General features: G+C 43.0%; 1 protein-coding gene and 1 pseudogene across 2 annotated transcripts; one reads left to right on the forward strand and one right to left on the reverse strand.

Annotated features, from left to right (window-relative positions):
- Window positions 1-4,567: 4,567 nt before the first annotated feature.
- On the reverse strand, window positions 4,568-112,028 carry AHI1 (Abelson helper integration site 1). Of its 2 annotated transcripts, XM_066611223.1 has the most exons (26): window positions 111,857-112,028; window positions 104,441-104,548; window positions 103,294-103,365; window positions 102,612-102,730; window positions 100,001-100,596; window positions 99,090-99,277; window positions 98,060-98,276; window positions 97,369-97,561; window positions 96,526-96,621; window positions 95,295-95,480; window positions 93,021-93,176; window positions 91,918-92,050; window positions 89,529-89,652; window positions 84,209-84,438; window positions 82,874-82,977; window positions 81,546-81,664; window positions 80,301-80,431; window positions 76,061-76,201; window positions 73,113-73,315; window positions 63,133-63,241; window positions 34,943-35,001; window positions 24,526-24,591; window positions 22,504-22,666; window positions 15,006-15,103; window positions 8,488-8,567; window positions 4,568-5,809 (listed from the first exon to the last, which is right to left on the reverse strand). In XM_066611223.1, the coding sequence occupies exons 3-26, from the start codon at window positions 103,301-103,303 to the stop codon at window positions 5,599-5,601; spliced, it is 3,732 nt and encodes a 1,243-aa protein (XP_066467320.1). In that variant the 5' UTR covers window positions 103,304-103,365; window positions 104,441-104,548; window positions 111,857-112,028; the 3' UTR covers window positions 4,568-5,598. The 2 variants fall into 2 exon arrangements, with proteins under 2 accessions (XP_066467320.1, XP_066467319.1); XM_066611222.1 differs by lacking the exon at window positions 104,441-104,548.
- A 20,978-nt stretch (window positions 112,029-133,006) lies between these two features.
- LOC136637816 (5S ribosomal RNA) lies at window positions 133,007-133,126 on the forward strand (annotated as a pseudogene).
- Window positions 133,127-144,179: the final 11,053 nt, after the last annotated feature.

The raw sequence follows: 144,179 nt of genomic DNA on the forward strand, positions 1-144,179 counted from the left end.
GCAGATTTTAATTAGAATTTCTGGCTAAACAATTCCTCTTCTATTACAAAACTGGTTATTTACTGGTGCAAATGTTTCATAATTGGCACCTGCTATAGCAAGTGAGCTGAAGTTACTGAAATTTCATATATACTAGAAGAGTTTTCTTTAAAGAATCCTTTCCTATTTGTGTTTACAAAGCAAGTGTTTTTGCTTGATCCTCTTCCCGCCTTAGATTAAGATTTTTTTCCCCTATTCACCTTAGTAATTAGAGCAGAACGATGTAGTGAATGCTGTGCCTCATTATCAAGTTTGTATCCCTGGTCTTTGCAGAATGGCTACCATGCCGGCTATTTTTCATAGCTGTCTGCTTTTAGTTGTGTTGAACCATTGTTAACCCTAAATGATCCTGACATTCAATTCTTCCACAGATAATCAGGTCCAGCCGGCAGACTTAGTTCACTAGTCAACGGAGACTTTCAATTGTCATGTTCCTCAGTGTTCTCATTAGCCCTTGTTTGATTGTGATCCATCCCCTTTTGCCTTCTGAATTAAGTGATGCTACAAGTACCCTGCTTCTGATTTGTGATGTCTGTTCCTTAAAAGACTTTCAGGCAAAATCCAAATGCAACATGATGGTTGGGTGGGCGACAGCAAGGGCAAATGTATAATCTCCCCCGCTCCATTTTAATGGTTCATCTGTATGCTGTTCACTGTGCCGCTACTAAAACAACTACACACGTTAAGCTTGGCAGCTCTTCAGAAGGAAAAAAACAACTCAGACTTTACAAGCAACGTTGAGCATTTGGGGAAGGTGGAATATAAATTAATAAAACTAAAATGAGAACTGAGAAGAGCAACACCCCCTCTACTTAGCAGATTGTGCCTAACCTCTAAATTGTCTATATCTACTTAAGGCACTGATAGACCAGACTTATGTACAGCTTCAGTGTATTTAAATGAAACTCATGCAGAAGTAGGCCCTGATGAATTATGATCACATGACTCAATCCCCCCTGTTCTAAATGTGGTCTTTTTAATTAACTCTAAGTAGACCAAGTGTTGTCAAGCTTCCACATGAAGCAACTCACTACTCTATCACCTGGGGCTATCACCCTCCAAATCAAAGAATGCCAAACTAATTTTGCAAATCATTTTTGTAATTTCTCTTACAAAAATGCTACGGAGATCTGCTTTGGAATATGCAATTATTCTGTTCTACTGTATAAAAGTTAGTGGCAAGCCAAAAACATTATCTAAGCATCGCATAACATAGAGCAATTTTGCTTGACTTCTTACAGAGATTTCAGATGGGTGTTTGCAGTGGCAGCCAGGATCATGTCTGACAAAATATACATGTGGGGAGCAACTGGGTTTTCCCTTTCACACAATGAGCCATAGATTGGAGGAGGGAAAGATTTTCAGTGGAAGCCAGGAAATCACCGAGGCTGACAGAATGTGAGCTGCAGCAACTAGGATCAAGTTATAATGTAACTCACATTCAAAAAGTAGAGGTGTTTTATGCACGTGATTCTGTGTGAAGCTGCACAACATGCTATAAAGCACAGATCAAGACCAAACACAAATAGCCACATGGCCTGCGACTATTCATAAAATATGTCATGCTTCAAGATAGGAGGGGAAAGCAAATTTACTGGAAGCAAAAGTGGGATTGCTTCGTTATTCATTTCCAAATATTTATTGAGTTCCTCTAGTCACACAAACCTGCACACACACAAGCTCTTGACTCTGATGCTTTGGAAAATTCACTTGTATTTCTATGGTAAAAATAATTGTCCTAAGACTACTTCTCTGCAGCTGCTTTTGAAAACATATCCTTCCCTGAAAAGATAATGGAAGGTTTTGTTTAGACTGAGAAAGAGCTTGTGGACTAAATTTATTAAAAGAGCAGAAAAATAATGCAAGCATTGGGGGAGTGATGTGCTGAAATTTATTATTTTAAGGAAAAATAGCCTCGTTAATATACCTGATGAGAACAGTGTTTACCACTGAAAATAATTTGGTACTTTTGTTCAACACACAGTATATCCGTGCACTTGATGTAATGAATAAAGGCCAATCGTTATTAATTCTGCACCTAAGAATGTAAAGCACTAGAAGAATCCAACTCCCACAAACCAGGAAGAAAGGTGAATGGAAATAAAACCTACACTTTTGTCATAATGACAATAGCAACAACTCAAGTTTTAAGAGTATACTTTTCAGTTCCGTAAATCTTCATGTTGGGTCTTTTATCTGATTTCTCTCCTTAATTGTTATTTGGAACGGTGCCTTGGAAGAGACTGCTGCTGCCTCTTCTCTCTCAATTTGGAAAGTGTGGCAAAGCAGCGCTATTCAGCTTCAGAGCAGTGAACATAATTGGAGCCCCAGTTTGTGAGCATGAAAGGAGGCGCTGTGCCTTTGATTACAACTACCACATCTTCGTGGTGTTTATCTGAAGTGTGATTTCTATCTTCCATGTCCACAATGTCAAATTAATAATTAACAATGCTTTCCAAACGAGCATCCAGACCTTGGCTACTGCTCAGCTCTCCCTGATATGTAGCATGATGTCACGTTCAACCTGCTACTTTCAAGATCCAGAGACCACCAGAGATTTTGTTTAAAGAAGAAAATATTATTATATGAAATATAAACATCACCAACAGCAGGCAGCACGTTAAAAATAAGAGTGGGAATATTTAGTAAGGACGGGACTAGTAATTTGGGGCCCAATCCCATCCAATTTTCCAGTACCTGCAGCCCCACGGTAAGGGAAACAAATATTCCCATACCTTAAGGAGGCCTCTGTGAATGCCTCCCCACCACAGGATGCAGTACATGACCCATTGGCACAATTGCACCGACACTGGAAAATTGGATAGGATTGGGCCCACAGTGTTCTTTCAAGTTTAGTGAGGGAATGAGACATTGTGATTCTAGTTCTCACACTGTGATCAAACGTAACTCTCCTTCCTTGACAATCACACAGTAGTCTAACCCAGGGGTCTCTAAACTTTTAGGCCAGAAGGCAACACCAAATATCTGGCATGCTGTCAAGGGCCAGAAAAATAAATAAATTTTAAATATAAAATTTAAATAAATACATTAGAAAGCCTCAGAAAGCCTAAGGCCTTTAGACAGCCCAAAAACATCACTTCTGGTTTTTCAGGAAAATCAGGAAGTGATGATTTTAGGCCTTTAGAAGGCATTCTGAGCGATGGTGCATGGCCTCCCTGGCCCTCAGAACACTTTCCAGACACAACTGGCGCACAGCTCTGGTAACATTTGGTTGAGTGGACCAGAGGCTTGCAGGAATCCAGAGGCTTGCCGCAGGCCGGATAGAGGCTTGTCTCAGGCCGCATCTGGCCCCCGGGCCAGGGTTTGGAGACCTCTGGTCTAAGCAATAGAAATGACATTAATTTCAAGATGCATTGCCTACCTTATCTTATTGAAGGATGGAGAAATTCACTACACATAACTTTCATGATGTAAAACATCTACAGCCTAATCCTATGTATGTCTACTGAGAAATAAGTCTGCTGTGTTCAGGAAGACTTACTCTCAGGAAAGTGTGCTTAGGACTGCAGTTTTATTTAACCACCAGCAATATCTATTTTGTACTTCCTGAGTGTTCAAAAAAACACAAAAAATAATTATTTCACTAGCAGCCCATTCTTATTGGATCTAGCCACCAGCAGAACATGTGTTCTGCTGAAAGCAACTGCTATAAGGCAGCCGTAAAGGCCACTCCAACAGCGTGCAGAATAGCACACTGCCCAAGCATGGTGGGGAAACAGGAAAGACAGCAGGGAAGGGTGGGGGAGAGGGCAGAATGGGGGCAAGAAGAGGTGGATCTGGTGGTGATGGCAAAGGATGGATCCTATTGCCTCCGGAAGTAGCTTCCCTACTCCTTTTTTCTCCTTAAACTTGCACCAGCAAAATTCTGGCACAGGTCTGAAGAGACCCACTGTGGAGCAGGGGATTTAAATAAGGGGATTTAAATTACCCTCTGAAGGCTCCTCATCCTCGCCTCCTGCTAGAAACAGTGCACCTGTTTTTGGTGTGGCTGCAACGGGGGGGGGGGGGCGGGCGGGCGGGAAGGATAGGATTGGGCTGTAATTTATATACCACATCTGTAACATGGGTCACATTCCACAGAGAAACTGAGGCAAAGGACAATAGCTCTCATTTGATTTAGCCCACATGCTTAGTCACTGCCAATTAAGAGAATAAGATGGATATTGACTATAGAACTTTCCCAGTTATGAAAAATGAGTTATCCAGGATTATTACTCACATTTCCCAAAGTATCAAACATCTCTCTCCAATAAAACAGATTTGTCCTAGAGTTGTATGAGGGAGAAAACTCAGTAAGCCTTATGTAAAGAAATATGTCGATACATTTCTATGCCTTCTAAACATGTTCAGGGATGACACTAGAATATTTCATATTTAATCCTTTGTATCTGTGTGTTATTTACACACCAGTGGGTCAACATGATTATTCTCACTTCTTTTTTTTAATGGAATCAAAAGCTATGAATACTAAAACAAGGTTTCTAATTTTATGTTATTTATTGCTTCAGAAAGGAAGGGGGCAGAATTTCCTAAGATAGTATAAATAACTTGGACGTCCGCTGTCAACACATATACACAAGAGGACTGTAAATAAAAGTTACCGGAAATCTTCATGTATAGGTTTTTCACAACTTAATGCTTTTTAATTTAAAAACAGTTACACCTGAGCACAAACATACTATGTAAAAATGTACCTCACCCACATTTGATTAACAACAAAGAAGAATAAATTTGGCAATGCTGCTTTAAGGGTAGCAAAAACAGAATTTTCAAAACGTTTTGACTTAATAATTATTATTTTAAAACTCTTGTTTTAAAAATCAAGATACATTCTATTCCTCAATGATACCTGGCATTTACGCCAGATTTATTATTTATTCTTATTTGTGCGTACATGTTAGTATGAAAAGCCATCACACAAGCTAGTCCTAAATATATGCACAACAGGGAAGATATGAAAAACAGTATATAACAGATTTATTTTTTCTAGTGCTTAGACTCCTTCAGAGTTACTATATATTTTATTTAGCTCAGAATATTTCATACCTTTATTTGGACCAAAACAAGGACTACAAGGACACAGTGCCTCCATGTCAGTTGAGCTGCTTCCCTTTAATTCATGGTCTACAATTGGCTTTGACCTCAGTTCTGCTACCTTTTCTCCCAATCCAGAGCACTCTTCAACTTCAAAAGAACTATTCTTAAGCCAGTTTCATCTACTGACCCGAAAAGGTCCAACATAAGACTGAAGGTCATTAAGTATAAATCATAAATTATTTCAATGTGCTTCTACTGACAAGAAAATACTGAAGTCAAACTTGATGCTTTAATTTGTCTAAGTTTCAATGGAACGTTCAGTTCATGGTTGTATCTCAGACTCTTTCTCCACCATGATAAACATGTAACGGTTTGGATAAATGTATGCATTAATGAACTTCATGTTCTTGAACACATACGACTATCATTCCACACTAAACAATAACTCCTTCTTTTCCACATTTTTAAATATGAAATCTCAATCCAAGTACAAAATGGACACTATGGCTTGAGAGAGTCTGGTTCAAAGGCAACATTCGAAGAACCACTCGCAATTATGGTTTTGACAGTCCTTTTCTTCTTTTTTGTCACATCTTTCTTCGATTCATCCACAACACCATTAGATGGGAAGTTGTCAAGTGCAATTACATTTGCCTGGTATTCTGGTTCATTTATTTTTACGCCTTTCTTCTTGGTCTTCTTTTTTGTGCCTCTACAGGGATGGTAGGATAAAAGACTGAATTAAAGATTCAGCTGTTCAGACTGGTTTTCTTCTCTACCATTTGGTTTTTAGATTTCATTTATTAATGAAAAATAGACAGGCTATTAATGGCTGATTTCATGATGCTGGGACACACAATACAAGTACAGGAACACAGTCTAAAACAGTTGAAGTATACACAAAAAGAGGATTCTGCAAGACTGATCTTTTTCCAATTCCACCTACCCATTACTAGGAAGCGGCAGATAGCACCAGTGTCCTCAAAGCTCAAGTACCTGCATTTCTGCTTGTCCAAATACAATAGCAATGATTTCACAGAATGCAGCTCCACTCTTGGAAGCTCTGTCTTATCACAGGAAGAATATTGCACATTCAAATGGGCCCTTTTGGCTCATGGAATAACACATTGCCCTTCACCTTCCACTTGTGGAAGATGTTACTGATGCACAACACAGTTCTTAGGAGCCTTTTTAATAAAACACTTCTCTGATGCCCCTGTTCTGTTTTTTACCTATTCAATAGATTTGTCTTTCTGATTTGCCTCTGAAAACAGTATTTTGTGGTTATTTTTAGTGGTTATTTTTTACATTAGCAAGGAAGTCTGGATTTTCATGGGATATGTTCTCAATAAAAATGACAGCAAAAATATTGTACTTCACAGTATATCATCAAAGGTGTGCAGAATTCTATCTAGTTCTTAACACAATACAAAATTAGTGATTGCTACAAATCCATAAATACTAATTTTCCAATACTATTCTTGGTTTCAGATTATGTAAAAAAAAACTATGTTCGTCAGTTACTTTCTAAATGAAAACATATTTATTTTTGGTTTAAAAAAAATCCCCTTAAGAGATTATTTTCCAACTGAAGAATCCCAGATGTATGTATAAAACTTGTCTGAAATAAGTAACACTTAAGCAACATTAATATTAAAGATTATCATACTTATAACGTGAACCTCCCTCTTTCTGACAGGTTAGCATGATGTCTATAAAAATTACCAGACAAGTTTAGTTACAATTAGTAATGAGAGCTTTGCAGATCATCTCCATTAAAATGGCAACTGCTGCTTTAAAGAGGCAATCTTTGTGACCTGCATATCTCCCATCTTAGTAAATTGCTGTAAACTACCTCCTTTAAGGAGCAGTTCACACTTTCAAGAAGGTGCTCTACAGCAATGATGCACAGCACAAGCCTCACCTCCTTTTGGCAAAACAGGTCACAAAACTTGCCAAAACAAAACAAAACGGGAGGGCTTGTGTTGTGCACTATTTGAGGTGACAGCTTGCCTCTCAGCTGAAACAGTATCCTTTCTGAGGCAGCAGTGTTCGTGTCAAAATGGAATCCAATGAAAATCTGGAAGTTGATGTTAAAAATAAAAAAGTATTCCTGAACTAGCAAAAAATAATAAATAATACAAAGAAGTGTAAGTCAACTCCAGCTGAAACACATTCATACTCCCTGGTGCTAGTAAAATAGCCCCTCTCATTCATAGTGGACCCATAACCAGAGACTAGGAGAGTGCTATAACGGGGCATGGATGCAAAAAGTGCATGACAGTGTTCTTTGAACAAAGTCAGAACAAGCTGAAAAAGGCACTGAAAGGGAACCTAAAAGAAAACCATGAGAACCAACGTTTATCTCTGTCACCTATGCATACATTTCACAAAGTAAATGTTCTGGTTTTCTACCTGAAAAGTAAGTGTGGGCATTGAACAAGCCCCACTCCTTTCACAATTGGCTTTTTGCTCTCCCAGAACCTATTCCCAGATAGGGAGATCCTAAGGAATAGTATGTTTTTAGATTTCCAACCCTGTTATAGTTGGTGCAACTTCACCTTGGTTGCTCTGGCCAAGGTTTTCCAGCATCCTGAACCTTCAGAATGACATGCAAAAGTGAATTTCTTTCCCCTGTTAATTCCTTGCCCAAGGAGATTCCCCCTCTTCCCTCAGTTCCCCCACTGGGGAGATTCCCCCAGTTCCCTCCCTCTTAACTTTCTTAATCCATGGATTAAAATCATAGACTTTGTCAGGATGCGTTGGGTTTATTGGGGCTCTTATTGCTTTTGGTCTCTTTCTGTTTGATTTGTGTTTTTAATGTTTTAATATTTTCATATTGTATTGTTTTTTAAGCCACTTTAAAGCAATTCTAAGAAATTAGACCATGCATTTAAAAATAAATGGTTATGATCTCCTACTTGGATAATGAGCTTGCACTTTTGCTTGCTGTTTCTTTGACCTAAACTTACAGCTCTGATCACCACCCATATTCTAGCAAGCAATGTAATAAGACATTTGTAATAAGCATATGTATTTTTACATACAATATTACATATGCTTGTAATAAGCATATGTAATAACATATGGACATATAAAAAAAGCAGCTGGACGCATGACCTGGAGCTCATATAACTAGCAAAAGAAAGAAGAAGCACCATCACGGGAGTTTTAACACCTAAAGAACATTGTTTGTACATATTGGGACATCTTTGGAATGAGATGTACTGCATAAAACCATCGTACTTCCCCAGATCGGTTTCTTCATTTTAGGTTATTTTATCCCAATGTAGTTAATTTTGAAATACTCCATTAAATAATATCACAATTTACAGCTTATTTCAGGCAGCAGAAAACCAAACAGGTTGCTTAGTACATTTGGCTGCTTACGGTGTGGCCAGGGAGTCTATCTCTGTGTCATTCTCTGAAATAAATCTTTGGTCTCCTGAGCTGCGGATGACTGCTGACATCTGCAAAAGGGGAAAACTTTAATCAGTAAGGGAGAAAGGGGAAAAAAAGCATAGAGAAAATTAAAAAAAAGAAAAAAAACGGGGTCAACACGTGTACAATGAAAAACCCACGGGCTTCCTGAATGAGGAGAGAATATACCTTGCTTCACATAGAAGATCCGTCACCCATGACATTCTCACCCTATGCGGTTAAAAAGAAGGAAACAGTTCCACAGCTTTAAAAACCCCTTGAAATGTTCAGGTGTGTGTAGCAAAAACAAGAAGTTATGAATCTACGCTTCAATGAGTCTTGAACAGGGATCACATTCGTTGTCAAATATTATTGACAGTGAAGTAATCAACAACCTTATTCATTTTGATGGACAAGCATCCAAAAGCTACTCGAAAGAATAGCATATTTCAAAACATTAGTTAGTTCAGTGTCTTTCTTTCTTAGGAGACTCAAATCTATATCAGAAATTTAAAAGCACCAAAAACTTAAAGACGTATTCACTGCATACATACCCCACTTTGATGCTTTCTTAACTGGGATTTGAACTCAGATCTTTTCAGTCCAACACTAGATTCACTGAGCTCCCTTTCTACCATTTGGATTAATATAATGAAGTAGTTAAAATCATGTGAGTTGTTCTCCTCTGGTATCAAGCAGAGCAATAAGGCAACCCTAATCAATATCTATCATAGAGTTAAAATGGAATGTGTCAGTACTGAAAAATTTTCACCAGAATACTAAGGGGTTTTTTAAATTTTTAAAATCAGTAAAATGATTATTTTTATTTTTAAAAAAACAAAGTCATACTCTTATGGTGAAAATAATTTAGAACTGACACATTCCATTTTAACTCTGTGGTAGATACTGCTTAGGGATCACTGTTGCCTCATTGCTCTGCTTGACATCAAAGGGGGAAACCTACCATGTTTTAAACTACTTCATTGTAGTAATCCAAAGGAAGAAAGGGAGCAAGCGTGGTTCAATGAATCTAGTGCTGGACTGAGAAGATCTGATCCTAGTAAGGAAAGCATCAAGGTGGGATATATATGCAACAAATACTTTTCACTTGTACTGTGCATTTTTTAAGGTTGGATAGCCTGAATTTTCTGGAATGGTACAAATGCAAAATAATCACCTCATATCTGTTTGTTCCAACAAACGGACTACTGAAAGTCTAAGGGATACTTTCAGAAGTACAGCAAAACAACTGCTTATGAACACTGTATGTTTTCTCCAATACACCCCTATATTGCACACACACACACACACACACACACACACACACACACACACACACAGGTATTTATATACTGCCTTTCTTTGGTCGTCAGATTTCTTCTCAGACTTTAATCCAAGGCGGTTTACATAGGCAGGCCGTTCTAAACCCCCGTAGGGATTTTTACAATTGACTAGTTCTAGTCTTTCATAGAACTCCTCCTTCCAGCTGGATTCCTTCCCGGTCTGGCCTCTCTCTGGCCCTTTGCCTCCCACGCTCCACTTGACTATATACAAACAGCCCACAATCCAAATAGCTTTAGATTAGTGCAAAAGCTGGATTTGTTTTTTTTTATTTTGAACAGCAACTTCTCATGTGACATCACAACTGCTTCAAAAACTCCTCCAGGTTTCACAAACTCCTCCAGGTTTCAAAACACCCCTACATTGTCATGAGGTGTGGAGGTGGGGTTGCTGTTAAAGCAAAAACCTTGTTAGATATATCTAATTTGACATGTGGTTTTATGGATTGTGGCCATAAAGTTGTCCTTTTATAGTCATTTGCAACCATGTTACTTGAGCCATGCTCAAGTAAAATGTTTCACAATTGGCTAAAAATTACACCCTGAATTCAGGTGGGATGAGATCTGATTTTGTCTATTGCCCATATGCTTTAGAATGCTTTTACCCTGATCAGTGGTTCCCAACATTTTTTCACTTGCATACCCCTTGGCAGTCCATTTCTATAAATTGTACCCCTCATATTAGACCTGCCCCGCAAGGTCTAATGCCAGCCCCGCAAGGCATTCTAATACAGACCTGACTTTTTCCGCCATTATTCAATTCTTTTTCAAGTACCCCTAAAGGTCCCAGCAGGTACCCCTGGGATACATGTCCCCCAATCACTTATCTTGATGTCTAAATTAGTGCACAGTATGAACAGCATAAATAGTGGAAAATTTAGAAAAGTTACTAGAAAAAAAGTTTACGAACTCCAAATCACATTCAACAGTCTTGATTCTGATAAGCAATAAATGAGCCAGTAAACAGTGAACAATTATCCTTTTCCCATAGACTGACTGACATTTACTGAGGTTCTTCTAGTCAAGACTTGTTACACAGGCCTACAAAACTGAGGGTCAGAAAAGTTTTTCCCAAACTTTATGGTGGTTTGATATGAATTTGGGGTGCCGATTCCAAAAATGGCATCCGTTTCACCCTATCACATCTAGTTTTGGAGATACAGTATAGCCTCATTAGTGAATGGTTCAAGCAGCTTCCTCATGAGGAAGCCATGGTGTAGGCTAAAGAGGCTATGCCATGTCTCTAAAAGTAGGCGAGATAGTTACTGCTGCCCGAACGGCCCCTCCTGACCGAGGAGTTAAGTCAGATAGAGGTTAAAAGAGAAGATGTTTCAGACCTCATTGATAAATTAAAGATCAATAAGTCACCGGGCCCTGATGGCATCCACCCAAGGGTTATTAAGGAATTGAAGAATGAAGTTGCAGATCTCTTGACTAAGGTATGCAACTTGTCCCTCAAAACGGCCACAGTGCCAGAAGATTGGAGGATAGCAAATGTCACGCCTATTTTTAAAAAGGGAAAGAGGGGGGACCCGGGAAACCATAGGCCGGTCAGCCTAACATCCATACCGGGTAAGATGGTGGAATGCCTCATCAAAGATAGGATCTCAAAACACATAGACGAACAGGCCTTGCTGAGGGAGAGTCAGCATGGCTTCTGTAAGGGTAAGTCTTGCCTCACGAACCTTATAGAATTCTTTGAAAAGGTCAACAGGCATGTGGATGCGGGAGAACCCGTGGACATTATATATCTGGACTTTCAGAAGGCGTTTGACACGGTCCCTCACCAAAGGCTACTGAAAAAACTCCACAGTCAGGGAATTAGAGGACAGGTCCTCTCGTGGATTGAGAACTGGTTGGAGGCCAGGAAGCAGAGAGTGGGTGTCAATGGGCAATTTTCACAATGGAGAGAGGTGAAAAGTGGTGTGCCCCAAGGATCTGTCCTGGGACCGGTGCTTTTCAACCTCTTCATAAATGACCTGGAGACAGGGTTGAGCAGTGAAGTGGCTAAGTTTGCAGACGACACCAAACTTTTCCAAGTGGTAAAGACCAGAAGTGATTGTGAGGAGCTCCAGAAGGATCTCTCCAAACTGGCAGAATGGGCAGCAAAATGGCAGATGCACTTCAATGTCAGTAAGTGTAAAGTCATGCACATTGGGGCAAAAAATCAAAACTTTAGATATAGGCTGATGGGTTCTGAGCTGTCTATGACAGATCAGGAGAGAGATCTTGGGGTGGTGGTGGACAGGTCGATGAAAGTGTCAACCCAATGTGCGGCGGCAGTGAAGAAGGCCAATTCTATGCTTGGGATCGGAATGTGTGTTGGCATCCTTCAGTCTCGGAAGACTATGGTGTCACGCTCTGAATGATGGTTCTGAAACAGAGTGTCCTCTCCAGTGCGCGAAGCCTGGGTAAAGTAGGTATGGAGGATAGGCTGTTACCCATGCAGCAAATCCCCCCTCTCCATGTCGCTGAAATGGTCCAATGGAAAGGCAGAGGCCAATACGTTTGGTTCCAGCGGCGTCGCAGGAGTTGCCAGAACATGACTGTGTTCAGCCATGAACTGCCTCAGGGACTCCGGCTCCGGATTTTGCCTCGCGGTTGACTCCTGAAGCCTTTTCCATAACTGGATGTAGCCACAAGGCAGTAGAGGTTTGGGATCAGAGTTTTCTTTCTCTCAGATGAGCTGCCTTCCCAGGCTGACGAGTCCCATCTACCCGGTGGCTGTTTAGTCGCCTCTTACGACAAGTACAGCCAAATTGAAGGCCTATTCTTATCCCCAGAGGAGAGAGGAACGCTCCCGCGCGGCTGTCCGTGCTTGGGATCATTAGGAAGGGTATTGAGAACAAAACGGCTAATATTATAATGCCGTTATACAAATTGATGGTAAGGCCACACATGGAGTATTGCGTCCAGTTCTGGTCACCACATCTCAAAAAGGACATAGTGGAAATGGAAAAGGTGCAAAAGAGAGCGACTAAAATGATTACTGTGCTGGGGCACCTTCCTTATGAGGAAAGGCTACGGCGTTTGGGCCTCTTCAGCCTAGAAAAGAGACGCTTGAGGAGGGACATGATTGAGACATACAAAATTATGCAGGGAATGGACAGAGTGGATAGGGAGATGCTCTTTACACTCTCACATAATACCAGAACCAGGGGACATCCACTAAAATTGAGTGTTGGGCGGGTTAGGACAGACAAAAGGAAATATTTCTTTACTCAGCGTGTGGTTGGTCTGTGGAACTCCTTGCCACAGGATGTGGTGCTGGCGTCTAGCCTAGACGCCTTTAAAAGGGGATTGGACAAGTTTCTGGAGGAAAAATCCATTATGGGGTACAAGCCATGATGTGTATGCGCAACCTCCTGATTTTAGAAATGGGTTATGTCAGAATGCCAGATGCAGGGGAGGGCACCAGGATGAGGTCTCTTGTTACCTGGTGTGCTCCCTGGGGCATTTGGTGGGCCGCTGTGAGATACAGGAAGCTGGACTAGATGGGCCTATGGCCTGATCCAGTGGGGCTGTTCTTATGTTCTTATAGGGCTAAACGGATGCCATTTTTGGAATCAGCATCCCAAATATACCCAGGAATTGGTGTAATGCTTAAGGAAGCAAAATGTGTGTTGGCCTGTGTTATTAGTGCAATATGAAAGATCTGCTCAGTTTCTCAGCTGATTAGGGGATGACTTCAGAAAGTGTACTAGAGTATGTCACCACCCCAATCCAGAGTTCCACATACATACTGCCCAAAGTAGGAAAGAAGGAGAGCAGCAGAAAGAAGGAAAGAATCAACTGGAATGCTGATTGGCACAATCTAAGATGAAGATGCTAGCACAGATTTGAAACTCTCCCCCTATGTCATCTCCTGGGGATATAGCTTTGATTTCTTCCCTAGTTACAGTACTAGATCAGGTGAATTCAACATCAAAGGCCTTTCAAGAAAGCTCCTTCCTTTATACCCCACAAAGTGGATATGAGAGATGAAATATTCTTTCAGGTTTGCTTTTTGAGGCCAGCCTCCCTCCTCATGGTGACATGACAGCATAACATCGGCCAGGGGAGGTGGACAACTCTAAAAATGCAAGAAAGACGTGATCTGTGCCAGAAGACCCAGGCATGCCGTTCAGTGCTCTGGTTCCTTGCTTTCCAGAGGCCAACTAGATCACAAGAGAGTTTCTGATTTATGGTGGGAACACTCACTCTGATCACTATACAAATCTTTTTATGGGTGCACAAGGGCTTCCTCATACTCAATAATGCACAGAGCATTCATTAACAGCTCTCTATATTGTGGCTTTAATGCATTACAGGCCAATGTAATAACAAATATTTTGTGAATCTGCAAGAAAAGTAAATTATTTGGGTCTTAATTGTATACTCCTTTATGGACAATGTTAATGAATAACCAAGCTAAATTTGTGACAAGTATTGTAATTTTAGTTTAATTAAATATCATCTCTCTTTTTCTATCATATGAAATTTATCTTTGGTGGGTTGCAAAACTGACAAGCTGATAGCTGACAAAGAAAATGTTTTGAGCCCTACAGAAACCAAAAGGAGCAGCATGTGCATGTTTACTTGCAAGTAGGTGAACATGCCTTGGTCCAATTCAAAGGCCAGGCCAAAATGAATGCCTGAAGACATTTTTATTCCAGAAAGACTTTGATGCCCAGTAAGACGGTATAATGGCTGCTTTTTAGTAATTAATGTTTAACTGATGGATTTTATTGCTGTTGTTGCTGGACTTTTTATTGTCTGTTTTATAGTTTTATTTGTATTATATAGCTTTTAGGTATTATATTTTATGTATTTTAATTGTTGTTAGCCGTGTTGGGATGCCCTCTGGGAAGAAAGGAATTCAAATCAAATCAATAAATAAATATTAAATAATAATGCAATGCCACCAGAATGGTCCTGATCTGATGAAAGTTGAGCTCAACAAACACTCAGAAGGCAGTTCGCCCACCATAGCAAAAAGGATAAAAACAAGGTCTTGAGTGGCTGCTGAAACTTTTTTTTTTTAATTCGTAAAGCTAGGTGGGTCCCAATAGAATGCCATTTTAAAAAGTGGGTCCCGGTGCAAAAAATTTGGGAACCATGGACATACTTCATAATGTAGAACATAAGCCCTCCTTTCCAAATAGCTACCTCAGACACAGCTGGTGATATTACTTCTGCTGGTTCAGTGAACAGAAGTGGAGTGGAGTCTTCTGTGAATCCTGAAGACAGCTGTTCTTCATACTGGGCTGAAAATGAACCACAGATGATGAATTAGGAAAGCCTGACATGGAACGTAAGAGCTCTTGTATCACTTCTTCCATTGCCTATTCCGTAATATATCATACATTTCAATAACTCTTGAATTACTGCAGTTGATTTTTGCATTTCACTTGCCATTTAATTTTTGTGTTGATTTTGGCTCAATTAATTTTTCCATCATAGTATACATGGCATATAATTTAGCAGCATTTTCTAGCACAGCTGTTTCACACAATATAGCAGGGGTGGCCAAACCGTGGCTCATGAGCCACATGTGTTTCTTTGTCATATAATGTGCAGCTCAGGAAAATACGTTGGCTGAGGTCCTTTTTGTATCACAATTACAGGTCCAGCCTGTTTATACACAGATTTTTTATACACGGATTTGACTCAACACAAATGGCCACTGCAAATGAGAAGGAATGTGCTGATCCTTGGAGAAGGGGAAAAACGCATCCCTTTAAAACCAGTTTAAAAAACTGAACAGTCCTTTAACAATAGTCCTCTCTCCATAATGAGAGAGAGAGAGAGAGGGCAGCTGGCTGATAATTCATCAGTCTCTCTTTCTCCAGCGGACCCCTCCCTTCCCCTGAGCACGTGAAAGAAAGGTGATCACTTTGCATTGGTGAAGGGAGAGGCTGAGCACTTTTGCATTGGTGAAGGGAGAGGCTGAGCACTTTTCTAAGTGCTTGGAGGATGACTGATTGATGGATTGTCTTCTTGATGACTCTTATCTTACATCATAAATGTCAGCAAGGCTGTTTTTAAATCACCGTAGCAAAGCAACTTTGTTTTTAAAATTGATTTGCTATAGTGCGTTTTTTGCCATCCACGTGAGTGCTTGGAATGGAACCCATGCGAATAATGAGGCTCAACCTATATAAGGTAAATAATTTTTTTTCAAGCTTTACTGGGTATAAACTGAGAGTCCACTGGATTAAAATATATGTTTAATGTTCATGGTGAGTAAATATATTTAAGCATTTAAAGGCTTCTTAAATATTGGAGCTCTCAAACAACTGAAATTTATCATATATGGTTCTTATGTTAAGTAAGTTTGGCCATCCCTGCAATACACAGATGTCATGACTGCAGCCTCCCCACATATTCCCATGATTCATATGCTAATATTTGAAAGGGAGACTGTTAACATAGAGAAAACCCACAGCCAACCAACCTTGGTTCTTGAGGGCGGGCTTACCACATGCTGTCGGATCTGTTCTTCCCTTCCAACTGTTATGGTATATACCCAAGGGATATTAGACATTTAAAGGTGTATGACTAGCACTTACTGGAAATTCATAAATGGACTTTCCAGAGATGACTTTTGTGTAGGGTGCCCTCTGGTGTGGAGACTAGCTTTAACAACAGTGGACACAGTTCTAAGCATTTACCAATGCCAAAGCTTTGCAAGGGAAAATACATTGAACAACTATAGGGATTGTTCTGACACTGTTAAGCCAGGGTCTGTACAATGTGCCCCCACGGTGGAACAAATTGGTAGAGAAGAAATGTGTACCTCTTTAAACTGTAGTATCTTAAATATGGCAGCTCTGCACCTAACTCTATAGGTCCTGCCCAACAGTGTATATATTACTAAACAAAATACTAGACAGGAGGACATCATAATGCTGGCCAAATCACATCAAATTTACTACAAAACTTTGTAAAATTATAGAAGCCTGAAGTGTAGGACAGAAAATTTCACTTAACACTTCTGAGGATCACAGGTCTCCATTTTCAGCCAGGGAGCCCAGAAATCAGAGCGCTCATTGACTCATGCAAGCACAGGAAACCCAGTGAAAGGAACACAATTTAAAATGTGCAAAGGAAGGTTACACAATTAGACTTGCCACCACTGCCAATGGCAGCTTCTTTCCCAAAGCAAATAGAGACTTTGGAGGATGATTTTCATTAGAACCATGGAAAAAGAAGGGTTTTCTACCCTACCCCCACATGCCATGGTCCTGATCCCCTCTGCAAGTGCTGTTTAAATTTTCACGCATACACATAGGACAAGCTATGCATTGACTGTAATTTGTAGTTTGGCCCTCACTTTCTCTTCTGACACTATTTGTTACTGTAAGACAATTAAAATAATGCCCAAGGAGACTGATGGAGACTAAAATTTTGGATTTCTCCATTGTTTTCTATGGGCAGCTCTCACTTTAGGAGAAAAAAATAGCTTCAAAAGAAAGCAGCAAGCCCCATTTTCATAAAACTGAGTTGTGACTTTACTTTTTCAGATCATTGTGGCTATCTGGGCAGGAGGTCTGGTCTAGAGGGTAGAGCCTCCGTTAGCCTGAAGATAACATCAGAAGATCGCCAGTTCGAGGACACCAGCAGCTCCCTGAACAGCTGAGATTGGCATGACCTTGAAGCAGCTGACAAGCCCAGCTGAGTGATTCCACCTGCTCTTGCTGTGAGCAAGAAGCGTCTTGGCTGCCCTCCATGTGAGAGATGGAGCTGCTTGTCAGTCTGCATGGGAGGACTGGAGGCCAGAAGTGAGACCAAACCAGGAAGATCCATTCCGAAATGTGGTTGGTTCTTGAAAGAGAGAACCTCTATGATTGTAAAAATACCCTTGAGGGATTTAGAAATGCCTGCCTATGTAAACTGCCTTGAATAAAGTCAGAGGAGTAATCCGATGACCAGAAAGGCAATATATAAATACCTAGTTATTAATTATCACTGCAAAGAACTACACCAGGCACTCACTGGATGTTGTCGACCTCAGAACTGTTTCTTAGCACTCTACTTTTTATGGTTAGGACCATTCATCAATCACAATTTGCTTTTTATGCCAGATAAGATTACTGCATACCAGTGCGGTTGGTATAAGAGGGGTATGTTATACTTGAACTTAGAAATTATTGGAGAATTTAAGCAATGAGTGCAAAATTCTCCATGCTTTCAACTGAGTTCAAGTTAAATTCATCAGACCAATGTAGTTGTATCAACCAAATTAGAATTTTTCTTTCTTTGAACATAGTTTTTAATGAACAATGTAGAGCAGCGTTTCTCAACGTTTGCCCCCGCTGTACCACTTTGCATGTTCCACCTATTGGAAGTATCAGGGATAGGAACATAAGAACAGCCCCGCTGGATCAGGCCACAGGCCCATCTAGTCCAGCTTCCTGTATCTCACAGTGGCCCACCAAATACCTCAGGGAACACACAAGACATGACCTGCATCCTGGTGCCCTCCCTTGCATCTGGCATTCTGATGTAGCCCATTCTGTCATTTGCAGCAGGCTTGCAGCAGGCAAACTTGGTGCAGCACGACTTCAGTTGAATCACAAGTCTCCACCCCCTGCGAATCGACTTGAAAACGGATCTTAATGGGAACACTTTTCAAGTTGCCAAGTTGCCCTATCGCAACTCTAAAGGACTGGAGTTGAGTCGCCCCCTTAAAAAAACCAGCTGTAGAAAAAACAGGGCTGCTGCTGAGAGGTGTATGTGTAGGTTGGAGTTCTCTTTAAAAAAAACCCTGATGTCCCATCCCATCTGTAAATAGGGTGGGAGGGGGCGAGAGAGACTGTGTAAGAGAGGGGACAGAAATGGCAAGAGGAAGGAGGATCATGCGCAGCAGCTGTGAAGCTTACCAGGATGACCCAATCCTTGGCAGTTCTACTCAGAAATAGTCCCACTTCAGCTGGTCATTCAACGAGGGGTCCTCCTCCCAAGTAATAATGGAGCTCAGAACAGCCATGCGGTGGAAAGCATGATCGCTATGAACTGCCTTCTCCCCTTTCCTGCCTCCTCCCCCTCCCTGAGCTTCTCCAACCAGTTCTAAGGTAAGAAACCCCTTGAGCTCTTCCTTCTGCCTACCTCAGCCAAAAAAAATATCAAACCTCCCATCCTTTGTCCAATGATCATCGGTTCCTTCCTTCTTATCAGAGATGGGCAAAACAGCCTTCTCCCACCTCCCTGGGCTTCTCCAGTCAATCATAAGGCAAGACCCCCTTGGCTCTTCTTTCTGCCCTACCTCAGCCAAAGAAAATAACAGAATGCCCATCCTTTGTCCAACGATCATCAGTTCTTTCCTTCCTATCAGAGCCTGCTCCTGCCTCCCAGCCTCCTGCTCAGATGCAAAAGCAAACATTAATCCTTTCCTGCCTCCCGACTGCTCACCTGGTCTGAATGATGGCCCCATAAGATTTTTCATGCTGCAAAAACAGTAAGCAAGCACACCCAGACAAAGACTGACTCGAGTCTGCACTCATGGGGACGAGTGCCAAGTCAGGGGGGCCTTTGATTCAAGTGTTTTGCCGAGTCTGCCACACGTGTGACCCGAGTGTCCACAAGTCAGCAAAAAACGTGCATTTTTGTGACTCTGAGTTGAGTCACCTAACTCGAGTTCCCCGCCCTGGGAAGTATCACCAGAAGTAAACTGGTAACTGGTTGTCACCAGTTACGTCTGTATTAAGAAGACAGATGCAATGTGACAAACACCAGTAAGAGACTCAGGTGGATGGACTTTTTCAACCATGCAAAAAACACACTTTGGAGCTCTGCCCGCAGAGCCAAGCTTCCTACTGCTGTCTGTCACTGGTCTTGCTGTCAAGCGGCAGGTGTCCAGGGATCCCATGTGTACCACCAGACACCACCTCAAGTACCACTGGTGGTACCTGTACCATGGGCTGAAAAACACTGATGTACAGAGTTTGAAACATTCCACTGAAGAAGCATTCTGCCAAAGAAAAGTCTCTTTGACTTCTAGTTAATACTCTGTGTAGTAGTTCAGGGAACATAAGCTCTCCTTTTAGTCATTTAGAGCCCAATCCTATGCATGTCTACTCAGAAGTAAGTACCATTATAGTCAATGGGACTTACTCCCAGGAGAGTGTGGACAGGATTGTAGCCTTAAGTATTTAAATAGCTTTGTGAACTACTTTTCTCGAATAACAGTATATAAATGTTCTTCATAATAATACTTTGCTAAGATCCAAAATGAACATACCTCGCTATTGCTACCAAAACTGTTTGGATAATAGACCTGAATGCTACATTAAGAATGGTGTGCATTTTGAACTTCCCTACATTAAATTTAGAAGTGGTCACATAGAATTCAGAATCCTAAAAATCTATATTTTTTAAAATTGTGTTTTTGTTTTTATTTATTTATTGTGCTTTTTAAAAAATTTTTTACTCTTTGAAAAGGTCAACAGGTCTGTGGATGCAGGAGAACCTGTAGACATTATATATCTGGACTTTCAGAAGGCGTATGACACGGTCCCTCACCAAAGGCTACTGAAAAAACTCAACAGTCAAGGAAATAGAGGGCAGGTCCTCTCATGGATTGAGAACTGGTTGGAGGCCAGGAAACAGAGAGTGGGTGTCAATGGGCAATTTTCACAATGGAGAGAAGTGAAAAGCGGTGTGCCCCAAGGATCTGTCCTGGGACCGGTGCTTTTCAACCTCTTCATAAATGACCTGGAGACAGGGTTGAGCAGTGAGGTTGCAAAGTTTGCGGACGACACCAAACTTTTCCGAGTGGTGAAGACCAGAAGTGATTGTGACGAGCTCCAGAAGGATCTCTCCAGACTGGCAGAATGGGCAACAAAATGGCAGATGCGCTTCAATGTCAGTAAGTGTAAAGTCATGCACATTGGGGCAAAAAATCAAAACTTTAGATATAGGCTGATGGGTTCTGAGCTATCTGTGACAGATCAGGAGAGAGATCTTGGGGTGGTGGTGGACAGGTCAATGAAAGTGTCGACCCAATGTGTGGCGGCAGTGAAGAAGGCCAATTCTATGCTTGGGATCATTAGGAAAGGTATTGAGAACAAAACGGCTAATATTATAATGCCGTTATACAAATCGATGGTAAGGCCACACCTGTAGTATTGTGTCTAGTTCTTGTCGCCACATCTCAAAAAGGACATAGTGGAAATGGAAAAGGTGCAAAAGAGAGCGACTAAGATGATTACAGGGCTGGGGCACCTTCCTTATGAGGAAAGGCTACGGCATTTGGGCCTCTTCAGCCTAGAAAAGAAACGCCTGAAGGGGGACATGATTGAGAGATACAAAATTATGCATGGGAAGGATAAAGTGGATAGAGAGATGCTCTTTACACTCTCTGGTTCATAACACCAGAACCAGGGGACATCCACTAAAATTGAGTGTTGGGAGGGTTAGGACAGAGAAAAGAAAATACTTCTTTACTCAGCATCTGGTCAGTCTGTGCAACTCCTTGCCACAGGATGTGGTGATGGCATCTGGCCTGGATGCCTTTAAAAGGGGATTGGACAAGTTTCTGGAGGAAAAATCCATTATGGGTTACAAGCCATGATGTGTATGCGCAACCTCCTGATTGTAGAAATGGGCTATGTCAGAATGCCAGATGCAAGTGAGGGTACCAGGATGCAGGTCTCTTGTTATCTGGTGTGCTCCCTGGGGCATTTGGTGGGCCGCTGTGAGATACAGTAAGCTAGACTAGCTGGGCCTATGGCCTGATCCAGTGGGGCTATTCTTATGTCCTTATTTAAAGCAGGTGTCTAGTCCTTATAAGTACAGGTGGGGCCTCATTATCCAGAGATTTGCCTCACCATGGATGCCAAACATCCCAGTCTGCCCCACTGAAGATCTCCTAGACGTGACCGGAACCTTGTTCTTATCATGTCTGGGAGGTTTTCTGAGCCTTGGAGAGCAAGCTTTTTGAGAGCAAGGCTTCAATTGTGTTCAGAGCTCCAGTGCGCCCCCAAAACTTTCATTTCATTATCCATGGTTTTTTATATCCACAGGGAGTCCAGGAACAGAACCCCCGCGGATAAAGAGCACCACCTGTACATAAAAACTTGCAATTGTGGCGGTGAACATAGGCGGAATTTCTAATATCGGAAGCTGGACACTGTTGCTCTGGATAGTTCCCTCTTCCTCCCCAAAAGCAAAGGCAGAATAAACTAAGCAAAACATGAGATGACCTGCAAATATTCTTGTTTTCCATAATACATTCAGGCTGCTGAATTCAGCCTTTTCCTTCTGTAGAATTGTTTTATAAGCAAACAGTACAACACAACCTCATATGCTCAGTGGCAAAGTGCAGATGCTAGCATCTGTTCCCAACATCTCTACTTAAGAGGCAGCAAGCCTAAGAAGCCCACTGCCCTAAACCTGTGGAGAGAGTTGCTGTCACTCAAAGACATAACTAGACTAGAGTGTACAACATAAATAAAGCAATTGCAACTGGCTCAGTGGTAGCTCTTTATAAGCTTTTTAAAAGTAATGAAAGATATTGGTCAACATGCTGCATGCTTGTACTATTTTCACACTTAAGCCTACAACCATGAAACAGATCATATGATGTATGTACAAAATAGCCAGTCTCCAAAAATCAGTTAAGCCCCTTCAGACGTACCATACCAGGAAGAAGGAATGTACTTACTTTCAGCAACCACATAATTGGCTGGAAAATAGCCTTGCTGTCCATTTGCCAGGCTGCCAAACCACCAGTTATCATTATCTTTGTATAACACTTGGATAGTGTCACTGCGATGGATGGTTAGCTCATCTGATCGATGCGCTGTGTAGTCATAAAGAGCCACTACCTAGGAGAAAGATAAGGCCACCACAGTTTTATCACAACTGTACCACAGAGACAAAAGGCCAACATTCACTTCCTCTTATAGAAAAGTCGCTGTATTCAAAGCTACACTCTGGTGAAAGCTGAGGCTGCCTCAGGTTTGGAGGCTGGTGGGAACGCAGCAGGAGAAGCAAGATAAAGGGGCTGTGGGATTGTCGAAAGTGTTAAGAACACTCAAAGGCAGCAAGATTAGCTTCAAGAAAACCCACCAGCTGTTATGTTTTATAAGCAAATAAAAGTCTGATATATTTGCTTTCTTGGAATTGTTGTATTACGTTCAGAACCCAGTGGGTTTGTTAGCTTGTCTGTCTGTGGGAACAAAAGAAAAGCATATATAGGAATAAACATTTGAGGCATGAGGTAGTCCTAGAGGAGAAATCTTACTGACATTGAAATAATTCCATTTTGATGACTCCTTTGAACTATTCTTAAAATTTTTTTAAAAATAACTGCACAAATGTTTTACATCATGGATCAATTTACTCGAAAGCAGTAGTTTTCAAACTTTCTACACTCAAAGAACCCTTTCCACACTAATGTGACTGGTGAAATTCTTTTGTGTATCAGTCACAGGTCCCCTGCATGTTGCAGAGGGTTGTGAGGAATGTTCATGTGAGGCATTGGCTAGGTCTGTTGGGTTTCTCTGCTGTACACCTAGTGAAATGAGAGTTCATCCTAGAAGACAACAAATACTTCCCTGCAGCTGCAAATTGCAAGGGAAGATGGGTGGCGGTAGCCTAGATGGTCTTTCAAGGAAGTTTGTCCATTGCTGCTGAGCATCTTATGTGGTACTGTTGAGATGTTTTCAAGGAATCCCAGGCTTTCCCAGTAGTTTGGAAAGAAGTGCTCTAAAGCAGTGGTTACCAAACTGGTGTGTCACAATCCACCAGGGAACCTGGAAGAGCACCATTCCATTCCCCATTAAGAGGAGTGGCCCAGAAATGGGTGTCCCAATGGCGCTGCTGCGATCACGGCGCTGCCAGGAGCAAGGGTTTTTATAAACTTGCCTGGGAGATCACACTGACTTCCCAGAGTGCCCAGGAGGCTCACAGCCCCCTCTGCGGGCCTCCCTGCTGCTCCAAATATTTCCAATCGTCAATCGCAGCCCACTTCCAGTTTTCATGCAAAAATTGGAAGTGGGCTTCGATCACTGATATGAGCTATTTGGAGCAGCACCGTAGCCAACAGATGGGGCTGCGAGCATCCTGGACCCTCCTGGAGGCTAGTGCGACCCCCCAGGTAAGTTTGAAAAGCCCTTGCTCCTGGCGTTGCCATGATTGCTGTCAGGTTCTCCCCTGCCCCATCCCACTCCTGCCAAGTAGGAATTTGGGACCCACTGCTCTAAAGTATACTGCAGCACTGTTTTGACTAGAGTGTAACAGACCTCCTGGTCCTACAAAAATAATTCACATGCACTATCCATTATCTTCTAGGCAATTCTCAAGAAAAAAACTGTGAATTGCTCCCAATTCATTTGTAAGAAACTGGAAGAAATCTCCCTTTCTTCAAAGCAATGTAAGTATTAAACAATAGAGTTAATAATAGAATGAATTTATGGTTGCAATTCTAAGCATACTTACCTGGAAGGAAGCCCTACTGAACACAGTGTGCTTATGGAATAACATGCATAAAATTGCATTGCGTAACTCAGATCTTGGCTTTGAATGGCTTTTAATACATTTGGAGTAGATATATTCCTAAAACCGGTGGTGAAAAATTTAAGATCACTTTAGAAGAGTTTGTTCTGAGTACCCTTTAAGCTACATGACTGAACAAATACACACATAATCAAACAACGAAATTAAAAAACTGCACAGCACTCACTGTTTCCTGGACAGGGATTGAACTTGTGTCTCCTTTCACATATAATGCAGGTGGAAACTCAGAGCTCTAAAAGAAAAAAGTTATTATGAATCGACTGCACCACGAACACTTTTTTAAGAATCTATATTCACCTATATACTGTATTCCAAAATTTCTTGATTATTGATAGCTAATGCATAAATAATGAAAATGGTGTAAATAAAATGAGGCAGAATGACATTTTAGCAGGATGACACTGCTACAGTCTGACATGACAAGTTGTTTAAAAATTCCACTGACTTCAATAAAATTTTAAGCAGTTTGCGTGCAGAACAGGAGTCAGTGGAAGCTATATAGTAGTAAGTACGGCGCTCAAGAGATTCCAAGCATGGTAACAGAACTTCTGCATGAGCCCAGCCTAAGCCTTAATGAAATTGGTTGGATTTTGCCCAAAAGCCCTTGGTGGACTGCACCAAGTGCCAGCTCCTAAGAAAAATGAAAACATTTGTGGTCATTACTGATTTAGAGCCCCATCCTGAGCTCGCAAACGTAAGGCACGTCTGTGAGGCTTACCGCTGGCCAGCGCCCGTGCTAGCCCAGCGCTGGCTGGCGCTGGGCTAGTGCCCGTCCTCCACTGCTTGGCGATCTCATGGACCACTGAGCTGTGGCATGGTAAGTGGGGGCAGGGAGGGGGGCAGGGAAGAGGCGTTCTGGGGAGGGGGGAGGTGGGCGGAGAGTGGAGAGAGGGAGGGCGGGAGGCGTACCAGGGGGGAAGGAGCAGGAAGGCAGGAGGTGGGTCCGGTGGAGCTCAGCTCCACCAGATCCTGTCCATGTAGGGCTCAGCACCCTACATGAACGCCTTTACTGTAGTGCCGACAAGCGTCGGCGGTAAAGTGAATAGCCCCATTGTGGGGCTGCTTCCCTTACCTGGGAGAAGGGGACGAAAGTCCCCTTCTCCTGAGGTGCTGCCTGCGGCAGGCTGAGGCACACAGGATGTGGCGGGGGCCTTCTTGGCGCCACTGCAGCCGCGCGCCCCAGGCAGCTCAGGATTGGGCTGTTAGTGCTTGGAATGAATAATCCTCACATTTTTTTCCTCTCCAAAACCTTCTAACAGATGCAATCCAATGTTCTTCTTAGGGATAAGTCATTTTTTTTAAAGGCACAGTTGGCGGAATCCAGAGAACTGGGAGTGAAGTTTTGCTTGCATAATGGGGGGCTTTCCCACCTCTTCCTTCCCATTCTCAGTCCTTGTGCCCAACATGCCACTCCTGAAGACCATGGGGATTGGATGGGGTAGGTTGCACCTGGAGGGGGAAGACTGGTGAAAATTAGAAGCATCCCTCTTGCAGAAGGAAAAGTGCCTTTCACTCACAGAAGATGATCTGTGTCCTATGTGAATGTTTCACTCACCAAAGACAGTACTCCTCACTTACAGCCCAATGCTATTGGGCTGAACAGCTGACAGAATGAGTATTCCATCAGCAGAGCCTGCTTCATGGCAGTTGTACAAACCTCTCCATCAGGGAGTTCGGAGCAGCCCCATGCATGATGAAAGCTCCATGAAGGCCCGCTGACCCAGGTAAGCCAGAGCGGAAGATGGAATAGGCAGGGGAAGGGCAGAGGCGACATCCAAGATTGCCCCATTACAGGACGCAGCACAAGCCTTGATTATGGGCAGGAGGTCTAGTCTAGAGGGTAGAGCCTCCGTCTGCCTGAAGATAACATCCACAAGGTCGCCAGTTCGAGGCCACCAGCACCGTGCGACCTTGAAGCAGCTGACAAGCTGAAGCCGAGCGATTCCATCTGCTCTGAGCGTGGGAGGATGGAGGCCAGAATGTGAAACCAGATCAGAGTGAAACACCTGGACTGTTGTGGTTCTTGAAAGATAGAACCGCCTTTCAATTGTAAAAATCCCTACGGGGATTTAATCAGCCTGCCTATGTAAACCGCCTTGAATAAAGTCTTGAATAAAGACCAAGAAAGGCGGTATATAAATACCTGTTGTTGTTGTTGTTGTTATTATTATTATTATTAATAAGCCTTTTTTGGCATGCTGCATCAGTGCGGGGAGGGGGCAGGGTGAGATAGGGTTGGACTGTTAGTGGAATATACGACCAGGAAATATTTTGCTAAATTGTGCACTGTGCTATGTTGGTTGTACTTCAGCACCTGGCAATCTCATGCAATGTCCTTTAATTCTTTGTAGCGAATATCCATTGTACAACAAGTGGCTATAATTCTTACAAATATTAAACTCACAATAATAGCCAGTACCATGCTAATATGGTAACTTGGTAGATAATACTACGTATATTTAAGTTAGAAGTTAAATAGAGATCGTGGTGGCAAACTGGGGCATTTAACCTTGTACATGTAGAATCCAGTGGGGTGGGTAATGTTTGATTTTAAAGAGTAAAAAGGGGTGTATGTGAGGGGTTCTAAAACGGCTCCACTTATCTATAATTGCCCTCCCTGCAGCCTTTCAGTCAAGACATGGTCCCTCAGCTAGGCTCCAATGCTAGAAATCAGCCTGGCTGAGAGAAAATGCTTAAGCAAAGAGGGGAAAGAAGGGTAGCCTCAGGCAGGGAGTTTTCCACACTCATGTGCCCCTTCGAGCTATAACATTGGATGAACTCGCCTATTTCAATGTCATTCCAGCAGACCTGGGTGTATGCATACAGATCCATTGCCATCAACTCTACTTTGGCCTTTAAACAAGAGAACTAGTGACATTTCTCAATGCTGCCATGCAGGAGGGGCATGTTTGAGCCTATTCTTGCGTCTTCTTTCCCTGATATGAGATTCTGCAGAGTAGCAGCACTGTGGAGGCAATGAGTTTTACCCAAAGGGAAGGAGTGGCTCTTGTTACTCAGTGATGAGTCATCATGAGGATTATTATTGCTATTCTAATTATGATTCTTTTAAAAAGAATATATTTATGAGCTTTCAGAAAAGCCCCATCAAACTTCCTTGAGCTGAGGTAAGCTTTAGGAAATAATAGATTAAAAACTTCAACATGCCCTGGGATATTCTGAATGCTCCCAGATGTTGTATTAAAGTTTCATTAAAATGTGGATCCAAGGCGCTTCCACCTAAAGGTATATGTGCTTTATTTCCAGACCTGTATTTGGGAAGATCGAGAATCTTCATTTAAGGACACTTAAGGTTAATGTATCATTTCTAGACTTTTAAAGTTGCTGGCAGTGGGGTGGATAATGGTGGGTAACAGAGATGGAATCAGTGGTGAATGCCTCATCCTAAATCCCCCCCCCCCCACACACACACCTCCGTTCAGGGATGGGCACGCTCCCAGCAGACACCTCAAACCTATACCAGCAAAAGAGCTGGTGTAGATCTGAGAAGTCTCACTGGGGACCATGTGGACGCAGGAAGGGAGAGGTAAGAGGTAAATATTTCACTTCTTACCTCTCCCAACTAGCCGGGTCCCTGGATGGTGCACAGGATGCAGCAGACGCTGTGCTGGCAGCCCTGCACCCAGCACACCATCTATGGATAGGGTGGGGCCCTTGGGCCCATTTTCCAGAAAGAATAAAGAAGAAACTACTGGAATTTAGGTTTTTCAAGTACAGTAGTAGGACATTAAGAGCCCATTCTTATGCATGCCTAAGATGTAAGACCCATGATAATCAATGAGGCTTACCCCCAAGTAAGTGTGGATAGGATTGCAGTCTGAACAATATAAAAAGAAATAAGAGAAAACAGAGTTACAACATTTAAAGAAATAATTAACAAACTCCAGTGGACAAAGCTTGCAGAAGACCTAGTGGGACTCAGTATAGTATGGCCAGCTTGCTGTGTTCTCTTTCTCTGTGAAAGATATTGAGATCTATATATGCAGAAGTATAGTGCAGAAGTATAGTTCATGGATATTTCCTCAGGTTTCTCCACAATAAAGAATTTAAGAACTGCCTAGCTCATTGTGGCAACTTCTTTCTACCTCTGACCAGCCAGGTGCACCCTCACCCCACAGACAAGAGATAGGGTTGTACGCAAAATTTTGACACTCACAACCATAGTGGAGGTTAGTAATGGATTTTGTACTGCCACATCCTTTGTGAACTGTCCAAGAGATTCTGCATTCTTTTCAGGACGGTATTCACAGTGGCGTCACTAGGGTTTGCGACACCCAGTGCGGGAGGCCAGCGTGTCAGTCCCATGATGGACCTTCTCCCATGCAGTGGATGGGGCAATTCCCTGGGCAGTGGGCCTTGTGATGCACTATTGCCTCGCCCCACTAGTTTTTTGGCTATAACTTTTGATAGAATAGAGATATTTCGACATGGTTTGTTTCATTCGAAAGATAAATAACAGGCTGGTATTATTCAAAAGTACCAAGATTTTAACATTTTGGCTAGTAATGGTGTCAACCCCCCCCCCCATGCATGTCACCCAGTGTGGCCCGCACTGCCCTAGCAACACCACTGTTATCTTATTACAGTTGCAACCTTGTGTATGCTTACTTGGCTTGAACTCAGACTGGATATGACTTTAAAAACATCATTTGGCTCTGATTGTGTTTTGTAAATAGGGGACATTTGGGTCTTGATCTGGATTGAGACTATATAATGTGGGGAAATTTACCCCTTTGCCACCACTACAGTCCCAATCTAGATCAGGGCTCTTCCTGGCTGTTGTTTGTCCCTGGAGAGAACCTGCCATTAGAAAGAAACTGCTGTTGACACCACTGCAGCCAAGGAGGAGATACCTGGTGCCTGGCTGGATGGGAGGTGGTCCCCACTAAATCAAGGCTAGTCTTTAAGAATCACGCCATAAAATTTCACTCCATTTAAGAAATCAATTAACACAGCAGCTCTAGTTTATATCCTAAATAGAAGCATGCAGAGGCCTATATGTTATAGTCCCATGTGACACTGCCTGCAACCCTGTGTGACAGCTGCTCAGCTTGGTGGCTGGATTTAGCAATTTGCTATAGAGATTACGCCCCATCAGATAGAGAGTTTCCACAACTCTACCAGGAGTCTTCAGGCAAGGTTGGAGGAAGTGTGCACGATTCTTACTACTATGGAGACAAATCATACAGTGAACTACTCCAGAGTAATAGCTGTCATATGGAGCAGCCGCCACTGAAGCTGTTGCAAGGACTTCTGCATTACAAGTATAATAAGAAGAATGATAGTTAGTTCTAAGAATCCAATGGGAGGAGATCACCTTTATGGTTTCAAAAGAGCAGCCACTTCAAATCACCCCATTTGAGTACAGCAGATCATCATACACATGGTTTAGATCAGTGGTCACCAAACTCGCAACCGCTGCGGACTGAAAAACTGGTCTCCGTTTGGACCATAGCTTACCATTCTGCATGGCAGTCACGCGGCATGGAGGCAGATCCGGGCACAAGGACACTCTGAGCAGCAGCGTCTGTTGCCCAGCATCACAGAAGGCTGTGCAACAGGACATTCGGGCAGATGCAACTGCCCAGGACGTCCCTGTGCACAGATCTACATGGCAAGTCACGTGGCGTGGAGGCGGAACAGTAAGTTCTGCTCACAGAGTGGTGAGTTTTCCCCAAATCCCGGATCTGGCGCCCGGATCAGGATTTGGAAAGTCCAGGTTTAGGCAATATGCAGTGGAGTACAGTACTGCAAATATCCTAAAAAAATTGAGCTGACATGTCACAATTAAAAAAAAATACCAACCTTATCTAAATCCTCATGGCAACAACTGCCCTATGGAGCAATTAAATCTAATCTTTCTGCTGCATCATTACAGTGTAGATCAGTTTCAAAGTGTTGTCAGAGATGGTTTTGCATGCATGAATTCAATTGTGAATGGCTACAGCAACTGTATGTAATAACCAAGGCCAGCCCAAGACCTCCAGATGCCTAAGGTGTCACGTCAAATGCTGCTTCCCCCTTACCCAATGATGTGCCAGCCTCTGCACCTATCACTCTTCCAAGTTCTAGCTCTGCACTATCCTTCCCTCAACATTTCCAATTCTTCTCTGTCTCTTCCTTTTCCAGTCCAGGGAGTGGAAGGAGCAGTGGAGGTAAGTAGGCAGACAGCGAGAGGAACCATCCACCAAAATGCTACCTGAGGTGACTGCTTCACTCGGCCACATGGATTGGCAAGAAACATTGCTTTCAACATTCTACTGTCTTTTACTCACACACGATTCTGTAGGAATGGCAAAACTGCACAAGCAATTTTGTTGCACATATGTAACAGCTGATGCTTTAAACCTCAGCCTTTATACTTAATAAATGATAAAGGCATTCTCAAAACAAAATATAAATCTTGCACCACCTCAGATCTCTCAGATAAATCTCATTACAAACAGATAGGTTTCTGCAAAGTTCCCGCAGGTAATTTTTGCCATATTGGCACTTTACTGTATGATCTAGGAGGGATTTAATCTCTACCCACTGCAGTCTTTGCTCATTTGCATAATAGATCAGTATGTAAAAATACATATGTAGTAAAGACTTCATGAACATTTTGTACTGTTCAGGGATGATCTGTATTAAATTTGTAGGGCAGACACAGCTCATCTGTCTCCATTCAGCAATCTTTCATGCATGCAGAGGCTCTAGTGCACTCTTAGAGCAAGAGCTTACCATTCATTTTGAAAAATGTAGACATGACGTGAACACATCCTTTTGGGTACAACTGAGCAGCTCCTTTCAATAAACTGAATGGGGAAGGGCCTAGACTTCGTGTACAGTGGTGCATTATGGTATTTTTGATCAGTGTGATGAAACTTTAACTATACTGTGCATTTTAAGGATCTACGCTCTTAGCAAAAATTTAGCAAAAGACAATTAGCAGCAATGATAATGAAATGGAAATTATGGTGAAACAGATTGGAAGACACTTCACTTTTGGAATTGAAGAAGGGCTGTTATTTGAAGGTAAGGATTAATTTGCAAAGAATGGCAACAGTTGTAAACAATAGCTGTGCTGATTCCCCTTCCACAACCAAATTGAACAAGACATTGCGGAGGAGCAGAGAGGTTCTCAACACAGGGCACCATTTTTGGAAGCAACCCCAGTTCTATCTAATGTATAGTTCTGCCCTAAAGCAAATGGAACTATCTGCCAATAATTTCGGCTGCAATCCTGTGTTTAGCACCATGGTGTCCTTTTCTCTGGCACAGATTCAAGTAGCCCCATAGGAGTGGGCTGGGGCTTGATACGGGGTAAGGGGGAAAATATCCCCTTACCCTAAGGTGACCTCCAGCAACCTCCTAACCTGCACTGGATACAGTGCAGGACACTGTGGCCTGGTAGTACTGGCACAGGTTAGGATTGGGCTGCCCAGCACTTTAAAATTTCATCTGTTGCAACCATGAACAAAACACACATATTTAATCCTCCCATTAAAATCAATGGGTTTTAAAACTGCTTATATTTACTCAGGGAAGATATCTCTCTGATGAAACTGAACTTATTATAATTACCTTGACAGCATTTTAATGTGCTTTGGACAATGTTTTATTCACTGCTTCTAGGAAGCAAAACAATATTACCCTCTCTCAGTAATGTTCTGAGATGTCAGTAGCTTACCTTAAAACCAACCGAGCTGAATTCAGCAGAGATCATACTGACAAGCCTTGCAAGCAGTGGCGTAGCTAAGGTGGTGCAGGGGGTAGCAACTACACCGGGCAACATGCTTTAGGGGGGCAACAAGCTGAGCTTGACACTAGTGGCCAAAATTGTGAAAACCTTGGTATGTACAAATAATACCACCATGTTATATCATTGGAAAGGAAATTTAATGCAGAATGCAATGAAACAAACCACTTTAGAATATCTGTATTCTATTAAAAGTTATGATCAATTAACCAGAAAACACAATTGCCTTATGGAACAAAAAGTGGATTTTCATAACTCAGAACTGACCTATGAGACTGATTGTTTTGAGAGCCAATGAGATGTTATTATGATACAGCATGGAACCAGTAAGGTGTTAATATGAGTCAGTTCTCATTTCCGTGTATCATAATACAGTTACCCCTGCTAATTGGGTAGAGGCACTTTTTCAAGTGGTGCTCCTCTTATATTTAGCAGGGGAAGAATAACCATCCCTCTTCATCCCAGCACAGTGTCTCCAACCAGTAAGGGGCACACTTTTCATTTATTTACTTAATTAATTGAATCTGAATTTGTTGTGGGGGAGTTACAAAAGTTTCTCTGACCCCACATAGCAGATCGATTCCTTAATTATGGCACTGGTTTGGGATAGGCAGCAAGTGGGTGGCAAGCTGCTGGGAGGAGGAGGAGGGTTTTCCCCCCAATTTTCACTTTTTGAAAAGCCCGGGCATGACATCATGTCCAGTTGTGACATCACTTCCAGGGCATCATTTTGAGCTTGGCCCGGAGCTACACAATGATTAGCTATGCCACTGCTTGCAAGCAATTTCTATTTCAAACAGCATCTTGGGTGAAAACAAACAGATTAGAAACAAGTGGGGAGGAAAAGGAACAAAAAGTGGCAGTAATTAAAATCCTATCAATGAGGAAGAGGTAACAGAACTACTGTCATGTGTGTGCTTGAGTCTTTATACAACATGGATCATTAAATTACTGCCAGTGCTACCACTGTTGCTTTCCTGGGTTTTCAGATGACTATGATCCTTATTTGATTATAGCCCTTCAAGCATTTAATGAGCATGGGAATCTATAATCTGCCTGGAGGGAAAGCTGTGCCAGGCTGCACTTTATTGAGCCCAGCAATGTACAAACACAAAAAAGAAATGCAAACACAGCTGCTGTGACAAAGCCTACAGGGATTTTTAAAAAGGGATGAATTGAAAAGTAGTGAAATCATTCAGCTGCTAAGATTATTCAAACACACTCCAAAACTATTTTGATCCACTCTTCCTTAATCAGAAACACTTCCCTTTCAACGTTAAAGGATGTCAATTTACATACTGTTAGGAGATGTTTCTACCACCAACATGGTAGGAGGAGAAAAGTTTAACAAACAGCATAATGGACTCCCTCACCTCCCATCCCCCTCACCACACACTGTCCCTCTTTGGACTAAATGCTGGCAGTAGATATATCCAAGAAGAACTGTCACTCTGAAATGTTGCGGACTACAGTGCTGATACTTTTATTCCTCTTCTGTTTTATTTTATTGTAGTTTTTTAATTGACTGTTGCCCAGGAACTTTGCTGAAGGGAGGCTAAAAAAATATACTAAATAAACAATACAAAAAGAAACTGAAAATAGCTATTCCCAGTACTAATTGAGAAAAACCAGTTGAAAACTATGACACATAATTTAATCCAGAATCATCACACACAAACACACACACCACCACCACCACATCAGAGTCTCTTTTGAGCATTATGGAGACTCTGGAGCACACACACAGCTCTTAGACAAGATCTCCGCATCTTGGGCACATCTTGGGCACCTACATGCAGATGATGCGTACATGAAACTAGGCTCCAGCTCTGACATAAGCATAGGAGCCCCTGCTTATGTGATTGCTCTGGGCACATACAATGAATCTCCATACTGGAAAACTAACATAGAAAAGCATTTTGTAAAAGGGGGGACTGAACAAGATAAAGCACAAACAGGGATACGTAGGAGAATTATTAGGTGTATGATAGATTCTCTTTGAGACTGACAGCTGGCAAAGACGTACCTTAAGCTGCAATTCTAGACACACTTCCTAGGAATAAGCCCCACTGAACATGGTGGAATTTACTTCTCAATTAATATGGATAAGATTGTGCAGTTAATTCAATATTAATAATCTGGCATTGGGAATGAGGGAATTAATATTGATGACAGAAAAACTTTTAGCTCCTACTTCCTTCTTCAAAATTTGCCACAAAACTGTAAAATTTCAAATTATAAAGTGTTTAATTTCTAATTAAAAGATACCAACAGGAAACATTCGGAAGACAAGGTAGTATTATTCAGTGCCACTGGAAGTCACAACCAATGTCTATACCTGTTATTTTAAAATAAAATCAAAAAATCAAACACACTAATATCTCAATCTGCTTATTATACAAATAGTAACAGCACTGTTTAAAATAAGGCAATCAACAGCATAAATTAATTTCTTTTTCAATCAAAAGTGCAATTTACATGCAATTCTACTTTGAATTTCTGTTACATTCTCTTTTCCTTATTCTACATCACTATGTATCTAAAGAAAGACTAAGGATACCGAGTCACAAACTGGGCATAGTTAAGTCTAATGAATTACAAGCATTGGGTGCAAGGATAATATTGGATCTTTTGTTCTTTGATTTTGAGAAAGCAACTATAGGGGGCAGAAAGCCTACACAGAGGATTATTTTCTGGAAGGCAGCCCTTTTGTGACTGAAGGGAAGTATAAGAAAGCGTTTGTACAATGGTAACTTGTGAAGAAGGATTTTTTAAAGTTTAAATTCTTTTTTATATGCAAAAAGAAAAAAATAGAACTCCTTACCGTGTGTAGTCCAGCGGATGGTGTTCGGCTAAAAGGATTTCCTACTGGGATGAAGCTGCCTGTGAAAAGACAAAACTGTGAAATTTTTGCTTGTTATCCCCTCTCGGTGCAATCATTCATTTTATTTTTGAAAACATGATGATAGTAGAGTACGTTTCACAAAAACCTGAAAGAAAAAAGCAGCAGTTTCTTTCAGTCCCAACTATGCATCCTCAGTTAGGAACAGTTGGAGGGTTTATCTAACTAACAGACGTGACACAAGGTTAGTTAATCCAATATTTCCATTCAAATGACTTGGAAAAATAACACAAGCTATGCCCACGTACCACCTTGTGCTCAGAATTGACACCATTATTTAAAAGCACCACTGCCTTTCCTTGTCATTTAATCTTAGAATCATGCATACAAAGTTTTTTTTTTCCACCAGAAGTGATCACAACACCTTTGCTTTGAATTACTCATTTTATCTGAGATAATAGGTATATAAACGATTCAGCATTTTTCCTTTGATCATAAAACTTCCTGGAATCACACATCTTGCTGTTTATTTTACTCCATCTTTGTACAGTACATTTTTTAAAAAAAGAATTTATTTGTCATGGGGGAAATGGTGTCCTTTTCCATTTATTATTATAGTATACTGTCTTCTAAGACACATCTTTTCAAACAATGCCTTCTTCTTTTTATGTGCGCAATTGACAAATGTCTCTAAGAAAGAAAACATATTTTTAAAAGGCTTTTTAAAAACTCTCTGTCAGCATGCAAATTCTGAAACCTGTATTTTGTCAAACTGGTTCATCATATAAACGAAAGACAAAGCAAGAGAACCAAAGAATTGAAGTGCATTGTGGTTATGGTCCCCTAGTGCTTTGATGACATAAACCTCACTGATTTTCACAGACGTATTCACTAACCAATTACTTGGAGACCTATATTGTTGCTTCTATCATATAATAATCCTGGTGCAAATTCAAAGCAAAAACAGAGGGGCAGACGGATCCTAAGTTACGCTGGAATGGGAAGGCTGGCAGGCCTGCCCTGTATCCAACACACAGTTGAGACTGCTTGTGGCTTGAACCCAGGCAAGGGGAATTCATTCCCCTTACCTTGGGTAACACAGCAGCAGCCCCAATAGGTCTACTTGGATTTGTGCCACCTAAAGAAGTGGTGCAGATCCAAGCAGCCTGTAGCTGCGCTGAGCTGCCCAGGAATGGAGTCATGATTTGGCACAAGTGCTGGATACTGGCCCTACTCCCCCACTATCCACCCATGGGCCCACCCACCTTCCCCCCCTGAAACGCCTCCTCCTCACCCTCCCCATGCCCCTCCAGACCCCCGCGCTGGCCAAGCTCGGCTGGCACAGACTTACCTTCCTTTGCTGTTGCAGAGGCTGGATGCAGCCTCCGCGGGCCAGCGCACATCCTTATGCCAGCCCAGCTGATACCCTAGAAGGCAGAAACATGCTTTATGGCATGTTTGTGACACTCCGAGGCCAGCGCAAAGTACTTGTGCCAGCTCATCTCCCCTTTAAGATTGCACCCTTAATGTTGTTTTATTTTTTTTTAAAAATTAGTGTTTTGTAATCCCAGTCGCATGATCACTTGTCCTAGAAAAGCATTCCATATCCCTTAAGGCGGATTTAGGGCACAATCCCAACCCCTTTCCAGCACTGGCATAGCGGTACCAATGGGACGTGTGCTGCATCCTGCAGTTGGGTGTCACTCACGGAGGCCTCCTCAAAGTAAGGGAATGTTTGTTCCCTTACCTCAGAGCTGCATTGGCCTTATGTCAGTGCTAAAAAGCACTGAAATAAGGGGTTAGGATTGCGCCCTTAGTAACTTATAATAGTGGATCATAATTAAAATGGTGCCCACAATCCCAAATCAGACACTCTTCATACATAATTCTTCCGCCAATCCATCTCAAAGGTGGAATCCCGTTTCCTGGGTCACAGCTCTTTCTTCCTAGACATCACTAACTGCTAGTGTACATGTTATTCCTGCTATAAAGATGCCACTAAAATAGCATCTTCATAGCAAGTTCTCCACCCCCCCCCCAGTTGGAATGTGGAGTATCATTCATCATGTGAATCAAATGCATTGCTCTGTGTGTTTCTTTGCCGGAGACTGTGGTGGCATGATAGACTCTCACTCTGGGATTATCCCAATTCAGTTGGAGGTGCTACTTTGTTTTTCCTTGTCTGTATGTAAAACTCACCAAGGGGATTCCATTTTTGGTGGTAACCCCGTGGTAACAGTCAACCTATTCTGAGTGAGAGGGTTCTCCATGCAATGGTTGTGGTTGGCCCTAATGAGGAACGGATGATCAGGTATGAACACATACTTAGGTGGCCTCAACATGTTTATTGCATTATTTATTCCAATACAGAATTTGCAATTACTTCAGAAATAGTGTTCTTTATAAGAAGCACTTGGTCCAGTGTCTGATGGAAACCTGAGGAAGCAAGACAGGGTTGGGAGCTGATGGAGGACCCACAGGTGACAGCATCCATCACTTCTAGGTTCTCCCTGCATCCTCCATCTACAGGGAGTTGTAGTTACCAACCTTACCAAAAACCTCTTCTTACCTCCATGTAGTCATTGGAGGGGACAACCTAGAAGTGATGGGTGCCATTGCCTTCAGGTCTCTGTCGGTTGCCACCCCCTTAAGGGGGGAGGATTTTTCAAATGTGGGGGGTCACAACCCCCAGGTTGAAAACCACTGTTCTAAAAACCAAGCAGGTTCCAGCCTGGGTTTATCCCACACTCTTGTTGACTGTGACCACAAGGTGACAGTTGAAGAGACAGGGATCAGTCTCAGTCCAGAGATTATTTAAAGAATTATTGCAATCATCTCTTGATAGCCTCATCATGCGGTGGCTTTTTAACATATTGGTAATTTCATTTATTTTAAAAAATTATATTCCAGATTTCCATTTAGAGAAACTAAGGGCGCAATTCTAACCAACTTTCCAGCACTGGCATAGCTATGCCAATGTGGCATGCACTATGTCTTGCAGTAGGGATGATGGCTGGATCCCAAAGGATCTCCTCTATGGAGAACTCGTGCAAGGAAAGCGCCCTACAGGTAGACCACAGCTGCGATACAAGGACATCTGCAAGAGGGATCTGAAGGCCTTAGGGATGGACCTCAACAAGTGGGAAACCCTGGCCTCTGAGCGGCCCGCTTGGAGGCAGGCTGTGCAGCATGGCCTTTCCCAGTTTGACGAGACACTTGGCCAACAGTCTGAGGCGAAGAGGCAAAGAAGGAAGGCCCATAGCCAGGGAGACAGACCAGGGACAGGCTGCACTTGCTCCCGGTGTGGAAGGGATTGTCACTCTCGAATTGGCCTTTTCAGCCACACTAGATGCTGTTCCAGAACCACCTTTCAGAGCGCGATACCATAGTCTTTCGAGACTGAAGGTTGCCAACAACAAGGGAGGCAGTCAAGGAGGCCTCCTTAAGGTAAGGGCATGTTTGTTACCTTACCCTGGGGCTGCATTGTGGCTAGGTCAGTGCTGGTAAGTTGGTTAGGCCTGCACCCTAAGGCAGCTAAAACAATTAAAAAAAACAAAAACAAAAGAGCAGCAATAAAACAAAACACATTGAGAGCATTTAGCAAACATCAGAGAGAAACATAATAAAAGGATTTCCATCAGTAACGTGTTTCAGCATCAGGAAAGCTTGCATGTGATCGCACGGTTTATTAATTTGTCATTATGGAAGAAAACAAATCAGACTAGATTCAAGAAAAGAAAAAAGACAGGTGACCCAAACCAAGTCTGTTGCTAAACAATAAGTGCCAGGACTTCATCAGAATTAAAGTTAAAGCAGTGTACATATGCTGTCTTCTCTAACAAAAATATCTGTTTGTGGTGAAAATCCAAAATCTGGCAACTGGGAAGAAACAATGCTCAGTTAGATGCTCTGGGTGAGACCTGCTCATGAGTTGCTTAAATGTTCAACTAAGGGGAATTTTTAGGTTAAAATTGTTCAGGTGCATTGGCAGGCATCCATGGGAAAGTTTTGCACAACCTCCAGCTGCACTTTGCCTACCTGAAGCCAGTGGTATTAGTCACACTCCTACGAAATTTCCTCATAAATATTTGAACACTGGAAGACATTTATTTATGTAATTAGATGGCACCACCTCAAAGAGCTAGCTTCCCCGGGATCTTGCAAACACTTGAGCTGAATGCCTTCACACCTGTAAACTACCGCAATGTTATTAAGGAAAAAATCCATCCCGGTTACCAAGTTTCCTACCTGATTACAACCTTGTCAGATATAACCCTAGAATAGACAGTAACCATGCCCAATTAAAGAAGAACACAGTTTACTTTAAAGGAATATTGTTGAATATTTGTATGTGCTGCAATATTTGGTGTGCCATACAGGATGGGCTACCAATGAGTTTGATACACTAAGCATCAAGCAACAACATTTTGTACAGCCTGGTCAAATATTATTGCTTTTGCCTGGCATGTGAAAAAATTTAAGGATGGCACCAGGAAGATTTATTTGGGGAGCGACAAGGTGATCCTTTAAGGACCCTGGCCCCATGCCATTTAATTTACACTTAAAACTTTAAAAGTGTATTCAGCTGTGCTTGGAAATGCAAGAGGAACAACCGTAGCTACTTCAAAACTGGCACGATGTGTTCTGTTAAGCCTGGTTTCAGTCGGTAAGCAGTTGTATTTGGCACTAACTGGTTTCCATTCAGACTCTGAAAGAAGTTCCATACAAAATGCATTGCGGCAGACAAAAATGGCATGTCAAGAGCACATAAGAAACTATGGCCACACAATCGCTGACTAAGAAGAGCTGCAACATGTTGCTGGGTATGCTTCTAAACATGCATTAGAATGTGCACACAGGGGAAACCTATCTTGTGTGCTGAGATCCTGTGTAGTGGACAATAACACAGCTCAGTGGTTCAGCAAGGAATGAAGAAAGAGGCAAAGCTAAAAAGGGCAACACATTTTCATTGTGGGCATCAGTGAACAATAGCCGCCTTGGGTGCCCTTCAGGGAGAAAGGCGGAATATAAATCGAATGAATGAATGAATGAATGAATGAATGAATAAGAGCAAAGCAGAAACAAAATAAAGCAAATAAAAATAATTCAGTCTGACTGCAAACAAGGAAACAGTTGATGGCTCAATGGTAAGGCAGCACCAAAGAGCAAGATAACCAGTCTGTTTCTGCTGGATACAGTGTGATACACTGCAGCAGCTGTGGGGTAAGAGTGCCAAGACTGGTCAATTCACTTGCTTTAAGATGCAGAAAGAGGACTCTGAACCAAGGCCAGGAGCCAGGCAGTTGCCTTGCTTAGCTTGAAGGAGGGAATCAGGACAAGATAGATTGGCAGAGGTCAGGTGCATTTTAGCATAAGAACATAAGAAGAGCTCCGCTGGATCAGGCCAAGGGCCCATCTAGTCCATTTCCTGTATCTCACAGTAGCCCACCAAATGCCCCAGGGAGCTCACAAGACAACAGACACAACCTGTGTCCTGGTGCCCTCCCCTGCATCTGGCAATCAGATGCGGCTTGCCTCTAAAACCAAGAGCTTACACATACCTACTATGACTTGTAACCTGTAATGAATCTTTCCTTCAGAAATTTGTCCAATCCCCTCTTAAAGGCATCCATGCAAGATCCCATCACTACATCCTGTGGCAAGGAGTTCCACAAACTAATTACACGCTGAATAAAGAAATATTTTCTTCTGTCTGTCCTAACTCTCCCAACACTCAAACTTTCGTGGATGTCCCCTGGTTCTGGTTTTATGTGAGAGGGGAAAAAAGTGTCTATCCATCCCTGCATGATTTTGTATGTCTCAATCATGCCCCCCCCCCTCTTTTCTAGACTGCAGGCAGCCAGCAAGCATGGCTGCTCAGCTTGCACTGGCACAATGGCCTTAACTTCACTCAGAGAGAGAAACAGGGTGAAAAGCTGGAAAGCAAAAGAGAGAGGGGGGGGTATTAATTCAGGATGTCAGTGTGGCACACTAGTCCTTGGATTGTGGCTATCAAACCTTTTGTGGGGTGACCTCAAGGACTCAATGGCCCTTGGTGGATTATTCCTGATCCTAAATGGGTACTTCTTTTGCTCTTGCACCTAGCTGAGGTGCAGTAGCTAGCCTAGGAGGCCAGCTGCTCCATTACCATGGCCCCCTGATGGAGTTTGGTCATGAACTTCGGTAAGGACAGCTCGGGCTGGAGATCCTTCTTCTGTGTTGCTACAACTTTTTTCCCCCCAAGTCAGGAAGCTCTTAGGACATGGCTTTTGTTCACAGGGTCAAATGTGCTGTGCAAGCAAGGTGCAGACACCCATGAAATTTTTCAAGGACCAGGCAAGACATCCAAGCTAGGCTGATGGGGACATGAGGTGTATGTGTGAATGCATGGACAATTAAAAATGTTGTTTTCCTCTTCCTTTTGGATCTCAGACCACTTGCCATCAGTCCTGTTACTGAAACTATGTTATGTCTCTGGATTATGCTGTCTTACCAGGCACCCAGCAGTACATATGTATCCCCTTTGCATGCTTAAATAAAAAGGCTCATCAGGCAACAATTGCCAGTCTCAGTTGGTGAAAGGTACTTTGAGCCACAAAGGCCACTGGGACCGCCAAAGAAAAGGCTATACCTGAAAACATGACCCAACTTGTGAACATGGTCCTTTTAAAGACAAGTGCAGCCCCACACAGAAAAGGCTGAATACCATCTTCCAGTTCAGACAAACCACCCACTCACAACATCTCTGTCTTGCTGGACTGAGTTTCAGTTTATTGGCCCCCATGCAGTCTGTTAAGGACCGCAAGCAATGATTCAGCATTTCCACAATTTAACATTTTGAGTGCATGAGGCAAAACATCCAAATGGCACCTCACTCCCAAGCAGCTTGCTCTGCCTCATGGCAGACCAGATGACTCTAAACGTTTGTTCAGGTCAGTGAATCCATTCCAAATTGCGATAGATGGTAGACAAGACAATCAATGTACAAAAAGCTTCATGAAATTAAAGGTACATATATAAATATACAACATGCAAGAAAACTAATAGTCTCTTAGACAACTGAAAGCTGCCAGTTTCTGTCCTTAAGATTCAAGGATTAAAAGTTTTTTTCCCTCCTTTGGTTCATGAGAATCCTAGTCTAAGTTAATAGTAAATATATGACACAACTACTTCAGATGTAATGATAAACAGTACAATGAGTTCAACAGCAGCTGGCTGTCTTGTCTACACAAGACAATTTATGCACATCACCTGGGAAAGACTTGGCAGGACAAGGACAGAATTTAGAAATCAACCCAAAGATATATCAGGAAAGCAGAACATCTGCATAGAGCAAGGCTTTCCAAACCCTGGCCTGGGGGCCGAATTTGGGGTTAGAGGAAAGACCTCTGCTCTGTGAGCAGAGTTTACCATTCCACCTCCGCCCCACATTAATTCCCAGAACTGGGCACCAGGATGCTCTGGGCAGTCACGTCTGCCTGGATGACCTGTTGCACAGCCTTCTGGGATGCTGGGTAACAGACGTGACTGCCCAGAGCATTGTGGTGCCCAGATCTACTGGGAATGAACACAGCGTGGAGGCAGAACAGTAAGCTCCGGTCCAAAGAGGGACTGCTTTTTGAAGGACGGGGGATGTGAGTTTGGTGACCGGTGGCATAGAACAACTACACATGATACCACATGTATGTGTGATGGCAAAAGTATGACTGTGCTGGCTGGCCCCATCTCCACAGCATGCCCAGCATTTACGTACTGTATGTCTTATAGGTTTAAATTACACAGACTTATGTCACAAAACTGAAATGTGCAGATTGCCCAACAGCACGATGAGGTCTACGCAATGCACAGAGTCCCCATTCATGCATGGCCACACAAAGGGTGTGACGGTGGCCTGGAAGGTCTCCTTCACATTATTAGAATGTCTGCACAGCGATGAAGGATTGGGGAATGTGGAATACGAGTTCCCCAATTACATTATTTCTAGCTAATTACAAAGTCCAAACTTCTCCAAAGTTTGGCCCCCATCTTCTCTATTGCTACAACCATGACCTTCCTGATTCCACTGAAATGTATCTGGCAGTGGCAATGAGAAGGGCTGCATCAGTACTGTCAGGAAAGGTAGCTTACCAGGGCTTCTTAGCAGTTATAGTAATACCATGACTGGGAATACATGACTCTGCAGACTCCTTGCATTCATCATGTCTGAAATGAGTCCAGGGCAATTTGACTACCAAAGGAGAGGATGTATGACCCATACAATCCATCTTCTTTAACCTAAAACTTTTTGCCATCAGCATGATATGACATGCACTCCTATCCTGGAGTCCCTGGCAAAAATACTGGTAGAAAAACTCCCATCCTCCTCATTTTTCCAATAAGCATAGATCACACAAAGCCAACATAAAATGTGCCCACCTGCAAGTTCAGCCACAGAGGTCGCATCTCTGGGCTGCTGCACTACTAGAGAGTTAAAAAAGAATGTAGAGCTCCCGGCTATAATGAAGTAAGACCTGTTACATCAAATGTAAGAGAAATAAAAGCCAACATTTTAATTAGAGATTAGAATCAAATATATTTAGCACCTGACACACCTACCTAATGATACCTTAGTAATCTTATGGAGAGGTCACTGCATGTTTTCTCACAAATACTAAAATCCCTGTGGAATCACATAATTTGCTGCACTGGTCTGGGAGCTTTGTTTCAACCTCTCCCCCACAGTCAGATGGATCTCATTGCCCCCTGAGCCGGACTGCTGCAAAGTCTAGTGGGATCCTTTCAGGATACACTCCCTCTCCACAATAAGAGCGCATACTTTCCTTACTTGCAAGCAGCAGAACTTCCAAGCAAATGTATAAGAATATATGCTCAAATGCTCTTGTAGAGCAGGACTTAGATTAGGAAAGGTTATGAAAACATAAACATGAGATAAGGAAGATAAACATCTATTTTGCATGATTAGTAACAAAACTGCCAGTAACAAAACTGCCAATTAGGATGTACTTCAGCTGTGGTTACTATCAGTCTTATATTTACATTAATGCTAAACAGTTTACCATACTGAATGACAGACGAATTTGTTTTGTATTCAGGTAAGCATGGTCATCATACTTACTGACACTATAGTCTGGATGTAAGGGGATGATGCAATTGTAGAATTGTCAGCTGCTGTCAGGAGAATCAGATGGTTGAATTTGATCCTTGTCACCCAATACTGGGTTCATATGAAATCAGGAAGGGCTGTTGCTTCAGCTTCCTTTGCCATGATCCCCACTGCTTCTATGCTACCTGTTAGCTGCAAGGACCCCAATGCCGATAGCCACCTTAGAGACCAATCCAAACCTACTTTCCAGCACCGGTGCAGCTGCAGTGCAGCCCCAAGGTAAGGGAGCAAATGTTTCCATACCTTGAGGAGGCCTCTGTGACTGCCTCCCCACCATAGGATGCAGTGCACAACCCATTGGCATGGCTGCACCGGCACTGGAAAATTGGATAGGATTGGACCCTTATCTTCCTATGACAAAGTATGTGCTCAATATTATTAGAAAACAGGGTGATGGAAACTAGTGCATACTGGGAGTCAAAGGTGCTTGGGGCAGAAGACAGCGATGAAGCTTAAGGCGAGAGTGTAGGCTTGCGCTCCTTACAGATGGAGGAAAAGCAGTCAAAATTATCCTTGGTTTTCTTCCCTTTCTATGATTTGACTAAGAAGGATTAATTACAAGCTGAAGTCTCACACCTTGGCTGAACTTGTGACATCATGATAACAATCTGCATTCCTTCATGAATAATTTGCAATGCAAATAAAATGACCAGTCAACGTATATAGTAAAATTCTCCATTCCCACATTACTCACTTTGCTCTATGATTTGTACATTGACTAAAAGCAAATGCAACGAAGAAAAACTTTTTCAAAAACAAAAGCACCTGAATATACACACTGCTTTCACATCACATTATTCAGAGAAAAGGCTTCCAAGCAATCACACTTGCAACATTCTGGAAAATGTAAATCATCTTTGCTTCTGATGTCTTTACAGTGACCACAATAGCCACTGCTTGCATACTAACCCCATTTCCCTCTTGATTTAGCACTTTCAGAAAGTGAAGGATACTCATTTCCAGAAACCCTGATGATCTCATAGACAGCCTAAAATCTGAGACCATGGTTCATGGTTCACTTTACTTCATCATTATTTTCAGCATACAAGGCTAACTTGTTTAGTGTTTCCATATTCCAGTTTTGCAAACTGTTTGCTAGTTATGCTAATCTATCATACTAAACAAATAACCTGTTTGTTGTAATTCTTACTCTGGGTGGTATAATCACCCCCAGTACTGGGTTTCTGGGACAAAATTCTGCACTGCCTGCCCAATGTTCCCTCCACCATGACTTGATGGTACAGAGAGTCACAGAGTTGGCCCAGCCACGTGGACCTTATGATGCGCGTCAGTTCTCAACCAGTGCCATATCTGTTCGAACTCCAATGTTATTCCTAGCTATAAAAAGCAGGTAGGCCAAATCTTATGGGGGTGCAGAGGATTCACAGGTAAAGACAATAGTGAAAAAGAAATTAAAACTCTCTTTGCCTTCTTAGCAGAAGATGCAGGGAATTAAATCCAGAGGAAAGCTTTTTCTAACTCTAATCTGAAGAACCTTACCAAAGGGCTAGGCTGTATATCTATACAGTAGTTCCCTGTGAAACCTTCCTGTAAAACTGACTCAGTGATATCATTTACTTTAGGACAGTCCTGGAACATGCTGGAATCCCTAGCATGTATGCACTACTGAAACAGAGACGCCTGCGTTGGCTCGGTCATGTTGTGAGAATGGATGATGGCCGGATCCCAAAGGATCTCCTCTATGGAGAACTCGTGCAAGGAAAGCGCCCTACAGGTAGACCACAGTTGCGATACAAGGACATCTGCAAGAGGGATCTGAAGGCCTTAGGAGTGGACCTCAACAAGTGGGAAACTCTGGCCTCTGAGCGGCCCGCTTGGAGGCAGGCTGTGCAGCATGGCCTTTCCCAGTTTGAAGAAACACTTGGCCAACAGTCTGAGGCTAAGAGGCAAAGAAGGAAGGCCCATAGCCAGGGAGACAGACCAGGGACAGACTGCACTTGCTCGCAGCGTGGAAGGGATTGTCACTCCCGAATCGGCCTTTTCAGCCACACTAGACGCTGTTCCAGAACCACCTTTCAGAGCGCGATACCATAGTCTTTCGAGACTGAATGTTGCCAACATTCCTATGAGGAAAGACAGGTTGGAGACCTGTGTGAAACACCAACAGTTTTACAAATAAACAGAGCACAGACATTTTGAGCAGGCAACTGAAGTAGCCTGACCTTGGATGTCAACTGAGGTATATTTTGTGGAGTATGTTTATGGCTGGAAATTCAAAGCAGCCACTGCAGAAGTGACTGGGTTGTGGTGGTGGTGATTACTTCTATTGCAACATTTTAAAGCACTGTCTAACAAACCCAAGGGCTCAAACTACTCAGGATTATTTTGAGGGTGTAAAGTTTATTTCAGCAGCACTGATGCAATGAGCAGCACTTTATCTTCAGGCTATTTTTGTTAACCAATGGGTGAGAAAGCCTTAACTAACAAACAAACAAAGTACAGGTCTGCTCCCTTATCTGCGGGGGTTCTGCTCCAGAAACCCCTGTAGATAGCCGAAACCATGGATACGGACGAACAAATACCTATCCCCATGCTCTGGACCCTACAGAGGCGAGGGGTGCCCGACTCCCTTCCCCTCCAGAGGGGCTTCTGAGCTCAGCAAAGCCCAAGGGCATATAAAATCCTTACATTTTCTGAGTCCCAGGAATAAAATATGATTTTCTCAAATTATGATATTGTAATAATGATGATGTTACTAATAGAACTGCATGATCCTTTATTTCAAATTAACTGAGAAACAGTATTCTGAACAGCACCATTAATCTGTTTTGATCAAGAACTATCATACCACAACTTGTATAGGACAACTTCCAGATGCCTATGGCCTGATCGTCAATAATCGCACTCTGCTCAATTGGACCTCATGCATACGCTCATGTATAAGTCAAAATATTCATGCCTAAAAACTGAACCTGAAAGCCTGGGTTGACTAATTTACAGGTCAACACAGTGAATTAAGCAGAGGCCTCTGGGAGCTTCTGGGAAGCTTAGCATCTGTCTGGTGAAGTCGGGCATGGGAATAGGCTGAGAAGCAGGACACAGGGAGTGGAAGAAAAAGGATAATTTTTACTAGTTATTACAGTATTCAGAGGCAGTCATTTGAGCTTCTTCTCCAAACAGGAAGAGTGAAGGCGCTTACGGGAATTGTAGTCTGCATGAGGGCTGCTGCTATGGAAGTGCAGCCCTGATCTTCTCACAAAGCCAAGAACTCTCATAAGCATCTTCATCTCCCTTCCTGTTTGGAGAAGAAGCTAAAATGCCTCCTTTTTCATTTTCAAAGAATTTCACCCCCCCCCCTCAGTTTAACCCCCACTCTGGTAAAAAGCCAGCCAGGGCTCAAGGTGCCCACTGAAATTAAGCAAGCCTCCTTCTCTTTAGTAGACCCTTCTGCACCCTCCTTCCATTTTGCAAATGTTTGGCAGAGGTCTGTTTTTTTAAACACCAGGATGGAATCCACATTTCCATCTGAAACAAAGTCCAAGACTACAGTTCAGTGCACCATTTCTTAAGAATAACACCCATGGAAAGCAATGGGTCTGCTGCTGAGTAAACCGGGTTGCAACTATGTGCAGCTGCACTTGCTCATGCTCATTCCTTCTTGCTTGTCTCTCTGCTGTGAACTGAGCTGCACACTCCCAGTTCTGTGTTTCAAGTTGTATGTTATATGTTGAGCTGCTGGTTTTACACACCAGCCACCTTAAAGAAGGATTTTATTAATGGTTCTACTGATATGTTGTTTATAGGTACTTACTCTGATAGTGTTTACAAAATGGTTTTGAAGACCATAATTTAAAAAGTTAATGAATAAAAATGTATCTCATGATCTTTTACTATTTTTTAAAATAAATTAGAGACAGTACAGTTCTTAGGTAACAATTACCGGTAGGTTATTTTTCAGGATCTGGCCTTGGCTGGAATCAGACGCAACTATAGTCAGACACCCCCCTAAGTTTAACCCCCAGCTTATCCGAGGGTAATAGAAAAATCCATTATTTTGGCTCAAACCTGTCCTCGACTTACAGGTGAGTATCTATGGTATTCCCAAATGCATAAGCATGGAATTGCAGTCTTTGCTTTCCAGAAAGTGCTTTTGCTTAGCACAGGTAGAATCTAATTATCCACAGATTTATCTCAACGCGATGAGAAGGGCCCTTTAAATTAAAGGAAAAAAGTCATTCAATAGCCTTGTTAATGCAAGAGAGAACAGCTGACAATCCAGTAATCTGTCTCTACAGGCACTCAGAACAGCTTCACTCCAAGACAGGCGACCCCTCCCGTCCCCCCCCAGCACATGAAAGAACGATAATCACTTTGCCTTCTTTCCCAGCGCTTCGCTGGTGTCACCAGCTTGGAGTGAAGCCTTTCTAAGCACCTGACGGAGACTGATGGATGGATTGTCTGCCTAAAGACTCTGTCTTACATCACAAAGGTCTGCAAGGCTGCTTTAAGATCACCTAGCAAAGGGACATTGTTTTTAAATGGATTTGCTTTAATGTGATTTTTGCCATCCTGTGAGTTCTGGGAATGGAACCCTCACAAATAAGGAGACTCAACCTGTATCCTTGTAAGTATACAAAGAGAGTGAAAGAAACAGACGTCTGTTCCTTGCTTTAAAACCAATAATATTATGCAGTATATGTGAACTGTGTGACAAATAGTTTTGGATTATGCTTCGAAGGGCACAATCCTACCTTGCACTGGAACAGGCAAGCCAAGAGGCTTGCCCTGCATCCAGCACAGAATAGGGGCCATAATTGGCTCAGCCAGAGCCAAGGGGAAATTTTTCCCCTTACCACTGGGTAAGGCGCCCTGGCCCCTATGGGTCTCCTTGGACCTGCGCCACCTCCAGAAGTGGCACAAGTCCAAGGAGAATGGAGCAGCTTCAAGTCGCTCCAAACTCTCTGGGAACAGGAGTTGGGATCTGGCAGTTATCTGGATCTGGCCAGTCCCACCTCCCGCTCACCGCCTGCCCTTCCCCCTCCCAGGAAAGCCCCCCCTTGCTTCCTCCCTGCCCATCCCAGATTCAGCCTCCATGTGCTTGCTCGTGAGGAGGCGCAAACGTGCTTTACAGCACGTTTGCAACCCTCCTGGGCTGGCACAAGGGTCTTGCGCCGGCCCAACTGCAGCTTAGGATTGCGTTGCATGTTGTATAAATACTTAAGTAAGTTGCAAACCAATCAGTTAAAACACCGATTATAGCAGTCAGTTATAACAATCAGTTAAAACACCTGTTTATTTAGGAAATATGAACTTCAAATTAAGAAACTATATTAAAACTGCTCCTTTTTCTTGGTGATTTAAGTCATGGTTTTAAATCTGCAGTTTTCAAACTCTCCGGGAGTTTGAAACCCGAAGTAAGTCTTTGCAGGGGCAGGGGGGAGGCAGCAGGGGCAGGGGCAAAAGTGGAAGTGGAGCGCAATCGCCCCACTCTCCCTTTCCCTGACTTGGGGAGCCCTGCAGGCGCTCACGCAGGGCTCCCCGCACACAGGGACGGCTGCTGCAGGGACTGGAGGGTGCATCCCAGTCCCTGCAGCTTCGTTAGAAGGGAAAGCGGAGCGATCATGCTCCACTTCCGGTTTTGTGGAGCGGGGCGTGATTGCTCCACTTTTGCTTTTCCCGACCTGGGGAGCCCTGCCGAAGGTTGCGCAGGGCTCCCTGCACCCCTGGGAGGCTGCAGGAGGCTTCAGCAACTGCACCCAAGCCCCTGCAGCCCCCCTGAGTGGCGCGATCCTGTGGATTGCGCTGCTGTCTTCCCCTGTCTCCTGGCTGCCCCCGCCCCTTAGGGGGGCAGAGGCCAGGACCCACAGGCTGGGGCATCGTGACGCCCCAGTTTGAATACCACTGGTTTTAAATGACCAGAGATTCAGGTTTGCTCTTCTCAATATGTTTTACTAAGTCTTCCCTAAGCTGAATCCTTCTCAGTCCTTTTCATGCAGCTGAATTAAGGTTGTTTTCCAATTTTCCATATAATTAAAAAAAGAGGTAGGGACACATTTTGGCAAGTTATTTTCACAATGCTACGTCATACTTAGATTTTGCAACCTACAGCAATTGATGCCAAAGAGAGAGTAATGCTTGATTTAATCCACACCCTTGTATAATTTGGCTGACAGTACTTCCTTTATCCCAAAGGCACAGCAGTAATTATCCTAACATATACCAATTTCACATAAATATAAGTTATGTTCTCTTGATAAAAACTTTTGGAATCTTCAAAGTTTTGTTGCTATTGTGCTCAGTATTTCTATACTTCTTCAGCTAAATATTTTAATTAACATGCTTAGAAGTAACATGAAAAAAGAACACATAGTGGATGAATCTGTGCAGTCTTGATTTCAATGTAAACAGATTAAGTAAGCCAAAATTTAAAAGACATACACTATTCTGACATTTGTATTACTGCTTTTAGCATATTATCAATCAGCTAGAGTAAACCCCCCCCCCCTTCCCGGAGTCAAGATAGCTAAAGGCAAGATAGCTAAACTGTTGCAATTATTGGAGTAAGAGACATTTAAAAGGCATGCAAACATTATTTTTAGCAGATGTTAAAACATTTTTGTGATTAGAGGACTCCATTTAGAATATTATGTTAAAAATCAATCAGTTTTGCTGTTCCTTTCAGAAAGACAAACACAACCTTCTGCAACTTCCCAGGTGATTTCTGGATTCATACCACGGACCCAATCTTAGTTTCCGATGCGGTACCCTTTCAGTAAAGCAGGATTCAATCACATACTTGGGCATTCACTCAGCTGCCCAGGGGAAGTTCTAAATTGTTGTTGTTGGCATCCTTCAATCTCGGAAGACTATGGTATCGTGCTCTGAATGGTGGTTCTGGAACAGTGTCCTCTCCAGTGCGCGAAGCCTGGGTAAAGTAGATATGGAGGATAGACTGTTACCCATGCAGCAAATCCCCCCTCTCCACGTTGCTGAAATGGTCCAATGGAAAGGCAGAAGGCAATATGGTTAGTTCCAGTGGCGTTGCAGGAGTTGCCAGAACGTGACTGTGTTCAGCCATGAACTGCCTCAGGGACTCCGGATTCGGATTTTGCCTCAAGGTTGACTCCTGAAGCCTTTTTCATAACTGGATGTAGCCACAAGGCAGTGGAGGTTTGGGATCAGAGTTTTCCTTCTCTCAGATGAGCTGCCTTCCCAGGCTATTGAGTCCTATCTACCCGGTGGCTGTTTAGTCGCCTCTTACTGTTAGAAGTCTCGACTGTTAGAAGTCGCCTTCTAGTTCTAAATTATGCTTAGCTAAACGGGCTCCTACCAGTCCTAAAAATGAGGAAACATAATCAGAGGTTGGCTCAAGAGAGGACATGGATGCATATGGTTCTCATAGAAATCATGCGTGTGAAATGATTCAAAGAGACCCCTTTAAATCTTCACTTACTAGTGTTGCATTCTATCCCCCCAATAGTTCCACTGATTGTCAGCGATTACTAGAAACACAGATTAATGAGAGCAAATATGATGTGAATGGCAACTGTGGTTATCTTTTCTGTCAAAGGGATGTCACAATAATCCAGTCTAGAAGTTACTGGCACATGGGTAACAGCAGTAATGTCTCACAACTAGATACAGGTCCAGCCTATTTATACACAGATTTTTTTATACACGGATTTGACTCAACACGAATGGCCCCTGCAAATGAGGAGGAATGTGCTTATCCCTGGAGAAGGGGGAAAATGCACCCTTTAAAATCAGTATAAAAAACTGAACAGTCCTTTAACAGTAGCCTCCGTAATGAGAGAGAGAGAGAGAGAGAGAGAGAGAGAGAGAGAGAGAGGGCAGCTGGCTGACAATCCCTCAATCCTTCTCTCTCTCCAGGCTAACCCTCCCTTCCCGCTGAGCAGTGAAAGAAAGATACTTTGCATTGGTGAAGGGAGGGGTTGGAGTGAAGCCTTTCTAAGCAATTTGAGAGAGACTGATTATTGGATTGTCCTCTTAATGACTCTTATCTTACATAGTAAAGGTCAGCAAGGCTGTTTTTAAATCACCAGACCAAAGAAACTTTGTTTTTTAAATTGATTTGCTATAGTTGTTGTTTTTTTTGCCATCTGCATGAGTGCTTGGAATGGAACCCATGCGAATAATTAGTCTCAACCTGTATTAACAAAAGAAGATATAAAACTGTGTTTTGATCCTGGTTTATTTTAACAAACTAGAATTAGAACAAACCACAGTTCCTCAAGTTCATGTGCTCAAGTCCCCAGGTGTCATTAGCATGCCTTACAGCATGTTTGTGACACCCAGCACCGGCACTTGAGCTCAGCACTGGTGCTAGGGCCAGTTAGGCTTGGGCCCTAAGTCTGTTTGTAACATAATGTACAAATGTAACCTGTATTGGCCAGAATGCACACCTGAATTGCAAAAGCTTCTCAGTTCAGTTCATGAAAAACCACCAAAAGTTCACATACACCTTTCAAGAGAGGCTCAAAGAATATTTCAATCTTGTGTGTGCAGACATTCTGGATTCTTCCTCTCTTTAATGCTCGAGAAAGCAACATTTTCTCCACCTTCTGATTTCCTCAGAAAATATTCACAGGATCAGACTTCCTTACTATATTATATAATATTCTGATGTAGTGGTTAGCTCAGCTGATTAGATAACAAACACTTGAATTCTAGTTAGATGGGGGCACAACCCACACTGCTGTTGCTTAGGCAAGACTAGGCACAACCTTTATTTCTTCAATTCAACTTTCTCACAAGTTCTTTTCATCACAAAACTTACTCACTCATAATGCACACCTATGACCTAACCAAGCTATTTTCCCTAAAGGTTGGGAGGGATATGAATATGTAAGAGATACTACGTGATTACCTTTAAATGCCTTAAAGGTCCTTAGATACTATAGCAATGGGAACAATCTCAGCAGCAACACAAATAGTGAACTTTAATGTTGGTTTGATTGTCTGTGCCAGTTGGGAAGAGGTCCCTGTAAGTGGTAGTTCTCTTTGGCTGGAACCCTATACACAGTTTCCTAGGAGTAAGCCCCATGGAATACAATGGAACTTATTTCTGAGTAGACATGCACAGGATTGGCTGTTACTGAACAGGGAAAGTGGCTGTTTGCTAGTGCCTCACTTGAGTCTTTTAATTTAGACCACCAGTTCTCAAACTTTTTAGAGGCCCTAGAGGCTGCTGCCTTATTTATAAATGCCAAGGAGTGTGGCTATATTGATGATTGGGCAGCAGTGCCCCCCCCCACGAAGTAGCAGTTTGGTTAACCCTTGCTGCACATAGTCTAATCTGCCTTGTCAATTTCATGAACCACCAAATATTGAATCACGAGCCAGTGATGGGTCCCAGACCCACAGTCTGGGAACCGCCAATTAGACTGAAGTAAGGCAATTTTATGTATTATGCAATAGGATTTGTTTTTGCAGTGAAATTAAATTGGGACGGGGCAGCCAAATTTGCAAGATCTTAGGGCAGGGGCCTCCAAAGTACAGCCCACGGTCTATCAAGAAAATAATATCGAGCATGGCACAATGATGGCAAAGCCTTACCATTCCGCACCACGGCCTACCATTTTCATGCCTGATCTGAGCAGATACTCATGTTGGGCAGCTGCTTCTGCAGCTTCTGCAGCTGATCACCCCAGAAGGCTCTGCACCCTGATTTCCTGGGAGAAGCGACTGCCCTGCACTAGTTTCTGCACAGACCACCTGGGTGCAAAGGCGGGAGGTAGCATGGCAGAATGGTAAGGCTTTGCCACTGCTGCGCTGTATCTAAAATGATTTTCTTGGTGCACCAGAACTGGCCCATGGGTCATAGTTTGCAGGCCCCTGCCTTAGAGGAGACAGACAGAAGCTCCACAGGCCCCAGCACTACATTCCTCCTTCCAGTACTACCTGACCCTCTTCAGACTGAAGCCTCAATTCCAAGATTGTCAGCCAGAAACCAAAACGGAGTCAGGAGAGACTGCACACATGTTGGGGAAAAGAGGACATTTGTAATACCAGACAACATGAAGAAGAGCTATGAAATGAAAGAACTAGCTTTCAAAACAAAAACAGAAGCCACAGACAACTACAGGTGAGTGTCGCTTAGTGATGTCTTGGCCAGCAACAGCCTGCATACGTGACAGCCACCACTGGTCCTGTTCACTCCCCCACAAGCCTCCGATGCCAAGGGGAGCCGTGCTCCCCTCTCCAGAGGCTTTTCTGAGCCTTGCAGTGGCAATGTGCAAAACCGAAGTTGTGTCTTTTCACTCGAAATGGGCATTCTGAGCCTTGCAGAGGCAGTTTGCGGCTCAGAAAAGCCTCTGGGGGCAAGGGGAATGCAGCTCCCCTCGCTTTGCAGAGGCTTTGCCTTAAGCCTTGCTTAATAACAGGGGTGCCAGTCCCCATCCCTGTCATTAAGCAAAGCATGACTGTATAAAGAAAACAGGAGGACACAATAAACATAGATGAAAAACCTAACACTGCAATTGTAGCCAATCTTAAACCCAACACCACCATCACCCTGCACACACAGCTCTTCCCTTGGCTCATGTGGACCACTCCCCCACCCTTCTATTTCTGAAGTCCTTTGCTTTACCTGGGCAGGTGCTCTCTCCTTTCCCAGGCTCCTCTGCCCCACCCTTTAATATATGTCCCAATGTTGCTTTACAAGAAGTCTAGATCTATGCATTTGGACCTGTTTTTTGCCAATCACTCCGACTGTCATGATGAATTGAAACTATAGATACTACTTACAAACGGAAAAATAGTAAAACCAATGGCGGATTTTTTATGTGAGATTTTAGCCAAACATAAAATGGAGGGAAATCCTATATAATCTACATTTATTTCTGTTATGATGACCTGCTTGAATGCAACTTCCTGTGTAAGCTGCTCAGGCAACTGTTAAGTTTTATGCCTAATAAAGGTTGATTGTGATTGTATGTCCCAATGCCCTTTTTTCTTTAGGCCTCTTTTCCTTCAGCAACTCCAATTCTTGGGTCACCAGTATCTAAGCCCAGGGCAGGGGCTGAGAAATGAATGGCATTCATTTATTGGCTATGAGATTTTATTGTATGTTTGCAACAGCAATTTTTATATATACATAGCTTTCTCTGTCTTTGGATGGAAACCCCCTTTTGACTATCAGCTGTGTTCAGTCAGTGAGAGAATCTAATTGGCTCAACTCTGCCTAAGTGTTTGCTTTAGATACAAGAACCATCATGTTCCTAACTCATATTTACTTTATAAGGAGCTGGTATTCCCATTCAGTGCCATCAGGACTTTAGTGAAACTAAAGTGTGATGGTTAATATGCAGGGCTCATACACAAATTACACTTTTAGCTCTTGAGTACTGCACCAAATGGATAAATGTGTGATTGCATTTGAACTAAGGTGTCCAAAATTTTAACACTTGGGGGGGGGGGGCAGGATCACCTTTCCAGTGGTTCAGGCTCCATATAAGCCCCATCTTTCTAAGATGCCCTGAAGGTATAGCCAGACAATGCACCCAAAATGTCCAGTTTGTCCCTCTTCCACCAGTTTGCCTGTACACTCCCAAGAGGCCAATGCCCCAGTATGGGAAACACTGACTCTAAAGGTAACCATAAATATAATTAAATGAAGGCAAGTGAGAATTTTTTCCCCCCAAGAACAACTTTACTTATATTACATACAAGCAGGTAGCACCTATTTTCAGGCAAAGCCAAGACCCTGGTTCATTTATGTATATACATTACATTGATTTCCTGCTTGACACTTACAACCCAATCCTATCCTCCCTAGCACCACTGAGCCCAGTCATGCTGAAATGGCTGCTGCTGTATCCAGTGGGGCAGAGAGGTAACCGGAGGTCTTCTCGGGGGAAGAGGACTTTCATCCCCTTCCCCCAAGGAAAGCTATTTTGCTAGTATTTTGCTGGGTCCCTTTTTGGGAGAAGGGCGGGATAAAAATAAAGTTTTATTATTATTTTTATTATTAGTACAGACTGGAGAGGTCCCATGTCGGGCTTCTCAGCCTGATTCAGGGCATAGGATCTGGCAGAGGAGGCCTCCACTGGTCTCACCCCCCTCTTGGGCTGGTCCCTCCTCTGTTCCACACTTCCCTTCCTTTCCCTGCCCTGGAACGCTAAACCCCTGCCCTGAAAAGCTGCATCACCACCCAGCGATGCTATTTACCCCCAGCGGCTTGTTGTGGGTGTCCTCTCAATCCTATAGCCCAGTGCTGGCACCCCCTCTTCCCCAGGTACTGCAAATATATTTTATGGCACATTTGTGACACCTAGTGCCAGTGATACACTTGTACTGCAGGCACTCAAGCCCTTAGGATTGGGCTCTTAAATACTGTGTCATCGATGACTGGCAACTGAACTGAGACCACTGAAAACCATCACGTTTGAACGGATATGGAGTTATGTGGAAAATCCATCTGTAATATGTGCTATAGCCCATTCACATATTTGGTAAGTCATTTGTAATTCTCAGGTGATAAAAATGCATGTGTGAACCATTTGCTATTTGGCATTTCTTGCATGTCATCCTCAAGATTCATACAGTGACATTCTCTCCCCCTGACCCCCGGTTACTGGCAGTACACTGGTTACATGGGCACATGGGGGAAAACAAATTTGTGTGCAAGGATCCTACTCAGTGGCCAGTGGCATTGCTATAATATTTGGGGAGGAAAGGAAGAGGAAGGCATGACTGAAAAGTGAACAAAAGGAGTTGTTATCATGATTCAAAAAGGAAACGAAGTGAGTAACTAGACTTGCTCACTCAATCTCTACAGCTAGGCAGGGAAAAACTACGTCTGACCAATTCACTCATGAGCAGATCCTTTATATAAGCTGTTGTTAGCAGGGAAAGAGATGGAAGAGAGAGGAAAGAGGAATTCCTTAGATGGACAAAGAGAGCAGAGTGTGAAATGGGAAAGAAGGGGTAGAAGGGATGTAGACAGATTTGGTAGGCTTCACAGAAAGACCTGGTCTGAAAGAAGTGGGTTTTAGAGTACAAGGAAGGAAGAAAGAAAACTTGGGGAGATAAGTGAAAGAAATGGAGAAGGATTCAGACCCTAGTGAAAGGATGTGTCTGACGGTGGCTCTCTGTAGCATGAACCAAGGACTATAGGCAAAAAATGAGATTGGAGGCAGGCCATGAAATCATTTCACCCACACGGTGGGAAAGTTAGTCTCCCATTGAATAAATGCTTGTAAACAATGTCCCAAACCTCAGAAAGTGTTCCAACAGAAAAGTCCTATTTTGCAGCTCTTGGTGGATCAGCTACAGAAATTTATTTGATGGAGGCCCGAAGTTAACCCTGGGCCTTCCCTGAAACTGTTGAAAAAGAAACTAAATTCTCTCTTTCTCTCTTTCACACACACACAAAGCACATTCACAGAGAGTGGGAGAATTAGAAACACTAAGCATGCCATCAATTTGACTAAACATGAGACAGGAAAAGACAGAAGAGAGCTGGTGGGTCTTTGGCAAGGCTGTGCTTAGGACAAAGGTTACCAATCAATTTCTGCAAGGCTTGAGTGTACTGCATTGCAGGGACTGCAGGGCAGGAAAGCCAAAGCCAGGTGAACCTCCTGAATAAAGTGGGTTCTCCCAGGGAAAGAGAGCCATGAAGCAAACCCCAGCATGCAGTTAGGCAATAGCCTTAACCACAGGGAGAAGCAAGGCAAGGGAGCCATGCTACTTTCCTGGACGAATGAGGCATGTTGAAAGGTGGTCACAAAGGTTAGTTAAACAACCTTTGCTCAGGGAGACAGGAGAGAAAGGTTGGAAGGAAAAGAGAACAGAGTACCTGTTATGGGGGTCCTTGGATGTGTTATGAACATCCTCTTTTTCGCAACACATGTACAGCCTAACCAAACTCCATTTTGGTTTCTGGGTGCTAGGCAGGACTTTGGGAAGTGTTGACAACACACATTGACTGGAATGGGAAGATGATATGCTGCAGCACCAGTGGGTTAATGTTCCACAGACTGAAACCACTGCAGGATAGCAAGCAAAGAACATGAGGTTCAAGTGCTCAGAGTTTTTATATAATTTCCCCCCATAGAATCCTATGGAATTAGTAGGGTGACTCAAACAAGGGATCCTCTGTTGCTGGTTGAAGACACCTACTGGGTTTGGCATTTGCCTTTCACATCCAGTTGAAGGTGTGATGGCTAGTCTGGAAGCCTACTGGTTCACAAACAAGCTTCCTTGATTAAATTCTAATAGGTTGGCACAGATCATGGAGTTAAGAACCTTTCTTTTGTTTTATTAAACTTGTTTTTCACAGAATCAGGAGCTCCTAGGTGGCTGTTGTGGTCACAAGGTACAATTTTGTTCTTCCAGCAGGATTTGGAACCAATAAACACCATCTGAATTTTGCAGCTGGTTGGGTCAATTGGCTTTTGGATTAGGCAGAGCTCAGTTAGATTAATTGCGGCCTGGGGGAGCGGATATCTTTCAGGTCTTTAAAATTTTGGCCTTCCTGACTTACGGAACTGAGGCCTGTTGCCATCAGTCCATGAAATAGTCACGTTACAGATATGTCCCATGCTCTTCAGGTAGGTACTGAGCAGCAAGTACAGGTATTTAAGTATATGCCTTAAATAAAAGAGAATAAAAGATGGATGAAGTAACACTTTCTCAAACACACACTCACACTTCTCCAGTTATGGCTGCACTATCAAGTCATGATCTTCAGCTTAGTTAAGTGTGTATTTCAATTTAGCTTTTGCACAGCACTTTGGATGCTGGCTACTTGCTACTCTATTTCTAAAGAACAATGTCAATGCATAGATTCTGAAAAAAGGTTCAGTAAAAGCTTCAAGGAAATTCTACTTAAGAACCCATTCACTGCTGACACACTAAAAGCCTTTGAGATAATGCAACACCTATTCCAAATCCTTTGATACATGTCAGGAAGAAAAAAATAAACAATGCCCTTGGAAGATTCTTTTTGTTTTTGGATCAACAAAAATTAACACATCTTGTATTCTGAGCTTGTAAAAGATTATATAAATGACAGATCCATTTCAATAAGAATCACGGAAATGCCCAACTTTTGGAAAGACAATAAACAATTCAGCATGTAAAGTGAAGAAGGTGATGACAAGGAATGTTTAGAGCTGCTACTTATTCTTGTGGTAAAATATAACAATAGCCAAAGCAAGACTTTAGAGACAAGTCAATATATTACAGATTCCCTTCTTCACAGTTTATAGTTAATGGTGAAAGATATGGAAAATGAATGAATTTTTCCCACATCACTATAAAAACAATTCTTCTGTGGCACGGAGATTATAACAATGTAGCCCAATATCATCTAAGATTTTCTCATGGGAAAATCTATGAAACTATACACTCCATAATATTTAAAATTGTTTTTCCTTAAATCTTAATATTCAAGTTGTGTTTTTGAAAGATCTACTAAAATTACATTTTTGAAATACTGTCTACTTCCTAAGCTTCATTTTCCTAACTGAAAGAATGTATTCCACTTTTAAAAGGTGCTGTTACATAGCTAGTCTTGCCAATAATGGGATTACAGACACATGAATGAACAGTTATAGCATGTGAAGGGTGTTACTGCTTGAAACTGAGCTCCTGTCAAGAACGCTATCTTAGAGATGTAGAATAGAATCTCGAAAACCTTGGGAAATTATAGATTCTGAATATGCTGCATGCTTAACAATTACACAGGCCTACAAAAAAAAAAAGAAACTTCTTTTTTAGTTGCCAAGGATGTTTGAACAAATTTAGGATATTTTTGGGGAACTGAATTCAAACATGGCATCGGTTTTGCCTGATTGCTCTCGTTTTTTTTGGGGGGGAGGGAGTACAGTAGCCACCTTATATGTTGATTCAAGCAGCTTCCTGGTGAAGAAGTTGACACCACGACTTCCTCACAAGGAAGTTGCCTGAATCAGCAAATAAGGTGGCTATGCCATACTCCCCAAAAGTAGAGCTAATTGGGTAAAATGATGCAATTTTTGGATTCAGGACCTCAAATACACCCAAAAATAGATCTAACTTTTACGACAACAAAATATGTGTAGGTCTGTGTTATAGGAGACAATTGCATAAGTATGTACCCTTCTCAGAACGGAGTTCTCGCTGATGAATCGGACCAAACACATGCTAGAGTCCATTTAAGAGCCTATTTTCATGACAGTGATGAGAGGAAAGAAATCTTACTTTTCTGACCCTGTTACATTTACTCAAAGCCAACCAGTAGAGCCAGGTAGCAGACACTGCCTTGTTACAGAAAGTAAACAGGTTGCACCTGCGGAACACAGGAAACATGTGCGTATGCGTGCAGAGCCATAACAGATCACCCTGGCACCCTGGGCAGCGACATCACTTCCAGGTTTTCCTCAGAGGAGGGGGTGCTCGTTGTGGCTGCTTTGGGTGCTGTTTTTTCTCCATGAAGGCTGGGACGCTCCACAGGGGATGGAGCGGGAGGAACGCGTGAAGCCTCCAGCACCTCCTCCGTAATGAGGGCAGTCATGCACCCCCGATTGGCAAAGTGCCCAGGGTGAGTGCCCCTTAGACTCTGCCCTTGTTATGGCTCTGTAAGTGTGTTTGGGAGGAAAACCTTGTATATGCTTGGGAACTATATTTTGTATGGTCAGGAGAAAGCTCCCCATGACACTCTGTATGAGATTTTGGGCCTTATATCATGTCCTATCAAACTAAAAAGGGACCTTCCTGAAATAGCTCCACCTGCAAAAACCTCACTCTGTATCAGTTACAAGAAAGGGACGGAACATAGGAGCTGGCTTTTTTATTTATGTATGTACAATCCTTATGTGGGGCCCCAGGCCCCTTCACCTCCTCCCACAGAGGACGTTCAATGGCAGAAGGCAAAGAGAAAGACAAACCTGGGATTTCTCTTGTTCTATCACCATGCCGGGACGTAACATGATGCAGGATGGGGCTTATTGAAGAATACAAGGCAGAGCAACTCACTGTAATCTTTACAGTTCACCAGTGGTCCACCAGGGGTTTCAGTATCCCCCCACCTGTTAACTTCACTAGGGCTGGAGACCTCGTACAATTATAATTAACACTGCTGAGTCAGCAGGTGAGATTTGTCAGGAAAGAACCGTCAAGACCACCGTGGACCTTCTGCCAAACTGAACTCTAGAGTGGTTTTGGGGGGTTGTCAGCTGGATCCCCAAGATTCCTACTAGAAAAGGAGTTATTGCACTGGACTACCACCCAGGCCTCTCCTTACTGCCCTTTGCACCTTCTTCTATATTTCCCTCATTAGCTTATTGTCCCCCGGTCAATTCCCATTTCATCTGCTCTCGTCTTCCCCACCGGACACTGTCTCTTCACCTCTGATGTCTCCCACCTCCTTTCCTTCTTCAAACCCTTCCTCCTCATATCCCACTCCAGCTTATCTCCTCCTCTCTCTTTCCTTTCCTATCTCACTGTGCCTTCCCTTTTCTTGTCACATGTGTCTACATTCTCTTCAACTTTCTCTCTTCTCCTCCTGTCTTTGTCCACTCCTCTCTCTGCTCCTCCCCTATGTCTAGCCTCACAACTTTTGAGGCTTCCCATCTCTTTTGGCTCCACCTTCTTCCAATCTGCTGATCCAGCCAGACCACTCTGGCATCCGCAGGGCCTAGCACATTCGGCAATGACAAGGGCATCCAGGATAGCCTTCATTAAGATATGAGTGATCTTGACTCATTGTTTATCCCAATAATTATGCATTTTAAACGATAGCTTCTCAGTTATTGTTTCTGTAACAACTTGCATCGAGTATCTGTATTCAATTGGTGAATGTCAGGTACTCCAAACCATTTCCACTGTTGACCAAACACTCATCTTGAGCCCTTTTGTTTTTCCAAGACTGTAGCTGTGCAAATGGAGCAGAATAGTCATTGCCACAGAGTTTCAGTGCAACCCTAAACAGCAGAGAAAATGGTGCTGCAGAAGGTACTTCTCCAAGTCAGAGGTGCCTGTTTGTGGTGTTGCAGGACATTCAATGCTCCATGAAGTACATTTTGTACGTCCTTAGCTGTGGCTGAGTAGTTAGAAAGCAGCCCTGTGAACTAGTCAGTATAGGTTCAAGACCTACGTTCATCTCCTATTTTGTCCCTTGCAGGGCTCAAAACAGTCTTGCTTGGCTACCAGCCTGGGTGCCTGTGTTGTGGAACACCAGCATCACGGCTTGCTTGAATGTTTCTGGGGCTCCTCTTATCGCTGTCCAGCGCCATTTTCCACAAGAGCCATCTAGCTTCCTTTGACCTGTTGCAACCAAACAGGTATTTCATGGTAGCGTGCATTTGTACAAATGGAGTAAGAGTGTTTGCTCTGGAGGCTGGGATTCCTGGTTGCTCTCTGCTTTTGGCTCCTTGCTACCTGAGCCACATTAGTTCATGCACTGCTAGGCACTGTGGCATTATTTTGTCAGTCAGGTTACATGGATGTGCTGCTGTCATGGGAGTAGACTTACATGGATGTCAGTAGTAGCAGCTGCTATGTTGGTTTTTTCTGGAGGAGCACCCAGAAGGAGCATCAGCATTAGTGGTGGCTCCAGCTAGCTCCTTCCATTCAAGGGCTGCCTGCAGGTGCAGTGGTATGGCAGCAGCCACTTATTGGACCTGCATCTGCCACTGTTCTCACTGGTTCACTTGGCAGCATTTCTTGGCTATTTCAGGCCTATGGCCTGATCCAGTGGGGCTGTTCTTATGTTCTTGGCTGCCAGTGTTCAAGCTGCAAGGGTTGTCTGCAAGTCTGACCAACGTGGGAACATCAGTGAGAAGCCTTCCCATGACTGGTGGATGGGGTTGGTGTTACTACGAATGCTGGTACATTTACTAGGAGGATCGCATATCCATGGAGTTGTTTGGTCTCTTGCTTAGCCCTCTCACTTTGTGCTGAACAGGCTTAGAAATTGCTTGAACATGCTAGACACTTCACTTGTATATGAGGGATACTGTTGCCACTAGAGCAAAGGATGGCACTGTTAATGTACCACAGAAGCAAAGAAAGCATTCAATAGAAAAGGAGTAAATCACATTACCACTTTGAGTAGGAAGATGAATCCATGGTTCGTTCAATCTGCTTGCCAGCCTTAATTTGGAGTGTGGTGAAAGTAGAGAAGGACTAGGAAGCAAGGGACCGGAGCTGGCCTATAAAAGGAAAATTAAATTTTAATTTCATGATGGAGACACAAAAATGTTGTGTGCGTGTGTATTTATATGCAAAACATTATTGTTAAATCAGTGACACAGTAGATGCATTTCGAAGGCAAGAATAGAAATTCGAAAATTTGCATTTTGAAAAGATATACTAGTGATACTTTAAAAGCAGATACATTAAAAGATAATTGACTGTATCCTGTCTTCTAGAGGAAAACACCAAGACTTCCTTTTGGCATCCTTTTTGCTTTAATTGCTATGTCAGCAATGTGATCTCTAAATATCAAGGTATAATAAATATTTCTCTCCATTTATTTCAAGGTAATAAATATTTCTCTCCATTTATAGTGGACAAAAAGTTCTTTGTATTTTTATTCTGATAACATTACTTGCTGACATATCTTCTATTAGGCTTAAGGTGTACATAAAAATTTTAATTTCTGTTTTTTTCAGGGTACTAACTTGTTTTCTTGTAAGGGTTTTGGATTTTACTATAATCCACTTATAGCCCAATCCTGAGCTGCCTGGGGCACCCAGGCTTGGCGGCGCTGAGAATGGCTGCCACTGGATCCCGCGCACCTTGGGCTACTGTAGGCAGCACCTCAGGAGAAGGGGACATTGTTGACATAGCAATTAAAGCAAAAAGGGTGCCAAAAGGAAGTCTTGGTGTTTTCCTCTAGAAGACAGGATACAGTCAATTATCTTTTAATGTATCTGCTTTTAAAGTATCACTAGTACATCTTTTCAAAATGCAAATTTTTGAATTTCTATTCTTTCCTTCGAAATGCATCTACTTTTGTCCCCTTCTCCTGGGTAAGGGAAGCAGTCCCGCAATGGGGCTACTCACTTTACTGCGGAGCCCCACACGAATGCCTTGGATCTGGTGGAGCGGAGCTCCACAGACCTGCCTCCCTCCCTCCCTCCTCCTTCCTCCTGGCACACCTCCCACCTGCCTCCTCCCCGCCCCCGTAAAGTCCTTTGCTGACAAAAGCCTGATTAAATTTAGGGCCAATTCATGTCGCAAAGTTCACCCACACAACTCTATACAGATACACCACAAGCTGTACACACACCATGGGCAGCGCAATCCTAACACTAACCTGAACCGGCACAAGACATGGGGGAAAGGGTGAGGGTGACAGTAGGGAGAAACAGAGGCAGGGAGGAGGCATTTTAGGATGGGGAGATGGCCCAGGGGGCAGAGGGCCTAGGAGGGGGTGAAACCAGCTGCGGTGGCGCAGGCTGGATCATAACCCCCCTCCTCGTCTCCGGCCCAGGCAGTGCTCCACAGACCACTTGGATTTGTGCCCCGGGAAATCACGGGCACAGATCTGAGTAGCCCCGCAAGGCTGCCTGGGGCATTTCTCGGGGTAAGGAGAATGAAATCTCCTTACTCCAAGTTGCTCCCCAGCCTGCAACAAACCTGTGATGGTCAGTCAGCTTGCCTGTTCCAGTGCAGGTTAGAATTGTGCCCATAGTGATCCTGGTGTACGTGAAGGAAGCTGGCAACCATCTCTGTGATCATCATTTTTGGACAAAGTGCTTCTGTAGTTATAAAGATGGCTGCTGGTCCCTCCATTCACAGCCTATTTCACACAAGACCTTCTCCACAAAGTCATGTAATTACATACTTGACTTCATGGAAGAATTTCCTATCTGTAAATTGGCCCTCTGAATAGAAGGTATGGATGCTTAGATTTTTAGCAGCAACTCAAATGTCAAGACTGTGAATTAGATCTATAAAACAGCTCAGATGAATCTTCTGTTTTGAAGATTATTTATAAGAATTCATTCTTGTAAACTGACTTCTATTTCTTAAAAATGCACATAAAAATTAAGGGCAATTAAGTGATCGGACAGGTAGGTGAGCGATGCACAACATCACCCTCCTTTACCCCCCCCTGTTGCCAGCTCTACTCATGGTCAATGAACAGGAGAGGGGGAGAAATCAGCGTGCCCCAATATAAGCCGCAGAAGAGCTCCAGCGGGCTCTCTAGAGTCAACGTGTTATCAGTTGCTGTAATTAATAAATAGTTAATCAATTAATTAATTAAAAGCTGGGATTAATAAATAATTTATCAATAAATAAACATACATCAAACATAAATATAGTTGATGATTATATTTGAAGGGATGATGAGATAAATTTGAATAGTTCATTCCAACGCAATTTTTTAAAAAGTTAACTGCCCTTCACTTTTTGCCTACTTTCACTAAATAAAGCAGCATGTAATAACACCTATGGAACAATTACAGTGAAGCAATCATTATTTCTGAAATGCAGGCTGTGGGAAGGGATTGCTAAACACCTTTTCAACAACAAGGAAAGGTTGGCTAAGATAGCCAACACCAATCAACTCATTTTTTCACAATATACTTTGCTTGCTTAATGCAAAAACCACAGTTCTATCAAAGACAGTTTACTACAAAGCCTGGGTTGAGTAAAAGTTCCAAAAAAATTCATGTGTGTTTTTTAAACAGATAAAGTCCACATACTTTCTGCCAAGTTTAAACAAAGCCACTTTGCATTCTCTTTTTGTATTATGGCAGCTCTATGTAAATTATGCAAATACTCATTTTCACTAGACCTAATTTTCATGTTAAAAAAAGTGAATTGCACACAAAAATAAAAAGAACCCCAAAGAGTTCAAGACCGGACAACCTACCAACCATTTCTATGGTTTTCTCCTTGATAACTCAGCGTTGTGACCTTTTCAACTAATAGAATCAAAATTTTCATATATGCTTGCAAGTCAAATTAGGCTGGCAAAGTCAGGAGTGTAACTTGTGCTTTAGTTTTTAAGGGTGCTTTTTTTTTAAAGTTTGGTGCCTTAAGGACATGCTGTTCTTTAACAAAGAACAGTTCTTAAATCATTATTTTGTCAAGACTATGAAACTTGACAATAGTCCAGTATAAGAAAATCTGCAAGCTCCTTTGTTCTATTCTGGAGTAGCTCCATATGCAAAACCACCTCAGTATAAAAACACGGTTTCACAATATCCCATGCAAACCCAAGCTTTGATCCTGAATACAAATAATATTATTCTTACTCTTTAAATGTCATTTATTACTCACAGATTACGGACAAAGGACAAAGCCACCACCTGGCACAAGGAAATAATTCAATGAAAAAATCATTTTTTAAAAATTTTTCCAAAATTCCATTGGCATTTTGAACACGAGTGCTTCTGCTTAGGGGACAGTATACAAGAGTTCTATGAAAACTAGTCATTAAAGGAAATGCTGCTTATTCCAAAGGCAGCATATGCGACAGCTAAACTTAAGAAAGCTGCTTTGACTATGACCAGCTACTGTATCACTATAAGCCTGATTCAGCCCCTCTGCAGGCAAGTGCACTGGACAATTCCTATTACTCAGTGAGAGCCCACCTACTCCCATCAAAGCATTACTAGATAACACACCATGACATTAAGAGAACTGGAATTCTTATCCTCAGTCCAGTACCATATCCTCATCCAGTTTTCCTTCTTGGCACAATACCATGCTTATGCTCCAGAATATCGTTTTCTTGCACCAATATGCTTTTCTCTTTATTTGCTTTTCTGCTGAGTAGTATCACTCTAATTCTTACTGTACCTATCATCTAAAGGTACCCCATTAACCCCTGCTAACTGGGTAAGAGGCAGTTTTTCAAGTGGGTGCTCTTTTTTTTAGCAGGGGGAGAGTAACTGGCCCTCCTCACCCCAGCACTGTCTGTTCTAGTGGCTGTCTGCTGGTATTCATTTGTATCTTTTTAGATTGTGAGCCCTTTTGGGACAGGGAGCCATTTAGTTATTTGATTTTTCTCTGTAAACTGCTTTGTGAACTTTTAGTCAAAAAGCGGTATATAAATACTGTTAATAATAATAATAATAATAATAATAATAATAATAACAACAACAACAACAACAACAACAACAACAACAACAACAACAACAACAACAACAACAATAATAATAATAAATATGGGGCCTGAAATTTCTTAGGCAGTGCTTATTTCCTGAAATGGGGAGTGGGTGGGTTTCTAGGCAGCAGGCCTGCCTTGAAATCATACTATCTTCCAAAGCACTCTTATGCTGAAGAAGATGGAAGAAATTTTCCCTTCCAAACAATTAAGGTTTTGGAGAAACAAGGCAACGTGGCATGCAACAAAAATTGCAATGCTTTTTATTCTCTTTAAATTAATATTATTTATATTACAAATATTTCCCCCATTCTTCAGTCCAAGGACTGACTAGCGCAGTTTATAATTAAAAATGTAAATAATATAATTAATAAATCAAAAACAGCAGCAGCAGCACAATTTCTATATAACACAAATAAAGAAATGGAATGTTAATTCTAGAGTAAAGTAACAACTAGGAAAAAATGGAGTCCGAATGCACATAGGGCTTTTCTATAGAGACTGGATAGCATGGCTAAACCATTAAACCCGAAGCCTTCCCCGAGTCAAACGGAGGCAGATGGGAAGAACAGGAGCAGAGTCAAAGAGGATCGCACAATCAAAACTACGCAAGGATCAGCAGCCACCCAGAACCTTCTTATCAAGGTCATTCTACCCTTAAATTGAATTCTAACAGCACAATATGTTACATGTTCACTCAGAAGTAAGATCACTTTCTTCAATAGGACTCATTTATGATTGCATTGAAAAATGGGAACAAAGGAATTTCTTGCATGAAAGTTTTCAAGAAAACATTACTAAATCAACAACTGCACACTGGAACAGAATGGTGCCTCTCATCCTGACATATTTCTTTGCAAAAAGTGTTTTCCATATTTTTTTTTAACTAGCAGTAAAACGATACACCTGGCATAATGGGGTTGAGTAAGATCTTCACATGGGATATCTTGCTTTTTCAATTACCGACATTAACTTAATGGTAATGATTATTTTATTATCATGAAATTAGAATAGATGCCAAAACAACTTCACTATGAAGTTGCAGAACAGTCTCTGGTATATTTAATATCTGCATTAAACTGAATTAGTCTTCTCAGGCAGTAACTCTGTGGGAACCGTGGCCCAATCCTAAGCTCTCCGGCATCGCCACATGCAGTGGTGCCAAAATGGCTACCAGTGTATCCAGAGGGGGCAGAGAAGCTGCTGGAGGTCTCTTCAAGGGAGGGGGACTTTTGTCCCCTTCCCCCAAGAAAAGCCCCAGATCCCACAATGGGGCTATTCAAATCTGTGCCAGCTATTTTACATAAGAACATAAGAACAGCCCCACTGGATCAGGCCATAGGCCCATCTAGTCCAGCTTCCTGTATCTCACAACAGCCCACCAAATGCCCCAGGAAGCACACCAGATGACAAGAGACTTGCATCCTGGTGCCCTCCCTTGCACCTGGCATTCTGACATAGCCCATTTCTAAAATCAGGAGGTCGCACATACACATCATGGCTTGTAACCTGTAATGGATTTTTCCTCCAGAAACTTGTCCAATCCCCTTTTAAAGGCGTCCAGGCCAGATGCCATCACCACATCCTGTGGCAAGGAGTTCCATAGACCAACCACATGCTGAGTAAAGAAATATTTTCTTTTGTCTGTTCTAACTCTCCCAACACTCAATTTTGCTTGAGAAGCCCTGTGTTAGGCTTTGCAGCCCAGCGTCGGGCATAGGATCTGGCGGAGGAGGCCTCTGCCAGTCCCGCCCCTCTCCTGGGCTGCTCCGTTTCCTGCACCCCGTTCCAGAATGCCTCCCCCACCTTGAAAAGCTGCATTGCCACCTGGTGGTGCTACTTACTGCCACCGGCTCATTGCAGGTGACCTCCCAGTGTTGGGCAGGTGGCAATTCTTCCTTTTCCCCAGGTGTTGCGAATGTGCTTTATGGCACATTTGCAACACCCAGAGCTGAAAGTATGTGTATACCACTGGTGCTGAGAAGGGTAAGAGAGATGGGCCCTTTGTCAAGTAGCATTTTAAATCCCGTTCTCTACAGAAGAGGGGGGAAAAACCAGAACGCTGACAAATTTAACAGGTCCTAGAAGGAATGATACTTAACACAATATAAACTCCTAAGCCCATAATAGAATTCTATGCTTTGTAGCAGGTTTACACATTGATATAATACTATTTGCATTTAAAAGAAGTGCCAGATGCATATGCACAAAAATGTGGACATAATTATCTTGTTTTCTGGCGTTGTTTTGGCTGTAAAAGTGTAAAATGAGTTTAAAGTGATGCATTGATTTAAATGCTGTGATAATACTTTTGGAATGAACAGACCTGAAGGTTACTCTTGGGGGCTCTTAAAAAGGAAGGAGCACATGCAATCCAAGGAGCCCATGTGCTTATTAGAACTTCTAAGTTGGTAAAAACCAAAAAGGTCACCTGATCTGACTGGATTGACTATATTAAGCTTTTGATTTTCCATTTGGGAGGTAAGGTTCCTTAGCTTTCCCTAGTAACTCTACCAGAGTTCAATTTTGGCCAAACCCCTACAGTAACTCTTTCAGTGCAAGAACCCAATCCAGGAAGCAAGATGGAGTTTTAGATTGTCGAGTGTGCACCGGAGGGAAAGGGCGACTGCTCAGTGGTGAAGCACATGCTTTAAATGCAGAATGTTTCATTTTTGGTTGCTAGCATCTCTTAGTAGGGTTAGGAAAGACATTGTCTGGGAGCTCTGCCACCACTAGTTACCACAGACCAGCAGTTCTCATACTGTGGGTCCTGGAGCCACCAGTGGGTCATGACCCCATTTTTGGTTGTTTGCAAAACAGGGCAGATCGGCCTCGGTGCATCAAGGGTTAAACATTCTGCTACTTTGGGGGAGCACTGCTGCTCAATCACCATTATAGTCACACCCCTTGGCATTTATAAATCAGACAGCTAGGGACTCTAAAAAGTTTGGGAATTACTGCTATAGACCAGCCATTTTCAACCACTGTGCTGTGGCACACTGGTGTGCCATGGAAATTTGGGAGAGAATCATTTATTAGTAGGGCCATTGGGGGTTGTGAGTTCCCCACTGGCAGCACAGTGTGCCTTGTCAATTATCAAAAGACCGATGGTGTGCCTTGACCATTGTGCCGTGAGATGAAAAAGATTGAAAATCACTGCTATAGACAGTAGTGGATCCAGGATCCAGGTCTACAGAGCTTGCGTCCTGAGTACACTTCTGTACTGCAGCGAGTCATGGACTCTTCACTCACAACAGGAGAGGAAACTGAGCGCTTTCCACATGCGCTGCCTCCGACGCATCCTCGGCATCACCTGGCAGGACAAAGTTCCAAACAACACAGTCCTGGAACGTGCTGGAATCCCTAGCATGTATTCACTGCTGAAACAGAGACGCCTGCGTTGGCTTGGTCATGTCGTGAGAATGGATGATGGCCGGATCCCAAAGGATCTCCTCTATGGAGAACTCGTGCAAGGAAAGCGCCCTACAGGTAGACCACAGCTGCGATACAAGGACATCTGCAAGAGGGATCTGAAGGCCTTAGGGATGGACCTCAACAAGTGGGAAACCCTGGCCTCTGAGCGGCCCGCTTGGAGGCAGGCTGTGCAGCATGGCCTTTCCCAGTTTGAAGAGACACTTTGCCAACAGTCTGAGGCTAAGAGGCAAAGAAGGAAGGCCCATAGCCAGGGAGACAGACCAGGGACAGACTGCACTTGCTCCCGGTGTGGAAGGGTTTGTCACTCCCGGATTGGCCTTTTCAGCCACACTAGACGCTGTGCCAGAACCACCTTTCAGAGCGCGATACCATAGTCTTTCGAGACTGAAGGTTGCCAATACAAAGACAGTACTGAGCGAAATGAACCAAAGTTTAACTTAATACAAGGTGGTTTCATATGGTCAAAGACTGATCAAAGGGCTCTTAAGTAGGTACAGAGTGACTATCACTCATTAACTACAGAGAATCCCAACACAACATAAATTTGGGTAAAAATTTCCAGACCAGATGACAGCATTTTCAGACAGTCTTGAGCTTTGGCATCTTTTCCCACTAAAAATTAAATACTGGGGGGAAAACTTGAATAAAAACCTTGCATGCATTGACAAAATGAGAACTGGAAAAAAGCCTTTAAAGTGAAAAGCTTTCACTTTAAAATGAAAAGCTTTCTATTGCCACGGGGGGGGGGGGGGGAAGAGAACTCCTTTAAACTTCTTTTTGCATAAAAGGGTGTAATGACTATTAAACAGCCAATTATATTTAAATTATTCTCAAGAAAAAAAGAAGATGCAGAAATGTTAGAGAATAGTAGAGAAATGAAAGAAGAAGGCAAAAGTGAAGGTCATTTCAAGGTAATTAATTTAAACATAAATACCTACAACTGTGTTATATACAAATGGAAAATTCCATAACTCTTTTATAAATGCAGGGATACATCTGCATTTGAATTAATCATATTAATTCTCAAAAGATAACACCTAATTGTACATTCTTTAGGAAGACATAATATAAACATTTGCCATTTATAAGGCATGCCAAAAATTGCAATTATGTGTTTTCATTCAAGAGTGACACAGGACTTCATTTAGTACTGAAACACTTATGACATTTGCTTTTGGCAGGTATAACAGGATAAGTGTACAATTTGCGTGTGTGTCTTTTGCCTCAAGAAACAACAATATTTATATATACAACTATTTCATATTCAATTATACTGATCTCAGATTATAAACTGCTGAATATATTGTGGAAGGCATACTCATCAGTTTACTACTTTTCTTTAAATCCTATAGGAACTTTTCTTGCATATAAAATCAGTGCATATCTTTAAAGGAAGTCAGCACAGTTTAGATTCAATTAAGAAGTATGAATCAATCTTTGTTTCCTAATTATTGTGCTCCAACAGTGTGGTACACTGATTAAGAAGAGTCCAATCCTGAGCTCACCTTGCCGGTCCTGAGTGTTGCAAACGTGCTGTAAGGCCGCTAGGCTTGCAACACTCAGCATCGGGTCAGTGCTGAGCCAGTGCCAGTTGAAGGTATGCTGCCCAGAGCAAGGGATGAATTCCGGAAAGCAGAGAGGTTAGTCGGGGTGAGGGTAGGTGTTCGGGGTGGGGGGAGGGAGCAGTGCAGAACCAGCGAAGCTCTGTTCCGCTGGATCCAGAACCCCACATTAGGCCTCCTGGCTCGACACAGGGCCTCTCAACTGCACTGACAAAATAGCCAGCACAGACTTGAGTAGCCCCATTGTGGTGCTTGGGCCACTCCCGGGAGAAGGGGACAAATATTCCCTTCCCCTGAAAGAAGTCAGGCGGCTGAGGAGGGCGGAGAGAGGGTGGGCAGGAGGCGTGATGGGGAGGCGGGGGGTGAAGAGAGGGCGGGCAGGAGGCATGCTGGGGGGAGGGAGCGGGGATGCAGGAGGCGGGTCCAGTTGAGCTCAGCTCCACCACATCCTGTCCGTTCGTGTAGGGCTCAGCGCCCTACATGGACAGATTTATTTTACCGCCAATCTTTTGGTCGCAGGTAAAGTGAGTAGCCCCATTGTGGGTCTGCTTCCCTTACCTGGGGGAAGGGGACGAAAGTCGCCTTCTCCCAAGGTGCCGCCCGCAGCAGGCTGAGGCACACAGGATAAGGCAGCAGCCATTCTCAGCGCCGCTGCAGCCGCGCGCCCTGGCAGCTCAGGATTGGGCTGCCCAGCATTACCTTTCCTTTCACAAGCGAAAGGAGAGTAAAACCACTTGCTTTTCATTTCAAGGACAAACCACCGTTCCATTAAATGCCAGGAACCATGATTTGCTCACTAACATGACATAAAACAACAAAACATAAAACCAGGATATCAGACTGCATCCTGGTTAAAGACCAACATTCCCTAAGGTGCTCAGACAATTTAGTTACCCAAGGCAGCACATCTTTCTTCTACCAACTCCAGATGTGAAATTAGTGGGAGAATACCATACGTACCGTAACAGAATCTAGTTTCTGTTTGACTTTTTGCATTCTCATAGATACTTTTGCAACCTTGGCAAACTCATCAGCTGGGTTCATTCTGGAATTTGTCTGCGCAGAAACATCAGCAGAATCGCTAAGAATTTGTGGGCCTCTGGGTGATGCTGATGAGTGTAAGCCTCTGAAGTCTTTTACTCTTTCAGCTTCCTGCTGGGCAACTGCAGAGGAAAAACATTTGCATAGCACTAAATTGATTCATTCATAAAAGCTTTTCAGAATTCAATTGCAATAAAGAGAATCACTGGCCCTGAATTTGAGCAACAGGTATTCTGAGTCACTGAGACACAGAGCTCCTGTTTCACACTCCAATAGATAACCCGTAAGGGCACGTCTACATCAAGTGGCAACCAGAAATTCCTCACACACCCACTGCAAACAATGTAGCCACAGCAGAAAAGTAAAACAAACAAAAAAAAAAACAAAAAACAGCAGACTGCAGGAGTGATGTGGTTCAGACAGTGTTGTGCCTGTGAAGACTTTGGTCTACGATGCACATGAGGTAGGCACACTTTGATGCACAGCTGTGGATGAGCACCCTAAATTAATGGCAATGCAGATATATACCAAACGGTTTGGGTTGATAAACTCTAACTGTCTATTATGTTTTCACAGTCACAACAATTCTCTACCACCAGGGGCTGTTGGGAAGGATACAATAACCTCTTTTATCTTTCTTCTGTTCTTATTAGTTGAAAATAAAGCTGCTCTGATATTTACTGGCACTAAACCTATCTGGGTTGTCCCTTAGGATTATTTCTTTTATTTCTGAAACAACTGACAAGACAATGCACTCCAAAAAGGTAGATGTAGCTTGCAAGGTTTGCAGGCTTAGTCTTGCAGAGAAGATTTAACCAGAGAGAGAGAGAGAGAGAGAGAGAGAGAGAGAGAGAGAGAGAGAGAGAGAGAGAGAGAATGCCTTTGGCAAGACCTTTGTACAGGGCTGTTAAGTTCTACTTAGTAACTACACACACCCGGCTACCTGCCAGATCCCATTAATTGGTCAGTTTCCTTTTAACCACAGGGCTGTTTCCTAACCACAGCATAAGCTTCAAGCATAAGCTTATGCACTACAGCAGTCTTGCAATCTGAAGGGACTTCTGAATCTTCTGCAATTGAAACTATGAGAATCTGGCAACCGTAAAGGGTATCCAAAGGAAGCTGGGAAAATGAATGGACCCCAGCATGCAAGTTGGTGTATTAAAGAACCTAAGAGCCTGAGCTGGAAATCAGGAGTGCCTTGTTCACTCAGTAGTTTTAGGCAAGCTATTCTCAATTAGCCTCAGTTCCCTAGCTGCAATATGCGGCAAATGACACTTAATTTTCCAGGTTGTTATAAGGGCAACACCAAGATAATACATCTAGGGTGCAATCCTAACCCCTTATGTCAGTGCTTTCCAGCACTGGAAAGCTCTGACATAAAAGGTTAGGATTGCACCCATAAAGTGCTTTGCACACTCAAAAAGAGCTATACAAATGCTAAAAGTTAAATTTTTTATGTCACAAAAAGCAGGCCTGGCCAAAGGTGAGGTTCCGCTTGCGGTAAAGCAGATCTGCCCCCACCACTGTGACTCTTCCTTGATCACCTGACTAGAAGAAGGGCAAGGGGGATGATTCAGTGATGCCAGATCACCCACCTCCCACCACTTACTTCCAAGTGGGGGGGGGAGGTCACCACTGCTGAAAAGACAGCACTGAAAGTGCTATGCCCTCACGCCCCCACCTAACTCCTTCACAACTGGTCTCTTTAAAAAAAATCAGGAATTGCAGAACATGCTGGTGCACTGTCAGAGTGTTCCACACATCCTGTTTAAAGGGACCAAAAGAGGAAGAAGAAGGGTGAGGGGATAAGGAAGTGGATCATCACCTTCTGCACAGTCTTTTTGAGGAGATGTGTGGTGGCAATCTGCTTCCCTCCTGCCTTACTTTGTTCCTTCCTTGCATGGTTCCTGTAGTCAAATCAGGAAGTGTGGAATGTGCCAGCAGTGTTCCCAGCACGTCCTACACTTTAGTTTAAAGCAGGGTTTGTCTCCAAACCCTGGCCCAGGGACCAAATCCGGCTCTCAGAAGGATTTTATCAGGCTCCCAAGGTTCCAAGGCCTTTCAGGGCTAAAAATAACTCAGAATATGCACTTCTGGGTGTATTACTGGGTGTATCTTCTGGGAAAGAAATTATTCCATTACATTCAGCACCTCTAGTGGCTGAATGAGGTATATACTGATGCTGGAGGACCTGGAATATAAAGTTCATTAAACATAAAACGGAGAAGAAACTGTGACCAAAAAAAGTTTGCAATTTGTGTTGTAGGTTGCTCGATGCTTTTTCAGAATCCATCCCCCTCTCTTCCTGTGCCCTCTGCTCCCCCAATCCTTTTTCAAAATCAATTTCTCTCCCTTCCTGTGCAAATCAATTTTGCCCTCTGCTCCCCTCCTCCTTCCACCCCACTCACTTAATATATTCAATAATCAATTCTCCATATATTATTTATTTATTTATTTTCCAGCCCTTGACACCATGTCAGATATACGATGTGGTCCTCGTGCCCAAAATTTTGGAGACCCCTGGTTTAAAAGGACTGAGGAAGAAGCAAGGTATTTGGGCTGGATTGCTGCCTTCCAATTCACTGTCAGTGAATGGAAAGTGGATTGGAGTGGTTCCATCTCCTGCAAGTTGAAGGGAGGCGGTGGCAGACTCGGCAAGAAAAGCACATAGAATCTGTTTGCTGTTTCCTGCAACCTGCCTCTTGACATGAATCGCATCAGTTGCATCATCATTGGGCCAGACCTGACCTGAAGGCTCCTCCAGGAGAAGGGAGCCTTATAAACATATCTTTCCCCTAAGTCCCCAAATGCTCTCAAGCAATCTCTCTGTACGTATACATACACCCAAAATGTCCTTCAATTACCTTTATAATCATAAACATACACAAGTATTGGCTGGTTTTGACCAAAGGCACAAAATGACACCATATGTTCATGTGGATGAAAAGCGACATCACGAAGTGCAGATGTGAAGGAAAGATCAGAATACTTGGCCACTTGATCACCTACAAAAGAAAGTAAAGTGATATCATGTTAATTTCAGTATAGTCATTTGGAGGAAGAATCTACTCAAAGGCTCCCATGACGAAAGAAGGGCTGAAGCTTGTCATTTGTGAATTAGGAACAAACAATCTGACCTTAAAGAGCAAAACTATTCCTTGCTTACCCGTTTTTCATAGAGGATGCAAAACATATTTCTATTTCACAAAGCATGTGACTGCTGATTGACTTAAAAAAAATTTTTACGCTGTTTAAATTAACAAAACAGTGCTTTAAAATATATGCATTTTGATATACACATCAACTACATTATCAAATGTATTGCAGAGGGTTCATAAGCTCAGCACGAAAGTACATAATGCTTTGCACACATTATGCCAGGTCTCAGTATCTACAGTTTAAAAAATCTAAGTTGGGAAGGATGGTCGATCTTTGCCTGAGACTTTAGAGAGCTTTAGCCAGATGGAGGAGACACCACTTGGCAGGATATAACAATGGTCTGGTTCAGCATAAAACAGCTTCATATTTTTATAGGCACTAATCCAAAGGGCACCAATCCAAGTAGGTTAAGAAATTTAACAGTATGTGTAACATGATGTGTTTGTAAAGTAGTCACAGCATTATTATTATTAATAATTAAACTGTTATTATTAATATACTAATATATTACTTTTCAACAAAAAAGCTTGCAAAGCAGTTTACTCGGCAAAATAAATAAACTTGCAATGTGCATGTAAGTTTAAGTTCTGCAGTGCTGCAATGGCACATTGCACCTTACACACTTCCTCAGTTAGTGTAGCAATTCTTGTGCCCACACTCAAGCCCACCAAAACTGCAAGTAGTTGCAATGGTATGGTTGAAATTGACATAACAGTGCAAGGAACCATATCAGAAAAGCCACTTGCAGCATGAAGGCAAGGGAGGGCACCAGGATGAGGTCTCTTGTTACCTGGTGTGCTCCCTGGGGCATTTGGTGGGCCACTGTGAGATACAGGAAGCTGGACTAGATGGGCCTATGGCCTGATCCAGTAGGGCTGGTCTTATGTTTTTATGAGGCTGCACACCAGCAAAATGCACTGTGTGATGTAAATACAGGTATGTCCCATGTATCACTCAATCAGCTGTCAAAATTGGGCCACTAAAGAAGAATGACTATATTTTCAATAACTAAAAAAGGTTTGTTCCGCCTGTTATGTTGCAGCCGACAGAAATAGCTCTGCTGATTCCAGGATTTCTGATGATTTCCTAATAATATACCTGTAATTTTCCACAGAATTTTCCTCTTTACTGGCTTCAACAATTTAATGCACCAGAGGCACTTTTCTTGCATAAACACAAATCTTAGTGGCTCTATTACTTTTCTCTTTTAGAGCATTGTCACTGATGGGCTCATACTTAATATACTCAGAGAAAAAATAATTGCTATTAACCATCTCCTTCCAATGAGCAAAAGAGTACCTAGAATACAAACGTACCCAGGAAAATAACTGGATTTCTCATAGGGGTACCTCTGTGCCCCAGCTAAGTTTCATCAGATAAGCTGTGCTAATGTTCATTTTCCATCCAACCACACTATTTATTTAAGCTATAAAAGTACTTTAAATGGTTCCTAATTGTCCTATCAAAATAAACTATGTGAATGGATGGTCCAAAGTGATGTAAGATGGGAAGGAGAGAAACTTCTCTAAGAATAAGTCCCTAGGATTTACTTCTGAGAAGACATACATAGAATTGCATTAATGTATTTGGGTGTGTTTGTGAGTACAGCCCATGTAGTGTATGGTGACACACAGTGACTTCTATTATCAAATACAATGATGTTTTCTTGTGGTTCATTTGTAAACATCACAATTATCCATTATAACCAATTACCTCTCTAAACAAGAGACATAATTTTTTCCTGCTTCTGAACAAGGGTGAAAGCACCCACTTCACATCCAGACATTAGCACCACTTCTATACTGTTCCAGTATATACTCAGTATATATAGAAATGTATACAGTATACATTTCTATACTCATCAAAACATTAACATTTTATTAGCTCACAATTTTACTGTCCTGTAATTTTACTGTCCATTTAAAGCTGACTCCTTTCAACTACGTAATTGAAGAAACAATGTATACAAAATTACTTCCACAATTTCATAGCTGCTGACTCTAAACTTTACCCATCATGTGCTTTTTCTAAGATACAATAAATGCCAGCATGATATTCACCACTGCAAACGCTAATTGGTTACATCACTTGAATAAGTAACAAAAGTGCCATAATGGTAAGGATGCCACCACTGATCTAATTTAAAATTTTAGTCAGACCAGAATAAACCATTTTCCATGGATTTCTGAAGTGGCAGAAATCTTGGGAGGGGAAAGTTCTTGAATCTTTGAGAGTCCAAAAGTGGTCAGTCCCTGTCATGAACACGGTTGTATGACTTTAACTGAAAGGGAGTTTATTTATTTATTCATTTAAATGATTTCTATCCTGTTCTTCCCCCTGGAAATGGGGGTGTCCAGAATATGAATATTTATCTTCATATGCAGTCAAGTTCTTCCGAATGGAACTGTAGCAATTCCGGTGATGAAGGTGGCTGGAGAAAGCGTTGCAATCTTGGTAGCAGTTTTATGCCCATACAGAAAAACTCACACCAAAAAACTTTCCAATGTAATCACAAGTATATGTAACCAAAAAGCCATAGAGAAAATGACTGCGCACATGCCCTAAGAATGAATAATGGCCCCATCCTGATGGGTCCAGGGTCAGCAGAACTCACATGCCGCTGATGTTGACTGGGAAAGGGTCAGGTCGTCCCAGGTCAGGGAAAGGGAGAGTGGAGCGATCTGCTCTGTCTCCACAAAAGCGGAAGCGGAGCGTGATCGCCCCACTCTCCCTCTCCCTGACCTGGGGAGCCCCGCAGGCGCTCACGCAGGGCTCCCCACGCACAGGGATGGCTGCTGCAGGGACTGGTGAGTGCACCCCAGTCCCTGCAGCCCCGTCAGAAGGGAAAGCGGAGTGATCATGCTCTGTTTCCGGTTTTGCGGAGCGGGGAGCGATCGCTCTGCTTTCACTTTTCCTGACCTGGGGAGCCCTGCCAACGGTTGCGCAGGACTCCCAGCACCCCCAGGAGGCTGCAGGAGGCTTGGCTCAGCCCCCCTGAGTGGCGCGATCCTGCGGATCACAGTGCTGCCTTTCCCCTGTCTCCTGGTTGCCCCCGCCCCTTAAGGGTGCAGAGGCCAGGACCCACAGGCTGGGGTGTCGCAACGCCCCAGTTTGAATACCACTGGTATAAGGGGATTTAAATCCCTTTCCACATTGGAAGATTCCCAATCTGTGTGTCCCCCCCACTGGATACAGCAAACCCGTTTTTGGCGGCTGTACCAGCAAGGGGAGGCTGTAAGAATTCTAACTTGAGATAGCATTTTTTTCTCTGTCACACAAATACACACTCTCTTTCCATCTTACACACACTGAACAACTCACCTAGAGACACACATTTATGCATACATATATACACTAAGGGCCCAATTCTATCAAATTTTCCAGCACCGGTGCAGCCACAATGCAGCCCTGAGGTAAGGGAACAAATGTTCCCATACCTTAAGGAGGTCTCTGTGACTGCCCCCCACCACCACAGGATGCAGTGCATGCCCCATTGGCACAGTTGCACCAGTACTGGAAAATTGGATAGGATTGGGCCCTAAGTTCCCAAGATCCCAAAGTCTGTTGGAATATATCTATTCAGTCGATAGTCTATATCTGCACTACTCCCACCCCCACTTTCCCATGTCTGCCATGCACATGGTTCTGCACGAAAATCCATTTCCTCCAGCATGTATTGGAATACTTACATTGCAACGTAGCACTTTGTTAAGGTAAGTAAATGACATGAAGCAGAAGATGAAACTAGATAAACCAAGAGAGTTAACACAGATGGGTTGAGTGGTGCTTTAGAATGCGTAAACCCCAAAGCACAAATCCAATAAAACGATCCTAATTTTTATATTTTGCTTCACAGTTATCTGAAAAGCATTTTCCTTTAAACAATAATTAAATGGAAAAGGTCAACTATCTTACCCAGTTCTTTAAAACAGTTAACACACGTACCCGTTTCCGGATTCCACACATATGCGATACCATCTTCACTTCCAGAAAAAAGGAATGTTCCACACGGTGTTAAAGTACTGCGAATTTTCTCACGATAATTTGTGGCACCTATGTATTTCTTTGCAGCAAAGCTAACAATGAGGGGAAAAAATGAGCATAACTACTGTAAAACATTTCTGAGGACTTCCTAAGCATATAAACTTGATACACAAAGCTTCAGTTTCAGTTATAAAGTGAAATTCAACTTACAATGAACTTTCCTTCCAGGCAGCAGGTAAGCATTCTTGCACCCAGATGACCTTTCCTTAGACTCATGAAGCAGTCAGTCTCGACAAGCTTCACCCAAGGAATAGGAAACTTCTATTCCCATGTAGGTAAGACTAATAAAGATACTGGGGTATTTGTTGGCTGAAAGAGCCTCTTTCACAAGATCTTTCTTGCGGGAATAACAGCCACAAGGAAAATATTTAGGATCTTACCTAGCCCCTCTTGAATGAACAATAGGATATCTATACAGCCCACAAGAATTTCCAACTATCTTCTGGGGCTTCCTGAACGCCCCTGAAAAGCCTGTTCTTATATAGCCACCATAGGAGTCAGGACTCAACTGCTTCCATGAAGCAAGAATCACTCAAGGTCTACAGTGAGTCCTGGCCTGATGCACTGAACCTAAATACCATTATTTCAATGGCCTAGCCAGGGTTCTGTTGCTGCCATGTGCAAGTTCCTTTGCGCAAGTCTCTTTCGCAGGTTCACTGATGTCGTGAAAGTGCTGTAAAGTACTATCACGCCACTGGGAGAGCAAGGAAACCAGCACACAGATGCACACCGGCCTCTGGAGGCCGATGCGAGCCCTGCTTGGCCGGCCCAAGAGGTAAGCCCACGCCAGCTGAGTCAGGCTGGCGCAAGAGTCTGGGGGGGAGCATGGGGAAGGCAGGGAGGAAGTGTTTTGGGGCGGGGGAGGGTATGCGGCTGGTGAGTGGGGGATGGATCCAGGATCTGACACTTATGCCGGATCCTATCCCCGGTCCCAGGCAGCCAGGAGCAGCTCGGGCTGCTCAGATCTGTGCCATCTGTTTAGGTGGTGTATATCCCAATAGCCCCATTGAGGCTGCTATGGCTTTACCCACAATTCCCTTGCCCAGGGCTAAGCCACTTTTGGCTCCAACCCTGCTCTGAATGCAAGGCAGGCCTACCAGCCTGCCTGCTCCAGACCAGTTTAGGATTGGACTGCGTGATACTTACATCCGGAGATCCATAATTCTCACAGTGCTGTCTCTGGCATGGATTAATAAACGTCTTCCATTCGGATGCACCTCCAAATGATTTATTGCAATTCCTTTAATATCATCTTCCTCTATTTCCTTAAAAAAAAAAAAAAAAAGGCTAGTGACAAAATGAATGCCACAAAGTACACACTACTTACTTTCATTCATTCATTCATTCATTCATTCTAAATCATATAGGCCATCACTTTGAATGGTACTCAAGTCAGCTTACAATTCAAGAAAACATAAAAAGAATCCAATAAAAAACACACCAAAACTTTCAGCATATATTTTATACTCTGTATGTTCTCTTCAAAATGGCAAAAAAGTGTGAAAGCATCTTGATCTGCAACTAAAAAGCATCAGTAGATTTCCCTAGGCAGAGTTTCACAGACACAGCATACTTCCCCAGATATGTAAAAATATGTAGATATGTTTATCCAGACGGACACAGTTAGATAATTAGATGCAACTTGTAAATGCATCTCTTGTCATTGCCACCACCTGGGCATCTAGGAGCAGCATAAGGTCAGAAAACCTGTCTATAATAAAATATTTACTGTAAAAAGCGGCTTATTGTTGGAAAATCCTTTTAACCATTTTCTGTGGATTGCAATGACTGGGGATACCACTTATACCACCCACCTCCTATAACTGCACAAAATAAATTCAGAGAAAATCAAGTGCCCCAACTCCCTAACTACAATAGTACTTAGAGGCATATAAAAGTTATGACAGGATTTTCTATGGTTTCCAATAACCTAAGTTAAAAATAAATTAAAAAAATAGCACAAGGTTGTTAGAGACCCTGGGCAAAGTCCTTTACTGGGTCCCCCAAACCCCCCATTCGGTTACGTGAGCCCTCAGCAAGTGCCCAATCTGGTCAACCTCTGACACCACCCTGATCTATACAAATTCATTTAGAAGTAAGGCTGTGTCCAGTTGGGCTTCTTTTCCAGCAAGTGCACATAGGATTGCAGTTTAAATATCATAGTTCAAATATCAATGATCTACTCTGCAGATGCCCAATCTCATCTGAACTCAGAAGCTAAGCAGGGTCAGGCCTGGTTAGTACTTGGATGGGAGACCGCCTGGGAATACTGGGTGCTGTAGGCTTATACCATAGTCTTTCGAGACTGAAGGTTGCCAACCATTTTTCTCAATTCCAACTTGATTAACCTAATTAACTACAATCAGTAGGAAATCAATTCAAAGTATTTCTGAATACAGCTGCACATCTACCAACAACTTTAATAAAAATTAGTTGCCTGACTCAACTGCCTGCATTAAAACATTAATCCATACCTTATTAATGCCCCAGTGTTGGACAGGTGATTGAGAACTTCCTTTAACAAAAGTATTCCAGATTATTATCTGTCCTGTGCTGTCCCCAGAGAACATGTGGAGCCCTAGAAAAAGATCTTTTGCTTAATGTGATGAATGAGCAGTTTTATCAACAAATCATACAAATTAATTACAGGCCAAAAAGATATCTGAAAACATTTTCAGGTCAAATCTCTGTCTCGAGGCAAGACTGATTACCCAGAGGTTACATACAGTCATCATGATTTGTAACCTGTGATGAACTTTTCCTCCATAAATCTGTCTAGTCTCCTTTTAAAGGTATCTAAACCAAGTGCCATCAAAATATCCTATGGCAAGTTCCTCAGATGAATTATGCACTGCATAAAGAAAGAACTCAAACCCAAATATATGTTACTTTATTTTGTTTGGGGAAAATATATGTTACTTTATTTTGTTTGGGAATATGACAAAGAAAATTCCAATGGCTACTGCAATGTTATTATATATTTTAAATTTCTGAAGTTGTTACCACCTTGATTCTTTATTTTTGAAGACAAAAGGTAGGAATTAAATATTTTAAAATAAATTGCTGTGTTAAGTATGACGCTAGCTTCAGTCTCAAGGGCCAAAATAAATATGATGCAGGAGATCAGCGATCAGTTCTCCTGATGTTTTTATTCTAAGAAAGATGTCAGGAAGTCTAATCACAGTTTTACTGTGTCATGTGTCAGTTTTGCCTTCAGCTAGTATCTTTAGCTTGGCAGTTGCCAAACCTGGCTTCCTACCCAAAGCATTTCATTTTCTATTCAATCTCTTGTCACATCATAACCTTTCTGCGCCATCTTTTTTTTTTTTTGGTTTGCCATAACGTGCATTTGCCTCATATGTATATATAGTGTACACTTTTTGTCCATGCTGTGCTTAGATTATGGAGAAACTACTTTTTTTTCAACTAAACATACTAAGAAAATGCATATTCACTTGGCCCTTGGAAATGCAATTGTGGCTCAAGGTTCAGGAAGTAGCATAGGTATTCAGCGGGTAAAGTTTGTGATGGAACTTCAAATGAGCCATACAACTTTCCCAACAAGTTCAATCATCTCCCACTGGTTGCTACAATTTGCAGCCCCTTTTAATAATTTTTTTAAATTATAAGGTATTTTTCAATGAAGGAGTTTCAGAAATCAAGAGGGCTATCTTAGCCCTCACACTCTCTCAAACAAGCAATATCACTGATTAGAGATATTCGCACCCCACATGGCTATAGAAAGGATAAACTAAAAGAATTGTTACATACAGCATTTTCAACACATGAAATACTTTGCAGAAACATACCTTCTGCATCAAAACACAATGTATTGATAAAGCTTCTGTGACCATCAAACTCTTGTAAAAGCTGACCATGAGTTTCCTTCACTTTTGCATTCCATACCCGAATCACAGAGTCATAGCATCCTGTCACCACAATATACTCAGCTACTGGGTGGTACTTAGCAGTGTAGACAAACGAAGGATGAGGGAAAACTTTCATGGCTGATGTAGCCTGGGCTTCAATTTTCCACATTCTAGAAAGAAACATGGGCTGTTATATTAATATCATGGGCTATTCAGGGTAATAAAATGATACATGATTTCATCATCCAGTCAGCTATTAAAAAGGGACAAGTTCTGTGCTACAAAAGGCTGCTTCCACACTAATCTTCTTCTACAGAATGGACACAATTCCTTCAGTAAGTTATTGTTGATAATCCAACATCAGCATTGCCAAATTGCATGCCAGTGTTTTCAGTACTGCACTCCCATCCTTGAAAACAGTACTGGCTTCCCATTCTCCCAGGACTGTCTGCCCTTCTAATTCACAAGACAATTGCAATGACACCACATCCAGTGTAGCCTGACAAAGCATTATTGATATAGCTGGAGTTTTACTTTATTTATTTATAGCAGCTGTAGAGAGAATTCTCGGCAGAAGACCTCGGGCAGATACCGCTGCTCCTCCTGACCGAGGAGTTAAGTCAGATAGAGGTTAAAAGAGAAGATGTTTCAGACCTCATTGATAAATTAAAGATCAATAAGTCACTGGGCCCTGATGGCATCCACCCAAGAGTTATTAAGGAATTGAAGAATGAAGTTGCAGATCTCTTGACTAAGGTATGCAACTTGTCCCTCAAAACGGCCACGGTGCCAGAAGATTGGAGGATAGCAAATGTCACGCCTATTTTTAAAAAGGGAAAGAGGGGGGACCCGGGAAACTATAGGCCGGTCAGCCTAACATCCATACCGGGTAAGATGGTGGAATGCCTCATCAAAGATAGGATCTCAAAACACATAGACGAACAGGCCTTGCTGAGGGAGAGTCAGCTTCTGTAAGGGTAAGTCTTGCCTCACGAACCTTATAGAATTCTTTGAAAAGGTCAACAGGCATGTGGATGCAGGAGAACCCGTGGACATTATATATCTGGACTTTCAGAAGGCGTTTGACACGGTCCCTCACCAAAGGCTGCTGAAAAAACTCCACAGTCAGGGAATTAGAGGACAGGTCCTCTCATGGATTGAGAACTGGTTGGAGGCCAGGAAGCAGAGAGTGGGTGTCAATGGGCAATTTTCACAATGGAGAGAGGTGAAAAGCAGTGTGCCCCAAGGATCTGTCCTGGGACCGGTGCTTTTCAACCTCTTCATTAATGACCTGGAGACAGGGTTGAGCAGTGAAGTGGCTAAGTTTGCAGACGACACCAAACTTTTCCGAGTGGTGAAAACCAGAAGTGATTGTGAGGAGCTCCAGAAGGATCTCTCCAGACTGGCAGAATGGGCAGCAAAATGGCAGATGCGCTTCAGTGTCAGTAAGTGTAAAGTCATGCACATTGGGGCAAAAAATCAAAACTTTAGAGATAGGCTGATGGGTTCTGAGCTGTCTGTGACAGATCAGGAGAGAGATCATGGGGCGGTGGTGGACAAGTTGATGAAAGTGTCGACCCAATGTGCGGCGGCAGTGAAGAAGGCCAATTCTATGCTTGGGATCATTAGGAAGGGTATTGAGAACAAAACGGTTAGTATTATAATGCCGTTGTACAAATCTATGGTAAGGCCACACCTGGAGTATTGTGTCCAGTTCTGGTCGCCGCATCTCAAAAAAGACATAGTGGAAATGGAAAAGGTGCAAAAGAGAGCGACTAAGATGATTACGGGGCTGGGGCACCTTCCTTATGAGGAAAGGCTACGGCGTTTGGGCCTCTTCAGCCTAGAAAAGAGACGCCTGAGGGGGGGCATGATTGAGACATACAAAATTATGCAGGGGATGGACAGAGTGGATAGGGAGATGCTCTTTACACTCTCACATAATACCAGAACCAGGGGACATCCACTAAAATTGAGTGTTGGGCGGGTTAGGACAGACAAAAGAAAATATTTCTTTACTCAGCGTGTGGTCAGTCTGTGGAACTCCTTGCCACAGGATGTGGTGCTGGCATCTAGCCTAGACGCCTTTAAAAGGGGATTGGACAAGTTTCTGGAGGAAAAATCCATTATGGGGTACAAGCCATGATGTGTATGCGCAACCTCTTGATTTTAGAAATGTGTTATGTCAGAATGCCAGATGCAAGGGAGGGCACCAGGATGAGGTCTCTTATGATCTGGTGTGCTCCCTGGGGCATTTGGTGGGCCGCTGTGAGATACAGGAAGCTGGACTAGATGGGCCTATGGCCTGATCCAGTGGGGCTGTTCTTGTGTTCTTGTGTTCTTATGTAACTTACACAGAGGATAGTAAGCTTTGATTAATTAATTTCCTTAACTAATTTTCCCAAGGAAAGATTCTTGGGTTGCACAGGTGTGGTCAAACCCTGGCCCGCGGGCCATATACGGCCCACGGTGAACCTCCACCAGGCCGGCTGCGAGTCTCTCCATCTGGCCCACGTGCATGGCTGCGTATGGTCTCCCCGGTCCTTGGAATGCCTTCTAAGGCCTCTGGGAGGCCTTAGAAGGTCACTTCCAGTTTTCAGAAAAAACGGGAATTGACATTTTAAGGCCTAAAAAGTCCTTCAGAGGGCCAGATAAGGCTTCCCTAACCCACAAAGCCCTTTTTTAGGTCTTAAAATGTCACTTCCGGTTTCTCTGAAAAACTAAAAGTGACCTTCTGAGGCCTCCCAGAAGTCTTAGAAGGCGTTCTGAGGGCTGGGGAGGCCACACGCAGCCTCTCTGGTCCTCAGAAACCCTCCAGAACTGAGCTCCCCTTGCCTTGGGAGGATTACAGAGCTGGGAGGGGACAGCAAGGCTAGGAGGCCTTGGAGGGCTGAAGGCTAGCCGATTTCAGAAGTTTGCAGCGGGCAGAGCAGAGCTTCCATCCCCTCTGAAGGGTCAATGTGGAGAGCCTGCTGGAGCAGGCTACAGGAGGAGAGGCTGCACAAGTGGGTTGCAAGTATGGAGATCTTTGCTCCTCCCCATGCCTTATTTTCAAAATGCTTTTGGCTGGTGAGTCCAGATATCTTTCCTCTTCCCCCCCCCCCCAAGTAAATTTCAATGTTATTTTGGCTGGTGTTTCAAGAGTTCTTTCCTCTTCCCTGCCCCCAAATTCAATGGGATCAGCTCTGTGGTGATTTTTTTTTCCTACCCACAGCTAGCCTGGTCTGAGTCTGTGCTATCTTTGTTTTTTTGTTGCTTGGAACCTCCTTCACCCAGGTGCTGCTTTCTGCTGTTTTTCCCCAAGTGCATCACTGTCTTTCTTTGGCATTATTTCTACCCCCCCACCCATTCCTGGCTTGGTTCCATTTCTGCTTCAAAAAACTTGGAAGTGGCTGGTGCCTCCCATTGAGTCTCTTGGTGATGCTCATTTCATCATTCAAATGTGTCTGCTCTTACTTTTTTTTATTCTTTTCTATTTGGAAAGTATTGGATATCCCTGGTGTTTTCCCTTTTCATCCTTCAGATATATCTGCTTTTATTTTTCCATGTTTTTCCTTGCCTCTGATACAGATGTCTCAATCTCTGCTTTAAGTTTGGGGGGGGGGGGAAGAGTGTGACCATCAGATCCATGGGCAAGGTTTGCTGTCTCTGGTGAAATCAAATTCCTAAGCATTCCATGTTTTTGCTTGACTCTGGTAGTTATATCTCACTCTGTGCTTTATGTTGGAGGCATGTACTCAGGAGTTACTTATACCCCTTCCCCTTCACTTTTCTGGCTTGGTCTGCAAGTCTGGCGAAAGCACATCCACGATAGTCCCAAGTGCATCAGTACATATCTCTTCTGCTATTCCCTGGGTGTAATTTTACACCCCCCATTGCCTCTGAACAACTTATGTCTCCATATGTGGCTGGTTTGGTCTGTATGTTTTCACTGTGCAAGAGGTGTATGGCAAACTGTTCATAGCTCTCAAGTTCTACATGCCTGTTCTCGTGTGTATTATAAAGAAGTTCAGTAAAATTCGTTCATTCATATAAGTTCCCTCTCTAATGTATTCATTTATGTAAATTTATTCAAATTTGAACTATAAATTAATTTATTTTTCCAGCCCCCGACACAGTGTCAGAGAGATGATGTGGCTCTCCTGCCAAAATGTTTGCCCACCCCTGCACTATATATTTGATAGCCTACTTTCTCCAGAAGCACAATGTATTCAAATTGCAATGTTTTCTCCCACATATGAGCAGATAAAATAATACCGCCTTGTGGGAGATTACAAAGCAGATATATCTACAGTTAAGGCATTTTATGGAACCACATTTGTATCTAGCTGTTCTATGTATTTCAGGGCTGAACAGATGAGGTGACTCCAGTTTATCCTCATCTTGAAGTGGGTTAGAGTAAAGGAGAGTGACCCTGCAGACAGCTAGATGGTTTCATGGCCAAGTGGCTCTGAAACTGGTTTGTACCAGTTCAATATTCAATTTACTATACAGGACTGTCCTTCCTATCTGTGGATTTAGGACCCATGGATTTAACACATCATGGCTTACAAACCCACAGTGGAAAGACCGGACCTGAACTCCCAGACGCAATTGGACATGTTCTCCAGTTGTGTCCAGAAGGTTTTCTGAGTCCATACATGGCCTCTGCAGACCTCAGATAGGCCTTTGGAAGTGCCAGAAACACTTCCAGTTTTCATATAAACCGGTGCCTTTCTGGCATCTGTGGAGGACTTTCTGACGTCTGCAGAGGCCTCTGCAGGTTTCAGAACACCTCTGGATGTGACTGGAGATAATAATGGACCAACCTGTGGATTTGCTTATTTGCTGGTTTTGGTATCCGCAGGGAGTCGGTGATACCCCAGATCCCCCACAGATACCAAGGCCTGACTGAACCACAGTCACACCACTTGGGAAAGGGCATTGGCTCATGTTACACACATGTGCAATCCACATGAAAGATGCATCTCTTTTCAATGAGTGAGCACAGCCCTTCTGCCCCCTCCCACACATAGAGTTAATGAGAAGGGCTAATTCTAAGAGGATGAGGTTAACCAAAGAAGTCTTATGACCTACAAGTTTGGGAGTGGTTGGTAAAAACAACTCTCCGCTCCTTGTAGTGCAGCTGCCATGTTTCCAGGCCAAACTCTGGTGGGAGAGCAATATGCCCCCCATCCCTATCAGAGGAAAGAAGGTAGACATACAAACTCCTCCTTGCTTTATGTCATAATTTAAACAGCACTAATTATCTTGTACTAACCTTGCAGTGCCATCTGAGGAGGCAGTCAGGAGATGCCGGTTATCTTTTGACCAGCAAAGATCATACACAATGTTCAGATGTCCGTAAAATTCCCTCAAGTACTGTCCAGAAGGAATCTCATATACTAATCAAAATGAAAACAAATTTAAATGTTTAGGAATACATGCAACTGAGCAATCACTTAATATTGCAGCAGCTTTTAAAAGAAAATATTTTGTTTTAAAAGGCATTTCAAGGTATATTTATTTTTCCATCAAAACTAAACTCCCTGTGGAGAAACAGGTTTGTACAAATATGTCTACAATAATAATTACAGTATTATAAAGCTAGATATTCTCCTAAGGGCAATTCATGTCTTTTCTAACCATTCCGTTCCATTTGCACCTAGTTACCAGAACACAGCCTACTAGGTCTATGTTAATAGTTTAAGATAAGCTGCAAGTATCTACTTCCATCTAGTGGTTGGCGAGTATGACATTTATGTGGTTACTCTTTAATCAAGGGTTCTCTTCTCAACCCGTGACATCACAAGCCAGTGCAAATCAAGAAAAGCAATATTATTAGAGTAGACTTTTCTCCTTTCACATAGCTGCGTACCAATTAGGAAGTGTTAAGATCCTACAAATACTGCAATGGTTTCAAATGGCTACGTGATTATTTACTACAAGCCTTGTTCATGTTCTTCTCACATTCCAGCTTTTTTTCCACGTCACTCCTGATACCTGGAGCACTTTACTGCTCTCTTTCAGGGTCAAGCTTGAAGTGACTTCAAAAGTGTTGCTTGCCCTTCTATTTTTGTATTATTTTGTAAGTAGCAGCCATGGGACTCCAAATCCAGACTCAAACTGCGGCATGGGATGGGGGGTTAACTCTGTTGAACCACAGTACAGTGGGAAAGGCTTAGCCCCCTTCAGTGCCACAGCTCTCAAAAGCTACTCAGGGGAAAAACAGAACTAACCAAACATGGAATGGCACAGACTGCAATCCTATACATACTTTCCTGGGAGTAAGCCCTTTTGAATTCAATAAGACTTGCTTCTGAGTAAACATGCATACGCTTGTTCTGTTAAAGGCATATCTACTTTCAGTCTGAGCCAAACTACCTAATTTTTTCTTGAAACATCTCCTCAAGGTTTACTGATTAAATGGTTGGTTGGCAACCTTCAGTCTCGAAAGATTATGGTATAAGCCTACAGCACCTGGTATTCCCAGGTGGTCTCCCATCCAAGTACTAACCAGGCCTGACCCTGCTTAGCTTCCAAGATCAGACAAGATCAGGCATCTGCAGGGTAACCCTTCCCGAATGATCTCAACATCCCCATGTGTTTGCCTTCTGTGGCATGTTGGCCCCTCTTCTTCACCACATCTTTATCTAAATCTTTTTCTGTGACTCCATCTTTGACAATGACTGACCATGAAGTAAGATGCAATATAAAAAGAGGGCTCATAGTCCCTTAACCTCAGTGCGCAGGGCCAGCTTCCTCAAGGCTTTGCAACTGTTGTGCATATCATAAAACCAAACGCTGATTGAGCAGTCAGTCTTACACCTTCCACCACGCATCAGGTAAGATGCCTGGCTTTTTTATTTTTTAAGCACCGTATGTACGATTACTCATTTAAATATTTTTAAGTACTGTATGCTTATTCATTTAAATATGAATTAATTGCTTTTTCCCCCTTAAACACACTTAGGGCGCAATCCTAACCCGCGCTGGAGCAGGCAAGCCAGGACGCTTGCGCTGCATCCAACGCGGGATTGCAGTGAGCAGCAGCTCAGCCATGGGCAAGGGGAAGCTCTTCCCCTTACCTGTGGTAAGGGCTGCACGCTCCTATGGGTTGTCTTGGACCTGCGCCACCTCTGGAGGTGGCAAAAGTCTGAGGAGAGTGGAGCGGCTTGAAGCCACTCCGCTTGCCCTGGGGACAGGGGTTGGGATCTGGCATAACCGCTGGGTCCCAGCCCCACCCCTGGCTCCCCGCACGCCCGCCCCTGGGCCCTCCCTCCCCCCGCCCAGTAACACCCCCTCCCGTCCCCTCCCCACGCCGCCCATGCCTACCTTTGCCGCTTATGTCGACGTGCTTGTGCCATCACAAGCGGCACTGCGGGAGCCACAGCGGAGGCTTCTGCCTCCGTCTGTGCGTCAGTACAACTGAATGTGCCAACACAGCTCCCACCTAAGGAGGCGCATACGTGCTTTACGGGACGTTTGCGACCCTCCAGGGCCACCTATACCAGCATAACTGCCGGTTAGGATTGCGCCCTTATAAAAGTAGCAAAACTGTTCAGGTATGGGGTGAATTGCTTTGTGATGTCACAGAGGCTGGAGGACAAAATGCTTCTTTTGTGGCTCTGTATTCAAATACCGAAATATGCCTTGATGTTGCAACTTACAAACAATAGGATAACCATCTCTCCCAGCACAACCTGCTGCTAATGTTCGGCCATCTTCAGAGAAGCGAATACAGAAACATCCCATATCTCCAGCTCGTAGGGAAAACAGGTGCTTGTTCGGTATGTGACAAACCTGCATGTCCAAATCAAACTATTATTGTTACAATCAAGCAAATGTAGAAATCAATGGGCAGAAATATCTAATTTCTTTGTCCATGGGATTCTTCCTGGGGTGAAATCTGGAGCAAGCCTTAAGGTAAGAAGTGTGCTGATAAAACTCACATTTATTGAAAATGTGGGATTTCCCATAGCTAGACGTGCTTGTTTCTATTGAGTAAGATAGACTTGGGCTGAAATCCTTACTGAACACAATGGGGTTACTTCTGAATAAAGTAACTAACACCATTTTTAAACACCTCTACCCATATCCTTCAAGATAGTTCCTGCAATAAACACAGGACCTCTCTCTTGTTCCTTTTCACCACAGGGAAAGAGAGCATGAGCTCCCAACTATCCAAATATAATTCTGGAGATGAAAGACCTGAGCAGACTCAAAGCAAATCAGGCAACATTTATATAATACTGTTGTATATGTCTCATTATTTTAATTGTTAAGCCATTTAGGGTGCAATCCTAACCCCTTATGTCAGTGCTTTCCAGCACTGACATAAAGGGCAATGCAGCTCTGAGGTCAGGGAATAAACATTCCATTACTTTGAGGAGGCCTCCGTGAGTGACACCCAACTGCAGGATGCAGACCATGTCCCATTGGCACGGCTATGCCAGTGCTGGAAAGCACTGACAATAAGGGGTTAGGATTACGCCCTTACTTAATTACATTTCACTGCTAAATTTATATCTCAATAAATTCCAATTGTCAGGGATGCAAAACATACACAATTCACAGAGGAATCAATAGTTGTACCCATTTTTCACAGAAAGTGAAAAACCTCATTATCAAGTCACCCATTATGTTTAATAGCATCTAAGCTCAGAAGTCAAAACAGTTTGCTCCTTTAGATAACTTCCTGGAAACATTTCCAGATTCATCCCTTAAAACACTAGCTTAACAATTTTTTGTACAAAGACATAAAAACTCTCACCTGTCCAGGAAGTCTTGACCACTTAAATGCTTCCTCCTTTTTCAACTCTTGCCCAGATTCACTCGCTTTTTTAGATTCATCACTGTGCAGATCTAGGAATGATGGAGAATGATATTCCTGCTGAATAGCCATCATAGAACGGAAAGAAGGATCTACCTACATTTAAAAAAAAATTAAGAAAATAAATGCTTTCTTGCAGATAAATTTATTAGATAAGAATCAGACATCAAAAACAACATGGAAATGAACAGATATGTCAGAATCTATTAACATTCAAATGAACTTCATTTCAAATGAACTAATATCCAACCCCTGCAGATGTCAAAACACCCAGATAATGAAATCCATGGGTAAGGGCACCCAGGCCTCCAAACATGAATGGAGCTGCACTCCACATACGTCTGGAGGGTGTTCCGATACCTGGGTCGCATCTAGGAGACTCAGTGGGTCTGCCAGGCACAGAAAAAAAAAACGGGGCTGCTTCCGGGGTGTGTTTGTGTATCAGGGTTCCCTTTAAACTCTCCCCTGCTGTCCCATCACATCTGTAAACAGAGTGGTAGGATGGACTGCATGAGAGCAGGGACAGAAGCAGCAAGAGGGAGGGGGTTAAGCACAGCAGCCGAAAGGCTTACCAGAACAACCCAATCCTTTGCAGCTCTACTCAGAAGTAGTTCCACTGCAGCCAGTCATTCAATGGGACTTCCTCACTTCCTCTCCCCTAGTAATAACAAAGCTCACAGCAGCCATGTGACTGGAAAGCATGATCTCTATAAACCTCCCCACCCTCACTTCCCTGCCTCCTTTTTCACTGGGCTTTTCCAGTCCATTCCAAGGCAAGAACCCTCTTGGGCTCCTCCTCCTGCCCTCCCTCATCCAAAGAAACAAATCAAACTACTTATCCTTCGCCCAATGATCATCGGTTCCTTCCTATCAGACAGGCAAGAGAGTTCGCTCCCACCTACCCCACTGCTCCCCACTGCAAAAGCAAACATTAACCCTTCCCTGCTTCCTGACTGGAACTTCCATGCTGCTCACCCGGTCTGAATGATGGCCCTACGAGGTCTTTCACAATGCGAAAAAGGTAAGCAAGCATACCCAGACAAACTCTAGCCTGCATGCATGAGAACTGAGTGTTGTGTCAAGGGCCCTTGCTGAGTCTTCCATTTGTGTGACTCGAGTATACAAGAGTCAGCAAAAAAAGCTGATTTTCATGACTTGAATTTGAGTCACCTGACTCCCATCCCTGGTATACAGCTTCTATTCCCATTGATGGAATTGTGCAATATATGGGATCCTGATTCCTGCAGATGAGAGTATAAAGTCCCAAAATCTATATTAAGCACAGCCTTCAAAAATGCTCGATGATATGCCCATTGCAATGTGTATAACTCTGTCTAGTTCACTAACTAGATCAATATGAATATGAACAGTCTCACACTTCTAAAAATCATGCAAACCATAATGTAAGTTAACATCCATTTCACTGAAGTCTCTTAGTTTTGACCAGACTGAATGAAAAAGGAATTGAAAATACTTCACAGTATTAACTTTTTACTAAACTGAGCTTTGAGTCACAGAAAAAAATTAAAAGTACCAGAGGAGACTGGAGGGAAGTTTGTAACATAAGTTGTTTCTCTACTATACCTAGTTACAAAAAACCAACAACAGAACAACTTTTCTCATTTTCACATACATAAGGGCATCTTTATCAGATTGTTTATGCCAGTACTTCTCAAACTTTTCAGCACCAGGACATACTTTTTAGAATGACAATCTGTCAGGACCCACTGGACGTGATATCATTAACCTGGAAGTGATGTCATGGCTGGAAGTGACATCAACAAGCAGAAAAATTTTTAACACATCCCATATGACAAAATTAACTCAATTAATTAATTAATGAAATTTACAATAAGTATCAAAATGTATTTAAAATAATGACGAATGCTCCTAACCCTCGCAAACAGTTGCTAATCTGTTAAAAAAAATCCCCAAACATCCCAAAGGTTGAAATCCCATTCACATTTACCTGGGAGTAAGCCCCATTGATTATCATTATTAAATAATATGCATAGTAGCCAAAAGTACAGCTCTGTAACATTTCCCCAAATGCAGTCACATACCATGGTAACATCAAGTCTAATATATTAAAAATAAAATATACATTGAAATGAAGGGGGACCCGCCTGAAACTGGCTCACGACCCACTTACTGTGTTCCAACCCACAGTTTGAGAAATACTGGTTTATGCATACTCAACTTACAATAACTTACATGATCTGGAAGTTTAATGCCTTTTACTGTTGCATATAGCGTTGAGGGATAACGGTTTCTGGGACATCTTGCCCACCAGTCATAAACTTCTACAACATTGAGCTGTGCCCTGGACCTTGGAGGAGGATAATACAGCTGAAGACGCAGTTTACCACCAACATTCAGAACTCCATTTGCACCTACAAGCTGAAAACACAAAATTTTTTAAAGCAAAAAAATTCTAATTGAAAGTTTTTGACGACACTGACGCACTGTACTGACTATGGTCAAAACTGCATGACTGTGTTTATGATGTGACAATTTTTTTTTTAAAAAGTTACTCATAGGTTGACAAATGAAATAATCATAGATACAGAGCAGAAGTTCTGTATCAGAAGAATGGGGTGCACACATTAAATGTAAAATGAATAACCCAGTAAGTATCACTTCAGCTAGTTCAACGGTACCTTGCCTGTAAGTCTTTGCCAGAGAGAGAAGGGGGTAGTATTAATGCTCCTGCAATCATGCTGGTGATAGGGACATCAGAGCTACTTTTAGACTCACTGAGGCCTGTAGATGTCCTCTAGAGGGTAGGGGAAGCCTGCAGGCCCCTCCCTTAGAATTGATGAAAAATACTCGTGCAACTCAGCCCACGCCAGCACAATGAGCAGGCCACACTGGTACAATGATGTGTGCTGGGCTGCACCGGTCAAGGCAGGTAGGCTTGCGCCAAGTGATGCAGGAGCTGGGAAAGTGACAGAAGGGTGTTCCGGGTGTAGGGAGGGGGCATTTCGGGGTGGGGGAGAGCAAAACTGGGAGTGAGTGGGATCAGAGTTGGTAGCATGCACCATATCCTAACCCCCGCTCCTCCCACCCACACACACACACAGACTGCTTGGATGTGTGCCAGCTAAACTGCTGGTGCAAATTCTGAGTAGCCCCACAGGGCAGGCTGGGGTACTACATGGGGTAAGGGGGAAAATATCACCTTACCCCAAGGTAACTTCCAGTCTGCTCCTAACCTGCTTAGGATCCAGTGTAGGCCATGCGGCCTTAGGGTTGGGTTGCCCATTGTATTGTTTATTCAGACAACAGAAAAGTATTTACAGTTATCAACTATCAGAACTAGAATTGGAAATACACATCTGTTAGTTCCCACTCACCAAACACATGGGTGTTGTCTCTGAGTTTATTTTTAATGAGTTTTTATTTGGATATTTTTCAGCCAAATGTCTCCATTACAACACAATACCTTTAGAAATGCCCAGCAGATTTTCCGAAAACCACGTTCTTGAGTGTGAACATCAGAGTTGGCTTTTGCATCATCCATGCTTAAAAAATCAAGAATCTGGAACCATAAGACACATTTAGTTTAGTTTACATTCCTAAATGATATTATTTTGCACAGTAGAAGTACTTATTGTACAAGTATTGTGGCTGCCATTTTTTGTGGCACACTATTTTTCAGCTGAATGCATACCCACATAACAAACTCTGAAAATCTGCATGTCCAGAACTACAGAAAGTCAACATTCTTCTGTACCCAATGAATCTTAGCTCTCAAAATATTAAGGAGACTACTCAGAAGAAACAAGAAAGCTCCCATGCAAGTCAATAGACAGGAGTTTTCTTTGGAGAAAAACTTGCTAACATGCATATTTGGGTAATTATATGGCAACCCCCATTAGGGATCAAGGAAGCTTCCCAGCAAACAATGTGCTAGGCAGCCTCTTTGTTCCACACATTGACTAATTCCCCACTTTGCTGACAGTCTTCTAAACCTGTTAGAGAAGCTCGGAAAGGGAAAGTTAATGAGGATTCTGCATCCTACTGTTGTCTGATAGCCAACCTGTTTCCCTAAATTTCACAAACCAAGCACCTGCAGATAAGCTCTGCAGGCATGCACTCAGGGAAGCCCTTCTAGGTGTTTGCCTGGTTCTTGTTTTCCATCATAATAATATCATTGCTTTAGCACTACCAAACTCCTTCTCAATATGCTTTCTTAATAAAACATTTCAACAATATTAACAAAAATATAAGAAGAGTTGTAAGAATTTAACAGACCTTGATAAAACACCAAAGATTCATACTGTACCTCAAAAAACAGGATTACTTTGGGACTTTTTTCATCATCTTGAAGGAAATAGTTAAAACGTTCGTTGAACAGAATTTGCTCCTCCCATTCTGGAAGCGTTGATTTAAAGTGCCTGAATTCATAAGGCTGGGTCATAATGGGGAGAATATGTCCCACTGTCTCTTGTTCATAGAAAGATGAAACCGGTCGGCTGCTGTAGAACAAAAGTAGGCACTGTTGAGTACAACTGGGTTTGACTTTTGCCAAAATGGAAAAACATCTACAATGTAGGCTACTTGTGCTATTGAGAAAAATAGCAATGTTCAATATTTGGATACCAAACATCTGTAAATTGTTTGAATCCCTATTCCAGCTCAAACAATTCTACATATAGCCCACAGCCCACTGAAGTGTAGAGAGAGCTTAAATAATTTTGGCTTAAATTTGACCCCACTAGTGCAGGTCTGAGTAGACCCTTCCATGCTTTCACCTGGATATTCCTTCACCCAGACTGCCTCTGCAACTGCCCCCTCCCACAGGATGTAGCAGTTGCCATTTTGGTATTGCTGAATTGGGGGGGGGGAATGGCTGTTAAGCGGAGATATGGTTCGAGGGACATCAACCAATCTATTCAGATTTGCTTCCGTAAGGTCAGGGACAAGTTAAGTATTTGGAAGAACAGGCAAGATGTTTAAACAGGCACTAAAGTTACCTATTTTCTTTCTTGACATACAGTCCAGTTTTTTGATCAATCACATGAATCTTAACCATGGGATGCGATACCATGAGGTCAGTTTTAAGTCGATCTGTTCGATGGATGTAAACACCTAACACAAGGCTATCATCAAAAACAGGTTTTGATTCTGGCAAAATATTTCCAGCAGCTGTACATGACATATTTTCCTCCTTTTCTGTATTTTCTTCTATAGCTAGGAGCAGAATGAAAAATGAGGATCAATATGATTAATGTTAATTCATGCAGACATTGCAAACGCTGATATCAATTAATTTTGCTATATGCATAATTTATTATAAAAATAAGTTCATGATATACCACTGCATACTGGTTTTTGTGTGTATTAATAAGAAACTGAACAAATACTGCTTAGCAGCAAAGAAATTCTTTTCAATATGAAACACACCTACTATTAAAGGTTCCATTACTGAATGTACTTAAAACCAAGTGATATGTTCTGAAACAGCCTCTGATTTGTATGAAAAACAGCTATAAGAATGATCTTCACATCAACCAGTAAACATGGAAGAGCATAGTACTCACAGAATCTGAACTTTTTTCCTAAGCAGATATTTTAGTAGCACAAGTGCATCCTGCATTGCATTTTACCATCTAAGAGTACTCTTTTTCACAATACAACTGATTACATGAGTAGACTACTACTGAAGCTCTAATTCAAAAGTATCAGGGCCATTTCATAAGATAACGTACCATGCTCACAGTAACTTTCTTTTTAAATCTTGTTTGCACAACACTCACGGCCAGCAGATCATATGAAATTAATCACAGCACAAATTACATGCCAACAAGTTTGAATGACTTGTACTGGTGTACAAGATCACAATTTATGCACATGTGAAACAACTCAGAGAAAGTGTTTACCAGAAGTACAGTGCAATCTAAGCAACAACAACAACAACAACAAAGAAAGCAATGAGGTTGTGTAAACCGGGTACTACTTTTCATGAAAACATATTTAGAGAATTGAGATGCCAGCTATGAAAACCTTTTCTGGATTTCCTTTTTGGTTTCTTTCCTTTAGATTTTTGTTTTCCAGAATCCTCCTCCAACTCTTGTTCCTCTGTTAAGATGTCATCCTCATTAGACTTTGATATAAGCAGTCTTTCCAGCGATCTCTTTTTGCTGGACTTTTCTTCCTTGGTGCCATTCTGTAGTTCAGAGAGGGACATTGCACTGCAATGAAGTAAGTTCCACTGTTAGCAACTGTATAAGTTCACACATCCATACAAACCAGAACTTCACTGCAGTCTCCCAGAGATGTAAAGAATGCTTTGCGTCCCTTCACCAGTCAGGAAACTAGGCTTGGGTGGAGGAAAAGCATGCACTCATGAACCCAGTGGGGTGAGGATGGGGGTCAAAAAACTGAAAATGCATTGCCCTAACCCTCACAACCCTGGAGCTTGCTCACTCTGGAGCCTGAGTTGGGAGGAGGAGGTGTTCAAAAGGCATCAACTACTCCTTCTAAGAGAGGAGAGATAATGTGCCTATGGCTCTGGAATAGGGAAGGTCACTATAACAATAGAGGTGACTATAACAATAGAGGTATAGCCTAGTCTCATGAGATATGACATGACAGATCCAATGAGAGAACAGGATGTCATTTTGCCAGTTTGGCTTGGGACCTAGAAACTGAACTGGGGAATAAGAAAGCCAGGTGAATTTTTCTTCCATCTGAGACGTGAGCAGAAGTCCCAAGCCAAGAACCTAGCAATCTCAACTGACTTCTGCCATGGTACCTCACAGTGTCAGAGGCTCAATGCACCCCTCCCAACCAACAGCAACATTACATTTTTCTATATAATAGTAATAAATCCAGAGGTGAAGAAATGTCATGAAATATCTCTTCCTTCTCAAAACAAACCATTTAAGATTTCTGTCCACAGATTGCCACCCTACCCTACTTCAGCTTCAAATACGACCGGCATTTCTTTCTTCTTTTTGCCCACTTCATTGTTCAAGACAACTTGGTGGCTTTGAATGTTGAATTCAGACATCTGTTCCTTAAGCTTCTTTTTTATTTTCCTCTTAATTGCATTTGCTTCTTCCTCAGCCACTTGCTGCTGATAGGCTTGAATTAGCTGTTCTTCCTCCTCTAACTCAGATCTCTCCCTCACTTCATTCAAGGCACTTTTTATGTTGCTGTCCCCTTTTTGATGAGGTGCATCTGTCCGTAATACACATGTTAGTTTTTTCTTTGAAAAAACATGAAGCTGTTTTTCCAAACTCTCCAACTTAGTTTCACATAGATTTTCCTCCTCATTAAGTTGCTCTTGTAACACTGCCTTTTTCTTCTTCTTGTTAGACTTGGCTTGCTTGCTTTCCTCTCCGCTAACAACACTATTATTTACTTTCTCCGCGACTGAAGCTTTTTCTCTGAGTTTGTTTTTTGTAAACCGTGGGCTCCTTTCTTCAGGGTTGTAAGTGTTGTTGATAATTGCCTCATCATTTCCACTTTCTTTGGTTAGATCAAGATGATTTTTGAATGTATCAAGCTAAAATCAAAACAAAAGATGCTGAAAAGTCATCTACCTGTAAATGATAAGCATCTATATTATAATAGTAATATTTTGGTACATGCCTAACTTTTATGTTGTGAAATGAAAGTCTAAGTGTATCTTAATTGCTCTGCATAACATAACATAAGAACATGAATTCTGCATGGAATTCACATGAAAAATATTTCAGTTTACAGTAATTCTTTCCAATACAGTAATACAGTATTCATCCAAGTTTTTTGTAAGAAAAATCATGCAGATATATTTTAGACTCTATGGAAAATTGTTCTGAGTTGGTATGTCAACATGACAGCTTTTTGAAATACAAGTTAGAATAGAATTAAGAACCATACTTATACCTAACATAAATACTACTAAGAGGTGAGGGGTAATTCCCTGACCACAGGCCTAGCCTCACTGAAATAACACTTAACAAAATTTGTTCATACTAAAATATAAGATCTAGAAGTAACTGAGTTATTTTAAAGGTTCTATTTATGAGCTGTTTAAAAAAGATATAGTCAACTTTAATCTGGTGATTTAAAATATATATTTTTTAAAACGTTCCGTGAGAACTGGCATGCAACAAGAGAAAGGCTTCTCTGTTATAGCTCCATCCTTGTGGAATCTGTTATCCTGAGCAGTTTGCTATGTTCCTTCCCTCTTTATGTTTTGTCAAATTCTGAAAAACCCAATTATTCATTAGTTTTGACAAGGTATGTCTACAAAGTACAGTTGCTTTTGGTTACCGTTCTCCCTGTGTCAGATTTTATGCTATTATTATTATTATTAAAATACTTTTTTATTTTGTTGTTTTATGGATTTTTAATTGAATTTTAAATTTATTTTGTTGTATTCTCCCTCGAAACCTGCAGGAATGAGACAGAATAGTAATATTTTAGATAAATAATAAATAAACCACCAAAATATATTTCTGAGACCAAGCTTTGTTTTCAAGTAAAAACAATGCTTTTATCTCCAATAAAGAAGCTCCCCATCTCCCAAAAGACAGAGATCATACATTTAGGTGGATTTTAATTATTCATCCACTAGCCCTTTAAATGTGTGCATCTTCTTCTGTACAAACTCCTCAGAAGCATTCCTGCTTTAATTCATGTCTCCAATTCTCTGCCTAACCATCTTCTGAGTTCCTCTCTTCATTAACTTCAAACTCCTTTAGATACTGTAGTAGTAGTAGTAGTAGTAGTACTCCTTTATAAACTTTACTCCTTTAGATACTGCTTCCACAAAAATCCTGCACTTCTTTTCTCCATAAAACAAAAACAAAACAAAAAACAAGCTGTAGCTGAGTGTATAGAGACTAAAGATTTGAAATTAATGGCCCAATCCAGTGGCAGTAGCAATCTGCCTCCATAAGTCGCCTTGTGACAGCACAAACATTTCCCTGCTGCTGTGAGCTACAGGGCTGCCAGCAAAACTGACTGAAGGCTCGATGTGCACACCACCCAGACTCTCCACGGATGCAGGTAAGGCGGTAGTGATTGATTGGTCATGGGCAGTTTGGGGGAAAATCAGGAAAGGTAATGAGCCAAAGCATGGGGTAGTTCCAGGTCCAGAAGGGATGAATCTTGGCAGTAGTCACACATGCCAGATCCTTTCCCTGACCAGATCTTCCCCCACCTCAGGTTCCTCAGATTTATGCCAGCAAAATCAGGGATTTAAGTTCAAGGAGACCCATTGTTGACCAGACAGTTTACTGAGAGGCAAGTAAAATATTTTTATTTATCTCTTATCTCTGTCTGGTCGCCCACCACCACTACTGTATGCCCTACGTTGGCATGGTTGCAGGGCATAGGATGGTGAGGGACAGAATTGGACTGTACATCTATACAAGATGGAAGTGGTTTCTGTGACACTATAAGGGTCCACTAGTCTCCTGAAAAAAGAAATTGATCCCACACAGAATATCCTGAATGTCTAAAAATATTTAGGGAATATAGTTCCAAAACATAAAGCTTTGTTCTTTTAATATCACTAGCACAACAGCTCACCACAATGTTCTCCTGAGGGCTCAATGTTTTCTTCAACTTCTTTTTATCTCTTAGGCCAGGATGGTTCCTGAAAATTTCTTCAAAACGAACCCTGGTTTTCACCTTCGCTTCACTCTCCACTGAAAACAGGCAAGAATTTGATAACGTCAGTTAGTTTATTACAGATAGAACTTATCAACTCTCCAATCCACTGATGGCCTTCCATGCATTATTATACAGAAGTCATACACAGTTTCCACTGTGCACAAAAAGCAAAAGCAAACATCCAAGGCTCACTGTGTCAAGTATTACTTATTAAAGGAAAAATGGGAAGAGTGCAGACTGGCACAGTGAATCTGTAGGTCATTGCTGCATGTGCGTATGCTAGGTGTTGCAGAAGCAGGCACTATGGAGTCCATCTCCACAGACTTACCACTACATTTACTGATGTGAATGCCTAGTCACAATACATGCATTATGGACCTTTGGACATACATGGAAGATCTTTAAATTGTGGCCCAGGTCTATAGTGAAATAATTTTCAGAAATATATAAGTAATTTTAAAATATATTATATAAGTACTTATTCTTATATATATATATAAGTAATTTTATTCAAATCAAATACATTTCAGTACCAAGAAATCATGTTCCCTATGAGAACTAAAAAGCTGCAACATATGTAATGTACAAAAGTTCGCACCTGTTGGCATTTTCAGGTCTCTATCAAGAGCGACTCAATACGATACATGTTTCTTTGTCAAAGTTCTGCATTCTGCATATAAAAACAGAATATGTTATACTATGCTATTACGAATTAAGACAAAGGTAAAATAGATTTTAAGACAAACTATTGGATGCAATACAGTAATGCTTCTCTGGAGTATTAATTGTGTTCATGCTGTGAACCATAGCACTTCATAATTTCTAATGTTACACTGAAGAGGATGCTACTTCAGGTACTTCATTCACCAAGAGTGACAGGACAAGATTCAAAGAACGCTCAGCTAGTTTGTCCATGAATTGAAATGTGCTCTGCACATGTCTTTGTATGGACAGGGTTAGGGGAAAGTAACTGGCTGGTTAAATGGGGATGAGGAGGCGCTCACTGTGCAGCTCACATTTAGCGATAAGAATATTAAGTCACTGAGTGCACATGGAGTGCACATGGAGCCATGCTGCATCACAAATGAAATATAGTTTGAGTCTTGCAAAAGCGGTTCGTTATTTTGCACTGGGATGGTCGGAAGCCGAGTTGAAATCTGCTGTCCCTGCCACTCAGAAAGGCAAACAACCTCCTTCAGGAGTCAAATACTCCTGGGTTCAATGAAAGTAGCTCTGTGGTTCCAAACTGTGTGATTCCTCTATTAAACAAACAGCTTCTCTTTCATTACGTACACTATATATATCGAAACATTTATTAGCAGCATGATCCAAAGATTTTCTGGGCTTGTATTAAAACATTGTAGTTGAGATTTTTACTCTGCTTTTTGGCTCAGAATAGAACTCATAAGATCATCATAAAGCAATTTTTAAAAAATCAACAAAACAGACATAAAACAAACCATGTAACAGAGAATGGTAAGCAGATCTAACACAACGATTATGAAAATCTCATCTACCAGTTCATAAGAACATAAGAACAGCCCCACTGGATCAGGCCATAGGCCCATCTAGTCCAGCTTCCTATATCTCACAGCGGCCCACCAAATGTCCCACGGAGCACACCAGATAACAAGAGACCTGCACCCTGGTGCCCTCCCTTGCATCTGGCAATCTGACATAGTTCATTTCTAAAATCAGGAGGTTGCACATTAATTCCACTTTGGCCTGCCCAGAATTACACTTACAACATCTGGTATTGTCTGATAGTTCACTCCTGGAGGGGTGGCTCCTTCTCCATGGCTTGCTACTAGTCCATAAGGCCTAGTCCATAAATCCAAAAGCAGGGTATAAACCTTTCAAATAATAAGAAAAATAATAACAAGCACAGAGATAGGAGCTAAGCATTAATTGCTACTAACTGCAGTATCTGAAGCCTTCCCTCAAGCTCTCTCATTTTGGGTTTTCGAAAGGTTCTAGCACCCCCTGCTGAAACTGTAGTTTAAAACATTTAAGGCCCAAATCCTAACCAACTTTCCAGCACTGGCATAGCAGTGCCAATGGGTCGTGTGTTGCATCCTACAGCTGGGTGGCATTCACGGAGGCCTCCTCAAAGTAAGGGAATGCTTGTTCCCTTACCTCAGAGCTGCATTGCCCTCATGTCAGCGCTGGAAAGTGGGTTAGGATTGCACTCTAAAACATACAAAAGATGACACTCTGCTGATAGCTGGTTGCTACTGCTCCTGCATGGTTAAGAATGTGACTGTGACAGACAAAGCTTAGCTTTGCCCAGCTTCCACTGGTCTGCCAGCTGTGCCCATTCCTGAGTTAGTCTGTTCTGACCCAGTCATGTCCATCTAGATCAGGCCAAGGGCATATCTAGTCCAGCTTCCCATATCTCACAGTGGCCCACTAGATGCTTCAGGGAGAATGCAAGACCACAAGACACCTGTATCCTGTTGTCTACAGATATCCATCCACGGTAACATCAAGATTGCATTACCATAATGCAATGTAAATGGGACTGCTGTTTCAACAATAACATGGCAAGCTATGCATTATTCTTGTCTTAACAGTTTTTATTTCCTTGCCAAAAAAGCTGTTAAAGCCACAGTATTCAACAGTGTTGACTCTGTATTCATTAGCAATATAGCTGGATTACTGTTAACATGTGACACAGAGATGTCAGTAGAGGAGTGTAAATATAGCCCATTAAGCAACCTGAACAAGATAAGGATGCTCATCAAGTATAATCCCATCCCCAAATAGAAATGATTTCCTTTTAAACTCCAAAAGCCTAAAAAAGAATGCTAGGTTTTTAGTGAAGGAGTTTCCTGACTAATAATATACAATACTATATCCTAAAAATGCAGATACAGTGTCATAAAGATATTTTTAACTACAAGTAGGAAACGGGCAGCCCGATCCTGAGCTGCCCGGCACAAAGAGAAGCAGCAGTGCCAAAATGGTGACCACTGCCTCCTAAGGGCTTCGGGTAGCCACCGGCGGTTCCTCAGGGGAAGGGGGCATTTCAATCAGCAAGGAGGGAGGGAGGAGGAGCTAGCTAGGGGTATAAAGCTAGTGCCTGCCACTGCGTGAGCCTCTCTGCAGAAGAGCGCGTGGCCTCTGGGAAACCAAGTGCCTCGGGAACAAAGTGCCAGGTAAGGCACAGCGAGTTTAGCATCTGTGCGAGTTCAGCAGCAGGGCAAGGAAGCCAGGGCCCCAGACACTGCCCTTGTCTTCCCTTGAGAAGAGGGGCAGCAAACCAGTGTAAGGTTTTTAAGCACCCCTAAACAGAAACAAACAAACCAAAAAAGCTATGCAGTCAGACAGCCAGTAGCAGGGTGGGGGCTATCCAGTGTTTTGCATTGAGTGCAACATGTATGACTATATGCCTCTGGGGCATAAGTCATGGGTGTGTCCTCGGAGCAAGGAGCTCCAGGGACTCAGGGAACGCATCCACTCCCTTGAAGCCTTGGTGGCTGACCTGGAGAAGCAGAGGCAGGCAGAGAAGGACCATGGGGAGACTTCTGGGGACGATCAGGCTTCGTCCCACCCTCAGGCACACAGCTCCTCAGCTGCCCGGGTGGGAAGTCTCGGGGCTGGAGGACGTCATCCTGGAGAGGAGAGAAACAATCTCCTAGGGGGGACCCATTCTCCAGGAGACAGGCCCGTATCCGAACACACTCAGGATACTCCTCAGCAGGAGGGGGGTCGGGGGCTTCTTGTAGTGCGGGATTTGATTATTAGAAACGGGGGCGGGTTTGCGACAGATGTGAGGATCGCATGGCGACTTGCCTGCCTGGTGCGAAGGCTGCGGACATCACTTCTCGTCTAGACAGGCTGGTAGACAGTGCTGGGAGGAGGTAGCGGTTGTGGTGCATGTCGGCACCAACAATGTGGGGAAGTGTGGCCAGCAGGTCCTGGAGGCCAAATTTAGGCTATTAGGTAGAAAGCTGACAGCCAGGACCTCAAAGGTAGTGTTCCACACGCAGGGCCAGCTAGGCAGGCAGAGATCAGGGGTCTCAATGCATGGATGAGACGGTGGTGTAGGCACTGGGGAATGTTTTGGGACAAGCGAGGCCTGTACAAGAGGGACGGGCTTCATTTGAACCGGAATGGAACCAGACTGCTGGCGCATAACATTAAAAAGGTGGTAGAGCAGCTTTTAAACTGATCCCTGGGGGAAGGCCGACAGGAGCAGAGGGGCATCTGGTTCAGGACTCCTCATCCCTATGGGACGAGGAAGGGGAGGTTAGAGAACAACAAAGTAAAGACCAAGTAGGAGAAAAAATTGGGAATGATAGCGTGATGGGATGTGATAGACGGTTTGGCACAATGAGAGGATGCAGGGATAAAGGAACAAATAAGCAGCCCACCCTGGGGCATTCCATGTACAAATGCTTTTATGCAAATGCCCAAAGTCTCCAAGCAAAGATGGGAGAAATGGGATGTCTGGTGACTCGGGAAAACATTGACATAGTGGGCATAATGGAAACCTGGTGGAATGCGGAGAATCAGTGGGATACTGCAATCCCGGGCTATAAACTCTACAGAGGGACAGGGAGGGGCATGTTGGGGAGGGTGGCTGTTTACATTAAGGAAGGGATAGAATCCAGCAAAGTAGAGATTGAAGGTGGGTCCAACTCCACCATAGAATCTCTGTGGGTTAAATTACCAGGCCTCAGGAGTGATGTAATACTGGGGGAGTACTATCATCCTCCAGACAAGAAACCGTAAGGGGACCTTGAAATGAGGAAACAGATCAGGGAGGTGACAAGGAGGGAAAGGGTTATAGTCATGGGGGACTTCAATTATCCTCACATCGACTGGGTCAATTTGTGTTCTGGTCACAAAAAGGAGACTGGATTCCTTGACATGCTAAATGACTGTGCCTTACAGCAGCTAGTCGTGGAGCCCACCAGAGGACAGGTGACTCTGGATTTAATATTGTGCGGTACTCAGAACCTGGTTAGAGATGTCAATGTTACTGAGCCATTGGGGAACAGTGATCATGCTGCGATCCGTTTCAACATGCACGTTGGGGGAAGAATACTAGGCAAATCTCTAACAAAAACCCTTGACTTCCGATGGGCAGACTTCCCTCAGATGAGGAGGCCAGTTAGAAGGAGGTTGAAAGGGAAGGTAAAAAGAGTCCAATCTCTCCAGGTTGCATGGGGGCTGCTTAAAACAACAGTAATAGAGGCCCAGCGGAAGTGAATACCGCAAAGGAAGAAGGGCTCGACTAAGTCCAGGAGGGTGCCAGCATGGCTAAGGAGCAGAGTTAGAGAGGCGGTAAAGGGCAAGGAAGCTTCCTTCCGTAAATGGAAGTCTTGCCCTAATGAGAAGAATAAAAAGGAACATAAACTGTGGCAAAAGAAATGTAAGAAGGTGATATGGGAGGCCAAGAGAGACTATGAGGAACACATGAACAGCAGCATTAAGGGGAATACTAAAAGCTTCTTCAAATACGTTAGAAGCAGGAAACCCGCCAGAGAAGTGGTTGGCCCTCTGGATGGTGTGGGAGGGAAAGGGGAGATAAAAGGAGACATAGAGATGGCAAAGAAATTAAATAAGTTTTTTGCATCTGTCTTCAACGCAGAAGACCTCGGGCAGATACCGCTGCCCAAACGACCCCTCCTGACCAAGGAATTAAGTCAGATAGAGGTTAAAAGAGAAGATGTTTCAGACCTCATTGATAAATTAAAGATCAATAAGTCACTGGGCCCTGATGGCATCCACCCAAGAGTTATTAAGGAAATGAGGAATGAAGTTGCTGATCCCTTGACTAAGATATGCAACTTGTCCCTCAAAACGGCCACGGTGCCAGAGGATTAGAGGATAGCAAATGTCACACCGATTTTTAAAAAGGGAAAGAGGGGGGACCCGGGAAACCATAGGCCAGTCAGCCTAACATCTATACCGGGTAAGATGGTGGAATGCCTCATCAAAGATAGGATCTCAAAACACATAGACGAACAAGCCTTGCTGAGGGAGAATCAGCATAGCTTCTGTAAGGGTAAGTCTTGCCTCACAAACCTTATAGATTTCTTTGAAAAGGTCAACAGGCCTGTTGATGCAGGAGAACCTGTAGACAAAGTCCAGATATATCTGGACTTTCAGAAGGCGTTTGACACGGTCCCTCACCAAAGGCTACTGAAAAATCTCCACAGTCAGGGAATTAGAGGGCAGGTCCTCTCCTGGACTGAAACCTGGTTGAAGACCAGGAAACAGAGAGTGGGTGTCAATGGGAAATTTTCACAATGGAGAGAAGTGAAAAGCAGTGTGCCCCAAGGATCTGTCCTGAGTCCGGTGCTCTTCGACCTCTTCATAAATGACCTGGAGACAGGGGTGAGCAGTGAGGTAGCTAAGTTTGCAGACGACACCAAACTTTTCCTAGTGCTGAAGACCAGAAGTGATTGTGAGGAGCTCCAGAGAGATCTCTCCAAACTGGCAGAATGGGCAGCAAAATGGCAGATGCATTTCAATGTAAATAAGTGTAAAGTCATGCATAATGGGGCAAAAAATCAAAACTTCACATATAGGCTAATGGGTTCTGAGCTGTCTGTGACAGATCAGGAGAGAGATCTTGGAGTGGTGGTGGACAGCTCGATGAAAGTGTCGACCCAATGCGCAGCAGCAGTGAAGAAGTTCAATTCTATGCTTGGGATCATTAGAAAAGGTATTGAGAACAAAACGGCTAATATTATAATGCCATTGTACAAATCGATGGTAAGGCCACACCTGGAGTATGGTGTCCAGTTCTGGTCGCCGCATCTCAAAAAGGACATAGTGGAAATGGAAAAGATGCAAAAGAGAGCAACTAAAATGATTACTGGGCTGGGGTACCTTCCTTATGAGGAAAGGCTATGGCGTTTGGGCCTCTCCAGCCTAGAAAAGAGACGCCTGAGGGGGGACATGATTGAGACATACAAAATTATGCATGGGAAGGATAAAGTGGATAGAGAGATGCTCTTAACACTCTCACATAACACCAGAATCAGGGGACATCCACTAAATTTGAATGTTGGGAGAGTTAGAACAGAGAAAAGAAAATATTTCTTTATTTAGCGTCTGGTTGGTCTGTGGAACTCCTTGCCACAGCATGTGGTGATGGCATCTGGCCTGGACGCCTTTAAAAGGAGATTGGACAAGTTTCTGGAGGAAAAATCCATTACAGGTTACAAGCCATGATGCGTATGTGCAACCTCCTGATTTTTAGTCTATGCCAGCTGCAAGGGAGGGCACCAGGATGCAGGTCTCTTGTTATCTGGTGTGCTTCCTGGGGCATTTGGTGGGCCGCTGTGAGATACAGGAAGCTGGACTAGATGGAACTATGGCCTGATCCGGTGGGGCTGCTCTTATGTTCTTATTAGTCCCCTTTCCCTGGGGGAAGGCCCAAGCCCTGCAATGGGGTTACTCAAATCTGCGCCAGCTACTGAGCCAGCGCAGAGTTGAGAGGCCCTGTGTTGGGCAGGGAAGCCCAAAGTGTGATTCTGAATCTGCTGGTCCTGCCCCCCCTCCTGCCTCAATCCCTCCCCCTGCCCCGGAACGCCTCCCCCCACCTCACCTCTCCACCACCTGGAGCTCAGCCCTTACTCCAGGCAGTGTGCAGCAGGCTTCTACTGGCATTGGTTCAGTGCAGACTGGCACTGAGCTGGTGCCAGCGCTGACCTGGCACTGAAACTTGTGATCATGCCTTAGTGCTGAGTTTGCGAAACGCATCACTGGAGGAGAGCCAGCACTGGGTCTTCAGAATCTGGCCCTTACAGAGCTCAGAACAGTTCATAATTTTAGACAGCATTTATAGCAACGAAGGAAAAGAAGCAGAAGCACAAATGCCAAACATCTGTAGCCGGTCTTCACATTGGATGTCTTTCAATATTTAAACAATGTGGTAAATATTATGTTTCAATTTTTTGTCTTAGCAATTTCTTGACAATGACTCTATGGATTATCACTTGCTTCTAAGCAAGACACAGAAGTAAGGAAACCACCATCCCTAATAGACATCCTACAAAACAAAATGTCGCACTAACTTCCCAAATGTAGAATGTAACTAGTTTTTTTTAAAAAGTACCCCAAAATCCATTGTTTTTGCTTTTTAAAAAACTATGAATTTAAGCATTAGTATAACTTCACCGCCATCTAGAGGGAAGTTTTTGTTTCACATAAACAGTTTTTTTTTTTTAAAAAGTATCGACTACAGAAGAAAAATCCCCACAATCATCTTTGTGTCTGTTGTGTTATCAATGATTTTTAAATAAACTCACATGGGACTTCAAGCTTTGTTAAAATGCCAAACTTTAGCACCCTTTTGTAATGGCATCTCATTATTTTTTTTTTCTTGCATTTGCCCATTAGGGCGTTGTTTGCCGTTTATTTTTGTGTGCATGTGTGATTTTCAAAGCGTGTGCTGTAGCTGCCTTCATTTTCCAAACACACAACTGCAGCTTAAGATGCCCCAGCTACTGCATGCACCCCGACACAGTTCAGCCACAAGAGCAACACCTCTTGCCCAGCAATCCCCAACCCACCCCCAGCAGTAGGGAACCACCTAAAAATATGACTGTAGGAGACCAGGAGGGCCAGTGACAGCCCTGATCCTGCTACTCATTGCTAGCAGTGTTACCGCAGGCTTCAGTGTAGCTTTTGGAGAGAGAATGAAGGCAAAGAAAAAAGGGAGCATCACCTAAACAGCATCTTTTATCCCAATCTCCCAATCACTGCCTGAGACAGTGAAGGTGCGACTCCTCTTCCACCAGGGACAGCCTCTGCTCCTTCATCATTGACCATCTGCAAACCCCCAGTGATGGAGGCAGCATCCAGTCTGGGGTGAGCAGGGGGTTTCTGGGCAGACTGGTGTGGTGAGCAATCCCAAGCATGGAAGCAATCTGGGTTTCCCCATAAAAGGCATGATAAGCAAAGAAACCCTAATCATGCTCATGCTGCCATGTTCAGGACTGCTAGTGAAGTGGAGCCACGCTGCTCTCATGCCCTTCCTGCCAGGGCATGCCACGTACTTCCCCGCCACCCTCTCCCCCATGCTAGGTGGGGAACTACACTATGCACTGGACAGCCTAGGATGCCCCAGGCAGCCTTCACGGTCCTGGGAACGAAGTAAGACGAAGCGGGGGGGGGGGAGAAAGGAGAAAGAGACTCACTTTTCCCCAACTGCCTCCGACAGCGCGTTCTGCCGCCTCTGATGATATCGGCTGCATCCGAGTCCAGCACCGACGGAGCCGCCCGCCGGGTCACTTGGTCGTGCCTTCATTCTCTCTCATTCTCCCCCCGCCCCGTCTCAAAATGGTTTCGCCTCAAAACAAGCAGCAGGCTGCCAAGGGAACCGCATCGATCGAAGCGCGCATGCGCAAAAGCAGTAGTCGCTGGCGAAGAAGTCCTTGCACGTGACCCTGCTGGGATTGGGTTGGGGATTGCTGGGCAGGAGGTGTTGCTCTTGTGGCTGAACTGTGTCGGGGTGCGTGCTTGCAGGTGGTGCATGCGGTAGCTGGGGCATCTTAAGTTGCAGTTGTGTGTTTGGAAAATGAAGGCAGCTACAGCACACGCTTTGAAAATCACACATGCACACAAAAATAAAAGGCAAACAACTCCCTACTGGGCAAATGCAAGAAAAAAAGATAATGAGATGCCATTACAAAAGGGTGCTAAAGTTTGGCATTTTAACAAAGCTTGAAGTCCCATGTGAGTTTATTTAAAAATCATTGATAACACAACAGACACAAAGATGATTGTAGGGATTTTTCTTCTGTAGTCAATGATACTTTAAAAAAAAAAAACTGTTTATGTGAAACAAACAGCTCCCCTCTAGGTGGCGATGAAGTTATACTAATGCTTAGATTCATAGTTTTTTGAAAGCAAAAATAATGGATTTGGGGTTTTTTAAAAACTTTTTTAAAAACGGACAATCCAGCTGCCCGCTCACTCCTTATGTCTGTTTTTGCAGAACTAGGAGTCATTGCCACATCAGATCACACAGAGGAACATCACAATGTGGGAACTGCCTGACCTCACCAACAGTTCTGTGATCTAAGCTCCAAAGCAAAATTACAGTGCATGACATATTAATGGAAAATATATGTGCGTTTCATTATATAATTTGTGAAAGTGTGCATGTGTGTGTGTGTGTGTGTGAGAGAGAGAGAGAGAGAGAGAGAGAGAGAGTGCAAAAAATACATTTGGGACCTGCTGACGCAGGGCCCCATCCTATTCAATTTTCCGGGGCTGGTGCAGCTGTACCCATGGGGCATTTGCTGCAACCTATGGGGGGGGGGAGTCACAGAGGCCTCCTCAAGGTGGCCTCAATCATTTGTTCCCTTACCTTGGAGTGGCTGCACCAGTGCTGGGAAGTTGGATAGGATTGGGCCCTCACTTGCTTAAGAGTATCAAAATAGTTGTTTTTTCCACACATTATCATAGAATCTATTCTTGATTGCTGGGGGGGGGGGAGAGACAAAAAAATATTGTATGCTTCCCCTTGAAGCCGAAAGCATGAAATGTAACCCCAACATGATGAAGGTACAGTACTTTTAAATTAGAATGCTGTAATTTGGTAGACAGCACTGCACCACACACCTCAATTACTGAAAGAGGCTTTAAAACAGGGCATTTTGTAGTGCTTCAAAAACCTGTTTGACCAGAGGCAGCAGAACAGAATGAATTAATGTGCACCGGAATGATATGATTGTAACTATTTTGTCTCTCTAGCGATGGGTTTAGAATACAAAATTTAGTTTATAAGTCAGGAATACTTTTTAACTATGAGCAATTTAGCAACAGAATATGCTGCCTCAAGCTAGCATTTTCTTTTGTTTCCTTTGATTTTTTTTTTTAAAACAGTTGACAGGTGTCTCTCAGGCATGTCTCATCCAGGGATTTCGCCCGGAAAAAGTACTGGGTTTCTCCCAGTGTTGTGAGCCTATTAAAACTTAACAGAAATATCTTTGCTTATGAGAATCAGAGTTTTCTACCATGCAGATACCATTGTGATTGAGCAGCAAAACCTGTAGTTTGACATTTTAACAATAATTTAAGTCCCATATGAGTTTATTTCAAATCACTGATAACATCACAGACACAAATATGTCACAGACACAGATTGTGGGGATTTTTCTTCTGTTGTCAATTGTGCTTTTAAAAAAAAAGAAAGAAAAAAGAAAAAAGCTGTTTATGTGAAACAAACAAGAAAATCCAGAATCCATTGGGACTGAAGAAGGAAAACACAGACAATTTTTAGTGATGTTTTTAACTCAAATACATACTGCATGTGTCTGAAAATGGTTCTTGAAGTTTTGTAAATTCAGCCTCTTAATCTGGACTAGCAAAAGACAGCATGGCCACAATATGTATTGCACCATCAGTCTTTTTCTGCTATCCTGCTTCAGCATCAGTTGCAGAAAGTTTTTGTCAAAAGTTTTCTAGTTTCCCCAAATCCTGTCTGTTCAAAGTAGATTCTCTCTGTGACCTTAACAATATACTTTACCTTATATTTGAGTTCTTTTTAAATCAATCCTGTATGCTTTTTGAATAAACAACCATAGTGTAGGTGTAGAAACAAATGTATATAGGACCTGGGCAGGGCTGGCCCATCTATAAGCCCAACTTAGGGCCCAATCCTATCCAATTATCCAGTGCTGGTGCAGTTGTGCCAATGGGGTTTGCACTGCATCCTGTGGTGGAGGGGCAGTCACTGGGGCCTCCTCAAAGTATGGGAACATGTGTTCCTTTACCACAGAGCTGCATTGTGGCTACAAGGGAGTGGAAGGTTGGATAGGATTGGGCCCTCCAGTAGTTGCCACAGGCACTGGATTGATGGGCAGCACTGTCACTGTATCTTGGAAAACCCAAAACTGACCTCAAGAAATCTCACCTGCAAAAGGGCTGGCCCATCCATAACTCTAACTGAAGGGGTTGCCTGAGAGGTTGATGAGGAGTGCCCATCTCTGTCTGTGTACTTGCATCCCCTGCTCTTCTTTCTCCTTCCACTCCCTGGATTGGAAAGGTAGAGGGGGACAGAGATGTAGAGGAAATGTGGAGAGGAAGAACATGCTGAGCTAGAGCACTGAAGGCCCAATTCTAGCCAACTTTTCAGTGCTGATGCAGCTGTGCCAATGGGTGTGGGCTGCATCCTGCAGTTGGGAGGCAGTCAAGGAGACCTCCTCAAGGTAAGGGAATGTTTGTTCCCTTATCTTGGGGCTGCACTGTGGCAGTGTCAGTGCTGGAAAATTGGATAGAATTGAGGCCTGAGAGTGGAAGGAGCAGAGGCTAGTCCATTATCAAGTAAGAAGGGCAGCATTTGGCATATCAAAGTATCAGGAGGTCTTGGGTTGGCCCTGTGCATGGGAAAGCATATGTATATTAGAAGAGTCAGGCATGGAGAAATGAAAAGAAGCTACTAAGGGGTGCTCAAGCTTTGATCGCAAGATGTCCCACACAAACTTGCCATGATGGCCCAGCTGCACTGAATGGCATGTCACATTTTGCAACAGCTGTAAAAGACCTTGTGCTGCCCGAAAGATAGTTCTGGCAGTGCAAGGCTCTCATAGGATTGGGCTTCTAATTTATGATATGACTGTCTCTTTAAAGAATGAAAGCTTGTTTTGAGAACAGGAACAGTTGGTAGTTGAAAAATATTTAAAATATTTATGGCAGCTGGTGTTCCTTCTCCCCAAAAGGTGTAGTGGTGCTCCAGACTGCAACCATCTTACCTGCACAGCTCTGTTCACTCAAGATTTCCCCTGGACCAGAGTGGACTTTTCATTATCATCATTGTCATCACCTTTAGGCTTACTTAAATGTTTCTGAAAAGAGCACCTTTTGTTAGCCATTGTGATCAAGTGTAGTGCGGTGTGCTCAAAAGAAGATTGGAGATAGCTTAAAGTGATCTTGAAAAATGTTTACCTTAAGTTATCTGCAGTCATAGTGGCTAAAATCAGGATTTTTTTTTTCCCATGAGCACTTAAGGACAATAAAGGATACACATGCCTTTTGGGGCCCAAACACACACATAACCCTGCTACACAAAAAATGTAGGCCCCTCCTCTCTCAATAAGCATACAGCACAGTGCAGTGTCAGATAGCTCCCTCTTTCCCCAAACAATAACCTTGTACACAGATAACGCTGGCAACTGAAACTCCTCTCCATTTTTCCAGGACTGGACAATTCAGGTAAGGGAGGGGGAACAGAACCCCAGGAGAGGAATAGTCACACTGTTCACACTCCAATGACCTGATCACCCAGGCTTTATTCAGGCTAGACTTCAAGCGCTCCAGAATTGTACCACCTGCCCCACTGACTTCTATGTCGCTTGTAATTTAAGTTAATATTATTTTGGGGGGGAAGAATCACTGATTTCCCATTCTTTATTTGAAACCCCACTCTTAAGACCAGCTCAAGCCCTTTCCTGTGCCCCTATGCCTGAGTTGGCATAGCAAGTGGCTGCCTTCCACCGTGCTGTATCGTATGCCGAATGTCTTCCACTGTACTGTACCGTATGCCTGATTCCACCACCTCTTCCACTGCCTCCTCTTCCCACCCCATGATTTAAAAAAAGCAGAAAAGACCACAATAGAAAACATGTGGGGATGGACATGACAGGGTGGTCCATATCATCTCACTGGGGTCATCCACACACTGCTTCTTGTGCTCTCCTCTTTCTTTTTAAAATCACAGGAGTGGAAACATGAGGAGGAGGAGGAGGCGGCGCGCCAGGCCAGGCCAAAATGTCCCAGGCAGGGGAATGGCGGCAGCAGGTACAAGACAGTCCCTGCCAATCCACCTCTTCTCACCAACCCACCTCAGCATGCCTTGTAATTAGGCCAGACGTGGAACCACCTAAAAATATGACTGTCGGAGGCCAGGAGGGCCAGTGACAGCCCTGATCCTGCTACTCACTGATAGAAGTGTTACCGCAGGCTTCAGTGTAGCTTTTGGAGAGAGAATGAAGGCAAAGAAAGAAGGGAGCATCACCTAAACAGCAGATGGAAAAATAAGAAATGGACTCTAACCAGGTGCAAAGCAGTACTTTGGATTTATCAGGAAAATAGAATCTTCATATGCAAGGACTTTTTGTTGGATGAGGCCCTCTTCGTGCTAACAAGTGCTACACACCCAGCTCTTCCCCTTCATCCAGCTGCTGAGCTTGCATTTGGGAAGTCCTTACTCTTGATAATAATAATTTTTAAAAACCAACAGTTTTGCCAGTCAGCTGTTCAGGAGTACTGAGAGTGGCTTTTAGGTTGAGTGGTCTCACTCCCTCCTCCTCCTGGAACAGCTGATTTCCTGACAGGGCTTTGCACATGCAGCTCTGGCTGGTATACGCATGCAGAGCTCAATTGGGGTAACTGGATATTAAAAGGGTCTTAGAGAAATTGGAGCTGGATTTGTTTCAAATGTCATTTTCCTTATCACATTTTCATATTAGTCAAAGGAACAAACGGTGAGGTTCTTTGAAACTGATGGTAAATTAATGTTTCAGTGTTGCTCTGTTTCTGTTTGCGTGTGGAAAATATATTCATCTTTCCTGCTAAGAAGAGCCATTGTATTGTTTCCACACCCTTCCAGATCTTAGGTGGACTGGTATGTTAGTCTGTGGCCAAGATTAAGCAGCACAGGATCTGGGAACCATTCGGACTCCGTCCTTCCTGCCAGATTTATCATATCAATTGTGTCACTTCATATTTGCTCAGGTCACATGCAAGCTTGCTCAAAAACGCAGAGGTTATGACATTTCCACAGTCAGTGTTTCAACTTAAAAAAATAAAATGCATTTTTAAATGAGTAATCCAACCACTTATAAATCTGCAATACATTTTTGGCTGACTTTTTAATAGAGGAAATATAAATGGCTGTATGGAAAAATTCTCCTGCTTGTGCCTTCAAATTATGTGGCTCTGAACGATCTCTTGTATCCTTTATAGTGAGAATTGGGTAACAAACATACCTCTGCTTATGGTGTCACACTATTCATGGGTTGCTGGTCAGGAGAAAAACTGTGTTTACATATTCAGAATATAACCATATTTGACTTTGGGAAGTTGATTGGTTCCTCATATCGTCAAATATTTTATTTTGTTTTGTGGTACATTTCAGTTGCTTCAGCAATTTAGGGCGCAATCATGAAAATGAGTTGAGTCCCTTGCACAGGCCTAGGAGGATTGCACATGTGCCATAAGGCACTTTTGCGTCTCCGTGGGTATAGGCTACATCAGTGCACGAAGGTGCATCAACACATGGATGCTGAATCCAGCCTCTGTGGTGGCTTTCTCCATGAGCCTTGCGTTGGCCCGGCTAGGGAGATGGCGCAAGTCCAAGGAGACCCATTTGGGCAAGGGCGCCTTACCCAGGGGTAAGGGGAAAAGTTTCCCCTTGCCTCTGGCTGAGCTGCCTTGGGCCCTAATCCTGCGCTAGATACATCGCAAGCCTCTTGGCTTGCCTGTTCCAGCACAGGGTAGGATTGCGCCCTTAGAGATTTTTTTTTAATCAACATCTCTTCCTTCTGTCTCAGTGTGAGATGTGCCATTAACTGGCCGTGCTGTATGTCAGAGGGAGGGGCTGTCAGTGAATGCATCTTGATCTCGGGATGAAATTTAATATGCCAAATAGGTATGTATAACTTTATCCAACAAGTTTTTTTTCCCCCGAAAAGAAAAGCAATCTCAGAAGAAGAAGTGTTGTAAGGAAAGGGAATTCATAATCCTCTCCCCTCCAACCATTTTACTGTTAACGAAGAGGGAAAGCATAAAGACCCCCCACACACAGACTTTCTCCCTCATTCCATAGGCTTCCCTTTATTTTAAAAACTCATGGGAAAGTTCCATGCATCAGTGAATAACATCTAGTTTGGTACTTAGCTTTCCAAATTATCTAGCCGTTCACTGCATAGTTTCTACTCAAGTAGACCAGAAGACTTTAATTACTTGTATCAGTAGCATAAAGGACATCAAACATTTCAAGAGAAATGTTGCACATCATTGCTCTCTTTAATTTTTTTTAAATTTAAATAAACTCACATTAAAGAAGTCTTCTACATCAAACTACAATAGTAACAGCCTTTATAGATCATGATAAATATAGGAGTCCCTGGCATCCCACATCTAAAAGAAAGGGAGGCTCTTAATTTAGGTCACAGTCAGTGGCTCATTCCCAGGTTATTTTCTCCTGGTGCTCTGGGGGATCCACTGATATCTGGACAAAGACTTTTCCTTTGCAGAAAAACTAGGGGAAAGGACTGTTTTACCCCATTTCCCACAAATTCAGCATACCTGGAACCTGCCAAGAATGCCTCAGTGCTAAAAGGGGAGTCCTCCTCCTCTGCCTCCTGGAGTCTAGAACTTCCCAGTTAGTCAGAGCCTTCAGCTTTGTATACTGCTCCTTCTTGCTCATCATCAGTAATGAGGGGACTTTAAACTCTCTTAGGACCTATAGGGAAGTGCAGGTCTGCCCTCCTCCCTACCCAGAACCCCTGCCTGTCATTCCAGTTGCCCTGGCAACAAAGAGATCTGTACAGGAGGCCTTTTGGGATGTGGGGGTTTGCTAGGGCCTCCATGTAGCCCATTAAAGACAGGACTTGTGGCTGGCGAAAGTCTGACAACCAGACTCTTGGTGGCAACAGTGGTCAGATTTGTTGTGGCGGTGGGTCTGGTGCCATGACCTGAGTGGCAATGGATCTGGCAGCGGCACTCCAACAGTAAACAAGCCCACAGTCAGGTTTGAATTATTAGGAAACCACTTCTATAATCACATACAGTGTTCTCCGTTGGGTGCCTTCAACTGACGTCATTTTCCTTCAACTGACTTTTGAAGGACAACATCTGAGTGCTAGTTCAGAACTTAGTCAGTTCTGCCACGCAAAGCATGCTGCACCCCATGTGTAGTTACTCTGGTGCTGTCATGCTGAAACATTTTGCAGAAGAGCTGAGACAGCTGTGTGTAGAAAGTTTCCAGTATGAGCATCAGATATTTTCCAAGAATCAACTTGCAGGCAAGGAGAGTGCCTTGTAACTCTTGTATAATGCAAATGGTAATCATCGAATGAGTTTGGAGAAGCTCAATCTAACCTTGCAAAATAAAGTTTTTAACTTTGCATGGAAAATATGCAGTCCTCAGCAGTTAAAGTAAGAAAATAATACGATATGGAAAAAGATTTGAACTCTCAAGAAGAAAAAAGTGTGTATTTAATCATGACGTCTTCCATTATGGCCATGTAAAACAATGAGACAGAGAAAATCAGTAGTTGTAATGGACAGAATCTGTGAACACCCAGCAGTGCTCTTGGCACACAAGTAACCTCTTTGGATGCCAGCTAAGTACAAAATTTTACTTATCTGTGTAGAAACATGGCACAAAGAAGTTTCTCTTTGCCTAAGCAGCACATAGGCTGGTCTGCAAAATACAAATTTGTGCCTTATCAAATTTGTGCTTTTAGAGTTATATGTTTGTTCCCCACAGCTGCTTATTCCCACCACACAGATGACAGAAATTCTATTCTCAAATCTTTGAAGAATGATAAAGATCTTGACCTCTTTTATGGCAAATGGAGGAATGAGTTTTCCACCACAGATCTGATGGAAAAATCTGATATTGTTTAAACAGGAAGTACTAATTGAAAGTAGATGGGATAAATGGGGGACATGAAAGAACAGCACAAGCTTTCAAGGAGAAAAAAAAAATTCCTATCCAACTTTTGCATTCTCCAGATTGCCTATGAACCAGTTACTTTGCTTTACAACTCTGTAAAGCAAAATTGTAAGCAGGTAAATTTACTGGAGATTCATTTTGAAGAGGGGTTGGAGGCCAGGCTGGCCCTCAATAATATTACCCAAACTTGTTGGCAGTTCTGATGGCCACAGTCCCCTCTTCCTCCAAATGTCCATCTTAGTTCCAAGACACTGGGGGACAATGATAGATAATACTTTTCAGAAGGCTGGATTTGGCCAGATATTAATCCCTACTTGGTCATGACCCTCTGGAACATGTACACTGTGATTTATGAAAATGTATCTGCCCTTTGTACCTTACATGTTTAATGAAAAGAAAGCTACCTAGTGCAGTGGTGTCAAACGCCTTTCATACAGTGGGCCAAATAGCATTCATGGCATCTGCTGAGAGCCGTAAGTGATGTTATTAAGCAGGTGATTACCAGGTATAAGCATTTTATTCTCACCAGGAGAAGATGAGTTCATCAGATGCAGATGGCAGAAGATAAAATAGGCAAAACTTGATCCATCATCAAATCTTGATCCATGACTTGATCCAAGACAGCAACTTGATGTTGCCTCAAAGAAGGCAAATGCTGCTCTGTGATGTATTATGTAACAAGTTCTGTTTTGGTTAGGGAAATACGTATATTAGAAGTGGGCATTATGCTATGTGGCTGCAATCCTAACCACACTTTCCTGAGAATAAGCCCCATTGAACAAAATAGAACTTACTTCTGAGTAGACCTGGTTACAATTGTGCCCATGTGGGTGCAATCCTAACCAGGTCTACTCAGAAGTAAGTCCAATTTATATATAAGCATGTCTAGGATGCAGGATGTGCTTACTGCGTCTATAATGATTCCATCATCCCTTATTTTCCTGCATGTTGGGAGAAGTGTTTGTTCAACAGATACTCTGAAGAAGTGAATGAATGCATGGCAGAAACACCCTCTCAGAATATTTCGATACTGCAGTCCTACACATGGTTAGCTGAGAGTTATGTTTGTTGGCAACCTTCAGTCTCAAAAGACTATGGTATCGGACTCTGAAAGGTGGTTCTGGAACAGCGTCTAGTGTGGCTGAAAAGGCCAATTCAGGAGTGACAATCCCTTCCACACTGGGAGCAAGTGCAGTCTGTCCCTGGTCTGTTTCCCTGGCTATGGGCCTTCCTTCTTTGCCTCTTTACCTCAGTCTGTTGGGCAAGTGTCTCTTCAAACTGGGAAAGGCCATGCTGCACAGCCTGCCTCCAAGCGGGCCGCTCAGAGGCCAGGGTTTCCCACTTGTTGAGGTCCACTCCTCAGATCCCTCTTGCAGATGTCCTTGTATCGCAGCTGTGGTCTACCTGTAGGGCGCTTTCCTTGCACGAGTTCTCCATAGAGGAGATCCTTTGGGATCCGGCCATCATCCATTCTCACAACATGACCAAGCCAAGCAGGCGTCTCTGTTTCAGCAGTGAATACATGCTAGGGATTCCAGCACGTTCCAGGACTGTGCTGTTTGTGTGTCCTGCCAGGTGATGCCGAGAATGCATCGGAGGCAGCGCATGTGGAAAGCGCTCAGTTTCCTCTTCTGTTGTGAGCGAAGAGTCCATGACTCGCTGCAGTACAGAAGTGTACTCAGGACGCAAGCTCTGTAGACCTGGACCTTGGTATGTTCTGTCAGCTTCTTGTTGGACCAGACTCTCTTTGTGAGTCTTAGCTGAGAGTTATATTCCACTGAAAACAGCACCCAGGGTGCATTTTAATCACTCCAACTGAACATTCTGCATATTGGTTCCATTCTTCATTCAGAAAAATTTCAAATAATTCACAAGTGCACTTATTCAAGATGCACCACAAAGCTGCTCAATTGGACATCATTCACAGGTCTAGCCCAGTTGACCTGAATGCACAGGCATGCCCATTGTCTTCAATCCCTCCCTCCCCCCCCCATTTTATTTTTATTTTTTTTTGCTATTTCTTACTCAGGTTGGAGCCTTTGATGCATGGTCACAAAACAAGTTTGCCCAGTAACCTGCAGGGAGAGGAAAATTCCTTGACAGCTCTGCGAATGACCTCGAACTGATACTTGCCTTCACTGTGTACTCAGCAACCTTCCTAACTGCCATTATGCAGCCTGCCGTTTTTTTGGACACATGAATTGGAGCCCTGCCCCATCATGGCTCTGTGGCCAGAACATTACTCTTCTGATTTTCCATGACCAGTTGTTCTCAGGATGGTTGCCTAAGCAAGAAAGGATGCTATAACCAAGGTGCATTTCCTTTCCATTCCTTTTATTCTTTCTGACCATTGGATGCTTGTTTGTGCAAAAATGCCCTGTTACCAAAATTCCAACCACCAAGTTCCCACCAGTGTGCTCCTTGTTTTCTAGAGATGGGGGCAGAGTGATATGGCCCTATGGCCCTATGCCACGGACCTTGACAAACATGATCGGTATTCCCTGGCAAAGCCTTTTATTTGTTTGTTAAAAATGCTTCTAGACTGCCTTTCAGTACCTCTAAAAGGACCCTAGTCATTTCACAAAACAAAATTAAAAGCAATTATAAACAGCAATAGAAAAACCATAATGATCAAAACAACCGTGAGCAGACAACAACACAGCTGAGCCAACAGAGAAGCAATAAAGCCCAGAGAAGTCATGAAAAGGCTAATCGAAATCAAAGGAATGTCTTACTGGTCAGCCAAGCCTCTCAGGAGAGGGAATAGGCAAGGGCCACCAATGAGAGGGGCCACCAGTTGTACTTCCATCATTGGTGGAACATGAAGCATGACTTATGATGATGAGTGTAGGATGCAGATAGGTTGACGTGGAAGGAAATGGTCCTTCAGATGCCCAGGTCCCAAGGATGTATATGCTCCTGGTAGGATGTGGTAAGTGGCTCCTCCATTGTGACCACACGTAGGTGGAGAGAGGCAAATGTCTGGGATTCTCTAGCGACTTCAGTGCAAGCACTCTTTTAAGGGTGCAATGTTATACTATGTTATGGATGAAGATTTAAAGCAACCCTGTCCCACAGGTCCAGCAAATAAGTCATTGAAATGACCAGACTATGACCAGAAATCATCCCCCTCTAGCAATGTCTATTGCTCACTTTGCTTCCCACTCTCTAAAACATCCCTTCTAAATTCCTTAGTGCTCTGGATATCATTAATGTTCAGAAAAGCAGTTAGTAGTTGGTTCAGTTTCATTGTGCAAGGCAGGAAAATTTAAAACCAGCTATATTTATAAACAAACTGTGAATGCTACTATGGGATAGTTGTGGATACTACTACTAAATACAAGCAATTTTTAGTTACTAAGAGTTATTTTAGGGTATCTCCTAAAAATGCACCATAATAATGCATTACCATGGAGCAATCATTTATCCAGAGACCCACTACTGAAGGTTACTTTGCTTTGCTTCATGAGTGCGGAGTGGGGTGGGGAGCAAAACCCATTCAGGAAAGACTGCAATAATATTTACGTTTCGTGGCTACCATTTTGACATATATTGGTGGAAATGCATAGACTAGCTGTTATAAAACGCTCCTTCTTTTAGTTACAAGGGAGCTTGCAGCCTGAATAAGAAATACAATTAAACGTGCAACCAAGTTTTGACATTTATTTATCTTCATTGCATTTTTTTGGTAGGGATAAAGCATAACAAACCATCAAAGTGCGGTATTTACTCAAGGCTCTCATCCAAACATTAAAAAGCATTGCCAATCTTCAGGTAAATCTGTTCTCTTCTCATGCAACATGTTGTAATATCCCCATCTGTCTTGTTGGCTGTTTAAATGAGGCTTCTGCCATGATGCTACATTTGCGTTAACATATCTTTTACTCACAGTATTGCTTACCTCACATTCTTATTTTCATGAATCCATCCCTTGTCTCACTAGGCATGGCACCTGTGACAATGTGAAGTTGTAACACTGTGACATTCTTCTGTCTTCTTGTTGTAGTTCATTTTAGTGATGGCGGGAGAGGTGTCATGGTTATGACCTCAAGTGACAGCCAGCCGTCAGGCACATTGCTGAAGTGCAGGACTCAGGCCCTCATGCTAACTGTGGACTGGCCAGCAAGGAGCCCCAGGAACTTGAACCCAGATCCCCAGTCAGATTCACCTGAGAGATCAGAATCCCACAGCAAGGGACCTCTTGCCCACCATCGCTCACCTGGTGAGGCAGGATCTTGTGGCTGAGAGACTGAGAAGTGTTCAACTTCAGACCTGGGGGCTGCCACTTGAAGGATCTGTCCTTTGCAGCAATGGGGCAGAGCCTGGGAGGGATAGTCTAGGTCTGAAGAGGCTCAGCTGGAGCTGAGGTTCTGTTGGATCAACTGCCTCTCTTGCAACTCTCTGAGGTTCCGTAACTCCATCTGCCTTGCCTTACTTCATCAGCTTATCAGATAACTCCTCACGGGTCATTGTGCAAGGCTGAGACAAAATATGAACTCCTCTTATCTAAAAACAGTTCCCCCCCCCCCCATATTCTCAAAGAAAGCTTTACAGAAAGGGTCAAGTACATGCCTCCTCCCTATCCTCCAGTTTTGCCATGTCCTTACCAAGCAAAATACATAATTTGAGATGGGATGGGGGGGGTAGCTGGTAGCAGAGAAGGCTTGCTAAAGAAAGAACAGGTATGTCTGTGGGTTTTCATGGCCAGCAACAATCCAACGTATTTGGGTGGGAAGACTATGGTTGTGTTAAAAGATTAAAATCAATGTGATTTTAAAAAGTCCAACATTTTGTTCTGAAACTTTTTCAGAAGTCCATCAGGGAAACGAGCCTGGATAGGACACGTTGCTAGAGAGAAAACCAGAAACAGCAATTAAAAAGCAGCACCCTCCAAGTGCTTGACAAGGAGTTAATTGCTTTGCTGTAGAGTTCCATTTTGTTCAGGTTGGCAGTTGGAACCTCAAGATGGCACCTGCTGGCCTCCAAAGGTTCTGAAACAATTTCAGCCGTTATCAACTACCTTTAGGCATCTCTATATGTTGCCATCCTAGGCCCGACATTTAGGGGACCCAAGCTCTGCCTGATACAAGCCAGGACAAAGGGTGAGTGATGGCTGATATTACAAGGCACAGAGATCAGTCACCAGGAGACCAGTAGCAGCAGCCAAGGCTGCTTACTATGACCATATATATGATAAATTGGACGCGCCCAAAGGAGAAAATAAAATTTACCACTTGGCCCAAATGCATCATCAAGCTACTCAGGACATTGGCCAAGTTAAGCACATAAAGGACAAAGACCATCAACTCCTTCAAGACCCACCTGCCATCCTCCGCCAGTGGAGTGATTACTTTTCCACAATTAGCAATGAAGAATTTGACCATCCCCCAATCCCAAGTGCCAGTCCAGTTTCTGGACCTGTGCCACCAATCACCATCAAAGAGGTTGAGGAAGCAATGAAGAAGATGAAGAATGGGATGAAGATGGGATGGAATGGGAATGGGATGAGGATGAAGAAATTGGGGTAACCGGCCGCGATGACATTCCAGCTGAAGTGTGGAAAATCCTTGGCTGCCAAGTTGCCGCAGTTCTTGCTCTTCAACCGAATCATCAATGAGGGTGTACCCTCAGCAGTTTGGGCAACTAGTGCCATGGTGCCAGTTTGGAAGGGCAAAGGTGATGTGAGCAAATGCTCTAATTATCGGCCGATTCGGCTTTTGTGTCACGCCATGAAAATATTTGAATGGGTCATCGATGCCAGTCTCCGCTAGATTGTCTCTGTCACCCCGAACCAATGTGGCTTTGTGAAAGGGAGTGGAACAATGGACGCCATTCACGCTGCTCGATTACTTTTGGAGAAACGCTGAGACAAGACCAAGCCCGTTCATGTGGCATTCCTTGACCTGGAAAAGGCTTTCCCACCATGTCCCACACAAACTTATCTGGCATGCCCTATGATCCCATAACGTCCCTGAAGCCTACGTGCAGTGGACGCAACTACCATACCGTGGTGTCACCAGCATGGTCCGATGCTCAGCAGGGACATCTCCTCCCTTCGCCATCAACGTCGGAGTACATCAAAGATCAGCACTTTCACCTCTGCTATTCGTCCTTTGCATGAACACTGTGACGATAGACCTCCAGTCGCCTCACCCATGGTCACTCCTTTATGCCAATGATGTCTTTTTGGCGAATGACAAAAAGGCGAATGACAATGTGAGGACCTGCAAGAGCACATGCAGCAATGGAACGAATGGCTCAGCAAATTTGGACTTTGGCTGAAAATCAAGAAAATGGAATATATGGATCAAGCAAAATGGAGACAGACATGCTGAAAAGCGGACCCTGCCATAGCACGGGAGGATGCTAGGAAGAACAAGAGAGTTCCATTTTGCTGACTGCATTCTCGCAGGTCTTGGTTGTGTTTGTTTTTCAGCTTCCAGTGCTAGAGAGCTGCCTTTTCTTCTCCTTCTAGCATGCTAGGGTTGCATTTGTTTTTCAGGTTCTAGCATGCTCAACATGTTTACATTGAATCTTTCCTTCAAGCTTGATGCTAGAAACATGGCTGCTTCCACTGTAATGATTCTGTATGGGGGTCATCATATTGTTTCCACACAGTCCATACACTATGGAGTCCACCATGTTTTTGACAGCTTCCTCCATTCTTTAGATAGGAAAACAGGAGGAAGTGACATAAGCATAGAGGTGGCCATCTTTCCTAGTTCCAAGCTCACTCAGTGAAATTCTAGCATGGCTAGCACACTGGAATTTAAAAAAAAAAAAAAGCTTTCTAGCGCTTCTAGCTCTAGAAGGTAAAAAAAAAATTGTTAATGACACAACTGCACATATCCAGACTTGTGCAAATAGTGTATCTGGATTATTTCCAAGGTTGACTCTTGTATTCATTTGCATAATTCATCCTGGTTTACAACTATAGTCCAGTGTTCTTTGTATTATATAGTTCTGTCCTAAATGTTTTATAAACATGAGCATTCCTGCTTTTCTCTTGACAGGGGAAGCTACAGCAGCGGTGCGCAATTGATGCTGCTAAAACGCAGGAGCTCTTTTCCATATTCACCATGGCAACCCTAATTGGCGCCTGTATGACAGAAAAGTTGTAAAATGTTACAGCCCAGTGTTCCTGAAGCTACTAAGAACACACACACACACGTGCGTGGATTTTGGACTTTTAGTTATGTGCTTGTTCCTTCCAAGCATAGCTTCTTTGGTGCTATTTTTTTTTTTAAATGAATGTATTATAATACACCTGTCCCTGTAAGAAGAACCAGGTACAGCAAGACCCCCAAAGCAGCCCTGGGGTTTACATCTGTTCTCTCAAAAGCTAACATGTATTTTTTAAATCTTGCATTAATTTTTACTTCATCTTCAGAGACAGGCATCACTCAGTCTTCACTCAGGAGAATGTACCTGTGCCTTCAGTAAAGAACACAGTAGACATATGAAACATGAAACAGGAAGAATGAGAATGTTCTTAAGAGTCTTCACGTTGTCTGATATGTCACAGTCAAACATATCACGGCACAGTTAAGTAGCTTTATGCCATGTTAAAGGCGGCTGATTAACAAGTCAGAACTGGGTGTTTTTTCTTCGTACAATGTATTTTTAAATAGTTACAGCGATCTTGGGTTCTTTCTGAGCTGTGTTGAGTAAGTGGCACAAGGTACTTTTTTGATAAATGTTTCAGTTTAAGTAGCTCTCAAATACACAAATCTGTTGCTGTGGGTGTTTGACTGTAACATTGAGAGGGGTGGGGAAAAAAATCACGACCACACAAGCACACAGTGGATTGGCACAACTCCATCACCCCCAAAGGGGCTTTGCTTAAACACATTACAGAAAAAGTTGAGTAGATGGGTGTTTATCATTTGGTGCAGAGATGTCTACCAGAGCTACATTTTTTAAAAAAGAAAATTTGTTGTGCTTGTTGCATAATGATACATACTTTTTTGCTAGCACCGAAGTCGTTCAGAATATAATGCTAAATTGTCCTATCTGTCTCTACTGTACAGTAATATTCTATATTTAGCCATTTGTTACTCTTCTATGTGGTGTGTTTTGAAATGGGGACACTGGGTCATGTTAGCTGATCTTAGCATGCTGAACGATTGCAGTGACTCCCTTTCATGCAGCAGGGTGTCTGGTGGGCCACAGACACAACCACAAAACCAACCCAATGACGCAAATCAGCAGCTGACATAAACAAGCTGAAAGAGACCAGAAAGCCAGCAATAAATCTTCAGGAATGGCTCATTTTTTTTTGTTAAGGCAAACAACATTTCATATTTCATAACTATGAAAATGCAAGGAAATATAGCATGTCCAATGTCTGGTTTACAAGAATACACATTTGTAATGTCCTTTGATACATATGGGAATATGGGCAGGAGGTCTGTTCTAGAGGGCAGAGCCTCCGTTAGCCCGAAGATAACAACAACAGCAACAACAACAACAACAACAACAGTATTTATATACTGCTTTTCAACAAAAAGTTCACAAAGCGGTTTACAGAGAAAATCAAATATCTAATGGCTCCCTGTCCCAAAAGGGCTCACAATCTAAAAACATCAGAAGGTCGCCAGTTCGAGAACACCGGCAGCTCCCTGAACGGCTGAGAATGGCGAGACCTTGAAGCAGCTGACAAGCCCAGCTGAGTGATTCCACCTGCTCTTGTTGTGAGCAAGAAGCGTCTTGGCTGCCCTCCATGTGAGAGATGGAGCTGCTTGTCAGCCTGCGTGGGAGAACTGGAGGCCAGAAGTGAGACCAAACCAGGAAGATCCATTCTGAAATGTGGTTGGTTCTTGTAAGAGAGAACCTCTATGATTGTAAAAATCCCCTTGAGGGATTTAGAAATGCCTGCCTATATAAACCGCCTTGAATAAAGTCAGAGGAGTAATCCGATGACCAGAAAGGCGGTATATAAATACCTAGTTGTTGTTGTTATTATTATGATTATGATGATTATGATTATTCCTTTCTTTATGTGTGTGTTTTCTTGAAATCATAGGAGCCTGATCCTGTTTACTCAGGAGTAAGTACCACTTTTTTTCAATAGGTCTTAGTCTTAAGCAAATTCTATAGAAATATATATTGCAGATTTGCCTCTAGGGAAATAAAGGCTGCAAATTGTAGCTGTCAGTGGTAGCCAGCTAGAATTTGTATTCACAAATATGAGAGCTCCACTAGACCTCCTAAGAAGCTTGAAAAGCGGCAAGAGATTTTGCTGCTTTCTGGATCTCTTTGAGTCTCAGCATGAGATCAGAAAGAGCCCTCACTCTTCTCCTGAAGCTAGAGAAGGGTGGAGAAACTTACTGAATAAAATTCTGGATGCCAGGGATTTATTGACAGGGCATTTGTAGTATGAGAGAGAGAGGGAGGGAGGGAGGGAGGGAGAGTGTAGAAAATTAGATAACTGATATAAATATAGGTAAGTACAGGTATAGGTATAGGACTGGCCCAGGACCTCCTGACACCTGAGGTGGCCTGTCAAATCCTGCTCTCCTTTACTCAATGATGTGCTAGTCTGTCGTCCTCCCACTCTCCAATGTCCCAGTTCAGCTCCCTGCTCAACATTTCCACTTCCTCCTTGTCCCCCTCTTCCTTTGCCAATTCAGGGAATGGAAGGAGGGGCATTGGAGACAAGTGAGCAGACAGAGATGGGCACATACCCCCACAAACTACTGTCTATGGATACTGTCACCATTGGAAGTTTGGCTGATAGTAATCTGTGACACAGCTTTCTTGATGATGAACCCACTCTGTTTCTCATACTGCCTCTGGTACTGACTTTTTATTTCAGTAGGTTTGCTGGTTTGCTCTGACCGTTCCCCTCCCTATGTGCTATTGTGTACAGTTTTAGTCTCTGCTGTTCATGTTTTTATGTACGGTTCTTAATTTTCTAACTGAGTTGGTGTATCTTTATATTTGTTTGGACATTGTAAACTGCCTTGCATTTTCTTTGTCTTCAATTTTCTTTAAGAGACCCAGGATGTAAATCTTTTTAATAATCGTAGTAGTACAACACTGTAAATTAGTATTCTAAAAAGGATGTGAGCTGAAATGGTTCACAACATTCTTGTTTTGAGTTAACATATTTGATAACTTTAAGGATTACACTCAGTCATTGGAAGATTCTCACGGACTTGAGTGTGCTCTTGCTAAGTCAGGCTAAACTTTCCAGTGCTGAATAAGAATTGCTTCTAGGTGATCTTGACATTGCCAGGTTGGAGATTTGTGTGTCAGTTTGATGTCATTTGGCTGCCAACCCTTGAAAAATGGACAAAAATCCAGTATTGGGGCTGCGCTCTGAGGTGAAGGGGTAGAACCCAATGCCAATCCAAAAGTGACCCGAGATTAACTTTTGCCACCGTCCACCTGATTAAAAAGCAACAAGTTATTAAAACGGGGTCCTTTTTAAAAAAACCCAAACTGGCAACCTTAGCTGAAAAAATTTGGTAAATTAGAAGAAAGCTTATTCTTTGTCTCTGTTTATTTTCTTTTGGGGCATCAGTGAGTCACAAATGCCTTGTGGTGAAAGACTGTGGACTTGTTTGCAAACCTGCCTTATAAATCAGAAATGGTACAGGACTAAGACAAAATTACTGATGCAGCAGCCTGGTATTCTTCTGAGCAACTGTGTTATAATCATAATATACAGTACTCCATATTTTTATTGAGATAACCTGTGGTGTTCTTCACATTCGCACTAACAATGGACAGACCCAAAAACGCTCTGAGGTTTCGCATGTTCATATAATCCTGCAGTATTGGTTTGGAGATATTTTGAGACATGCATTCTCATGAGATGTCTTATTTCCTGTTTTTGTTTGACGGGCCAGAAATACAGTACTAGAAGAATTCTCTCATGAAATTGTGTAATGTTACATCTTTTTGGAGCCAGCCATTACTACAGTATATTAAAATAATTTTAAAAATTCAGCTAAACTAAGCTTAACAGAATTTTTTTTCCAATTTCAAAAATGAATTCATTCAGTTGGTTTTCGTATCAAATTATTTAAGACAGTTCACCATTCCTTTGTAACAGTTAAAAAGTAAAATGCTTCTTGCTGTTTTAAATCACTGCCCATATTTTCATAAAGTCTCAGTTCAGAACTCCCATGGAATAATATTGACTGTTACTGACATAAAAATAAGTAATCAAGTCTCTCTCAAATATGAACAACAGGAGTTTGTGTAGAACCAGAAATTATAACTTTCTCTTGCAAACTAACAGAAATTCATGTTAGAAATGACATTGGGTTACGTAATTTCTACATGCTTGTTCAAAGTTCACTGAAAAAGCAAAACACTTTCTTAAAACAAATTTTGCAGACATAAAAACATAAGACAAAACTCTCATCAGGTGCTTTTTGCAGAGAATAAACCATCTCCCCCCCCCCCCAGCTTTCTATGAGAACTTTTACTGACTCGTTTGTCAATAACGTATTCTAGCTATTTATGCAATAGAAGCATTTCAGAAGCCTGTTATTTCCACCTTTGCTGCACATGTGGTTTTTGGCTGTGGTGAATTTGTACGTAAATGAGGTTTCTTCTGTGGCTTCTCTGCAGAGACTGGAGAGTTGGATTATGCAAAAGGTAGCAGGCCTTTATACTATTCTAACTAAAGAAAGAAATACAGTTTCTCTTAAGTCACAGACTACTCTCTACAGTTTTTTTCCCTTTATCTGTCTCCCATTTAAAGGCTTGAGTTGCACTGCAAGAATTGTTATATGTCTGTGTGGGTTTTGCCATGTTGAAAGTTCACCAAGTGAGTAAACTAAAGCATAAACTGCATCACAAAGCAAAGCACAAATAAAGTAATCAAGCAGTGCTCAAAGTATAACTTAAAGTATATGTATACTCAACAATTGTACTGTATACTCATCTATCTATACAATTGTATACTCAATTGTATACTCAACTATGTATGCTGTCCTGCTTTTTGAGAGATCCATATGCAGGAAAGGATATTTCTGGTGAAGTTACAAATACAGATTAGAAACTGATATTTTTAAAATCTCCAGAAGAGGTTTCTGCATTAGCTTTGATTTGCAGGGTATAGAGAATCTTCCCATGATCAGTTAGCTATTATCCACACCCAACTTGGTCCATCTCTGGAGATTGTGAATGAATAGAAGGATTTCCTGGAATGAATTAACTGGATAAGTATATATTTTAATACTAATGAATGACTTCCAGGCAGCATGTAACATATTTCAGTTGTCAAAAATCATCATATCAATCTTTGTACTTAAGGTGAATTTATAAGGTTAAATTATGTAATTTTTTTTTGTACGTGAGGAGACAGTGTCAAAGACACAGGAGATGAGAAAGATGCATCGGAGTAAGACTTAAGGCGGACAATAGAGGACTGTAAATAGAGGACGGGAGGCATTGCTTGCGATAGTGCAGACACATTCTGTTTTCCAGTTGGCTCTAGTCAAATAGGTTATAGGTTTTTAAAATGATACGAAAGCCACAAACCCTGTTTAACAGAAGTGAAAATGGGATGAGTGTACACATCATGAGCAACGATCCCTCTTTCAAACCAGCCTTCAAGTCTCTAAAGAAACATCACCTGTCTCCTGTTCATAGAGAAATTGTCAAGTAACATACTAAAACATTTAGCAGTGCTTTGTTATACAGCAGCAACTGCTACCCTGCACATGCCCAATCTTGTCTGATCTTGGAAGCTAAGTGGGGTCAGGCCTGGTTAGTACTTGGATGGGAGACCGCCTGGGAATACTGGGTGCTGTAGGCTTATACCAAAGTCTTTCGAGACTGAAGGTTGCCAACCTGTGATTCATCTGTTTGTGCCTATATAGAACAAAAATTTCCACTTCAGTTGGGTGCATTCATGTGAACTTCTACTGATCTCTGAAAGAGCTGTGAAACTTGACTAACAGCCCAATTCAATGTAAATCTCAGTGTGGCAATGGAGTGGCGTTGGCATGGGCTATGCTGCATCCTGGAGGGGACTTTTGGCTGCTGGGGGTGTCCATGGGGTAAGGGGACATCTGTCCCCTTGCCCTAGGCTAAGCCCTGGTAGCCACAATGGGCTGATGCAAGTCCTTGTTGACCTATGCAGGCGGATTGGGCCCGGGAAGGGATTTGGATATGCTGCGTGCTGGTGCTGCAGATCCTGCCCCCCTACCAGGCTCGCTGAGTAAGCCAAGTGCGGAGGCTAGTGTCACCCTCCACAGGCTAGCACACCTCTGTGCGCCAGCCTGGCTTACTCCCGAAGAAGCGCATATGTGCTTTACAGCACGATTGTGACCCTCCAGTGCCGGCCCAAGTGAAGGGCAGGATTGCACACTTAATTATATCAGTAACCTGCCCAGCCCTGGGGGCTGGGGATAAGAATAGGCCCTCGGTTTGCCTGTGCTTGTCGTAAGAGGTGACTAAACAGCCACCGGGTAGATGGGACTCGTTAGCCTTGGAAGGCAGCTCATCTGAGAGAAGGAAAACTCTGATCCCAAACCTCCACTGCCTTGTGGCTACATCCAGTTATGGAAAAGGCTTCAGGAGTCAACCTTGAGGCAAAATCCGGAGCCGGAGTCCCTGAGGCAGTTCATGGCTGAACACAGTCACGTTCTGGCAACTCCTGCGACGCCGCTGGAACCAACCGTATTGACCTCTGCCTTTCCATTGGACCATTTCAGCGACGTGGAGAGGGGGGATTGGCTGCATGGGTAACAGCCTATCCTCCATACCTACTTTACCCAGGCTTCACACACTGGAGAGGACACTGTTCCAGAACCACCATTCAAAGCGTGACACCATAGTCTTCCGAGACTAAAGGATGCCAACAACCTGCCCAGACCAAAGTATATCACATCTGTGTTTTGCACAGTACCTACCATAAAGTTGGTGCTAAATTAATGTTTTATAGTAATAGTAATGTCCAGCTAATATCTGTTGTGGTAATATACATGCTCCATTGTAAGGAGATCAGTGGCTTTAAAGTAGGATAAGCACTTTCTCCCCATAAAAAATTAAGAAACAACAGAAAGACACTTCATTTGGATTCCCCAGTTTCTCTCCCTAAGGACTGATGAATGAAGGAAAAGTTAGATAAGTCTGGTTTTCAGTCTAGACATGAAAACAGCTTAAATCTTGGGACCAAAGAAAATGTGTGCTATCCTTCTATATGGAGTATCCGCAGCCATCCTGCAGCCTTCTCTGGACTGTAGCATTCACTGCCCTATTAAAAACCTCCATGCCCAAAATAGTTTCCAGAATCATAACGTCATGCCATCATTTGGGAGAAAGGAAGGGTTATGTATGTACATGTATAACTATGAGATCTGCAACAGCCAAGCAGGTGTTGGGCCAGTTCCCAGTTGATTAATCTGGTCAGCAGCTGATGGATTCCTATTTTAAGGACACTATGCACCATGATCTTTTCAGAAAGTCGTCCTAGTATTGTACCTTCTGAGGAAAGTTGATTAAAGAGCTTTGCAGGATAATGAGGGGCCTGAGCTGGGATGTCATTTACAATGTTTCCAAGGACAGCAAGGCGAATCAGCTTTCTGCAGCCAGGTCTGAAAGCAGTTTTGTATGTGAGTTTTTCAGCACACACAACACTGGGTAAAAAGGCACTGGTCACGTGATGCTGAAGACTCTCTGTGAGGCTGAAGGCTGTGATTGGTTCTGTATGTTCACAGATGTGCACATACCTTTGCCTCATCTCCATCAGTCCTCACTGCCTATAGGTAGAAAGTTGAAGTGGTAGCCCAGCAATCCTCATTCTGAAAAATGAAGAGTTACCACAGTGGAAGAAGAAGAGGCCCACAACATGGTAGTTTGACAGCAACTGTCGAGCAGTCAACATGGTCAGGTGACACAGGTGATGACCGTGTAATATTGATGGGACAGTATTGTATCTCCAGTTCTATCATGGTGACACTTTGTGTGTGTTTTTACCAGTTCTTTGCATCTTCACACATCTTTTAAGTATTCTTTTTCCAGACACCATTATTTCATATTTTATAACAAGCCATACAACAACACAGGTAGGATGGGAAAGGGAAGAATGCATTTTTCCATATCAGGTTTGGGGATGAACACCTGATGGCCCCGTTTTATTCTTGGTGGCCCATAGCATGCAGCAGCATCAGTGTGGGCTCTGCGGCATGCTGTGGGTAGAACAGGGACCATAATGTGATGGAAAAATAAGTAAAAGAAGTTTTTACTTCCTTATTCTGCCGATCCATGGTTCCCAATGGGCCTTTGGCTGGCGCAAATCCAAGAGAGCCCAAGGGGGGGTGTTGAGGCCAAAAAGGGAGCACAGAATATCGGCAGCACTGCTGTTGCTGATATAATAATAATAATAATAATAATAATAATAATAATAATAATAATAATAATAATAATAATAATAATAATAATAGGTATTTATATACCGCCTTTCTTGGTCTTTATTCAAGACTTTATTCAAGGCGGTTTACATAGGCAGGCTTTATTAAATCCCTATTAAATAGGGATTTTACAATTTCAAAGAAGGTTCTTTCTTTCAAGAACGACTACATTCAAGGTGTTTCATTCCGATCTGGCTTCACATTCTGGCCTCCATCCTCCCACGCTCAGAGCAGATGGAATTGCTCGGCTTCAGCTTGTCAGCTGCTTCAAGGTCGCACGGTGCCGGTGGCCACGAACTGGCGACCTTGTGGATGTTATCTTCAGGCAGACGGAGGTCTACCCTCTAGACCAGACCTCCTGCCCATGCTGTCCCCCAGTAGGCCCCCAGCCAGCTCTGATCCTCCTCTTCCTCTCAGTCCACAGCCCGCCCTGGCCGCCAACTTATCAGCACTGGCAGTGGGTGGATGCTCCGGTGCCTCACATTGTCATCAGCCATTCGCATTGTTGACCAGCATTGACCAGCATTGTTGACCTGTGCCAGCAGTCTGGGCCTTCTGTTGACGGAACATGAGTTCTGGCAGTGGAAGGCCCAGATAGGATTGGGCTGTAAGATATTTTAAATATACATATACATAAAAATGAAAAGTATGAGTGGAAACAATACTTGCATGTATCATACTCACATACTCATTGGGGAAGTAGAACTGGGTTCAGCTCCAAGACCGGAAAGCACTAAGTGGCAAATCTAATGCAGGAGGCATTTTATCTCCTTTCTTTTTTTTCTTTTTTTTCTTTTTTGTCTTTCCTTCTCATCCACCCAGGACACTAGTTGGAGTGGCTGTGGAAGAAAAAAATTAGGACTGGTATTTTATGCGGCCTGTTGGCCTAAGGAACAGCAAGCCTGTGTGCACTCCCAAATGTTTGTGAAGGATATGAGGAGCAGACAATGTATACAGGTATTAATGGATTACTGGAGAGAGCAACAGGTCCCTGGAATACGTAGATTCTGGATGAATTTATACAAGAGGAATCAGGAGTGGTATCAGAGATCATTCAGATTAGGCACTGACCAAGGCTCCAGGCTCATACCCCATACCTTCAGTACTAATGGCTATAGTAGTTTCCAGGGCACCATTAGGGGAGCAATGAGGGGGTCAACTGCAGGGTTGTGCATCAGGGCCTGCAACAACCAGGAATCCATCCAGAAAGCATTCAACAACCAGGAATCCAACAACCAGGAAGCATCCATCCCAGGCTATTGCGGACCTGGGACAAAGTCCTGCCCTGGCAACTCATGGTGCTCTCCCACCCACAGTGATGCATGGGGTAGTACCAGAGCCACTGGTATTGAGGGTTCATAGGTTGGCCTGGCAAAATGAGCCCTCTGATGGGCATGAGTCTTTGGCCATTGCTCAGTCTGGTTAACACCTGATGCCACCCCTTGAAAGAATGCATTATGAGACAAAGGCCCAAATCCTAGCCAACTTTCCAGAACTGACAAGGCTGAGCTAATGGGGTATGTGCTGCATCCTGCAGTTGGGTGGCAGTCACAGAGGCCTCCTCAAGGCAAGGGAATGTTTGTTCCCTTACCTCGGAGCTGCATTGCCGTTACCTCACTGCTGGAAAGTTGGTAGGATTGCGCCCAAACTTGCTTAGTTTTCTATATTAGTTATTAAGAGTTTGATCATGTCAGTTTGAGTCCTTAACAAAAAGGTAATATATAAATGTAGTAAATAAATGAATTATAAGAAATGTATCCTGCCACTATTTGTAAACTGATTCGTATGACCTAGTCCCATATAAACTTCATAATAAAGGAGTAAGGGGATTTTGGATTGCGAGTGAGACAGACAATTGATGTAGCTAATCCAACCATTTATTTGAACTTTGCATCCTAAACTAAAACTTCCTCAGTTTTTAAAAAAACTTTTCTCCTTTTTGTTTTGATTGCAACTGGGAGCAATCATTTTTGTTTTTCCTCTGGGACAAGGAAGATCATAGCATATTCCTGGAAATCCAAGTGTCTGCTAAAGCTGTAAATAAGAGGCATTATGGGAGAAAATGCTAGCAAATTAAAGAGCAATTTCCAGCAAACTGTAGTCTCATTGAACTCCTACAGTTTTTATTCTGACATGCTTACAGAACACCATGGAAGTACCTTTAATAAGAGCCTATTGCAGTCTTCTGGCCAGTCTTGTGGGCCTTTACAATAACAGTAAAGCTCATCCTATCTGGTGGTGGGACTGCAGCACCAGAGAAATGTTTTCATCAGCTTGTGGTGCTGCCTTGATTTGAACCAGCCCCCACATCCAGGGCCTTTCAGAGAAATTTTATCAGGGGGTACAAAATTTCTTTTGAGCCCCTTCCCAAAAGGGGGAGGAGGTAAACGAGGTGGGAGGGAGGGCAGCAATGGGAGGCAGAATAAATATAAATAAATAAAAGAGGCTAAGAAAGTACATTTGATTTGATCATATTTGTTTATGCTATAATCAGCTGAGAAAGAATTAACAATACAGATAAGGGGAAATAATTCACATTGTTTCTCGTCATCCTGGTGTTCATTGTAGTGGAGGGCTCTCCCTCCGCATACATCTCCTTTTGGTTAAACAGAAAGCACACATGGAATGCGGGGAAGGTTGGGAGGCAGGTTGGCTGTGCTGAGCTCTCAGGATCCTGTAAGACTCAGGGCCCCCTTCTCTGGCTCCAGGACCCCCTTTCGGACCCTGGGCCCAGGTACAAATTACCCCCTTTACCCCCCCCTCTCCTAGGCCCTGCCCACATCAATGCAACAACAGCAGTTTGCCATTGATACAGCTTCCTTCCATTTGTTAGGATAAAGCTAGGTGTTCAAAGAAGTAGGCTGCCACCATCTTGTGTGTCTCTTCTTGTCCTCTTCCTGATAGTGTAGTGTAACACAGCAGACCTGTTAATGTGATCCAAACAAAGACAATAAGAGCCCAATCCTATCCAAGGATTGGCGTTTCAAGGTAAGGAGGGCGGGCGGCTGGTGGGGCCATAGGCGGGTGGGCGGGCAGAGAGCAGGAGGCGGGGCCAGGACCCAGTAGTTATGCCGGATCCTGAACCTGTTCCTGAGAGGCCCAGGGCAGCCCTGGGCTGCTCGGATTTGTGCCACCTCATCAGGTAGACCCATTGGGGGGCACTGCAGCACGACATGGGGTAAGGGGAAACATTTTCCCTTGCCTCAGGCTGCGCCGCTTTTGGTCCCAATCTTGCAATGGATGTAGCAGAGACCCGCTGACCTGCCTGCTTCCAGGACATGCTAAGATTGCACTCTAAAATCTGTTGAGGAAGAGTCCAAATCTTGTAGAATCTATAAAATGAATGGAGCTGGGCAGGAGTTATATGTTAATTGGAGTGAAATTTTTGCATGTCTATTCAGTTGGCAGGCGGACAGAAGAGGTATTGCATTTTATATGCTCAGGGCAATGTGCTCCTGGTTGCACACCACACTGTTCTACTCAGGCTAGCAATACTGCATATACAAAATGAAAAACCGCATGAGCCACCTTTTCAAATTGCACAAGTATTTCAGTGAGCTGCACCCTGCGTTGGCAGCAATATCAGAGGTCTTTCTCTTGCAGTTTGCTGATGAACCAATTCTTGCAGATGATTATGAAAAAAGCAGTTTGAGTCAGAGCTGTGGGGTTTTTTTAAGGCTGCAGTTCAGCACAGAGTTAGGCATTCTTAACCTCACTGAAAGCAGTGGGCTGAAGCATGTCTTAAGGCTGTGTTGGATTGTGACAGAAGAGTTAATATGGGCTTGGTTGAGAGGCACTGATTAAACTTATACTACATGTATGGGGCAATTGCAATAAAAGTTCAGCAAGGTGGCTATTAGAACCTAATTAGATGAGAGGCATTAGGCTGCTGCCAATATATCTTCCCTGCAATATCTACTAAAATAAATATATTTATGATGTCATCACACATTTCTTTTACTAGGCATGACTGGGGAGGTGTATGGAGTCTCTTAAGTGCAGCTGCCAATGTTCTGGACCTGTGAACACTACTGATTTCCTTGCAGAACAAGATAATATTCCTAATTTACATAATGATGAAGGCAAAATTAGTGTTTCAGCCAGAAAAGCACTTTCCTTGTTTGGGGAAATAGACTTATTTGAGCTAAGATAGGCTATACAGGTGGAGCCTATTTATCCGCGTTAGTTCCATTCCGTGACTTGGCGTGACTAACAAAAACGTGTTGTGCTAAATTCCATAGAGTTACACAAATACACTGCAGCCAGACACTTCCAGATGGAAGGAAACTAAGGCAGCTGTTATCAATCCCCTCCCCTCCATACTCAGCCCTCCCCATTGCCAGCTGTCCCACTGAGCTTTTAAGAGTCCAACCCTATGCATTTGTACTCAGAAGTAAGCCCCATTGTAGTCAATGGGGCTTACTCCCACGAACGTGTGGAAAGGATTGTAAGCTAAATCATATGCTTTGCTTGCTGGGAAGGCTTACTTGTGTCGGTGATAACCTGCACCATCTCAGTGGGGTGGGGGGGGTTGCTTGTGTCAGTGATTGCCTGCACCATGGGGGGGGGAATTTGGCAAACACTCCCTGGGTTTTTTAAAGCAATCCCCTCTGTTGCTACCACACCTGCCCCTGTGTGTGTGTGTGTGTGTGTGTGTGTGTGTGTGTGTGTGAGAGAGAGAGAGAGAGAGAGAGAGAGAGAGACCTCCACCTTGCTGCACGTGTTCTGGCTACAGAGGTTTTCTGCCCTCCCTTCCCCTCTTCAGTCTCTTTGCTGGCTCAGGTGCTCCAGGAATGTTACTGTCCTTGCAAGGGGAACCTCTTCCAGGGCTATTTCCCTGCCTGGGAGCCTTTTTGCAGTGTTTTGGACTGCCTGGAAATGGATCAAGATGCCAGTGCAGGGCAAAGGTGTGTGTGACTTTCAGTACCCGCACCTGTCTCATGCATTGAGACAAATCTGCTGAGATAAATAGGCTGCACCTGTATAAATCCATAGAACCGTGGGCTCCCGTTCCATCATGCCTGTCCAAATGCAGGGTAGACCTTGCCCCCTCTGTGGAGGTGGAGGCCTGGCCACTGCTTCAAATTTCAGGTCGACCTGGCCTCCCCAGTGGATCTCAACAGGGAGACCAGGGGCCCAATCCTATCCAACTTTCCAGAATGGATGCAGTGCAGCCCTGAGGCGAGAGAACAAATATTCCCTTACCTTGAGGAGGCCTCTGAAACTGCCCTCCCCACTGCCGGATGTAGTGCATGACCCAATGGAATGGCTGCATCAGTGCTGGAAAGTTGGATAGGACTGGGCCCCAGGTCTTCCCATGGCTTTAAGCAGCCATGAAGGGGGCAGTGGGAGTAGTCAACTCCCAGTACCAGAGGCGCTGAGTATACTACAGCATCTTTTGAAAGTTTTCTGTCTTTCAGAAGTTGTTTTTGAATAATAAAATAGCATGACAATGTCAAAAATGAAGAGAAGAAATTTCAACTAAGTACATGTTCTTTGAAAATAATGTTATCGAAAGCAATTTTCTGTTGCATATTATCTCCCCAGTTCCCACCCACATGTCTGTCTTTTTGAAATCTTTTACTGTATCTTGTATATGTATGTTCCCTTTAAAAGACTAGCTACAGCTGCATATTCCTGAGTTAGGAAAGACTCTGGAAAATACCCGACAAAATGGGTTTTATTGATTTGAGCCAATTATCTGCATTCTACTCCAGTTTTTTATGTTTTTAAATGAGTAGAAACACAGTTATCCACATGGATCCACATGGGGCTTGGATCCAATTCAATAATGGTACTGCCTTATCAATGAGTTCTTTACAATCCTGCACAGCCTTTTCTCCCGGTCTTGCCTTGCAGTTCCTAAGGCTCAGGTTGCTACCTCATAGGGTTGTTGTGAAGAGGTAGGGGGAAATGGGGCAAGCAGCAACAGAGGAAGGGGGTGGGCAGATCATGTTCTAGGTGGGATTAGGATCAGCGGTGGGTCCCCTGTCTGTCTGGGTCATGGCATGAAAGTGGTTGAAGGCCACTGGAAAAGAAGGCTCAGGGAAGAATTCAGAAGGGGTGGAAATTCATTTGTTCTCTGTCTCCCCCTATTTAAATGTTTTTTCCCCCCAGAAACTCAGAATTAGTTACCTATAGCTAGAGGTGTTTGGAAACAGTGTTATTATCTTACTCAGACATAAGCCTATTGAGTTTAGTAAGACTTGGTCTGTAAACCTTACTCATCAGAAACAAAAATCTCTATAGTCCATTGAACCATATGAACCAAAACAACCAACCCACCACCATTGCTGATTCTGGCACCTGTGCTGCATGGGGTCAGAACCGGAGGGTGCCGCCACCCCCCCATCCGGTGGCCTTCAGAGAGCCAAGGAAGCTGCACATCTTCTGAGGCCTCTGGCAGACTGAAAATCACTACTGGTTTTCAGCCAAAAGCCAGAAGTTGCTATTTTCAGCCTTCCAGAAACCTCAGATGGCCTTTAGAGGGTCAGGGAGGTGACATACGGCTTCCTTGGCTTTCCGAAGGCCACAGGTAGGGGGTAGTAGTGGGGGGCGAGCAAGTGGCACTACCCCTGAAGTAGTCATGCCCCCTTGCCCCCCCAGGAATGCTGTCTGAGGCCTCTGAAAGGCCAAAAATCACTACCAGTTTTCAGCCAAAAGCTGGAAGTAGCTATTTCCGGCCTTCTGGAGACCTCAGAAGGCCTTTGGAGGGTCAGTGAGGTGATATGCAGCTTCTGCAACTCTCCAAAGGTCTCCAGGTGAGGTGGTGGCAGAGGAGGGCGAAAAGTGGCACCACCCCTAGAAGAATGACACCCCAGGGCATTTGCCCACTTGCCCCCTAGGAATGCCACTGCCATGCACACCCCTTCTCTTACTGGATTTTACAAGAACTGCCAGGCAAATGATTAGATTTGTAAAATATTAGAAGAAAATAACATCTGTAAGGATTAAGAATGATCAGGGATCATCCAAGGATCTGCATGGATAGTCCCCCACCTCTTCTCCTTACCTGCTAGAGCAGTGGTTCCCAAACTGTGGGTTAGGAGCCACTGGTGGGTCACAACCTTTGGTGGGTTGACAAGGGTGATGGAGAGATGAATTGACTCAAGCCCTGAGGCTATGGAAAAATCAGATCTGTAGTGCTAATTACCCTGCAAAGAGCTCAGTTCCTGCAGTTTGCAAGTTTGTGTGAATATATACAGAGATAAATGTTTGAGGTTCTTTTTCTGGTCGTTCTTACTTAAAAATTAAAAAAATTATCTTTCTAGATCATTAAAAAAAAAGTCTTGTAAAACTAGGTGGGTCCCAATAGAGTGTTGTTTAAAAAATACCACTGCTCTAGAGCAGTGGTTCCCAAACTGGTGGGTCATGACCCACCAGGGGAACCGGAAGTAGGGCATTCCCCATTAAGGGGAATGGCCCTGCTCTGGTGGCAGCAACAGTACTACAGAGATTGCAGTGTTGTCACTGCCAAGGAACTTTTTTTACTTACCAAGGGGTGGGGGCAGCACTGGCCTCCTGCAGGGTCCTGGAAGCTCCCAGCCCCCTCTGGTCTCTTCTGTAGCTTGTTAACAAAACCCTTATTTCTTATCTAAAGCTACATCCTGTTTTCAGGTGTGGATATGTTGAGTGTTAGATGTGTTACAGTGCAATCCTATGCATGTCTACAGAAGTATGTTCTATTGTGTTCAATGGGGCTTACTCCCAGGAAAGTGTGTATAGGATTGCGTCCTTAAAGGCTGAAGCAAGATAAATAGGAGGGTTAAATTGTTCTAGCAAATGATTCTTTCCCCCAGATTTTTAGGATTGCATTGATGCCTCTGATCTTTTTGATAAATACAGTGCTTTACAAATGTGTGGCTTGGCAGGGCTGCTGACACCTCCCATTCCCACCAAAACTGCATTCTCCTTTTTACCGAACATGGCCTGCTCTTTCACATATGTTGTTTTTCCTTTACAAGCTGTGAAGAAACAAGAAAGTGGAGCAGTTGCTAAATGCTGTTGGCTGACACGAGGTCATTGCTTCCTTTATCTAGGTAGCCCTGGTTTTACACAAATAACCTTGAATACATTCTCATTTTGACTGCAGATAAGACTCAGAATGGCATGGGAAACTGCAATTTTTAAAGGTCACCTTAACTTTCTCTAGAGATTCATCTCAAAGTATGTGGGCAATGTCAGCTTTCCATCATGGAAGCTCTGCTGGAGACATTTTTTTTCTGTCTGCACTTGTAGGTAGAGCTTCTTACTAAGCCAGCCTAGAATGAAAATCTGTAACCTCAAGTCTGAAATGTTTTTAAAATATTTATCACAATGATTGTTATTCAAAAAGGATTGCCTGAATCCCTTTTGTTCTCCCAATATCTGGGCCACTGAACCACTGCAGTATAAAAGTCATGATTTGGGATAGCTGGAAACCCTTCTGCTTGAACTGTTGAGCTAAGAATGAGC

The sequence above is a fragment of the Tiliqua scincoides genome, chromosome 1 (assembly GCF_035046505.1).
Source record: "Tiliqua scincoides isolate rTilSci1 chromosome 1, rTilSci1.hap2, whole genome shotgun sequence".
Taxonomy (NCBI): domain Eukaryota; kingdom Metazoa; phylum Chordata; class Lepidosauria; order Squamata; family Scincidae; genus Tiliqua; species Tiliqua scincoides.

Bases quoted from the DNA above. Each gene is read 5' to 3' on its own strand.
- AHI1 (XM_066611222.1), bottom strand. The intron at 89,653-91,917 runs GTAAGTTGCAAC...CATTTTGATTAG, and splicing joins AGATGGTTATCCTATTGTTT to TATATGAGATTCCTTCTGGA. The intron at 35,002-63,132 runs GTAATGTGATTT...GTCTTTTCACAG, and splicing joins TCATCTTCCTACTCAAAGTG to GCAGCTTCATCCCAGTAGGA.